Source organism: Lycorma delicatula, chromosome 6, assembly GCF_047948215.1.
Source record: "Lycorma delicatula isolate Av1 chromosome 6, ASM4794821v1, whole genome shotgun sequence".
Classification (NCBI taxonomy): domain Eukaryota; kingdom Metazoa; phylum Arthropoda; class Insecta; order Hemiptera; family Fulgoridae; genus Lycorma; species Lycorma delicatula.
The window spans coordinates 86,701,151-86,845,329 of record NC_134460.1 but is presented as its reverse complement, the minus strand read 5'-3'; the positions used below and the strand labels follow the sequence as shown (position 1 = coordinate 86,845,329).

The 144,179-nt window shown below is 29.0% G+C and overlaps 2 protein-coding genes across 4 annotated transcripts; both read left to right on the top strand.

Moving 5' to 3' along the window:
- The first annotated feature begins 7,177 nt into the window (after window positions 1-7,177).
- Window positions 7,178-32,150, top strand: LOC142326718 (engulfment and cell motility protein 2-like). Its single transcript, XM_075369364.1, has 6 exons — window positions 7,178-7,287; window positions 12,482-14,088; window positions 22,535-22,819; window positions 26,316-26,476; window positions 29,996-30,132; window positions 31,515-32,150. The coding sequence occupies exons 2-6, from the start codon at window positions 12,568-12,570 to the stop codon at window positions 31,685-31,687; spliced, it is 2,277 nt and encodes a 758-aa protein (XP_075225479.1). The 5' UTR covers window positions 7,178-7,287; window positions 12,482-12,567; the 3' UTR covers window positions 31,688-32,150.
- Window positions 32,151-72,038: 39,888 nt separating this feature from the next.
- On the top strand, window positions 72,039-142,972 carry LOC142325997 (embryonic polarity protein dorsal-like). Of its 3 annotated transcripts, XM_075368044.1 has the most exons (12): window positions 72,039-72,335; window positions 91,160-91,271; window positions 96,124-96,332; window positions 99,475-99,718; window positions 103,977-104,123; window positions 105,420-105,518; window positions 108,734-108,867; window positions 111,425-111,521; window positions 114,353-114,475; window positions 133,945-134,004; window positions 137,165-137,346; window positions 141,858-142,972. In XM_075368044.1, the coding sequence occupies exons 2-12, from the start codon at window positions 91,205-91,207 to the stop codon at window positions 142,284-142,286; spliced, it is 1,791 nt and encodes a 596-aa protein (XP_075224159.1). In that variant the 5' UTR covers window positions 72,039-72,335; window positions 91,160-91,204; the 3' UTR covers window positions 142,287-142,972. The 3 variants fall into 3 exon arrangements, with proteins under 3 accessions (XP_075224159.1, XP_075224156.1, XP_075224158.1); XM_075368041.1 differs by lacking the exons at window positions 114,353-114,475; window positions 133,945-134,004; window positions 137,165-137,346; window positions 141,858-142,972 and having other exon boundaries at window positions 111,425-112,726; XM_075368043.1 differs by lacking the exons at window positions 72,039-72,335; window positions 114,353-114,475; window positions 133,945-134,004; window positions 137,165-137,346; window positions 141,858-142,972 and adding an exon at window positions 81,990-82,050 and having other exon boundaries at window positions 111,425-112,726.
- The last annotated feature ends 1,207 nt before the right edge of the window (window positions 142,973-144,179 follow it).

The window sequence follows — 144,179 nt, the reverse complement described above, 5'->3', positions numbered from 1 at the left end:
TGTCAACTGGTCTTCCCCGGTGTATTTATACTCCTATCTTCTTTACCTGCAGGACCATACCCAACTCGAAACGTGAGAATGATCATCCGCCCTCACATATTCCCATACATTCCTAACCTGGATCCGGTAACTCTTCTCATGGAATGACATCTGTTTAGGTATGTACTACAAAGGACGATTGTTAAACGAGCCTGTTAGCTTTACTAGAACGGTTCCTTTTATTCCCTTTCTGGAATCCTCTCATTGTTGTATTTTCTGCTACTTTCTTCTTAATTGGCAGGAATCTGTTACTCAGGTCCGTTATACCAGTCTTGTTACAATATCAAAAGTTACATTATGTAACATATCATTTAACTTCTGACCAAACCATCTAAATAGGATTTAAATCCAGGTAGTTGGAGAACTTCATGCTCTATTTTTGTAAAAGTTCATCAAACACATAGACAGTACACTTTTCCTTGTTTGCTTTTACTAATTTGTAAACTGTGGTTTCAGCATCGAGAAAGAATGAGAAACAGAATGCTTCTGCAACCAATTTATCATATCTTTTTTTCTTGAATTGGAAACTGGTGATTTTTCTAAAACAGCATGTAGATAAAGTGCGTTGTCACTAATTACCACAGAGCTATCAGGAAGGTTTGGAATTAACATCTCTTCTATCCATTTTAAGTCATTTTCCTCTTTCTTTTGACCATTGTAATCCCCATATTTTAAACTTGCTTGCCAAGATTGCTTGCTTCCAGATTTCAACGGAAATATCCATTTTGACCATCCCTGAATCCATTTTGATTAGTTTCAGCATGATGTCTGTACGTATGTATGTATCTCGCATAACTCAAAAACAATTAGCCGTAAGATACTGAAATTTTGGATTTAGAACTGTTGTGCTTGTGTTACAATGTGCAGAGGGGCACAGTCTATTATTGTAGTAACATGTAGTTGTGCACCTCTCATTTTGATTGCACTTGACTGAACCAAAAGTGTCCAAAAAAACCTAACTCCAAAAAAATTTGGATTTTTTCTTAACTGCAATAAGCTCTCATTGATAGCTTTTCAATGATACATCATAAGTGCTACTTGCTTTCATTGGTTTCAGAGTTATAGCCAAATAAAATATATTTGATTAATGAAATATTCGGATCTCAGGGGAAGGCACATCAATTCGAATCAGACTTCATCTCCTTTTTTTTAACTTTTTTCTAATTTAAATATACAATTTATTAATAATTTTTAACCTGTCATTGTAGAAAAAGTTTTACAATGAATAATAATTCAATAATAAAAAAACACATGAAAATTTATCAGAAGTTTTTAAATGAAATAATTTTTTTTGAACTTTTCATTTAAAAAAATGTTTGAATGTAATTTAATAGGCGTACAAGGGAGTCATGTATTGTCCACATCAGATTTTTTCTATTTAGCCTCTGGAACCATCATAAGGTATTACTTCAGATGATGAATAAAGATGATATGTATGAATCTAAATGAAGTGTAGTCTTGTACAGTCTCAGGTTGACCATTCCTGAAATGGGTGGTTAATTGAAACCCAACCAAAGAACACCAATATCCACGATCTAGTATCTAATGCGTTTAAAAGTAAGTAATAATAATACCATTTCTAATAGGATTTGAACCTTAATTTCTCAACTTCAAAATCAGCTAATTTGATGAGTTAACCACTAGACCAGCGCGGTGGGCTAATGTCAAAACTAGCATGTTCCTCCAGAACATATTTAGTTTTCACACCACATGAACTGACAGCCAGAGGCCGTCATTTCTGCTAATGAGCTATATAGGTATGTTGAATAGTTTGGTTTTGTACAAGATGTTTCTCTGTTTAATTTTTTTTATAATTAAAAGTATTATTTTAACAATATTTATACGTCACCTAAAGTTATTAAAAATAATATAGACTGCGCACCTCTGCACATTGTCAAAACTAACTAGTTATAAAATTAATTCATAGATAAAATCTTAACTGCAGAGAAACTGGCCATTTTGATTACAGAGTTGAATAGTACAATTTTATTTTTAATTTACTTTAGGAAGTGCCAAAATTACTTTTTTGCAATTTCCAAAAAATTACGTTTTTGGAACATGAGATGTTTGATTCTAGGGTGCTCAATTTGTAAAACATTAAAAATACAAATCCAATTATAAAACTGAATTTTATTTCTAAATCATTAACTCTAATAAAAAGAAATGGAATTTCCACAAACGCTTTTACAGGATCAACAAATGTAGACAACTAGTTAATTGGATTATGCTCAAGGATTAAATAACTTAGGCTTATGAGTAATTACTTATTTTTACATTGGCCTGACTATTTGAAAACTATGAGCACATAACAAAGAACATTGTTATAATGTGTCTTATATGATTCTAAGAAAGGTGTCCCATTTTCTGAGTTATAATAATTTTTTTTAACTACCGTTAGATATTGGTTCAGAGGATGAGATGAATGACAAGTAGCATGTGCAATGCTATGCATGACTGGGATTCGAACCTGGGACCTCTGGATGAAACGCCGAGACACTACCATGAGTTATAATTCTTGGCTTGTCTGTGTTTATTTTTACAATAAATAAATTCACGATAGATTATAAACTATGTTTATATATGTCGGAAAATTATAATGTTAGTTAATTTATCATTCAGCATTTGTTTGCTGACATAATTGTAATACTTGAGAATAGGCCTACATTTTTATAACATTTAAAAATATACCGTAACATTTCTTTTTATGGCAAAATATTTAATCATCTATAAAATATAAACATCAGAATTAGAAAATATTAAAATGTAATCCATAATACCATCCATTAACATAAAACAAAAAGTTGTACTTACAAGAAAGCAGTTTGCTTGTGCACATAAAAACTAAACTAAATGTTTTCAGTTTTGATAACAGGCAACTTACTAGCCATCATAGTTCAAGATTCATTGTGGCAATAATATTTATATTATAAAAATATCAAATACTACAATGTTTTTATTACAAATCTTTTAAGTTTTTACAAAGAAATGTTGCATTATGTATTTACTTCCGGTGAAGTATTCCTAAAACTAAGAATTCAATGAAAAGAATTAGGCTGCATGCTTGAAACAAGTGAATAACTCTGGTTCATACAACTTATTTTTAGCCCAAATATGGGTCAGGGTTCAGTCTATTATGAAATTTATTTCTTACTGTCATCACAGCAGAAAAATCCAATTTCAAAAAGATATATGGTAGAAAATGGAATAACATTTTTCTTTTGGCCAACGATGGATATTCATTTTTAACCTTTAGCCAAAATTCACATAACTCTGATTTAGTAAATTCCATTTCAAACATTCATTTCAAGATAGTTCTATCAAAGTTTCTGTTTTGTTGTTAGGATTCCAGGAATGATATTCAATGTGAAAGAGTTTTGTATTCACAAGAATTCAGAATAGTTCTTTAAAATATTCTTCAGAAGTTTCAGCGAACATTAGGTAATGGCATTTATATTACTGATGAGGTTATCTTCATTTCAATTTTGTGTAGTCAAAAAATTTTCAAAAGTTAGAAATGATGCAGATTTTCATTCAAAACTATTATTAATCATTTGATAATCTTTGATAAATGACTTTATTTTGTTGTCTACTGAAAATCAATTTGTTGTTTCACCTTGCAGATTTATATTTTAAGTCCTTGAGGTAATTGAAAATATCTGATAAGTAAGCTAGTGCTGTGAACCACGGCTCATCTGTTATCGATCACGCACTTCAAAATCAGTATCCATTAAAAACTCCTTCACCTCTGAATGTATCTCAAATAACCTGCTTAGCATTTTTTCTTTAGAAAGCCATCAGTGTATGTAGCAGTAACTGAACCAATTGGTCAGGAAATAGATCCTGACTCACCACAAATTCTGATTCTAAAGTAGAGCTGGATGATACAGGGTTTTTAACTGACAATGTTTTGTAAAGACAGACATTGTCCTTGATAATGTCCTTGTTCCATTAAGCTACTTATCCACTTACTTATATTTTATCTACCTACTTTAATCTTTTATCTTATCTACTTATATTTTATCTCGACTAAACTGAACCAAATTAACGTAATATAAAATAACCAAATGAAAACAATATTTTTGAATCACATTATCATAGAGTATGTAAAACCCCAGAAACAACTGCACCCATCTGTCTGCAGGATACTGTAACCAACTCGCTTAATTGCTGCTGGAAAGTATGGCAATCCTTTTATTAGTAGCCATTAAGAAACTTGTCTGTACATGTGCAACGCAGTGCATGCATATGGGACAGACAAGTCAGTACATGTGCGCTGTGACATCAAGAACCCATTGGTAATGCATGTTCATTCTTGCTAGCCAAATAACTGATATTTTTATTATTGCTTAACACAAATAATTTTCCAAATTAAGGGTGAAGAAAATACTTTATAAAATACTTTTTTTTATGATATGTCAAAAAATGTTTGAGAATGCTATATTAATAATAATAATAATAAATATTTGTTGTTTTAATAATTTTAATTATAATACAAAATTGTTATATTTATTAGTTTTATCAGTTGCATTTGTATACCACCTTGAGATGTTCTGCATACTACCAGTGGTACTTATTATAAAGTTTGAGAATATCTGCTTTATAGTCTTCACTTGAACATACTATTTTTAATTTTTTTTTTTATGATTTATTTACCGAGAATGTATTTGATAAAAATTGAATGAGAGAAATGAAATCCAAAATAATTTTTAACATCTTAAATACAAACTTTTGAACATTTTAATCAAGGCTAGTGTTCCTTTTTGGAAAAACCAGTATTTTATAATTTACTTTACTTTCATATATATTTTTATTAGTCATTTATTAAGTTTATTGCCAAAACTTATATTTTTACTACTACTGCTGTATTGCGTTTTCAAGCACAATTACATCACACTGTTACAGCTGCAGTAGAGGCATTGTAGTTTCAGTTCTTAGCTTAATACATAAGGTTTTTGTTGTCTTGATATGATATTTTTAATCATTTTATTACTTTTCCATTCTTGTAAATGGGACTTGTGTTTTGATGAGTTTCTGTTTTTTTGTGATTTTTAGCAAAGAAATTTAAATAAGTAATAACTCTGATTTAACAGTTTCTTAATATTTCTTTTTTTAGATTTTTATGTTAATATATAAATCAATAATTACTCTATTTCAGTAAATTTATACCTTAATTAAAAATAAATAAAGAAATAAATTTATTTAAAGAATTAAATTCTTTTATTTTATTCATTTTTTTCTAGGAACCATGAAAATGTTGTATTCAAGTAGATAAGAAAAAAATTAATAACTACACTGTCATTTATCACTCTTTCCCAAAGGAAAAAGGATTCGTCAGAAGAGGGTATAGAAGCATTACATTAGAGACATTTTTAAAGAAATTTAAAAAATACATTTTTAAAGAAAGTTTAACCCTTACGAATGAAAATTAAGAAAGAATCTTACCATCTGAAAATCTTCTTAAGCATTAAAATGCTTTATTGTTAAAGCAGAACTACCCTACTAGCATTACTTAATGTGTTCACATTAAGAAAATAAGCAAATTAAGTGGAAAAAATTAATTTTATTTCACTACACTCCTTTTCCGGTTTTTTTTTTGTCAAGATACTGTTTCTCATTTATGCATATTTTTTGCAAATGCATTTTTCAATAGGTTGCAATTTTTTATAGGTCTCTATATTTTTAAATAAAAATAAAACTAAATAATTAAAAAATAAATCCAATATAGAAAATCACATTAAAAATTAAATAATATAGTTTTAATAATGTAGTTTAATATAGTTTTAAATTCATTAAAATTTTACTCTTGAAATTGGAACCAATTTAATAAACTTCCAATAATTATTAATTCGATATCAACTTCAAACAGTCAAAATTTAAAGGAGAACTGAAAAAGCATTATCTTTAAGTTTTACTGCACATTTTTTAATGTAATTTTTTTAACCAAGCTTTTTTTTCTTGTAATTAAAAATGTCTCTTATATATTATTACATTAGAAGATATGCTTTACCTGATAAAACTTATGTATAATAAATTGATATATATGATAATAACTGATCGTATAATGTATGATGTATATAATTTACATAGTGTTATATTATTAATTTAGTAAAATCAATTTTTAGATTGTCCACATTTTCCTCTGTACTAAGCAATTCAAAACCAAAAACAAAATTCAGCAATCCACCACAGTACAGAACCAAATAAGAGCTCTTACCTTAGTTTTTTTATTTTTATTCTTCTTTCTTATGCATCAATAGCGCTTTCAAGGAATTCCTTGTCATCAGTTGATTGAAATTAAAATTTCAAAATTACACATTAAAATACCAAAGTTATTACCTATCTAAAAAATTCCTTTCGGCACACCGGAAGGTGGAGATAGATTTCACCAGGACAAAATAGGGATAGGTGAACTTGGATTGTACGAAAAAACCATATCTCTATCCCAGTTTATTGTATTGAAATGATCATTTTCATAACAGTAAGAATAGATTAGAATTCTACTGCTATTATGTGAAATATTATATTAAAATTTTTAATTGATGATAATATAATCAATAAAAATTTTAGTTTAAAAATAGGTATATTATTTTGTTAATAATTTTTAAACATTTATTCTATAGATTTTAAATGATTTTTTTCACTAATATATATGTTATTACGTAGTGGAACAATTTATATCTCAGGTAAAATCATATCTTTTACATATGTAATATCAATGATGTTTACAATATAATTTTCTTATTAATGTTGCTTTTGTTGTATCATTACATCAACCTCTGTAAAATGGTAGCATTTCTGCCTTTTATTAGGAAGGTTCTGGGTTCAAAACCCATTCAGCATTTTTCACATCCTACAAAATTAATTTCTTATATAAAAGAATAGAGTAGATAGCTGTAAGTGGGTGTAAGCCTGTAGTTACCAGAGTAAAGTAAATAAATTAATTAATTCTGTAACATTATACTGAGAGTACTTTGAATAATGTTTTACAGTAATCTTTTAAACCTTTTTTTTAGAATCCTTTTGAAAATAATAACTGTTTTTTTTATTAAGAGCATATTATCAGTGGCGTTTTATAGTATATAGGTTAAAAGATATTTTTATTATCTTATTATGCTTATCAGTCTTTGGTTCCGGCATTGAAAATGATAAAAGGTGAATAAGTATAGTTTGTGGTTTTTGTACATAATAATATATTTATGCTGTTTTTTCTTTATCATTTTGTTTGATTTGTGACTGTGAATATTAAAGGTAACTAACTGTTCTTTTTCATTTTCAAAACTTTCTTTAATATGAAACTAACACTAAATGAACTCCATAACTTTGTTGTTTTTAAATATGTCATTCATTTTTTTTAGATTATTGAACATAAAATTACAAAACTGTACTTGAATTCTATTTATTAATTAAATTCTACTTATTTTTAATTAATATTTTCTGTGTTTTATGGTAAACTGGTTTTCAATGCTTTTTATTGTTTAGTTCATATTCCTTGTTTTTTTTAAATATTTGACTAAAAAAATTAAATTTATGAATGCACCTTTACACAGTCATTCATTTTGTTATATATATATATATTTGCATACTTAACATTTACTTACATTCATGAATTTCTTTTATGGTTCTATTGTCTTGGTTTGTATAAAATTTGTTTTGGGGATAGTGAATAAAGTAATCCATAGTTTATTTCCCTACAAAAAATAAATTTAGTTGATAATATTTAACCTATAAATTCTTTTATTATTATTTTATGATGACCATACTGATTTGTCAGCACTATCTGTATTTTCATATTTTGATTTCATTTTCATAATCAGAGACATCACTTCTTATCAGCTGGTCCACTTTTAATAAAACTTAAGTTTATTTTTTCTTTGCTCTAAAGCAAACTTAACTAAATATACTCTAAATATACTTGGAGAGGAGTACTGTGATTTGATCAGAAATGATTTTTCACCATTCTCTCTCTCACTTGAATATAATTTTATTACAAATGAATACTAAGATAATTTAATCTACATGAAATTCTGAAAAATTTTTATTTAAAAAAAAATTTCTTCTATCATTGTTATCATCTTATAACTCAATTATTCATTTATAACCTTCATACAATTGATTCTTCATTGCTGATTGATTAATAATCATTCAGCTAGTATATGATTCAGAGTAAATCTGCTTGACATAATCTGTTCTTTGTTTATTGCATAAACAAATTTATTTGAATATTTATCTATGTTGTATATAACATTACAATTATTTATACATTACTTATCATTTTTGAGTGATGCTTTTCTATTGTATCTGAATTCCATACAGTATAAAGAAAATTAATTTTATTTATCATCATCTTTATTATTATTTGTTTGTGCTTTCTTTGTCAATTAAGACCAACTGGCCAGCTTATTAATTATTAATCAACTAAAAGGTAATTTCTAATTTATACTAGTTTTTTACTTGTGCATTTATGGAGCATACAAATTAATCTGAACGTAGGTGATTTTTTGTTTATTTCTATGTTGTGGCTACACTGCTTGATAACACCCATTCATTAAGTAGTCAGTGTAATGTGAGAATTATTTCTTACATTATAACCAATCTTCATGTTATAAATAGTGTTCTGTGAAAGTTTATTTCATTTTTTATTACAAAATCATATTTTCAAATCTTTTGTTGTCTTGAATATATAATAATAGAGACTTAACTTCAAGCAGGCACTCACAATTTTTTTCCCTTTCTGAACATACCAGTATGACACAACAACAAATAGCTTTTGAGTATGGTGTTGGACTAGAGACGGTGAATACTGTTTTAAAATAATTTAAAGAAATCGGTTCCTTTTCATCTCAAAGGCAAATGGTGCCATAAAAGAAAAATTATTCCTACACAGGATTAGTAATTAGTGAGAAAAAGTAAACTTGATCCAAATTTATTTGCTGTGGACTTAAATCAAGAATTAGCAGCCAGTGGAACAGATTTACATGTGACAACTGTTAGACACCGACTTCTTGCAGCTGGACGGAAAGCTCGTTGGCCAGCTAAAAAGCTTATTGTCCAAAGCACATGCTGAGGGAATAAAGAAGACTGGAAAAATGTTATCTTTTCCAACCAGTTACATCTTTATGTTACACGGCAAAGGGTACCAAACGATAGAAAAGCATCAGATGAAAATACATCACCGGCTCATATCCAACAATTAGTTAAACATTCTCAGAAAAAAAGTTTTGTTGTTGTTTCACATTTGAAGGCTCTTGTCCATTACTTCAGTAGGTGATAAGTTGTAAAGTGATGGATTTATAAATATTCTGAAGAAAAGGGTTGTTACACAACTTCAAAAAAAATTCTCACAAGGCAACAAAGTATTTTAAAAAGATCTGTCACCATGCCATACTACCAAAAAAGTGGAAAACTTTTTTGAACAATAAACATTAAAGTGCTTCCATGGCCAGGCAACTCCCCCCCGACTTAAACTTAGTTGAAAATCGTTGGGCAATAATAAAAAAATGACTTCCAAAAATTAATTGTACAATTAAATTTGACCTCATTAAAGGAATAATATTGGTATAATTTCATGCTAAAAAAAATCAATAAGTATATATTATAGTTGTTGAATCTATGCCAAATTGCATATGTGAAGTGATTAAGAATAAAGGACATATTAATTACTAGATATTCACAAACTGTATGATTTTTCCTAAATGAAGTTACTTTTTATTAAATAACATCTGTGATCTGTGTTCAGACTAATTCGCACACTACTGTATATATATATCTTACTTTTATTTCAGGCAATGAGTGCGCAGATAATGCAGCAAAATAGGCTTGTTTTCAGCCTACTTTTACCAGTTGCATTGCTCCTAACGATCTTGTATATTTCCTGAAGAGGGTAGTTCATGAAGAGTGGCAGAGGGAAAGGGGTAATACTATGAACAATAACTTCCAATTAAGAACTAATAATAAATCGTTGGGAGAGCTTCCTTTGAAAAGCTCCAGAAAAAGGTATTCAGCCCTTCAGAATTGAATTATATACTAGAGTTCATAATCTCAGAATATAATTTAACCGCTATGTCATTTGAAAGTTCTGAAAAACAACCCTCAATTCCCTTAAAAATTACCCTTCCATACTTCAAAACAGGGTAGGAAACAATTTTATTAGATATTTTTTAAATCAATTGTTGGGGAATATATTTTATACTAAAACACTAGGTAATATGTATATACATATATACATACATATATATATATATATATATATATATATATATATATATACTTCTGTGAGTCTCTATCACTGTATGAGCTGGATTTGAACTGAATGATTAGAATCAATCGAATGAATAATAATATTACAAAAATAATATAATTAAATTTGCGTTAAATAAAATAATATTAAATAAATTTAAAAAATTTCTGTTTAACAATAATGGACTTCCCATGAGGACTGCATGTGAAGCTGGAGTAGTGAGGTATGCGAGCACCTCATGGAAGACTAGACCAATCATAACTGTCAACTGGTAACAAACGGAGTGCCCCCTCCTGTTGCACTGTTTTATTATATAACTTACATGCATATAAATATATATATATATATATATATATATATACTAACCGGCCCGTCTAGCCAGAACCTGGACCCTCGGGGTTCAGATCAGCCCAGTGGAATCCGGAGCTGACTCAGGGCCTCCCAGAGTCAAGGGGCCCACAGCCGCAGAGCTCGCCATTCCCATCTACCCAGAGAGCTGCACCCCATGAACCCCCGTACTGTACATTATCCTCATTGTTGTGAGAAATACAACAATTTTATACTGATAAATATAATATAATATAATTTAATATATAATATAATTTTATACTGATAAATAATAATTGTAGTATTCAGATTTATAGAAACCTGAAAAAGAAACTAAATTACAAAAGACAGAATAATAGTAACTATGGTAATTAAAGTACGCACCTCTGACAACGAAAAATTAATAACTTATTTCTTTGCCATGGTGGCAGAAATATAATAATGAAGTAAAAGGATTAATCTATTTTTTACTTAATGAGTTTTTTAGAATTCCCAACTTCATCCTCCTTGGTGGCAAAGAAGTAATGAATGTTTGTAATATCTTCTTAACCTTCAAGGAAGCTAGGACCTCAGTCGATAACTTAAATCCTTCCCTGGGATAACACGAATGTATCCTGCAAATTTGAAAGTAATCGGTCGGTTGGTTCTCGCGTGATGCGATAACAAACAAAGAGACAAATTTTCTATATGTATACATTTCCGAATAACCGTGATCTGTTAGATCGAGAGTGTACCTGATGCATGCAAAAGTTAGCGTTCAGCCTACCAACAAATACCCCTTTTGAATATTGATATTATGTAAGCATTCCACTGCACCATCCAAAACAGCGCCTCAGGGGGACCCCGTTTGTTACCAGTCGATGGTTATGATTAGTCTAGCCTTCCATGATGTGCTGGCATACCTCACTACTCCAGCCTCACACGCAGTCCCCACAGGAAGTCCATTATTGTTAAACATATTTTTTTTAAATTTATTTAATATTATTTTATTTAACGTAAATTTAATTATATTATTTTTCTAATATTATTATTCATTCGATTGATTCGAATCATTCAGTTCAAATCCAACTCATACAGTGATAGAGACTCACAGTTCATAAATTCAATTCATTAAGTTTTTGCTTCAACCGGCAAATCTACCCCCTAAAACATGGATAAAAATTTGGTTGTGATTGATCGAATAGTTGTTTTGTTTATCCCTAACAAACAAAAACCTTCTTGCACTTTATATATTGTATAATTTTTTTATTTTTTTTTTTATGAGAAGTATTATGAATCACTTTATAAAAAGAATTAACTTCGATCGAACCACTCCAGTACCAGTACTCTTATTAAAAGATTAAATTAGTCGTATACGCTTTCGAATATTGCATTTTTAAATTCAAATGTGTATATTTCTATTAATTTCTTAATTAGTTTTGATTAAAAAATATTATGAATTTTAATAAGTATTTTCTATATATTTTGTATTTTTTTTATACTCTTATATCTAATAAGTATTTTAAATTTTACAAGTTTACCCGACCAAATTGCCGACACGCAATTGTGTTAGGTCAGTTCCAGGTAGGAAGAATTGGCGGAATTTTGTTAGTACGACTATGAATTTTCGAATACCTGAGGATGTGGAGTAAATAAGAAATACTTTTTTTTTTAAATTGTTAGAATAGAAATATAAACATGGTTTAACCTAATTAATGACTGTTTTCAAGGATGAATACATTTTCTATAAAAAAAAAGATTGTATAAAAAAGATAACCAGTAAAGTATTTTATTTATTTTTTTTTTATTTTTTTTTTATTAGTAACTTAACCTCTTGTGGGATTTTATTTAGTCAGTAATTCATATATTAATCTTCACCTTGTTTTGTTTTAATTGCAGCATAATTTCTGTTATGGTATGAAAATAACATCTCTGGATTCATATTCTCAAAACAGCCAAACAGGATTTGTATATTTTATTAGGAGATGGCACCAAATCATATTGTTTCTGTTGCTGTTGATGTCGGTAACAGTGTCGAACTTTTTAAATTAAATAAAGATGAAGAATTGGCCAACACAGTAAAGATTTTATGTGAACAATATAATATTACTTATGTTGAAAATAAATTTTCACTTCAATTTACCCATGACCAGAGCGGTAAAAAGTTTGGAGCAAAGTATGTTACAGAAGAAAATAAAGTTAATATCGTTAATGGAACCGAATTAAAACTCGTTTACTCTCCTTCAGAAATATCCCGAATGATATATAATAATTTACAAAATAACGGTGATATTTGTTGGGCTTTAGAAAAATTAGCCGGTCACATATACGACCCAATATTTGCATTGGTAGTGTTTCCTTTGTGTTATCCTGTCGTAAATCAATTTTTAAAAGATGAAAAACTTCCTTCTAGTCTTTTATGTTATTGTTTACGGGCACTTCTTGGTTTTTTAGAATTTAATTTAATTCAAGAAGTCGAACCATCGCTTATTAAAAGATTAATTAATAACATTACCAGTGAGAACCACGTCGAAAACTGTCTCATGGAAAACTCACTTAGAATATTAAAAGTGTGTTTAACTAAAGATCACTATCTTTTAATCACTGATTTGATTGATATAGAAGATTTAACCCCGCTTCTTTTGGACAGAGATTCACCGATTATTCAAGAATGTACTTTAGCATTAATAAATGCTACAGCGCACTACTGCCAAAATGATTCAAAAAAATCTGATATTCTAAATAAAATGAATTCTTATAATTCTCGAAAAATGATAGCATCAAATGTTTTATATCCTGGAGCTGAACCTAACTGTGATCTTGCACAACAGTTGTATTTATATCAAATTCATATATTAAGTTTAAACTTAGATCTATTAGAACCATTTTTAATAGACTTTTATAAACTACCTGATGCTGAAATAGTCCCTGAAGAAAGGAGACATTCAGGTTTTGAAAACAGGGCCAGTGATTTATTTTTAGAATTTAATGTAGAGAGTACTGGAACTTCTAGTAGAAATAGTAGATGTTCTAAAGAACTGCACGCTAATGTAAATACCAACAGAATAAGTGACCCGGGCAGAAATGAGGGTATGTACTATAACAGGAATCAATTAGTATTAAGTTTTTTAAATTTAGACATTAATGAATTCGATAAAGACACAAAAGGCATTAAAGAAATGCCAGATGTAAGACCTATTAATAAATTAATATATAATTGCATAATATATTTTTCAAAACATTACCGTAAAAATTATCAGTGTTCATTGTTCGTTGAAGGATGCAGAAATTTTATAATTATATGTAGCGACGTTGTAAATTTAATACTGTTTGATGTATTACACGTTGGAGATCCTCCTATACCAGAATCAACCGCTTATATACCTTTAGTTTTCTACGCCTCGTATTTACAACCATTTATGGAAGAATTATTTTGCGTTACGATGTGGCTGTTTGAAAGAACCAAAAGAGAAATGAGAGCGAAAACGTATGATGATTATAAAAAGGTAAACTATATTTTTATTGATTTATTTTTATTCTTATATATATATATATATATATATACTCTTCAGTTTCTTAAATTTATTGTAGATTTTATCAATCGATTTTAAATATGAGTAGTAATAAATAAGTTTAATTTACTAAGCATTTGGCACCGTTGGTATTAATACAATTGTACAAATTAAATTTCCACTTACCAACAATTTAAAAAGTGTAAATCCTAGTACTTTCGGAGCTGTTACTCTATTTTCAGGTATTTTCAGGGATGTTAATTTAAATTCAAATCAATAATCGTTTTTAAAATTAAACTGTTTTCTTCATTGATAATAATTGTATTTTTGATGTTATTATTGTAAATGAAAAATAGTATTTTTGATTGTTGTTGTTGCTGTAGCTGTTGCCGTTGCTGTTGCTGTTGCTATTGTTGTTATTGTAGTAGTATTATTGATATTGTATTTTCTTTATTGATAACCATAAATTTAACAACGAAGAAAATACTGTAATTACAGAAATGAATTCTTTATTTTTTTTTTGTCTTCAGTCATTTGACTGGTTTGATGCAGCTCTCCAAGATTCCCTATCTAGTGCTAGTTGTTTCATTTCAGTATACCCTCTACATCCTACATCCAACATTTTGTTTTGTAACAATTTGTTTTACATATTCCAAACGTGGCCTGCCTACACAATTTTTTCCTTCTACCTGTCTTTCCAATTTTAAAGCGACTATTCCAGGATGCCTTAGTATGTGACCTATAACTCTGTCTCTTCTTTTAACTATATTTTTCCAAATGCTTCTTTCTTCATCTATTTGCCGCAATACCTCTTCATTTGTCACTTTATCCACCCATCTGATTTTTAACATTCTCCTATAGTACCACATTTCAAAAGCTTCTAATCTTTTCTTCTCAGATACTCCGATGTCCAAGTTTCACTTCCATATAAAGCGACACTCCAAACATACACTTTCAAAAATCTTTTCCTGACATTTAAATTAATTTTTGATGTAAACAAATTATATTTCTTACTGAAGGCTCGTTTAGCTTGTGCTATTCGGCATTTTATATCGCTCCTGCTTCGTCCATCTTTAGTAATTCTACTTCCCAAATAACAAAATTCTTCTACCTCCATAATCTTTTCTCCTCCTATTTTCACATTCAGTGGTCCATCTGTGTTATTTCTACTACATTTCATTACTTTTGTTTTGTTCTTGTTTATTTTCATGCGATAGTTCTTGCGTAGGACTTCATCTATGCCGTTCATTGTTTCTTCTAAATCCTTTTTACTCTCGGCTAGAATTACTATATCATCAGCAAATCGTAGCATCTTTATATTTTCACCTTGTATTGTTACTCCGAATCTAAATTGTTCTTCAACATCATTAACTGCTAGTTCCATGTGAAGATTAAAAAGTAACGGAGATAGGGAACATCCTTGTCGGACTCCCTTTCTTATTACGGCTTCTTTCTTATGTTCTTCAATTGTTACTGTTGCTGTTTGGTTCCTGTATATGTTAGCAATTGTTCTTCTATCCCTGTATTTGAACCCTAATTTTTTTAAAATGCTGAACATTTTATTCCAGTCTACGTTTTCGAATGCCTTTTCTAGGTCTATAAACGCCAACTATGTTGGTTTGTTTTTCTTTAATCTTCCTTCTACTATTAATCTGAGGCCTAAAATTGCTTCCCTTGTCCCTATACTTTTCCTGAAACCAAATTGGTCTTCTCCTAACACTTCTTCCACTCTCCTCTCAATTCTTCTGTATAGAATTCTAGTTAAGATTTTTTATGCATGACTAGTTAAACTAATTGTTCTGTATTCTTCACATTTATCTGCCCCTGCTTTCTTTGGTATCATGACTATAACACTTTTTTTGAAGTCTGACGGAAATTCCCCTTTTTCATAAATATTACACACCAGTTTGTATAATCTATCAATCGCTTCCTCACCTGCACTGCGCAGTAATTCTACAGGTATTCCGTCTATTTCAGGAACCTTTCTGCCATTTAAATCTTTTAATGCTCTCTTAAATTCAGATCTCAGTATTGTTTCTCCCATTTCATCCTCCTCAACTTCCTCTTCTTCCTCTATAACACCATTTTCTAATTCATTTTTTAATTCTAATTCTTTAAATAATATTAAATTCACTTTAAACAGAGAAAATAATAACAATATTGATTACCTAGAACTAAAATTTAAAAAAAATTTTATCACTAATAAAATCGGTATAGACATTTATAGAAAGCCCCCCCCAAAAAAAAACAGAATACTCTAATTACATTCTAAATCTTTTCATCCTTGGAGTTAAAAAATGGCAACCTTTAATTCATTAATTTATAGAGCATTAAAATACTTAAAATATGATAACATAAAATTGAAGAATGAAATGAATATTAAATACATAGCTTTAAATAATGGATATAATACTAAATTAATAAATAAATAATTATACACCAGATAAAAAATAAAATACACATAAAAGACAAACTAAAGCTAACGAACTATAATATAATAAAATTGAATATAATATAAATTATAATAAAATATTTAAAACTTTTAAATTAAAAATAGCGTATACAACAAATAATAAAGTATATAATTAATGAAGACCCTTCTATAACAATAAATCAAAATAATAATTACAATTTAGAAAAACAAGGAGTATATAGTCTTAATTGCGAAAATTGTGACTTAAAATATATTGGAATGACAAATCTCATTTGCCATAAGAATTAAAAAACATATTAATGGTATTATCAAAAGTAATAAAGAAAAATCTAATTTCGCCAAACACATTTTAGAAACTGGACATAATTATAATCCCAACGAATATATTAGAATACAATAGTAATAATTATAAAACCAGTATATTAGAAAAATTTCATATATATTTAAATAATAAATTGATGAATGAACAGGTCAGATTCGATAATGATATCCTTTATAAGCAAATTATAAATTATGTAATAGTTAATTATTAATAGGTTGTTAACATTTCATTTAATATTAAATCTAATAATAGTCGCAAACATCTTACAAACATGACGTTACTGTTTTATTGACATACGAATTAATTTTATTCTTGACGGCCGACTAATTAATAAAAATATCAGTTTAATTTTAAAAACGATTATTGATTTCAATTTAAATTAACATCCCTGAAAATCCCCGAAGATGGAGTAACAGCTCAGAAAGTAATAGGATTTACACTTTTTAAATTGTTGGCAAGTGGAAATTTAATTTATACAAGAAATAAGTTTCCAATAAAATTTCAACAATTGTTTGAATGTTTCATTAACTACCTTCAACTGTAAAAACATTTTTTTTTTTTTTTTTTTTTTTTTATTATCATATATAGATGAAAAGCTTTTATGATTGGCTTGTTTTCCTTAATCTGAAATCGAACTAGGCCATTTAGTTGGACTTAAATTTTTGGGTCAGAAAGATGAAATTGAAAATTATGACTATTTTCACCGACAGTTAAGTTATAAAAAGAAGTTTACCCATAAGGAATTGTACCAAAAAATAATTATTTTACTACCTTAAAAGTTTAATTTATTGAAGAAATGGCTGCCACTTAGATGGCAAAAAAATTATATTGAAATATTACGTAATCAGTACAAAATGTTCCAGGATAAAGCTATAAAATCGGAACTAGTGTCGCAATCTCGTGGGCGAGTTAATACTTGTTGAGAGAACCTTGTGAATAAAACCAAAGCCCATTCAGTTTGGATTAGTGATTCGTGTTGTAATTCTAATTTGTAAAAGTTGTCTGTTTTTCTACTGGTTTCCTGTTTTTTTTGTCTTTTTTTACCTATAGTAGGATTTTTAAAATATGGAATAACATAGAAACAAATTTTTCTTTCCCGGCTATACCGATTTACGCAAATGCTGCTATAGTTATAACAGGAAAAGTATACAGATCGGTCAACAGAAAATCTAAAAAATTGATACTTTTTTTAGTTTTGTCCTTTAAGAAGACATTAAAAAAGATTAATAAAAAAAATAGACTTAAATAATCGACGGAAAAATTTTTAATCCGGTGCTCCAAAGTTCAATAAATATATTTTTGTCAGACAGATGTTTGTGCATGTACGTATGTATACTTGTACGTATGTATTGGTCAACCCGTTGACCAATTTTATTCAAACTTGGTAGAAGAAAGAATGTATTCAATTTTTTCAAAAACTGGAAAAAGAAGTGGAGGATTTTGACCGAAATAAAATTTCAAATGTTTATTGCTGCACTTTAGCGAAACATTCTTATAAAATTTCAAGTTTTTATAACAAGAGTACAAATTACAAAATACTTTTATTTAATATTCATCCCTCTCCAAAAAATGACTATATATATTTTTCTTTTTTTAGCTATTTCTTGCTTCAGAAAAGAATTTAATTGGAGATTTTGCATCTATATTTTCTACATCAATAGGCCTTTAATCACTACATTTTTTCCATCCCACTCCAATGGTCTGTGGTAATAAACATTTTTTTTTTAGTTAAAAAAAAAATTATTTTAAATTTAAATCTTGCAAATTTCTCGTTGCATTTAAAATGTAAAATTGTAATTTTTCTTAACCCTTGCGCTTTAGTATTCTTGAAAAAAAAATTAGCTAAAAATATTCAACCCCATCCTAGAAAATTACAACTTTGTATTTAGTATGGCTATATCTTTATATTTTTAAACAAAAAATTATTTTCTAAATTTATTATCATCACTTGGAGATCATTTTTTTAAAAAGTAATTTTGCTCTAATGCTTCCCCTTGATTATGGAAACCCCAAAATTGAAAAAAATTTCGCAATTTCAAATTTTTAATACTCAAAACATGTATTCTGTTAAATAATAAATTCACTAAAATAATTTAATACTCCTCCCCTGACTGATGAGCAGCTCCCAAATTTAAAAAAAAAAACCTAAATTTTGTTTTTTAATTTATTTAAAATCAATATTTTAGTGAATATTTTAATCATTAAAAAGATCCCTGAATCATGAGCGCCAAATTGTCAAAAAGACGAAAATATATTTTTCGAAATTCTAATATTAACCTTAAAAATTTTGGTTATTGCTTTATTTTGTTGAGCATCTTGGCTTCAAAAATTAAAATTAAAGGATTTAAATATAATAAAACAAGTAATTGTATTATTTAATATATATATATTTTTTAAATAATTACTTTAAAATATATTACGTAACCGGGAAAGATATGCGATTCATTGCCGGCTCGTTTTTGCTCGAAAAGTGCTACAGAAACGTTTGAAATGATAAAATAATCACATGGCGATGAAAACTATGTCTCGTTTAAAAGGTCTGCTTGTTTTCGAGATGATTGGGTTCGAAGACGATGAGAGAGTGTTGAGACATCGATCGCGCGCGTGAATTACTAGACGCTGTCTACCGTGCGTGAATTACTGCTGCTGTCTACCAAAATGTTTTGAAATGTTTATTGAATCGAATTCCTTACATGCCATCGCATTTTCATAAAACCATTGATTGGTCTTGTTAGATGTTGATGACAATGCGCCAGCTCGTGCAGCCATCATGTGCAGTAGCTTCTAGCCAAACGTCAGGTAAAAGTGCTGAACCACCCTACCCTACATACTCTCAAGATACAGCCCCTAAGGACTATTTTCTAATTTCTAAAGCCGAGATATTCATAAAGAAGGAGCGGTACTAGTCAATAAATTCTTTAGAAGAAAGTGTTAGAAACATCCTAAAGGCGATTCCAAAAGAAGACTTCAAAAGGCTTTTGACGACTTTATAACTGATCCAAATTTTGTATCGCGTTGAAAGGAGACCGTGTAGAAACGTAAAACGAATTATTTTTTCCGATACTTTGTCTTTATAGCCTCAGTCCTGAAACGTTTTGTACAGACTGTGCTTGACACATACATTTTATAAGATTAATACCTCATAACGTTAGTATTATTATAGATTTGAAATCATCTTGCTGGTGAAGGTAACACTCCTTTATAATCTAATAAATCTGTCGTCATTGCCATCTTCTTGTAAGTTCACTGCAGTGTTTTGTAAGTGGTCGTCCCGCAATCCTTTATGAAAATCTTTTACATGGTTTTCAGCGTGTCTCCAAATTTTTTCTAGTCACCTATTGTTACGCGGTTTATGGCATCTTCCAATAACGTTTTTACGTTATTTATTTGAAAGGTACTGCTTTTAAATGCCACCTCACCTTTTATGTCGTTCAAATTTTGCTCGATTGGGTTATACTGGCACTGATACGGTAATCCAAACTACTTCATGCCCCAGTTCTGTTGCAATGTCGTCAACTCATACTGTCTCTGTGTTCATATTTCATATTTTCTCTGTGTTTAGTTTATATTTTCTCTGTGTTCATTAACAATAGACTGAAATTCGGGAATTATGTAAGAAGGATTGTGTAGTATTTTCCTATCTTTTAACCGTTAAACAGTATCCGCCTTTTTGTGTTGGTCATTGGCACTTTCTCTTTAAGCGCAGAATGATAGTTGGCGTTATCCATCACGATAACACAGCCTTCTTCCAAAAATAGCAACAAATTTACGAACCATTTTCGGAATGTATCACCGTTCATTTCTTGGTGGAAGCCCCCCCTCCCCCACCGTACGCTTTGACTGAAAAACGAGAGCGCAGTCTTTTACAAAACCAAGTTCATAGCAACCAGCGTGGCATATAATTAAACGGGATCCTTTCCCAACCGAAATCTTAAGGCCATCACTGCTTGTTGAATTCTGCCAGATGTATATCCTGAAAAGATTCTGGTTTACCCACGTTTCATCTAGGTAAATTATTGGTTGAGAATTACTTTGCCTGATTTCGTGCATTTTCCTTAAATATTTTACCCGAGAGAACAAGTCATTAAAAATTTTCTCCTGTCATTACACTTTTTTCCTAAGCGATTCAAAAGAATGTTCACATAATTCGCCTTTGGCTGATGCATTTTCATTACCTTCACGACAAAAACTTTTTACAGTACGCACTGATAACATACGTGGTTGCGGTCACTTCCTGCGTTGCATTAAAAATCTCCTTAATAGTAGTAGTATTAGGTATGCTGTGCACAAGTTCTTTTAAATAATTATTTTATCATTTTTTTTAGATTGTTTCCGCAGATGTGGACTGTTTGCTGCCATTTTAACTCGCACGCTTACGCAGTTAAAATAAGGTAACTTTCACAATTAAAGATCAGCCGAAGAAACTGTACGTCTGATTGATATAAAACCGTAATCTGGACTGGTCGAAATTTTATTACAAAACAAAAGTTGCGGATATGCGGTGACAAATATGATGTAACAACGTATTGAAATAGTAAATATGGACTATTTAAAATAACAATTAAACTGAATAGTATTATTGATAATTATTTCAGTATTTTATTTAACAAAAGATTTACCTCTGTACGTGACTGCTACTCAATAATAATGCAAAAAGGAAAAAGTAATTCGATTGCGAAATATATGGAAAACCACCTACAATTTTTTAGAATGAGATAATCTTATTGGGTACGTAAAATACCTGAAGCGAGGTTATTGAAAAATTTTATTCAATTTTTGTGATTTAATTATCTGCTAAAAATACTATATTTGTGGGTGGATTTATTAGATTTCTGATGCGTAGTTAATGATAATGTGGTGATGTACTTGCCGTATGCGCTTCGCGCTGCTGCAGAATACGACTGGAGGGAGCATGATGAGGAATTCGCGTGACTTTCACCCGCAAGATGATTTCAGATGTATTATAGTAACCAACTGCCACTTGCTGTGGAATCCACTCAAAGCAATTTTGGCATGTAGGCTTGTATAAAAGCTTCCAAAAATAAATGTTATTACTTTTGATAGGCTCAATCAAATTTAAAAACAAATATTTATATTAAAACTAATTCTTTTTCTTAAAAGTATTTGGTTTGTCTGTTATCAAATAATTTTTAAAAACATTTCATTGTTGTTCAAAGCTTCTACCATCTGGATGATAGTAAAATTTCAAAAAAGTAACTTTGGTTGGTTTTACTGGATCAAAAATGCTGAATTATCAATAACATATTCTGAACTGATGATTTCAAAAATCATAAGATTGGTCTTTAATAAAAATATACACAATATAATTTTTTTTTTAGTTTCACTCTGCTGTATTAAATCTAAAATTTTAAGTTGAAGTTTTGAATTCAGTGACCTTTTTTAACATGAAAATCTTTTATTAATTTAAAAAATAATGCAAAATGTTTTATCTAGATCTGAACTTAGGTGTGGAATTTCAAAGTTTAACTTTTTCAGTAAGGGAATGAATGGTTTTTTCTAAGGAATAAAAATAAAGTGGAAACAATCTTCTTTATCACAATTTGATAGAGGATGAATTTTGTGTACTTTTCAGCTCTAGGTCATAATTAAATATATATATTATAATCTGTGTATTTGATTATGTATTTATTTTTAAAATTTGACCTGTTACATTTTTTCTCAAGGTAATAAAGGTAATGGCACGCCAACTGACAGAAAGTCTTAGAGCACAACCAAAACTATTTAGTGAATTAGAATACATACTGAGAACATTTACATATTCTGCAGTTTACGAACAGTGGCAAATGGAAAAAAAAGCAAAACAACAACATTTTATAAGAACCTCGACTGCTGTCAACGAATTAAGAAGTTCTCTTAAAAAAGAACTTACTGAGATAATAAAAAATCAGCGAATTAATTATATTATGAAAGGTAGCAAGTTTCCTGTTTGGGATTCACAACGTAATCAGGTGAAATATTTAGATTCAGTATTTTCTTGATAATTTAATTTAAAATAAGAGGCTGTCCATAAAAAGCATAAAAGTATTTTTTATGAGCTTCGATACCCTCTTCCATAACTTAACCTTTTTCCTTATTCCAAAATATCATCATGATTAATTAAACCCCACTTCACCACCTTTTAATAGTAAAAAAACATTGCATGCTGAAATAATAATAATTACGTTAATATTAAAAATGTTAAGTAAAAATCAGTTTTCTAGATGTGATTAATAAAAATTTAGAGTACAAGACATGCTTAAAATAAATATTGTTGAATAATTTATAAATATTTTATTTTATTTAATGAACATTTAAGTCAACAGTCCAAAAGAATTTAAGTAAATGTAACAGTACAATTTAATTAAAATCATTTATTACAAAAATATACTTTATATTGTTGATAAATATGCTTGCCAGTTATAAATTTAATATTTCTTAGAGCCATTTAATATACATTTTTGTTTAAAACTTAATTTTTTTATAAAAAATAGTAGTAGTATTATAATACTAAACTATATGAGTAATTTAATTTTGTTTAGCACAATTAATGTTTATGTATAAAATGTACAAGTTAACATATTTACGAATACATACGTATATTCACACACAACATAAAGAAAAATTTTTTTGTAAGATTTTGAACAATAATTTTGTATTAGAACATTTAACCTTATACATTTTGTTAAACTTTATAAATTGTTATAACAACTCATTCAAACATTCAGTTATTGCATTTTGAAAATCTTCTGCATCATTTACCATCAGGCAATGTATAGAAGAGAATTCTGCTGATTTTTCACCCTCTCTTTGCAACACTAATTTCATGTTGGCCTGAAAATATTTATCATTAATCGCACATCTTCCACAAAACCTTTCTTGCTTCAAAAGCTTATTTGTGTTCATCATTTTTATTTTACTATTGTTATACTTTGCTCATGTATACATTCATATTTAGTTGCTTCTTTGTTAGTTAACAGAATAGTCAGTTATTCATTTTAAATGTTAAGCAGTACTAAAAGTTATTAAAAGTAGTGCTAGTTAATTTCTGGGCTGAATAGTACTGTTATTATTGTTATCATTATTTATCTAGTAAAACTTACTTTTCATCACCATCATCACAGATTAGGTCACTGACCTGTTCTGGCTTCTTTTCAGTGTTTTCTAGGTTTTCCTCAATCATGCCTACCAACAGGTGCATATAAAAAAGACTGCTTAGAAATTCTTTTATCTTGCATTCACTGCAGATGCTGCTCCCATTTATTTCTACAATGGCGTATTTCATTGTTAACACTAAAAATCCCCAAATCCTGACAAATTTTCTCATTCCTCATCCTACCCATCCTTGTAACACCCTCAAACTCCTCAAAAAGGACATTTCTGCAGCCTGTATCCTACTTATATCCTTACTTTTAGAGACCCATGCTTCACTGCCATACAGAGGCATTGGAACTGCTATTACCTTATACAGTTTTAACTGACTTTATAAGGATACTCGTCCTATTTCTGAGGTTCTTCTTAACAATACCACACATCGATTTAAACTTGTTGGTCTTCATTTCAATGGCATTGCTATTGTCATAGGAAATGCAACAGCCCAAGTGTGTCAAAGAAACACACTTGCTCAATTATTTTATTATTGATCACAACATTTGATCTTACAGTTTCCTTCCCTTAAAACTAAAATCCTTGGTTTTAGAAGGTGAGACCTGGCTAGTACACTGTTCTGTAACTTTACAAAATTTAAAAATGTTGTATTTAAACTCATCCTCTTTCATCCCCGCTTTCAGCTAAAATAGTCATATCATCAGCAAATAATAAATAATTAACATAAATGTCATTAATTGAAATCCCTTTTGAAGCTAATTACTTCCACAAACGGATCACGTCATTAAGATAAAGATTAAATAAAACGAATGATAATACGTCATTAAGATAAAGATTAAATAAAACTTTACTTTTACCATATAAAAAAAGCTCATTATGAGTCAAAATTTCTCACAACATTTCTCTATTAACTCAATCAAAACCTTTAAATAGATTAATAAACACATTATGTGTTTCCAGATTATACTTTCTTCTTTTCCCAACAATTTTCTGAAAGAAAAAACATTATCCATGCAAGACCTACCTCTGCAAAAACCTTTCTGTTCTTTCAGCAATTTTACCGCCACTATTGCAGTCACTCTTGAAGCTATTGTTTTAGAGTATATCTTACAACTGGCATAAAGCAACGAAATCCCATGATAGTTGCACAGACATCTCTCTCACTCTTCTTAAAGATTGGTTGGACAATAGCTTTCTTCCAGTCTTCCAGGATACTTGCTTTGGTCCAACATATATTCAAGAAATGTAAAAATCTCAGCCTCAACCAAAACTCTCTACCAACCCGGTCCACTTCATGCTTTCCTGTTATTAACCATCTTCAAAACTGCTTCCAACTCATCCAGAGTAATCAAATTCATACTACCTGATTTATATGCTCACATCCACAAAATTCTCTGCAATTAATTTATCATTACACCAGAGACTACAGTAATAATGCAACCACTTCTCTTCTTTAATCATGTTTAACATTGCATTATCCCTTTCATCCTTTTTTAAGACTGAGGATTTTATATGCATAAGTCTGCCTCCCGTGCAAGTCGTGCTCTAAGGAACTTACAAACCTCCCCCAAACTCATCATCCAGATTAACCAATCCATTTGTGCTCAAGACTATAAATTGCCATTATTTACTACTATCCCTTTATTTAGAAGACTATTACATTATCAGTTTATTATTACTGTTACCCTCATTTATTTATTCATGAAATTATAGTTATTGTTGTAGTACAAATATTCCTTTTTTGTCTTTTGTTTTACTCTTTTTATCCCCACTGCACAGGATGTTAAACATATCCTCTTTATCTTTATTTTAAAGACCCATTTTTTTTTCTGCTGTCTTTCACATCATATCAGTAATAATTAATGCTATATTACTTCCTTATGGAATTATTTTATTAAATTTTTTACGCCTTATATGGAATTATCTTTTAATTATAAAACAGTTCTAATTGTACCTCAGAAAATCACAATATGCAGCAAAAACTATCTAATGTTTTTTTTTTTGTGAGAGACGACCACATAAATGTGAACAAGAATATAGATGTGAAATATACATAACAGAATTTTGAACATATGTATGTACCATTCATACATACGTATGTATCCACTCTTTACACCTAAGCATGACAATCGATTTTGATTTGTAGAAATGTGTACTTACTTACTAGCAGTAACACAGACTTGTAAATGTTAGGCTTGTATTTAAACAAGACTATTTTTTAACATTTAATTGGGTTGTAGAATTTTGTTAAGTGCTGCAATTCCAATGAAATAATTAGTTACATAGAATGATACATTTAAAATAAGTTTTAAGTACATTACACAATTTAATAAATTATGCTATTGTTAAACTAATTTTTAGAAAGTGAAAGACAAATTTTGGTTTGCACGGCTTTCATCACATAAAAAACATTTATTGTATTCAACAAATATTACTGAAACTGAGAATATGAAAACTGTACTAATAAAGGATGTAGAAGATTTTGTTGTTGGTGATAAGTGTCCACATTTAAAGGAATTCAAGTTAGTAAATGTTTGTCAGTAGTATTTATTTTTAATCCTATAGTAAAACTAATATTATAACTACTATTAGTACTATTGCTACAACTACTGTTCCTACTAATCATAATGTTAATATTGCTTAATGAAATTTTCAATTTGAGATCATTATCTCTGTAATTTCTTTTACTATATCTTCATCATTTTTCCTCCTTTACCAGATTCCTGATCAGCTGTAATTACTGAAATTATGTAGTAATAGAATTTCTAGGTACAAATCAATGTAAAATGTAGTTTCTTTAAATTACATTTATTTACCATATTACAAGCTTATTTAGATTATTAGATGTAAACCTAAAGATATTATATGCCATGTCAAGTCTACTCAAGCCGGCCTCCATGGTGCAAGTGGTAGTGTCATGGCCTTTCATCTGGAGGTCCCAGGTTCAAATCCTGGTCAGGCATGGAATTTTCACACGCTACAAATCATTCATCTCATCCTCTGAAGCAACACCTAACAATGGTCCTGGAGGTAAAAAAAAGAAATCTGGTTAACCTGCACACAGGCATGACTATCTGTCAAACTTGAATTTTGCAGATGGTCAAATATATTTCTGTTTACTATTAGACTGTGTATAAATACCAATTTAATTATTAGAGTGACAATAATTAGTATTGGATACTATATATGATCATTAGAATAGTATAGAATTACTGAACATAATAATAATAGTATATTTTAAAAAAGTAAGAATTATTTTAATTTTTTTAGTACTTTCAGAAGTGTTTTTACTTCATAAGAGTCCTCATTTGGGATATGAAGCTTATACTAGTAGTATTTTAACTATTTTTTGAGTTTAATTAATGCACACATAAAGAGTGGGTCTAGTCCAGATATAGATACAGTTAAGATGACTGTAGTTAGCTTAACTGATCCCAAAATCCAAAGTATATTGTTAAAATATATTTAACAATACATTACTATGTTGCTTTACAACATCTATCCAGCCTTTCTTATGGTTCTAACACACACAAAGCACCTGAGGTACAAGAGGCATCAGTCAGAACTGCTTTCTCTAAGAGCAGTGATGTTCACTGAACAACCAGTCTCTGTGGTGAATGGAGTGAATTCTCACTTGTAGGTGAGAATGGGATGCTTGTTACATGGGATGCTTGTTACTCTTAAGAATGTCTATCTCATTTTTGGGAGTCACTTGTGATTCATGTCAGATTGCCTGCAATCATTACCATTTAATTTAATTAGCACTGGCACTTAACAAGCATATATTGACTACATAAAGTACTTAAATATGCATTGTTAAAATGATACTAAAATCAAATTAAAAGTAATTATTACTACTTAATATTATACTTACTTGAATCTAAAATTGATACTGCAGCACACAGAGATTTGTTGTAATAGCTATTAAAACAGTTGTTTTCTTTCTCATATGTTTTCTTAAATATTTATTTTTTTATTGTCTATACTCTTCAAATTCATTTCCTAAGCATTTTTAAGAAATATTACTTATTTGTAATGTGTACTGCTACTTTCAGCTACTGCCTAGTTATTAAATTTATATGCATAATCTTCATAGATTATGTGAATCTTTCCAATGCTTTGAATCTTTTATGTCAATGCTATGAACAGTGTTCTTAAGCAAGTGAATCTTTCATTCACTTGCCCAAGAACACTGCTCATAGCATTGACATAAAAAAAATCACTGCTCCTTACTTAAATTAAATAAAAAATAATTAAATATTTTTTTATATCCACCTTACCAGCAAAAAGTATGTTTTCTCGAGATCTCTCGGTTTATTTCAGACCATCACCAGAAGATAAGAATAATATAAGTCAAAAAATTAAAATAATTACACAGTCATGACTGTTTAAATGTCAAAAGTATACTAAAGACAATATAGTGAATTCTGGTGAAATAAAATAGAATTGTTATCAAAAATGATATTTTAGTTGTTTATGATTATTATCTCTTTATATTTGTATTTAATATGTATTTAAATAATTTGTCTTCTTTAAAGAATTTTTGTTCATTAATTAAATTATTATGGTTACAATATATCTGGAATTTCTCTAAATTGTGAATTAAAATGTTTATAGGAAATATCTAAAATTTTTATAAAATTATTTTGATTGTATGTATGACCATTATCTAAGATGTGTTTAGCAAAATAAAAATTTTCTGGTTTATTGTTTTTAATACTATCAATGTGTTCCTTTGTGCACATAGAAAATTTACGGGTAGTCATATCGATATATAACATATCACAATCTTTACAATTTAGACTATATACACCTTGTTTATTAAATTTAGAATAGTATTATTTAATGTTTTATTATAATTATTATTAATATATTTAATTAATTTATTATTTTTAGTATACACCAGTGTTAATGTCAATTTTTTGTAAAATGTTTCAATTTTTTGACTATATGGTGTGTATTAATTTTTTAAATATATTTTTTCAGTTTTTTTCTGGTAATAATTTTATTATTTATTCTATTATATAATTTATTTATTGTGTTAGTATTATATCCATTTGGTATCGACAATATTTTTAATTATTTCAGTTATTAAGTTGAGAAACTTTATCATATTTTAAATAATGTATTGCTCTGAATAAGAGTGCATTAAAAACAGCCTTCTTTTGGGACCATGTATGAAATGAAATGTAGTTAATTATTGTATCATTTTAAGAAGCTTTACAAAATATTTATAATTTTATTTTTTTATTGTACATTTTTTTATGCCTAAAAAATTTAAACAAAAAAATATTTACATACGTATTAAGTACAAATATAAAGAGATAATAATCATAAACAACTAAAATATCATTTTTGATAACAATTCTATTGTATTCCACCAGAATTCACTATATTGTCTTCAATCACAGTCATGACTATGTAATTGTTTTAATTTTTTGACTTATATTATTTTTATCTCCTGATGATGGTTTGAAATAAACCGAATGATCTCAAGAAAACACATTTTTTGCTGGTAAGGTGGATATAAAAAATGTTTAATTATTTTTTATTTTATTTAAAAATGATCAGCAGAAACCATGTTTAAGACATTTATCCTTGCTTAAACCTATAAACTTACTCATTCTGAACTCAATTTTTCCAGCTCATTTTAATTTGTATTCCCTTCAAATATATATTACACAAGTTTGTTTGAACAACATTTCTGACTATGTGCAAGACACATCATCATCCAGCAGCACTTAGAAAAAAGATTAAAACTGAACTCCAATGGAACATTAAATGGTGGTTACATTACCATTTCTTATTCCTAGAAAAGCTGGTCAGTTTTTCTGTTCTCCTACTTATTTTTCAGGAATCATCCCAGTTAATGTTAAAGTACCATCCTAAGCATGAAAATGTTAATACTGTTTCAACTGGAACTCCTTCAATTAAAGGGCAACATTACATTTTCTACTTTTATTTATTATGATCATGTTTGCAATTATAAACTGAAATTCACGCTTTAGTTTTTCCTTATTATTTATATTTTTATTTTTTAGGAGTCGAAAAGAAAAACATGAGAATCCATTGGGCTTTTCATTGATATTTGATAAAAATGAAGGTAAATCTCTGGATTTTATTACAAACAACAAGAAAGTATATGAATATTGGGTTGATGCATTAAATTCACTTTTCAGTAAGAATTCTTTAATCAGTTATTTTGTTCATAAAATTATATTATTTAGAAATATTTTGACAAATACTATAACTATTGTCACTTAAAATTAACGTACTTCTTCACAGCCTGATAAAGCAATATGTAATGAACTATTTTTTACATATGGGAGGGATATGCACCTCTGAAATGAAACAATTTATTCAACACTCTTTAAAAGTATTAAGATATCCATGCTAAGCATGAATGTCTGCACTGAGAGATGTCATGTTAACTAGGCTGCATGATTTATTAAAGTAGATTTATATTATTAAACATTTGCATAATTCCAGAAAAAAAAATATTCTTAGTTTATCTACAAAATTTTTTAAGATGAAATTACTTCATGTGACTTAGCATTAACAGTGACTAGAATGTTTCTCCTACTTAAGTAAAAAAGTTTGTTTTTTTCAAGAAAAAAGGTACCAAAGATAAAATATTTTCGCTTTATACATTCCCTATCAGCAGTCACATTTATAATCTTCAGGCAGACAGACACATCTGGTTCTTGAAGACAATCATCAGTGATCACTTGTGATGTAATAAGGTTATGAATTCAATGTAAAACTTTTTATGTAATATTAAAACCAAACACTGGCTGTGTTTCAATGATGGAACCAGAGCCTCCGCTCTGGTTCCATCATGCATGAATGATATGTGTACTGTGCAGTGAATGATGCTTTATTATCATACCAGCACGTTCTGGCAGCTGAAAGAATTGTTTTTTATTGAGGGCTTAATGGTGTATCAACTCTATATGCCTGCTTAACTGTAATACTAATAATATGTTCTTATTATTATTATTATTTTCCAACATCAATTGAATAACATTCAAAAATACAAAATGCAATACTTGATTTCAATCAAATAATTAATTATAATATTAAAAGTTATGTATGTAGAGTAAATTATTTAAAATTAAAATTGATTGTATACAAAGTCTATCAAACACATTTCTTAAAATTCAACATATACTGAATCTGTTCAAAAACTAACTATACATTTTCTGGTATTATTGTTTACATACATTAGTGTTTGGTCCAAATTCCCTAATATTTGTACTGGTAAACAGATTTGATAATGTAATTTTTTTATTTTTAATTATGTAAAGTGTTAACAGATGTGCTATTTGATCATGAGTTTATTAGAATCTGTTAAATTTCTTAAAAATAAATTTGGCATGAGCTTTGTTTTCAAAATAATAAGATATACCCTCAGTACTTTTTTTTACTGTTACTTTATTTTTATTTTTTTAATTATTCTATTTAGCACAAGAGATAAGTTCATCTTAGTTATATGTATAATATATGTATGTTTATTTTTTATTTATTCATTTTTATTTTTATTTTTTTTTTTTTTTTTAGGACGTAAAATGAAAAGTAATATGTTTACAGAGGAATTGAATAAATTACTAGATATGGAACTAAGAATTAGACTTTTAGAAATAGATGGAATTGACTGTCCAAGTGAACCTCCACCTATTCCACCTTTACCAGATAATTTTGATTTTACAGAACCTGAAAATTGTGTAATGTAATGAAACTGAAGAGTAATTCCAAAGTCATGAATTTAATCTGTCTTAAAAATTACATTGTCTAAACAAAACATTAGACTTAGTTGTATAAAGTAGATCATAAATGAAATTTAAAACTAATAAATCCATAAATTCCTTCAGATCTTTCAGTAACTATTTAAGTAACGATTTTGTTTCTTAAGAGCATATTTGATTAGCTCTAACATTGCAACCTCAATTCTTTTCAAATTTTGTAAGATTTGTTGGGTAGACACTTTTGTAATTTTTATGCAAGAGAAATAGACATGTTACCTTTTCCTTAAAAAACACATATTTGAAACTTAAGAAAACATGATGATTCACATAACTGTATTACATCTATTAATCTGATCCTTCAAGAAAATTAGTACTTATTAAAAGCCAATACTATATATTTGGATTTTTGGTACATTTTGGCACCAAATACCGCGGTTTCTTTTTGATGTAAATTAAAATCATAACCAGTTAATCAATATAAATTAACTACCATTAAAATGTTAAATGCTGTATATGTTGTATTTGTTGTAAATGTTTTAATTTGAATTTGAATTTTGAACTAAATTTCTGATTTAGTTATATGTTTCTCTCAAGTTGTGATATTTTTTGTAAGTATTTAAGGAGTTAATTGTCTCCTTAAATGTAATTTGGTGAGAAGAATTTCATTTATATCATCAAATATGGCATATATTACCATATTAAGAAATATTACAGACATTTCTTTAGATTTATGATGGGTAGATTGAGCAAAGTAGTGTTAAAATTCTTTTTAAAAAAATGTATAATAATGTTTTGTGGAATGCTGTCATATTGCGCTAATTATCTGTAGTAAAAAAATATTAATTGAAGATCTAATTGATTCCTTTCTAAAATTTTAATGATCGGCATGCAGAAGTATTTTGCAAAATGCGAAGCTGTAAGCTTATACAGTAGCGCGCAGTTTTAGGTAAAGTATATTTCTTGAAAATCCTTTTTTTAACAAATGTAAAAAACAATGTAAATCTTATCTTGATATCAAATAATGAACTAATCTATTCTGTTTTAACTCTACAACTATTTTTTTCTTGTTTTTCATTTGTTCAGTTCTTTTGCTTCAGTCAACAAAATATGAAGGGTATTCATATCTATCAGTCACAAAACTACTAAGATTACCACATGCACTTGGTTGCATGTATAGCAACCAAGATTACCATGATTAACTTCATTGATTTTTTACAAAATGAATACAACATGAATGATTATTTATATTTTATTTGCTGAAGCAGATGCAGAAAGTAGTGCTCAATAAAAGATTGCAATTTCTTTATTATGTATGAAAATAGTATATTTATATATGAAAAATAAACCACCAAAACACAGTAATTAGATAAGTTAAACTTACCATATTAATTTCCAATAACTAGTTTTCGCAGTATCCCACATCTTCAGTTGGTGTTTATTCTATACCTATTACATTAAAACATATTCTTTTAATGGTTCACCATTTTATCAAAATTTTGTTTTATATTTTGAAATCTTGAATAATATTGTATATATATATATATATATATAGTCCGATTTATGTATATGTATATACTGGGTGGCTGAAAAGTAAATTACAGCCCCCCTTTAACTTTTCTTTTGTAATTGAGATAACTGGATGCATTTGCATCATTCTTCCTTGTATCAAGGAGCTTCTTCATTGAACATATTTTCATTCTTTTCGATTTTTGGGTGGCAGCAGAGGTGGGGGCAATTCAGATATTTTAAATGGGACTAATAGTCATTTGATATATCATTTTAAAGAGCTCAATGAAACGAGAAAAATTATAACAATTGAAACTAAATTCTGTTCACCTAATCCAAAATGGTAGCCTACAGTGTGTTTGGTTCAGATAACTAGAACTACATTTGTTTGCATCCGTTTAATTTTTTGTTATTTGAAGTATCCCGATTCTCTGTTTGGAAATTTCCAATGAGTGAGGTTAACTCAGTAAGCCCTAATTTAGAGAATTTGGCCTTAAGGAGGGGGAACAGATTCAACTCAAAACTTTAGATGGGACATATGATGATATGAGTCATGAGATAGCTTGTTTAAAGGTCTTTACGAGACAAGCAAAATGGTATGAAAAAAGTTAAATTCTGACAATTTAAATCAAAATGGTGACTGCAATTGTCATTATGTTAATTAAAAATTGAAAAGGTTAGTTATTAACATTTTTCAAATACTTCTTTTAATTAAACTTATAGTTTTGGAGAATTTCCTTTGAAGAATTTTATTTATTTTCAGTAAATAACAGTTTGCAATTTAATTACTTTTTTGTGTGTAATTAATTATATATATTATTAAATAAAGTCCTTATTTAATGTAAAATATTAAATGTCCAATCTACCCTCCATATTCCTCCATGCAGTAATACAGACACTTCTTAAAAGCTTCTCTCACATTGTAAAAAGTTTCCTTAATTCTTCAAAAGAAATTGACTGTGAGCTACAAACGTTTGATTTTAAATGCTCCCACAGGAAGAAATCAAGGGAATTCAGGTCAGGTGACCTGGCTGGCCATTCAATACTACCAGATCAACCAAGCCAATTTGGAAACTGCTGATTCAACACATTTCTCATGTTGCAAGTGAAGTGCTGAGGGGTGCTCCATCTAACTGGAAAAACACATCGCTCATGAATAAAGATTATCTGTTTGGTCTACAAGCTATCTCATTCAAATTGTTGAGAGTTGGTGCTAACTGCTCAATCCGCAAAGCATAATAATATCACTATCTAAGCTACCATTAATGGTCCAAGAAGTGTATCACTTATTGTTCCAGCCCATGCATTTAACCACTTTATGTAGTATTTATACTTTATATAGTATTTATCTATAGTAAATACTATATAAAATAAATGAGGCTTCATCATTGAACAATATATTGTAGCAACAAATAGTTCTTGCTGTTAATTTCTGTGTCAAAATTTCACTGAACTCAGCACTTCTACCAAAATCATCTTCCATAAGTTCTTGAACTAATTGAATCTTGTATGAATGGTATTTTTTTTTTTTAATACTTTTTCACTGACCACATAGATAAATTATTATTTCATTCAGTCGATTTCTGATTGTTGATTATTAACAAAAATTTCTGTTAATATTCTTTCTTCAATAACTTCATCTGTACTGGGTCGGCAAGGCTTTTAATCATCTAAAATGCTACCACTGTGTTGAGATTTTTTCTATTAAATTTCTGACTACAATCATGGAAATTGTATGATTAGGATGCTGTGTATTAAATCAGTTAGCTGCTCCTTTGTATGTTTTTATTTCTTCAAATAAAAATATTTAAATATGGTTTTTTACCTGAGTTTTTTTTAATGGTTTTTTAATAAGTTAAAAAACAAAACAACTTCTTAAGTCAGATTAAACTTTAATAATCTAAATTAAGTTCTTTTTTTTAATTTTGATATCTTTAATCTTTTTTTATTTTTTGAGCTAAACATTTTTAAGCTAACTAACAAAAAGAAACAAAATTTCATCTAAAAATAACATTAATGCAGTTACACTTCAACATGTGTTATTTATCACACAAACGGTCAGGCATTTTTAATATGCTACAAAATTCCATTTCCATATCCCACACACAAGCTTCAAGCTTATGTGGATATCATAGAGCAAAAAAAAAAAATTAATGTTGAAAGATGAATAGATTAATTATTTTTAAATTCAAATTTAATTTTTTTTTAAATTTTAAAAATTGTAATAATTATTTTTTTCAATTTTTAAATATTGTAATGACATTTTTGTGGTCACCATTTTGGTTTAAATAGTCAGAATTTAATTGTTTTCTTATACGTTTTGCTTGTCTTGCAAAGACCTTTAAAACAAAATATCTCATGTCCCACTTAAAATTTTTGAGTTGCCCCTGTCCCATGCCTACCACTAAATACCTATCTCTAAATTGGAGCTCACTGAGTTAGCCTCTCTTGTCAGAGAAAATTTCCAAAGAGAGAATCGGAATACCTCAAATAACAAAAATATTAAACGTGAGCATAAAATCGTAGTTCTATATACATACATAAAAAAATAAAAAATAAAATTACAAAAATTCATATAAATATAGGTCTGGAAATGCTTCGTTAGCGAGTTACGGCTAGCGAAAGATTTTGCCTGGATCCCAGTTTCCCCAGTGAAATGAAGCCGTACTGAAGTTTTTTGGACGTTAATTGAGAGGCGAGTTTAATGGTTTATTGTGGTTTTTGACCTGAAAAATTCAATAAAATAGGTCCCACAACTGCATCTCCTTTAGTTTTTAAGATACCTGTCTTGAAACCCAAAATTAGGGGTCCAAAAAAACAACGTCTTTAATGTTTAATTTAAAATAACTTTCTTAAATAAATAATAAATGCATAAACGTTTTCAACAAAACTTGCAGAGAATTTAATTCTCAAAAAAGTGATAAAATCAACATTTATGAACAGTGAGCACAATGTTTTCAAATTCGTTTTTATTGAAAAACAAACACAACTAGACATAACTAGGTGGCACAACTGTCGTTATGTTTGGAAAAAAATTAATAGTTTTTAGTGCATTTGTGAGCTACTAGCAGTGCTGATCTATCTATATAGGAGCTATCTACTATGTTTCATTGCAGAAGTTATTGGTTATGTTTTTGCACATTGTTGTACTTTTCAAATAAAGCTTTGCTTCAACAAGAAATGAATTTTTATTGATTTGTTTTTACTGGATTTTTTTAACTGACTTTTCTTTAATTTGTATAGCACTTAGAGTTCTGAAGTACCTTTTTAATTTCACTGAAATACATGTACTTTTCTATATGTCATCTTTCTACTAAGTGAGATAGCCATTAAAAATTAGAATGAAATGCTCAGTACATAAGATATATATTTTTTTTTAATTTTCAAATTGTCCAGATTTCTGATAATTCAGATTCAGCCTTGCACTGCAATATATGATTATAACTTTAAATTTTTTTTGTCAAGGTCAATCCCTCAGATGTCAGATAATTCCATCTGTATTTTACCCAAATTTGAAATTTTAATAATAAGTTTTTATTGAGTGAAGGGGCATTATTATTATAAATATACAAGCTACAAAATAAATATATAACGTAGTCAATGTGTATAAAAAAATAAATACACTATATCAAACATTCTGTACAAATTTACTCATATCAAAAATCAATAAAAAAAATCTAGGAAAATTACATTTAAGTGGTATGTAAAAAAATAAAATGTAGTGATAGTGAAAATGTATACAAAAAATTGATTGTGAAAAACAATTAAATCATTCTCCATATAATTTTCAAAAATTATCCAAGAAATACAATAACAAATATTTTAAAATCATTTATAACGGCAAAGCACCATTTAAAAAATTATCATTGTATAACCAATTTTTTTAAAGAATAGAGGTAACAAAAAAATGTTATATAGTTGAAAAAAATTTTTTTTTTCACTCTTAAATATGTTTTTTTTTTAAAAATGGCAGAATAAAATTTAATTAATAAATTATGAAATTAAGTTTGAGTAGGATGAGATTTATTACATACAATGTTTGTAAGATTCACTTCAGAAATGACTAAAGTGAATTTTATGCAATTGAAATTAATATTACTGTTTAAGATTTTTTTTAAATTTATAATTTAATTATAAATTTATGAAAACAGATTCTGATTTATAGGCTGAAAATACATTATGCTAATATTGTTTCAGCAGTATTTCATTTTTATTTTAGAAATTTATTATTTTATATTTAATTCACACAACTGATATGTGATCAAATTTTACTGTTTTTTTTTTTTTGTTTTTTTTTTTTTAATTCATAAAACCTATAAATGTACAACCTACATTAAAGATCTTCATAAGAATTCATTCAACAAATTATCTTAATAGATAATTGTACCCCACAAATAACCTACCACTTTAACAAACTCATTTCAATTTGAATAATCAACTATGCATTCCTCTTTAACAAAAAGCTGCATAAACTAGCAGAGCATTCTATGCCTCCTGCTAGCAACTCACAACTTCTTAAAAAGTGAATATCCTCATTTTCATTATTATAGGATAATGAACATGTATGGGTTTCTTCTTCCCTGTGTGGTCCATAATTCAAATCACAAACCACTCCTACTATTAAATATTACAATTTAATCCACTATTTACACATTAATTTGGAATATTTCTTGGTATAATTAAATGTTTTGTGCTTTTCCACACAAACAATCCCAGACTTTCAAGCCATATAAAATTACAGCTCAACTGACAGTATTAAAAACACCTATTTGACTGAAATTAGTATATATATATTTTTTTTACAGGAAATTCCTCAATATATTATTTGTACCAAATTCAATGACATAAATTTACTCCTTAAATGGATGTTAATTGTTATTGATGGTTTAACCTATACAATTACTTATATTTATAGTGGGTTTAATTTGATTATTGCAAGCTTACCATTTATCACTTAAAAAACCTACTTTGTGTAAAAAAAAATTAATTTTTATTTTACAAAATTTATCACCATTTCATCCATCACATACCCATTTTATCTATTAATTTTTGAACATATCACGTTTATCTACTATGTTGTCTGATGAAACAATGTTATTGGCATATAAAAGAACCTCAATGGCTGCCATCCCACACATTCATGGTAATCTCTGTCACCATTTCATCTTTTTTGTCCATCATATTCAGTCTATGGCTAAAAATGTTACAATAATTACATTCAAAGAAAAAAAATTTAATTTGGCATTGCGTATCAATGTTATGATGGTACCATAGTATGAAGTCACTTATGATCATTATCTTGTTGAAATTATTGTTTATAAGACTTCCAGTCTTACTAAAAATAGCCTGTGGCTGACTATCACATATTTTGTTCTCATTTTATCTGAATAAAATTTAATGCAACATTCAATACCTAATGTAATGTGAATTCAAATTCATGTTGATGCTAAATTATTTATTTCTATATGCTTTTAAAGTGCAACTAACTCTTTGACTGGCAAGGATATCAAGGAAATTAAAACCCCTTGAGGCCAACACATAGTTTAATAAAATTTAATGCATTTTTTAATACGTACTAATAAATTATGTTAAAACTGATACATAAAATTAATAATCAGTAAATTTTTCATTATATTTTTGGTTTAGGATCGCATTCAAATTTGGTTTCTTGCTGTAACCTCTGCCCACAAAAAAACGTTTTTAGTTTGTGGAAGAAATATAATTATGAATGTTTTATATAACAGAGATGAAACAAATAACACTAGACTATTAATTATATTGATATAGAAATATTTTGATTATAATACATAAAAACTGAAGAAAAATTTACAATGAAGAAATGCCAAGATATTTAAAAAGTTGTGTAAATAAAAACTAAAAAAATTTGAAAAAGATAAGTTATAAAATTAATAATAATTTGAAAATAATATAATATAAATATAATTATATAATATAAATAATAATAATATAATTTGAAAAAGATAAAATAAGAGCTTATAAAGTACAATAAACTGTTATAAAAAGACTAAGAATAAAAAAACAAATATTTTGAAACGCATAAAGCACAGAGTTCCCTGAAATAGCACAAAAAATGTCAGAAGCAAATATTTTTTATAGAATAAAAAAAAATTATAAATACAAAAAAATACATAGTCTGAAATCATGTCAGTTCTAAAAACTGTTTAAAAAATTAAAGTAATAGTAAAAATCAAATATTCTAAAGACTTAACAAATTAAAAAACTCTGTTGCAGTAAGTGTGTTAGGACAGGTTTCTGGTTTTATTTAAGAAAGAAAGAATGTTGTACTGCTCTAATGATATTTTAAAATTATATTGCTTTCGGTGTTTTAGCTAGCTTTCAGTGTTTTTTGTATTTCATGCTGTTAGTATCATATGTTCAAAACAAAACTTCAAAACTTATTTTTTGGACATCAACTCCTTGCCTTCATACTTGATCTCATTTTGGATTATTGTGAAACTTAAAAGTGTGGGGGAGGTAGTGAAACTAGCCCCCCCACACATTTTTTTTTTTGTAACTGCGTTTTTTTTACTACTTTTGGAAGAAAAGTACAGAGTTTACTATATATATATAGGCTATTTATAAAATTCTGTGACTCGAAAATCTCAAAAACTAGTTGATCAAATTCATTTAACTTAGATGTACTGTAGTAATGTAAATGTCGTAGATGTGAAAATTTTATGAAGATTGGTCGAGTTGTTTTTGAATTACGTTCAACTTTATGTCGAAAGCGGTTTTTCCTTTATGATTATTATTTTTTGTTATATTTGGGGTTTGTGATAAGAGTTTTAGGTTTATCATTACTTGTTTTTTTTAATTAGCAAGCCTAGAAGTTATCTGTCAATTAAATTAAATCATGCTCTAATAACTAAAACGCTTTCATGAAAACTACAACTAGTTGAATTTAATTATATATCAAATACGCTAGATCGCAGCACACACAGTTTTATTGAAAGTACTTTGGTAAAAAGTACTTTTAAGCTTTAAGCTTTTTCTAAAATATTTTTTACTACTTTATTTTAAACATTAAGCTAATAATTATTTTGCGTTTTTTTCTGTATTATTGTTAGAATTAAAAAAAATATAGTTTATTATACGATACATTTTAAAATAATTAGCTTAATATTGATCTATACTTAAAATGGAGATGTGGTTTTTATGAAGCATTAGTTTTTAATTCAGTGCTGTCAGATAATATTGAATTCAAATAAAATAACCAAAAGTCGGTCGTTTTTTTTCTTTAACTCAGGTTCCTGTGAACCGATTTGCTTGAAAATTAATAGTGTTCTATTCCCAGTATGCTTACATCACCCACAAAGTTTCGTCAAAATCGGTTAAGATTTGTGTCCGATAGAGCAGATGAAAATTTTATACATTCATATCCACATATATATCCACATTTATATCCACATATGCTTAACCGGGCATAGTAGCAATTTCCAAATTCTTTGGAAATCCACTGAAAATGTATATTTAGTCATTTAGAATGAAAATTACTGAAACAAGTTTTCCCTATCCTGAGGGACAACAGAACATCAAAATATCACACTTCCATTTTGAACGTACAGGTTTTTTTTTAGTGCTGCACTTTGCACACTTTGTGGCAGATTTTGTGGCAAACGCTAACCCACCAGGTTGGTCTAGTGGTGAACGCGTCATCCCAAATCAGCTGATTTGGAAGTCGAGAGTTCCAGCGTTCAAGTCCTAGTAAAGTCAGTTTTTTTACATGGATTTGAATACTAGATCGTGAATACCGGTGTTCTTTGGTGGTTGGGTTTCAATTAACCACACATCTCTCAGGAATGGTCGAACTGATAATGTACAAGACTACACTTCATTTACACTCATACATATCATCCTCTGAATTATTATCTAAACGGTAGTTACCGGAGGCTAAACAGGAAAATGAAATGAAAGAATCCAAACGCTAATTTTTATCAACTGGTTGCTTTTTTTCCAACCAGTGAGCAGCTAGATGTACTGTCATTGGAAGGTAGCTTTTTACTTCTTTGTACGAAGTAAAGATAGTATTGTGATCGTGAAAAATTTGGGTTTCCAGATTTCAACGGAAAAATCCATTTTGACTAGTTTCAGCGTGACGTCTGTACCTACATACGTTTGTATCTTGCATAACTCAAAAACAATTAGCCGTGGGGTATTGAAATTTTGGATTTAGCAGTCATTCTAAAAACATTTTTACTATTAAAAAAAAAATCTTGAAAGTTTTTAATGAAATAAAATTTTACTTTTCATTAAAAAAAGGATGTGCCAATGTAATTTAATAGGCATACAATAAAGTAATGTGTTGTCCACATCAGATTTTTTGTTTTCACTATCCTGGGTCTAAAAATGCATTTTTACACATGCATCTATACATGCATGTATAGATTTGGCATCTTGAGTCTTTGTTCATATACTATTGCATATATACAATAGTTCTTTAATACAAAAGTTCTTTGTAAATAATAAAGACATTTACTGCACAGCAGTCAATTGAAATAACTGTTGCATCCACCACTTTTTACTCTTCCCTATTTATAAATAATCATTTTATAATATATCAAATCTGTCTTCAAAATTCATGTTACTATTATAGTCACCATAATGCTTGTGAAGCACACAGAAAATGTTTTTCTGCTTCCATCTTTCAGTTTTCTATTTACATTAGCTTCAGATGAACCTCAATCATTGCTCATGTCACACAATTTTTATCCTTCCACCTGTATACTGCTATCAGACTTATGGTATTTTCACGTGAAAGAGAAGGCAGACCCTATCTTTTTTGATTTACTGTCCCACAAACAAGAATGATTAATTTTTAGTTTTTATAAAATAGAATTGATGAAAAGAAATTATCTCTATTGACTACATGGTTTTTATCTTGTAACAATTCAGTTAGATCCATTATTACACTTTCCCCTAGTCCTGTTTCTTGTTATATTCAGGGTGATTGGACCTAATCACATTTAACTGTCATTCAAATGAAAATAAACTAATAAAAAATCAAAGCATTTTACTGGAATTTGCTTTGAAATATAGTCATGTCAATCACTCGAAAACTAATAATTACAGTTCCTAGTTGTCATATTAAGATTAGAGCAATAAGTTTTCTAATTTCATGACAAGTTGTAGATTTAACATTTCTGCATCACACACACATTTAAAATAAAATGTGATTTACATCATCAAAATACATACAAAATAGTTTGTAAGGCGTCATATATTGTCACTTACATTACAAGCGACACCAGAATATTCAGTAAATATCTGTTGAATCTGTTGCAGAGGTCAACATTGACCTCTGAGCAGTGTCAACCACCTCTGAGCAGTGTCATTGACCCAGAGCAGTGTCTACATTGTCAATTTCTATAGCAGAATTTCATAAAGTCCTGCTAAATTTCATCAATTCTTTACATAGTAGACATTATCACCTTTGGTGGGCAGTGTTGCAAATTGTAATCGTCGATGGTCTCCCGTTACTAAAAATACTTAATACAAAAAATAACTTTTCAAACTGCGCAATATTAACAGAGTAAACATTAGTTGCAGATTGAAGCTACTACCAATGTAATAGAAAACATTACAAACATTACTTGGGCATTACAAACATTACTACTTATCAAAAATTGTTATACAATGTAACCTCTGCACCAAAGACAAAATTTGAAGTGGTTACATAATGTAACTGTCAGATATATTTGGCAGACTGAGAATCTGATTTATGTAGAAATCTTACTTGCATGTATATAATAATCTGGTATTGTGTATCCAATTATCAGATTACATTATGCATCACCAGCTTATCCAAATTAAAAGTTTCTTTAAACTCACCCAAAACAATTTTGTTAAGATTCACATAGGACAAAATTAAATTCATTCAGCTTAGTGCACAAAACTACTTTTGAAAAATGTACTTATATCCACAATCTGTCATTCTAAAAATTTGTGTAAAATTGTAATTCTTTTATGCCAAATTTGTATTAGATTTGGAATGGAACAGTAATAAAACCAGAAGCCACTTCATGCCATCTCCAGAAAACCAATAAGTAGTGACTGGGAGAACCACAATGCCCAACAGTCCCATCCAAGAGACTTTGATAATGGACTAATGGACTGACTAAATGACCCTATGTAGTCAAAGATAATTTGAGCTCCAGTAGAGATCCTGATATTTAATTATAGTATGCATTTTTTTTAATATTGAAATGTCTAGGAATCAACTGGTTAGATGTAGGAAATAATATTTTGTGAGAAAAATAATTATTGGCATAATTATTTTGGCGAAATATGCTAGGATAAATAAAATTCATTTTTGCAAAACAATCTTTAAATTAAAATAATAAAAGTGCTATTGAGATATTTTGGTTTTACCATTAACATTATTAACCACTGCCCATACCAGGACTTACAGGGTAGTTGTCCTGTCAGTTCCTTCTCACTTGAACAAGTTATGCCCATTAATAATAAAAACACAAATTTAAAACAATTATTTTTATTAAAAACGTACATTACATTAAAATTATCACTAAAAATCAAAAACAAAATATAACGATTAAAATTGAGACAGCATAAAATTGTGTAAAAAATGTTATAAAATTAAAATCTTAAAATGTTATTTTAAAATTAAATGAAGTGTAAATTTTTTTATTTTTTTTTATTTTAAGGGAATGTGATAGCTTTTAAAAGAGGAATTATAGCCAAAATAAGTGATAAAACTTTACTTCCTCCGTGTTGTACTAGTTCATCTTTCTCTTCCGGTCTCAGATTCGCTAGCCTCATTTGTACTGCTTCTACCCTGGGAACAACCATTTATTACCTTATTTAAAATTCTTCTTTTATTTGATTATTAAATAATATGCTTATGTTTTATAACAGTATAAAACCTATATTAAAACTATGAACATTGAGAGTTTAAGAGGATCTCATTCAGTATTAATAAGGTGAATCTATTAATAAGAGATTCAGATATAAAGCTTTGTATTTATGTGCGGACAATGAACAGTTTAGTGGAAATTTGTTAATTTGAACTACATTAAATCAGATTTTCAATGGATTCAAAGTTTCAATGATTACAAAAAAGGAAGCTGATTTGAATTCCATATACACCCATATTATGTACTAATATACACACCTTTCATATTAGTATGCTATTTGGGGAACATTGTACTTATAAATTAAGATCACAAAAAACAGAAATGGATAAAGGAAGTCTGAAAAGATATGGAAGAATTGAGAATCTGAAAAGATATGGAAGAATTGAGAATCTGAAAAGAAGATCTAGTCACAAAATTTAAAAAGTACAAGTTAAAACTAACATTTTAATATTTGAACCTAAAATGTTCAAAATCCAACAGTGTGTATTCAGACTGCCTTTGGGCAGGCCCCAAAGATCAGAACGTCTCAAAAAGATGTGGGCAAAATGTATTTTAGTTTCCCTAATATGTTTGGCATACTTGATGGTCCATTACTTTGATCACTTCATTAAATTATTTTAGATTAAATTAATTTATCTTATTTTCATTAAATTAATTTATCTGTTCAGTTGTGCTCTATATTTAATTGAGCGTTCCATAATTTGCTACAACAAATTTTATTTCCTTAAAATTTAATCCTTTAAAAACCTTGCTAAGATTTCAGGAAATAAAACAAACTTCGGAAATGACAAACCAAATCAAATGTGACGCAAAAGTAACTGAAATTTTGTAGTTTCTATTAAATTTCTTTTAGTTATTTTAAAAGTTTTTTTAAAATTTGAATTTCATCCATTGAAGACAAAACCATTGGGAGATGGGTGAGATTTCATTCAAAACGGTTAATAAGCAAAGCAACTGCTCACTTTTTTATAATTAATTCTTCTACCGGTATTCTAGAAAATATACTATGAGTGTAAATTTATTTTTTTGAACTTGAGTGGTCAGAACTATTTTCAGATTTTAGAGATCTTTTATTAGTTACCCATCTAAGAATAAATTACAAAAAAATGTTTAGTTTAAATTATACCTAGTCTAACAGCTGAAATATAGTTTGTGATTTAATTAATGCGTATTATTTTTTCCTCTTTCTTTACGTCAAGTGCTTTCATTTATATTTGATATTTTCATGTGTTCTGATGAATCACAGATCTCTAAAAACACTTAACCCAAGGAAAAGAAGAAAATATTAAATTGAGATACTTAAAATAATCACAGAGCAATTTAAATTTAAAGTTTAATTTTTGAGCTTAAATAAAAGTTAAAAATTAGTTAATCCAAATTTAAATTATTATATGTTATCTCTGAACAGCCAAAAATTTAATAGTCAGTCTTAAATTAAATAGTCATCTTTAACTTCAGTCTGGTAAAAAATTCAGATACAAAATCACATTCTTTTCAATCTACTTCTGTAAATTCAGCCTGGTATGTAAAAAAATGATTAGAAGAAATCATGTTTTAGAATATTAAACCATTTTAATCTCATTGGTCACACAGTTATGCTTTTTTTTTATAGCATTTCTCAGCAAAAAATCTTTCGGTAAATATATCTTAAAATGAAAAAACCTTAATATAATATATAGTGTGATATATCATATGTTAGTGTCATAGTGTGATATAAGGTATGTTAGCATACCTTATATCACACTATACATCTGATTAAAATTATAAAATTACCATCTAAAATTGCATAAGTAGCTGAAAAACACAGTTAATTCTAATATTTGAATATAAACAAATGACCCCAAGTAATCATAAAATATAAGATAACTTATGTTTCATTATCCCCAGAATAGCCCCTACTTTAAATTTGTGACAGTGCCACATAACAGATACAATCTGCAAGGATGTAGTGCACTATTAGTTGGCAGTCACAGCGAGCACAAGCTGTGTGCATCTGAGTCATCAGATATCCATGAGCAAACCTAGTACGCCCCATTCACAAACAGCAGATAATAACCTCCTCTATGGTTATTTTTGTGTGAGAAACTCCACAATGAAATTTTCCTTAATTGGGTGAAGTTTATTGTTCATGGTAGCATCCCACTCACTTTGCCACATCATGAACTACCCTCTTCAGGAAACAACAAGATAGGTAGAAGCAATGCAACCGGTAAAAGGAGGCTGAAAACAAGCCTCTTTTGCCGCACTATCAGCACACTCACTCATTGCCTGAAATTTCTGTATGGATGGCGATGCAGCAGAAGCTCACAGTTGCATTAAGTCTAGTCATTTGTGAATTGACACACTGAATCTCACCAACAGCAGAAAGACAGGAGTACACATCACTAATTGCCTGTAAGGCACTCATGAAATCTAAGCAAACAAGAACATGTCGATATTCTGGGCTAACCAAACATAAGGCCTTATTAACGGCATACAGTTCTGCAACAAAAATACTGGTTATTCTGGGAAGGCCAAACATCTATGTTCTGTTGCCAGTCATAAAACTACAGCCAACATTAGTAATGTTCCTAGAGCCATCCATATAAACTGTAATATCAGGGATTCATCATGCTACTTATAATACTATAAAATTCATTTTGAAAGATTTGTGTTTCTTTTTAGCCTTCTCTGCTTTGATCTTTATCAGTACAATAAAAAGAACAGAAATCTAATTATCTTTCAAAACAAATTTTATAAGTAGCATGAATCCCTGATATTACAGTTTATATTAATGGTGATCAAAGCAGTAATTAATGAGAGAAGGCTGTCAAGGAGGGTTATTACATCAAGGAGCAACAGTAAGGAGTGAAGGCAATTTTTTATTAGGAGCTGAGAAAAGGCAATGAGCTCTGATGCCTAACAGAGCAGTAGTTCTCAGCTGCTTCTAGTATCAATTAGTATGTTGGTTTGAGAATACTACATCAAAGGTTGTGATGAGTTGTCTGCGCTTACCACTGTCCACCAGCAGACTTACCACAGTGCTAGAGCAAAAGGTACCTGTGGCAAGACATGAGTGATGGACTGCATCGATCACTTTTAGTGTGGTGGCCCTGCACCGACAAATAAGTCACACATCAAATTGGAAAAGGATTAGAGCTCAGTAGAAGCACAACATATACTACCACAACATCATATACAGATAATAGAATCTTCTCAGCATGTCCAACATTTTTAGAAATTTTATCTTCTCCTTCAAATGTGTTTACCCATGTTAGCCATCGGTATAACCACATTCCTAGACATCTAAGCTGCATGTATGCCTCAACTGGTTCATCATGTAAATACTTTTTAAGGTCAACATGTACCCTCAACCAGGAAAAGCAAAAATCCTGTTTTCTAGAGAAAACAGGATCAATCTACTGTGAATCCAGCAGATTTTACACCATAATTCTAAGAGGGTTATTGTGTTTTTAAGCAGCCTCTCACCAGTAGCTTACATGCTATGTGAATAGAAACATTATCTACAAACTGGTTTTTGCGCTTCCTTTAGGCACTTTATTTTCCAGATGAAACCTTCAGATACAGTCGTTCAAACTCAACTCTGAAGGACCAACTACTGAAAAATCCCTGACAAATGTGACGAGATTACCCTTTTATACCCCCTTCCATGAAGTATGGATTCCTCTCCTCCATACTATATCAAATGCCTTAAGTAAATCGAAAAATAGAGCAACCAGATATTGGCTAAGTAGAAAGACGTATTATAGCAGCTTCCAGGGCATGTACATAATCAATAGACAATCTGCCCTGGCGAAACTGCATTGTTCTGAGGCAATTAGGAGTTTCTCTCAAGATACACTAGACTATCGTTTACCATTCATTCAATCACACATCACCTTGCACAGTAACAATACCCAGTGCAAGGAAAATGGAAGATAAGTTGGCAGGCATGATTTATCCTTACCAGGCTTCAGTATGGGGATAACTAGTGTTTCTGACGAAGAATCTGGAAACACCTGTTATTTCCATTGACATGATATTTCCAATGGAAGTGTCTCTAGAATTATTCAGGCATAACTATTTCATTAAGTTCTTGAAGTTAGCCATGATTTGTTATTCCCATCATTTCCTTTTATTTAATCATGATATTAAAATATTTCTGCTCCACAAAAATCTTAAATTTAAGATGCAGTTTGTGGAATATTCCTATGATATGACATTCTGTTAAATCTTCCTACCACCTAGCCAACACATCACTTCATACATATTTCTCTCAAAAATAACTATTAAAGATAAACTTTATATAAACAATGCATATGATAAGATAAAGATAAACAATATGATAAACAATGCATTAAAGATAAACAATGCATATGTGATAAAGTTACACATTATTCCTACTATTATGTGTATTGTTATTCCTACAGGTTTGTAGTGTAAACATACATGTAATAAAATTAAGTAATAAAGTAAACTTAATGTTACAGGCATGATATGTCACTTCAATATACTAGAAAAATTACTTATTAAGAATATATTAATGGATATTACAATTATTAGATGCATAATTAAATACGGACATGTATCCATGACTGGTTTTTTTCAACACTTCAATTTCCTTCTCTTTTTCTTCAATAATAATTTTCAGTTCAAATATTTTCTTTTCCAATGATTCATTTTCCTTTACTTTTTCATCTAATTGTGAAAAAATCTTTGATTTTTCTAAGGTTAATTCCTCTATTTCCCTAAATTAAAAGTACAATACGTTATTATTCCTATATTAAAATAGTATTTAAATATTATGTTCTTAGAATAGAATAAAATAGTAAACATTTAGAAAAAAATTAGTAAAAAAAATTTGAACAGAAACAGTAAAAATGGACCCAATGTTGGGTTTGAGAAAAATCTCACTTGAAATTACTACACCACATTAAATTGGTAAAATGTTTTACACAACTCTTAAACAAACTCACAACATTCTTAAACAATTCTACTGTTAGTGGTAAACAACACTAAGTTATATTTATGGTAGCCCATTACATGGCTGGCTGGGAATCGGCTGAAGAACTGTAAATAAATACTTTTATACAGTCATGAAAACCTAAAATAAATATGCCATTCTAAAAAAAATCTATTATAGTAGATAATAGTTAATATAAAACATAGTAAAAAAAAAAGTTAAGTATATTATTTGTTTATAGTCTTTGGATCTAGTTTACAGATCAATTTAGTCTTGCCTGGCAAGACTAAAGTCAAAGGGAAATTAAATTTTCCCCCTTTTTGTGTTAGTAAAAGATAGGTACAACTTTATCTACTAAGTAATCAATTTTATCAGTGAATTCCTTAAAAAATAATTGTTTATATTGTTGCACAAATAGTAATAAAACATTCTTCTTAGTCTGGCTTACTGTTAATTGATTAATTTATTCTTAATATGTATTTGTTAAAAATAACATGACAAACATAATTTTTGTTTCTTAACATGTAATAAATGAAACCAATCCACTCTATGCTAAAAACAAATCTAGTCAAAATTTTTCATTATATATAACAATTTTTCAAATTGTTACATTATATATGATTATTCAAGTAAATTTTTTTTATGTGTTCAGTATATATTTGTTCTATAATCAGTTGTTAACCATGAAACAAATTCATAGCACCAACAAGATAATTCATAGCACCAACAGATAGCTTCTGTAACAAGATTTTCAACTTTTCCATAAAACTCAAAACAAAGCTTTGTTATTGTTAACCTACTGATTTTTAGTGTAATCTCTTTAGTCTGTGTTATAACTATATTGAGGTGACAGTGAAGTTTTTGTTACTGTGTGTGGTGAGTTCACTATAAAATCTCTGAAGAAACACTACACCTTAATTAAAAAATCTTATTTAAATATTAGTGAGTCTAAACTCACTACTCTATCCTTCACTGACATCTGTACTCAAACCAGTACAGTAGATCCATATATTCTAGTTCCAGAAGTTCCTGAATCTGATTAACTCAGTTCATCAGTCTTCAAGAGTCATTCGTGAAAACTAATGTAATGGAAGAAAATCAATTTAGACTTACCAATCCACAGAATCCATATATCTTATAAAAAGTGAGCTAATGACTTTGTAAGAAAAGAATATCATAAATAATTTTGTGAGTAACTTATCAAAAATCAAAATCAAACTTAAGTGTGTGCATCTCTCTCTCTCTCTCTCTCTCTCATGTTTGTGTTTGTGTATGTGTGTGTGTGTGTGTGTATGTGAGTGTGCACTGCATAAAACCAAAGTTTTCTGAGTATTCTACCAGCTTTTCATTTAGCTGGTTTGACTTTCAAGTCTTACTACAGTTTGTGTAGAAAAGAGTGAAAAGTAATATTTTAACATATATTCTAAAGTATTATAGAATAAATAATCTTACAAAATCTTCTCTTGTAGATTTTGGTTCAGTGTTGCATGAGCTTGCTGTTTTTCCTTTTGTTCAGTTTCACTCTGAGCAAGTTGAGTACTTTTTTCTTTAACTTCAGCTTCTGCTGCATGTGCCTGTAATTTTTACATTGATCTTTACTATAGTTATAGTGCTTCTAAAGTGAAATATCATTCACTTTAAATCTAAAATGAGACTTTTAAAATGGGATTATTACTCTAGAGTTTATATTGTAAATTTAGTAGTTTCCTCCTCTAAAATGGATAATGGTGAGGCTCGATTTACTCCACATCTTAAATAATAGAGTGAACTGCACAAAGATGTTTGTGAATAATTTTGAAATTAAGTTTTTTAAAATGTTTTATTATAAAATTAGTTACAACCACCATGGACAAAAACATACTAGCAATCTCAGTTTTCAAGTTAACTTTATTTAAAAGCTAAGTTTTAAGATTAAAAGTTACTTAACTATTCAAAAAAATTGTTTGGACATTGTTATGCCATTCTGTTCTGTATTACCCACAAACCAAAATTTATGTACAATTAACATCTTGATATGTTTTTTATAATTTATGTAATTATTAGAATTTCTTATTGATAGAAATTCTTATAGTAGAGGCTGTGTCGAAAAACCCACTATGAGTCACACCAGTTCACCAGTTCTGATTATACAACTAGTCTAACAACTTCAATTTTTTTTTTTTCTTTTTTAATTATATGATTATTTTTACCAGCTTTCAGAGTTTTACATCATAATCCATTATTAACTTTCACTGTTATGGTATATTACAAACATTTATTTTTTTATGCATTTATTAATTCTTATAAAAAAAAAATCTTAATAAAATTAAAAAAATAAAATTTAAGCATCTTTTACTTGCATATCTTTATAAATTAAACTTACAAATATTTGTTAGAAAGAATCATACAAACTAAAGAAAATCCAAAACATAATTTAATAGAAATTAATTATATAACCGATTTATAACATAGTACAGTATTTAGTAGTTGGGGTTTACCCAGAGATTCATAGAATCTGACATTTCTAACTGTGTCAGCAAGCAAAGTCATTGACTGTATAACAGGATGTTGTGATGTAACAGCACTAAGTTGTTTTTATACTGTTTATAGAAACACACTTTCAATATCATTAATAAGAAAGTTTATTATTTTACAATTATTATACCTAAAGAAAGTGCCATTTAATTTATATATACTTCTCCACAAGATTTTAATACTTGAACTATTCTGTAATTTTTAAGCATTTTTTAATGTTAATAAAAACCAGTATTAATGTTACCTCTTCTCATCTCATCATTGGCATTTCCCAAAAGATTTATATCACAAACAATTTTAATAATCTATTATATCAAATATCAGAACATTCAATACTCTTCTTTTTGCATATGATTCTGGTTTATTTCAATAATAATTGTTAACTTTTATGCAGAAAGAACAATAATAATTTGCTTCTCGGGTAACATAACATCGATAACATTCCTATTAATGTTATTTCTCTAGTCATAGGGTTAAATTTTGGGTACAGCATAACGTGTTAATTTGTCAGCCTTCAAGATCTATCTTGTGACCTATTTATTCAAATTTTTCTTTTTACAGAACTGATACTAATCTTTTGTAAAAATACTGATTAACCTAGTTTTTTTTTGTATTTATCATTTAATACATTCAATTTTTTTCTATTCTGTTCCAGTTTTATTTATTAAGGATTATCTTCAGATAATTGTATCACTATTATATTTTATATACAAATAAAGACCTATTATTCTCAACAGTTATTTTAAAATGAACTGTAAAATCAAAATAACTCCAAATATCCTTATAAAAAAATATTTCATAAACTAACTTTGCTAACTGTATCACAAAAACTGTTCTGGTTAAAAAAAAGCTTACAGTTATAATATGTGTAGTTATTAATTGTGTTTATTGTTAAAACTGTATTATTCTTAAAACTTATAAAAATTTTATTTAACAATTATAGTAACTGAGAACTGAATACCCTTCTAATTTTAGGTGGCATTTTGTTTCAAATTTATTTATACAATTATTTTTGTACAATACGTTTTGTACATAACCATTTCTCTTGTTTGTTTTTTTAACTTTCTAGTTAACTTTGTAATTTTTGTTGTATTTGGTGGTCTGATCAATCTTTCTCCACAGTTTCCCTTGATCCTTCCAGGCTATTACTTGAGAAGTTACTTTTCTGATTTATGCAACACGATTCCTTTCATGATTTATAAAACTATAATTACCAAATGGCTATAAAAATATTATGAAAAGTTTATTTATTTACACATCATAAAAGAAAAAGCTAATCATTAGTTCCTTTAAGTAAATTCTAAGTTTTGCTGAAGGAAGATTATTTTCTTTTCTTTTACACTATTTATTCTACAGCAGAACTTTTATTTAGTAGTATTTTTCTTGTTGGCCATTAATTAGCATTTACAAATCACATACAGTACCTAGTTATTCTACTAATGACATTACTAAAGTAAAGCACACACCATATGTTGTTACTCATTTACATGTGCACTCAAGACAATCAAGTTGGGCACAACTTAAAATTAATAAAATTGGATTGAAAGCATATTATAAAATAATGTAATATTCTCACTACAGTCATTATTCATTAATTGATCTTCCACCTCTGCAAACCCTGTGGTTTTGAGTACCAGAATCTAAACATCAGCATCACTGAGAATCTGTTACACATTGATCATTAATATTTAAACAGCCTGTCAGAATTATAACATTATTTTGAATATATAATAAAATGTTATAAATAATTTTATTATATTTATAACAAATATCGGCATTAAAGACAGATCAATAGTGTCGTCTTGAAAAGATGACAAATTTCTAGACAAACTGCAAATTTCTAGTTTCCTGCTGTTTCTAAAACCTTTTCAAAACTAGTTTTCTTTAAGAAAATTTTATTACTACTTTTGAGTTATTTTTACTTTTTAAGATTATCTATTATTCATTCTGAGGTATAAAAATCTAATCTGGGTTTTCCTGAATGGTTTCATGTTTTTTTACATTGTGATTCTTTGCATATTACTTTACTAATGTACCTTCTTGCTGTTTAACTACTGGTTTACAAGAGTTGTACTCTTGTTATGTATATAATACTCCTTATGTATATAATTCCCAATACTTTTTAGTGTATTGGGGTTAATACTTTGACAATATAAGGTTGATTAGTTTCAACTATTCAGAATTTTTGTCTACGGGTTCATTCTGCATTTATTCAATATAAAAAGTTGATTCAAATTAATGAAAAATCTATTTTTTTTTTTTAAGTTAAAGTGACAATGTTGCTTATTAGAAATTACAGGAAATCATCTTTTGAAAACGTATCAACATTAATTTAAATTTGTATGTATGAATGGATGGGTGAATATAAAATAAAGGGGATGAATCAGAACTGGAAGGGTTGTTTAATATTCGCCCACCACTTTTTCAAGTTGTTAGAGTAAAGATGAATCACCGTGCGTGAGTCATACTTCCAATGAGAAGGTTATCGATCCTACAACACTGGTAGTTGAGTCAGAACTGTATACTGGCTGTATGTACGATATTTGTCGGCGCCTATTGTAAACCTGTACTCCTGTGTAGCACGGTCGTCGTCGACGGCAGCCCGACTGACGCTTCTCTAATTTTGATACGTCTACATGAATAGACACTCTGGCACTGCACGATACCACGCACGACGTTTATAGTGTTCTAAAATAATAAGCCGCTCGTTCGACTGCCTTGTCCATTGCGTGAGTCGCCATTGCGTAATCGTTTGGAGCCATCTCACTGACCTTGATTGTAGTAGTAAAACTTTGTGTTTGTTCTTCTACTTTATTATTCTTGTGTTAGGCCCATTTATGTTACTGTTATTGTTGGCAAACTGAACCTTACTTTGAAATTAAAAAAATACAAGTAATAATAAATCAAGTTCCTACAAAATTATTTATATTTGTACTATAAATGTTATGTACTATCTCCAGAAATACTGTTGGAAATATGTCGATTACTTTACTACATTGGGCGACTGTAAAGGGGGCCGCCCATTGTTAGGTTAAAGAACGACAACCTGTGTTATCTTCTTCGAAATAAAATCTGAGATTTTATTCTAATTAAATTACAGTTTATTACTTCTGTTATTTGGCATCGTACAATAAACTCGAATTTTCTAGCTAATATCATGTTATTGTAGTAATCGAGTATTACCAGGGTAATACTCGATATTCGCTAGAAAATTTAGTAACCCAGTCTGAGTTCAAATAAATTACAAAAATTCTTTCCAAAATCGGTAATTTTAGTATTAAGACATTCTTTTTGAAACTGCATACTTAGCGAGCAAATATAAAAAAAAATTGTTGTCTAGAAGGAACACGAAGTCCATAGTTTGAAGCAATAATTCCCAAACTGTGCGGCTTGGCGCTGCGAAATATTGTAAAACCATCATTAATTGAATCAAGTTATTTATAATTAATTGTTAATTTAATGTTTATAAAGTAAAAAAATAATGAAGATTTTTATTTATTTATATCTCTTACTTACGAGTAGTCATACTTTTACTTAATTGAAAAAGGGCGCCGTGAACAGGTTGGGAAACCACTGGTTTAAATTACGGTTTATTTTCAGTAAGATTAAAAACAAACATGTCTGGATAATCTGCATTAAAATTCACATTAAATTTAAAAATATGAGTAACGCTCTGCCGCAAAAAAAAATGAATCTTACTTTTGATTTTTAACCCCTTTTATTTCCCTCGGTCTCTAATTAGGTTTCAATTTAGGCCGAAATTAGTATTATTTAAGGCGTTTTATGAATTTAGACTAATGAGATTTTACCTTAAGTTCTCAATATTTTTAACTTCAATCAGAATGACATCAGGCTTATAGCAATGAGGACTATGGTATACCTATGAGTCTTAGCTCAGCCACAGGCTATAAACAATTCTGTTATTTGGAACCACTAGCTCAGTGCTGACTATTGTTCAGACACACGCTTAATCTGCGTTTTAAGTAGACATGGTACGATCGGGTTTAAGATTTAACTTCTTGTTGAAAGTGTATTAGTGCGCCACTTTTAGAAAAATAAATTCTCTGAAATAATTGTAGCGTTATCTACTGTTCAAGCATGATCCAGACGCCGTAAACCTAATGCCAGTTATCGAGTGCTCGGGGGAAAAAACATAATTTAGCTGTAAATTGTACTTCGTTGATTTATGTAACTGTTCCACAAGCGAATATTTTTGTCCTCATTCCTTATCCAAACTTTAAGACGGATAACTTGTTACTGGTAACGTCTCTTAATTTTGAATAACATTAAAAAAAGGAAACATTTTGTTCAAGACATCATTCCGACAATCTTTTCGACAAATTTATGTGATTCTCTTTGTGTGATCTTTATTGTAGATGTTGCAGTTTCTTTGATATCGTCTACCTTTATTGCGTCGAACATACAGTTCCAAGCTAGTTGTTAGTATGTTTGGCGGCAGATTTCTATTAATAACAAAACAACCTGTTTGTTTTTCTGCATTTGGGGATGAAAATCAGAAAAGACTATTTTTAACTTTCATTTGATTTACCGCTGGTAAAAAAAATTCTAACTAAGTCTAACACTTGTCCTCGAAAAAAATGCTATTTTATTTTTAATTGTTTTCCATTTCCCTGCCATTTTTAAAATTAATAGCCATTTCAGTTTATGAACTGATTTATAAAATTATGTTTTTTTTATAAGCTGTATATAAGAAAACTATACATGGCAATAAAAAGTAATGGGATGAAGCGATAACTGATATTGGCGAAGTAGTGTAACGGCCACGTGATCATAAACATAAAACATACATGATCATAAACATACAGTTAAACATAAAGATGTCTGAGCATTATTCGAGTGTTTTAATCACATTTTTATATACAAATATAAATTCATACACGATGAAATTACTTTTCATAGTTATTTAAAACTAATTTTAATGTTTTAAAGCAAACGTAAGAAATTTTGAAAAAAGTTTGCGTGCACAAATACACGACAACGCGGACGTCAAATTATATTAAGAGGGTTTCAGAAATATCTAAAAAAACGAAATTAGTAGTTGTTAGTATTACAATACATTCAATTTCTTATGAGATATTAAATTAAATAATAAATTTTACCTTATGAAATTTGTATTAAAAATAAAATTTGTAAATTTTAAAAATTATTCAAAAATAGTTTTTGCACTATCCTACACTATGGTAACGAATAATCCTACTTAATTTGGTTAAGCTAAATTTGACTAAGCAGCCAGTTTACAAAGTATTACAACCAAGCCTTACCTAGGAGTGATCGTTCAAAAAGGGAAAACCAGCTGCAAGTTCAGGAAAGTGATCCAGTTTCCTTACAGTTGGGAAAACCCAAAACTATATGGAAGATTAAGATTTTAGGTTTTTCCAGCTATAAGTAAAAGGAATTCCCTTTCCTCAATTGGCATATCGTTTAAGTGGCAGAGAATTATTTACAACTAATTAATTTAAAATTAAAATATATTGCAAATGTTTTGATTAAGAAAGTTTTATGTGCGCGTGTGTGATAACATACATAAGTGGTATACACGCGTGCATGCACAACAATTTTTTAGATATATTCAATCCATTTCATCCTTCAACCTAAGATCTTTTTTACTCAAATTATCAGATTAAAATTATCAAAATCGTCAAACCTTGTCTAGAAGAATCTTTTTATCATCCCGTAACTTTGTAACTTTAACACGTTCCTTATCCATTTGATTATGAAGTGAAAAGATTTCTTGTTTAGAAACAATCAATTCATTTTTCTGATTATTGCATTCAGTTCGTAATGCTTGTATTTCTTTATTCAATTCTGCTATTTCCTTTTGTTGATTAGCATTTAACTGAAAATAAATAGTTATCGTTAGAAATACAGACAAAAACACATTTAAAATGTTTTTTTAGTTTTAAATTGGTTTCTTAAAACTATTGACATGAAATATAAACATGGAAACTTATTTCCAGTAAATTTTTCATTTGCTGATTTCAATTTCACTGATAAATACCTTCAAAAGATCTTTTGGAAATACAACGTCATTTTATAATTTACAGCTTCATAAGAAAAATTTCATTTAAAAATGAAATTATCAAAGGTAACATTAAAACTTTTGGTACTTTGGTTAGCTTTAATACAAAAGGTAACAAAGTAATTCATTTGAAAACTAACTAAATTTGATACACAGTTTCTTCGTTTTAAAAAAAAGTAACAAGAAATGACAGTTATACTTTTAAGATTTTTTAAATCGTGATTTAACAACAGTGTTACTTAATTGGCTTAAATAGCTTATTATTTATATTATTAATATCACCTTCACTCCTGACAAAGAATCCACATAAGTTATTTTTGTTAATCTCATCTAAAAGAAATTTTTTATCAACCCTCCTAATATCACATCTTATCACATATGTTTTTCTGGCCTTCTTATTTACCTTATCTTCCAACTATGTAGTATGTATTAAACTAATCTTGTCTCAGCCCTAATAAAGAAAATTATTCACAATTCATAACTACGCTCTAAATAATAGTTCTGCATATCTTAATCCATCCTAATAGAAATCCATCCTAATTGTCAAATTAGTCCTTTCACTTTTTTCTTCTATGGCAATATAGTATTTTTATGTCGCTATTAAATCCAAATAAGACTAAATCTAAACATGGTAATTTTCACAACAGATTTTTAAATGAATTCTCACAAAATTATTATTTTTCAAACAAATTTGATTTAATGGTATGGTAGTGTTAATTAAAAATTACTCATCGGCAGACTAAACTTGTTGAAATAATTATCCACAAAATGAATTAATGGTAGTGTTAATTACAAATTACTCTTATTGGGAGGCTTGAAAATATCCCTTTTCTTTTGTTGATTTGAAATTATATTTGTGAAATCTTGAGACAAAATACTTACATTAAAACTAATGTAAAATTTTCAACCCTTTCATCGGCCCAAAACAGAAGGATGTAATGGAATAGATCACATCTCAGCCTAAGACATGAGACGGCTTTTACAGCAATTACTTTTATGGCTAATACGGCTGTCTCATTTTAAAAGTTCTATGACAACAGAAAACAAATAGGCCTTACTTTTAAGTTAATTTATTTACATTTAACTTATCAGAACATTTTTTAAGTTAATTTCAATGATAAAACACTAAATTTTGGATTTTTAATTAATTTACTAATTTTTTGAAAGTTCAATCTACTTTCAGGTAAAAATAAGTTGCTCATACCAGTCACAAATCTTTTTTGGATTTATTATTTTGCTTCACTTTTACTTGTTATAATTTGTTATACAAATTCAGCCTTCACACATTTTATAATAAAATAAATTCTTCACGCATTTTATAATATGTAAAATGAAAATGAAAGTTAATGAAAAAATCTAATACACTATATAGAACTTTAATAAATCTATAATACAATGTATTTTTAAGACTACAAAAAAGTTTTTAATTTGTACCATATGTTTGTTTTTGTCCTTCCATAACTTTTTATTGAATGCACCAAATTGATTAAACTCCAAAAAAATAAAAATTTACATATTATACAAATCATGTCATAATCCGTAATTCATTTCAAAATTGGTGCTGACTTCTTAAAAGTTAGTTTTCAAAGATTGTGTTGAGATCAGAAAAAATATAATTTTTCCTTTTTGAAAGTAGTTTTAAAATTTATGTTATAGTCGTTTTTTTGAGTCTGTTCCATTATTTTTTATTCACCCTAACAATATAAAATAAAATGGTCATAAAAATGCTCAAACGAAGTAGACCGCATTAAAAACACTAAAAAATCTATTAATAAATTTCTCTACAGAGACTCAGTAGTAATATAGGATATAGGATATAGTTAGTTATACACCACACTACAAATATGATCCCACAGGTATTCATGTGTAAATTGTAAACATTTACAAAAATAAGCTTAGCTTTAATAATAATAAAAATTTTTAATGAACATTTAGTACACAATACGAAAAAATATATATAATTAAGGTCATCCCAAATGATTATTGTTATAATGGCGTATTATTTATTCCGTGATCAGACGAGTTTTTAGTTTTGGTTAAGTATATCAAAAGCATGCTAGATAAATAACTAGGTTTCCTGTTTTATGGCTTTTATTGCAGCTGTGACGTGAAGTATATTGTAAAAGCCCATGTGCTGGAGGAAGAAGGCAAATTAAATAAATACGCGTTGTCAACTAATGAAACTTTCTAGGGTTTATATGTCGGCAACTGCTAACAGTTTCACACTGCTACACATTGCAGCAAATAAAGAAAATTTCAGAAAGAGATAATCAAAATTAGTATTTTTACAAAGTTTTTTACACAGCTTAGTACGTTTCATAATATGAACTCAGTTGGTCGCTCTGCGGAAAGCACGGCGCGTTTTGTGGTTAGTAGACTATAAATCAAACAATCAACGAACTTTCCGGCTTGTCTATGGCAATGATCCCCCTCATGCAAACAGTCTGTGGTAGTCTAATGTTAGACCACCAAGTGACGAAACAGTTAAGGGTATATACGCCGAAGATGTTTAATAAGCCCTAAAAAATCAATTTTTACATTGGAATTTTTACATTAGGAATTCCAAAGACAACTATTCAAAATGTGTTGCACATCCTTTACACCTCAGATTAAACCTACGGATCGTCCTAAACGTGTTGAATTCGAAAGTAAAACGCTTATATGTTTTCGGATGAAGCGACTTTCAATGTCAGTGGTTGTGTCAACCGGCATAATTGTAGGATGCGGGGATCTTAACAACCCAATGAAATGAGTCTGGCAGAGGTACCTCAAAAATAAACGTGTGTAGTGCGGTCTGATGTCCGGTCGTATAATTGGTCCATTCTTTTTCATGAGCCTACTATCACAGGGAATAATATTTAGACATACTACAACTTACGTTTTCCCGCAAACTGACCAAATTGAACAAGAAAGTAACGTTGCTGTAATGTTTCAACAAGATTATGCGCCCCCACACTTTAGCCTAGGCGTTAAGATTGTAGAGTCGGTCGTATACTTTGGCTTCAGAGAAGCCTACATTTGACACCTAGACTTTTTACTATGGAGGATAAGTTGAAAACATTGTCTACAGTTAATCAGGGATGTTCAAAATTTAAGACAACGGATCACCGCTACTATTGCCACAGTTACGCCTGCGACTATCCAGCGGACCTGGGCAGAAGTCAGTTATCGGCTGGATATTTCCAGAGTGGCAAACATTCTAAGGTATGTAAAAAACTTTTGGGTACAATTAAAAAAAATATACTATTATCTCTAGTTGTTTCAGAAATACAATTTTGTTAAATTGCTGCAACCTTTTTCGATGATTATGTATAATAACGTACAATCAAAATTTATTTACAAGCTCTGCGAGCTTCTAGTAGATTTTTCAAACGTGTATAAATTTATTATCATTAATCGATCGTTGATATGCTTAATCACAGCTTTATTGCGTGGTTTCGGACACAATGGTGAGAACACAAAGACCAAACAAATTTCCTAACTATATTAGTTAGGAATTTAGTTAACCTATATTAGTTAGTAGAAAATTTTAGGAAAACTGTGCGTTAAAATACAACATTTTAAAATATAACATTTTTTTGTTAGTTGTAAAAAACTAACCTCTCAGTTTTGAATAAGAAAATAAGAAATAGTTGGGCTTAAATATTTTTATCTGAACTATTTCAGGAAATGAACGAGCCCACAGCTCATTCAAGAGCGCCAGTCATTTTATAGGAGAGAAAGTAAGGATTTTTTGAAAATGACCTTGTGACTTTTCCACACTTGCAACTTTACAAAACTGACTAACACAGTTTTTGAAACATCAACCATCTCACTTTTGAGTTTGGTTGAGACACTACATAGGTAACTCAAGTTTTAACAATAATCATTTTAACATCTAATTTTAACATAAATCATTTAAATATTTTACAAAGCTATCAAACTTCATTATATTTAATCAATTTTCTTTAAACAAAATTGATTTTTAACAGTAAGGGGTTGTTTTCATACAAATTGTGTGTAAAAATTAGTTTTTTCCAGGTTATTGTATTCTAACCATGTCTAAATTGATTTTTATAAACTTTTAATTTTTTTTATTCTTACTTTTAGTAAGATTTAAAAAAGTAATTTCCTTTAATTCCTCCCTTCTCTGACAAAAACTAACACCCCTTAATTATCCTCTTAACATATTGACCCCCAAGAACAGAAGTAAAAATACACATCCACATCAGTTTTCATTGTTTTCCTATTTTCATTATTTTATTTTGTTTTTACTACATTAAACATGATAAATGTATTAAAATTTATTTCTGGCAGACAAAAACCAGATGTCAAACAATTTGGTCAAATTATCATACAGTTTCACTATATACTATTCATATGGACACAGACTAACCAGACAAATTGTCATGATTGTTTTTGATATAATCTCTGAAAGTTCAATCTCATCCTAAAAACATCCTAAAACTGTTCTGCAGTGATATATACAACAATCTTGTTCATTATACTGAAAATATAGTATTTTACAAGTGACACAGAAAGTTAAGCACAAAGTTCTTAAAATATCCTTTTTAATGTGAACAGCATCTGTCTGTTAATAATAATAAATATATATTAATAATTTAATAAAAATTAATAATATTAACACCAAATAAGTACATAAAAAATAATCAGATTTATTTATTTTTAATATTTTAATGTAATTTCTATTTTATACTATTTATACTCACGGTTGTTAGAGCTTTATTATTAACCAGTGCATCTTCTGCTAATACATGTTGCTGCATAGCTTTTAAATTTGCCTGAGCTAATCTAGCTTTTTCAGATTCCAGTAGTTGCCATAATGACATTATCTGTACTCTAAGGTCAGTGGTCTATTAACACAATTTATGCAATTATTGGTTAAATACTTAATAAGGTAGGTAAATTATTTTTAATAATAATTTTCTAAATAACTAATTTAACTTTGTTGCACAGTAACTTAATACATACATACAACATATCATATTTTAATCCAAGACTAGAAACGCTTTTTTTTTATAAGATTTTTTTCAGGAAAGAAACCAGTTCTTCCTTATAGAAATTCATACAAAAAATATCAGTCAGACCCTTTATTTGCTATTCTAGAAGAGAAATTGTGTCTCAGGTGGCCATAAAATACTTTGGGTTGACTCCAGACTAAGATTTAGTACTTGCATACTCTGGGCTTGTGAGAAGGAAGAGAAAACTAGGCTTATTGCTAGCCTACTCCTGAACACAACAGGGCCCTCCCAACATAGGAAGCAGTTGCTTACTGTGTGGTCTATTCAGCCCTTCTATATCGTGTCGAGTTGTGGGTGGGCGTTGTTAGATTTGCCAAGTACAGGGGTAAATTGGAATCCATCCATAGGAGGTTGCATCAGAGTAGCGGCTGTCTATGATAAAGCGGCGTAGCAGAACTAGGGAACTGAGAACACTCCATTAGAGGAAAGGAAGCGTTCTGCTGAAGAACTAGAAGAGATCGCACAAACATGGCAGGAGCAGTGGGATCAGGCCATGAAGGGCAGGTGGACCCATCACCTTATCACATTACATTGTGACATTGGGGCATTGGTGACATTGGGGCATGACGCCGGAGGATCCATGGTATGCTGAGTTTTGAGTTTACAATTCATGGTGGGTCATGGGGGATTCAGGTCTTATTTGTATAGATTCGGGCTCGATCAATCTGAAAATTGTCCGTCGTGGGAGGTGGAAGGAAACCCCACCAACATGTTTTTTTTTGTGTCCACGATTCACCATAGAGCATAGAGAGATGCTCGGCAACCTGAGATGTGAGCACATGTTTCACCCTGAAGATACCCTAAGAGTCCTATTACAAGGTGAGGCACAGTGGAAGACTGAAGGACGGTCATGAGGAAGCTTCAATTATATGAGTTGTCCCGCAGAGGGGAACGACGCCTGAGGGCGCGAGGGCGGACAGGTCCTTAAGCTGAGTGCCTAGGGGACCCCCCCCCATACGTGTGGAGGTTGCCTGGGTACGATGAGGCCGGAGACAATATGCTTAAGCGTCTGATGGTGGCTACTGGTAAGTGGTGTGATTATTTAAGATTTCTGTCTTGACTGCTGTGTGGGTATGTTAACACGCATGGATGTTGGTAGTGTGTCCTGTTTTCTGCAGGTGATACTCTGGTCCCTAGTGCGTCTCAGAGTATCACTGTAGTATATCTTATCAGTGTTCTTTTAGCTGTCGGTCGTGTGTGTACCTTCCGACAGTATCGAGGTTAGCTTGTCTTAAGGCTGTATTCACGATTTACGCATTTAAGTTAGACTTGACATTTGTAGCTCTGCTGCGGTGTGCTTGGCGTGGACTTGTGCAACGCGTACTCGCCTCAACGTGGCGAAGGGGTGGCAACGACTGCTGGTCGTTAGTCCCCGTGACAGAAAAAAGGCCTTGCCTTTTAGTCCTTCTGCGCTCTTGTCAGAGCGAGGGCCGTAATCTGTGGTTCATTGTTGTACGTCTAGTGCACCAATCAATCGATCCAGCAGCGGCGAAGAGGTACGAAGTGTGACAGGAGAACGCAAGGGTCTCCGGCTGCCCGTACTCGCTGCGGGTAGTTGTCACTTTATGGGCTTGCCCAAACTTGACAGTAGTAGGTAGACAGCGAGATTCTAGTTAATTTAATAGGACTTAGGGAATCTTCGGCCATGTCGGAGTTCCAAGAGGTGAAGAAGTCACCTCGCCAGTTCCATCGACTAGCTCCTCAGAGGACGAGGTCAGCGAAGCGATGGATACAGGGGCACCCACCCAGGTGCGGTACTCCCCTGTAGTAGAGGCCTTCAAAAATTCTAAGGGCAGACCCGGCAGTTCTGGGTAGATTTTGTTGCGCTCCCCGGCTGAGTCAGTTCGGGGGCGAGGAAAACGATTCTCCCTCGACTTGGCAAGTTGAGGGAAGCTTTCAAGGCGGTTAGTGAGGGTTTCGAGGCCTTGGCCTCCAAGCCTCACGAGGTCAAGGCTCCCAAGGTGGTTGTTCAGGCCCCAGTGCAGCCCAGGCGCTACGCCTGAAAATCAAACGCGAGGCCAGCAAGGCGGTGAAGAAGCTGGAGGTAATCTTTGTGAACAAAGCGGAGGGCTTGAAGACCACGAGTCAAGACCTAAAGCGCGATTTCCGTGAAGCCCTTCGTGGTGATCGGAATCGGCTTAGAATTCGAGATATTAAGGAGACCAGTAGAGGGTTAGTTGTTGTTGCGGACAATAAGGAGACGGTCCAAGTCATCAAGGACTCTCCTGCCGTACAGAAGCTTGAGGTTAAGGTGGACCACAAGTGGTTGAGGAAGCCCCGGGTCATAATATATGACATCGAGCGGAGTCTCTCTGATGAAGAAGTTTTGTCTCTCATTCGGGCTGCGCGATGTCTTTAGGGCGGACACCCCTGTTCAACCCCTGTTCAGCCCCTGCTTCTTGCACAGGCGGGCGGATTGGCCCAAGTTCTCAAACATTCTTGCGGCCAGGATGCGGGTGTTCACTCATACCCTGGACGAGGTATGAGGTAAGCGAGATTCCTGGCGCTCTTTTGTTCAAGAGCAGGGGTTTGTATTTCAATACAGACTCTGTGTCTTCGGAGATTACTGAGGCGGAAGTCCGCCAAGTAATCTGTAGCCTGGCTAGGAACAAAGCCCCCGGATATTATGGTATTACGGTGGAGCTCCTTGTTCGCACCCTGCCTGTAATTCTTGGCCCATTGACTAGGGTGTTTAATAGGTGTTTATTTGCCGGGTATTTCCCGGCTGGAAGCGTGGAATCTTGAAGTTGGTATTCAAAGGTGGCGACAAAGACACCACCGTTAGTTCTTCTTACCGTCCTCTGACGCTCTTACCAGTTGTTGGAAAGATTTTCGAGAAGGTACTTTACCTCCGCATTAATAGTAGGCTGACTTCGAATCACATGCTGATGGACGACCAGTATGGCTTTAGACCCGGTAAGAGTACAGAGGATGCGATTCTTAGGGTCCTGGATCTGGCTTCAGGCAGTGAGTGCAAATATGTACTCTGTCTTCTTGGACATATCCGGGGCATTTAATAACTTGTGGTGGCCCGCTGCCTTGTTTCAATTGCAGAAGCGTGGTTGCACGCAGGATGAAATTAGGACTATCTCGAGTTACTTCAGCGAAAGAACTGTTGTCCTTCGTGACGGCAGTTCGCAAGTAGGAAAGACCCTGTCGAAAGGATGTCCACAGGGCAGTGTATTAGGTCCACTCGTCTGGACCATCGAGTTTGACACTCTCATGCGGCTACGTTTGCCCGGTGGCTGTCGCGTTGTGGCTTATGCCGACGATGGACTGCTGCTGCTGAGCTCAAGAGCGGCACAGGCATGTAGGGTTTTCCGGTTGTGGAGTCTTCAGCATAAGATGTTTTTCAGTGCGGAGAAAACCACTATGATGTTTTTGAAGGGCCGTCTAGCTGCAACTCGCCATCCGCGGGTTGTGATGGACGGTCGTTCAATTAGATATGTCACCCTTCAAAAGTATCTGGGTGTTATCCTTGAGAGGCTTCTCTTCAAGGAGCACCTGCAGTATGTGGGGAAGAAGGCAGTTGATGTCTTCTTTGGCGTCCGTAGAGTGGTCCATCCCGATTGGGGGTTGAATTTCCGTACCATGCGGATTCTTTACAATGTTGTACGCTGCGCCCGTCTGGGCTCATCGTTTGCGGTACCAATGTTATAGGGACATTCTATTACGAGCCCAGCGTTACGAAGGGAGGCCTTATTACTTCTGGGCGTATGCGTGAGATCGAAGACCAAGGTTTCGACTCTTGGCAAGATAAGTGGAATACTTCTTTGACAGGTCGTTCGTTATACGCATGCTATATTCCCCAATGTTAGAGAGTTGCGAGCGGTTAGCTGGGTATCCCCCAATCGGCACACTACACACAGTTCCTCTCTGGACATGGTGCCTTTAGGAATAAATTGGCTAGGTTTAGGTTGGTTGATTCCGGCTTCTGTCCGGATTGTAGGGTCGATGACACCGTGGACCATGTCCTACACATATGTCCCCGGTACGAAGCTGAGCGTACCAGAATTACTAGAGAACTCGAGAGTAAATTCTGTTTTGGATCTACGAGTCAACTGGAGGACTCGTAGAGAGTGGACTATAGTTGCTGGCTTCCTTCGCTTCCTCGCCCTGAGCAGGACTGCCGAAGGGATTTAGTAGGTGATAGGAACCTGGGTGGCTAGGGACCGCCTGGGCAGTTGACTGGCCGAAGGTAGGCGGCTTAAGGCAGCGTGCCTCGGTGAGATGTATTTGGTGTCTTTGTATTGGAATTAAGCTGTCGGCGGAGTTGCGGTCGCTGCCAACGGGGATGGTTATCCTTGCCCGGGTGGTGCGGTCGCGCTCCGACGAGGGCATTTATGAGCTAACGACACTGTCGGCGGGGCGTCTCTGGGTACTGCTTCGGCGGTATGCAGGGGGAGTCTTGACGGCGGTTTGCGAAAGATGGTGAATATCACGCGGGATTCCGTGATGGAGCTGTGCGGGAGTAGGCGTTTATTCTCCTCTCCCGGGCGGACCGGAGCGGAATCAGATAGAACTCATTTTGAGTAATAAGCGGGGTTCTTAAGGGAACTAGGTCTAAATTTCGCTGTCTGAAACTTTTAGTGGGAAAGTTTGTTATAGAGGTTGTTAGTACGGATCCGAGACATTCAGTAATTGGCTCTTAAATAGTTAGGACTAGGCGCGGGGTCTTCATTCCGCGGTTAGGCTTCTAGCTTAGTTCCTGAGGGCGACGTGGTAGCTGCAGGTGTCCGTTGTCTTCATTCTGAAGGCATAAACACGTAAAACTATCTCGGGGTGAACTTTACCGATGCACACACACACACACACACACATACACACACACACACACATACACACACACACACACACACACACACATACACACACACACACACACACACACGCACACACACACACACGCGCACGCACGCACACACACACACACGCGCGCGCGCGCGCACGCACACACACACACACACACACACCAATCGAGTACAATTGTCTATCTTTATTAGCTTCATCATAATTAAATCATATGTTGAGTTTCAGACATACTTTCATTTTAAAAACTCACTGTAAGAAAGAACTTTTAACAATTTTTTGTCAAAATTTATAATTTTCTCTTTTGTGAGTAGTTCAGCATTTTCTTATTTATGAATTTATTTCAATAACCACTTATGGAGCTTCTCTTTATTTCATTAAAGTTATTGGATAATCTTTTAATATCATCAACTTTCAATTTATTTCTACTTTACTCCACCCTTAAATTGATACGTACAGAAAATACTCAGTCTTAAATGCATGTATTTCCCCAGAAATATAAGTGTTCTCACATGTTGAAAATTTGTAATTATATACATGTACTATTTACATAGTCAAGTAAGTTAACTGTAATACTAAGTAAACAAAATATAAACATGTGATTAATGAATCTTATCAAGGGCAACACATGACTTTTCTCCACTTGTAAATATGTTTTTTATAATATTCATTTTACTAAACATTTCATAATCATTAGTCTAAGAAAATTGAGATTTTATTTGCCTCATTTTAATGTTTAAATATTTATAATTACCCAGAAGTAAGTGTGTACTCACTTTTATTTCACATTGCTATTATGGAGTAAGATAGGAATAATTATTTTTCATTATCATTAGCATTATTATTATTATTATTATTAACCAAAACTAAATTACAATTAAAAATCCATAAAACCTTTCCCAATTCAACTAAATGTGTTTTTAAAATTTGAATCTTTAAAATTTAATGGGAGAACAACCCTAATGTGGTTATCATTTAAAAATAAAATCAGTGCAGTATACAATTCGGCAATAAGAAACAATACATCAATTTTTAAAAAATTACAAAAAGGCAACAATGCATATATACCAACTAAAAGTAATACACTAAAGTAATTTAAGTGAAAAACAATTTTTCCTTTAAATTAAAAAAAAAATTAATTACTTATTCGGCATTACAATAATGGTAAGCAGATTTTTATTAACATCAAGATGTTCACTCATAAGACACTTGCTCAAGGGTTTCTATGGCAAAGAATTGTAGTTTCTTGATCACAACCTTGTCTTCGTGGTTACAAATCCAAGTACCAATAATTAAAAATGAAAGAAGTTCCTTTCAGTGTTTTTTTTAAACTATAGAAAGAAACTATTGGAAAACCACCACACAATTTTATTAATGTAACACTTCCTAATAAGGAAATTTTTGACTATATTTAGTCCATGTATACATATCACACATATATGCATTTCTCCATTTTTCTATTTATTATATAAAAAGAATCCTTAGTTGTTAACAAGTCAGGTTGCAAAGCATGGGTGTCCCATTTAATTTTCTGTTATCCTTCCTCTTTGAAAACTTTCTCAACCTCTGCCTAATATTTCTTCGTCTTCCTCTGCGTATTCTAGTCACCTCAATAAAAGTAATATACCTTAGCATGCTTTATTCCATTCTCTGCTACCACAACCACTGCAGTGCTCCACACCCTCGAATTTTCTTTAATTGCAGCTTTTTTATTCACTCTTATTTTTCCTGAAATTCTCATTTTATCCTCTTTACCTTCTTATGGATTTTATTCATAATATTGTGTCCATATTGTGTCTAGCAAAAAATTTAACTTTTTATTATATGACTTTTAATTGCTTATAAAATAAAATCATTATTTTTCCCTCCCTTTTTTATCTCAAAATATTTACTATATTAAATGAAATTTAACAAATGTTTAATCTACAACCATCACCACTTATGAGGTTTTTACCAAATATGTGAAGCTACAAAGCATTTATTTTAACTTATTTACAAAAGTAAATGTATTAATAAGTCACACTATTATATTTTCAACACCCAGCTGTCAATTCAAATCTTTTTATCTTTATTCCTGCTGGGAAGTAAGATAGACTGGAACGAGATAAAAATATCTGAATACTTTGATATAGTTATTTACAAAACTGTAGACAAAAGAAATATTACAGAAAGTAATAAAGTATATTACAGACAATCAAAAAATTAATTATATATAAAAACAATTTCAGATCTACAAATCATTTTACTTCTCTACATTACTAAACATAGAGAGCAGGTATTGTGGCATACTGTATATTACAGACACATATTGACTTGTTACTTACATAGTAACAAGGAAAAGCTGTATATGAGCACCTGGCTCAAATTAAACCACAGAGAAAGACAAGACAGATGTTTTAAGCAACACTTAAAAGAAAGTGGTGTAGAGAGTTTGTAAGATAAAGGGAAATTGACAACCATAATTTTAGGAGACAAAATAAGTATATTAGAAAAATGGAATGAGGGCTCAAATCTAAGTTAAAAAGGCATAATAAAAGAATTTTGATAACACTTTAAACAGAATATTATAAGCAGTTAAATTACTAAATTCCTGTTCACTTTGACAATTTCTATTCAGTATGACAGAACATCAAAGAAAAACATTACTGAACAAAGCATATCATGGAATGCTGTTACTATGTGAACATTGTATTAATGTTTTAATTGTGCACAACATTCTAGAAATTTAATTTTCTATAATTTCTCACAATAGAATAAAGATGAACATAATATTTAATTACAATCAAAAATGTAAACATTTAAAATTAAAAAGGATTGGATATTTTAATTTTTGATTAAAATTTAACATTTAAATTATTTTATCAAACCTGTTATTTTCCTATGTTATTATTATTGTTTTTCTATGTTGTTTTTCTAGTATGGAAAGTAAAGCCTCAGCTATTTTTATGTTTTTGAAACCTTCACTCTCCATTAGTAAGAAATAGTCATCATATTTATAAAGAGACAAAAAATCGTTTAATGTTTTATTCAATTTATTTATTTTATTTATAGTCAGTAAAATTTTAAAGAGACTTGTTTTAGATTTTTGATTTTGTAAATTTTTCTGACATTCGTTTGCTCATTTATCAAAAAATAAAACTATAATTAAAATAAAAGTTTGAGCTATCAATACTTACTGTATTAATAGCTTAAATTATGTTTAAGATATCTTAAACATATAGTAGGGGTTGGATTCTAAACTATTATTTCATACAATATTTTGAAAAAATGATCTACTAGTGCACTATCACTACTGCACTAGAACACTACTGTCCAGCTGCAATTTCAAATTTGACATTGTTTAGGCAACAACAAAAAAATCTTACCTGACTTTCTAATGAACTTATTTTTTTCTTAATTTCTGACACTTCTTGTCGTCTATGCCTCCATGCATTTAATAGAAAAGCAGTACATGCTTCTTTTATTAATCTGTTCCCCACCATATCCATCTTTAAATTTGACTTATGCCTCTCTTCACCCATAATTTTGCTTTTTTTCCTTAAAAAATATTCAAAGCTTATTTTATTTCTTTGATGCAGTCATATAATTTTATTTATTTGTATGTATAATATTACAATATTAGAAAGAAAAAAAGAAAATAAATATATATATATATATATATATATATATATATATATATGCTAATATTAGTATATTAGTTTTTTCTATTTAAGTAAATTTTTTTTTTTGTTTATAAATAAATATTCTTTGATCTCTAATATCAGCATATTCTTATCTTTTTTATTTCAAAATATTTATGAATTACCTTGGGGCCTGATATATGTATTTTAACATTATACAATAATTTTTTTGCCTGTACACTTATGAACAATGAAGAAATTTTAAGCAGTATAAAAATTTTACCAGTTTAGTATAAAGAAATTTCTTATTTTAACTGAAAAGAGATAAAACATCTTAACTTTCTTACTTTCATTTTATTTATTTGAACTTTAGAATTAACCTAATATTGATATTATTATTGTTTACTAATTATTCTTTCTTTCACTTTTTCTTACCTAAAAATGCATATGTGGCTTTCAGCTTGAGAGCTTGTTACAATATCTTCATAAGATTTTGATTTATTACATTTTGCAATAGTTTTGTCTTTTTGTATTACATTTAAATTTTGACAGCTAGAATGTTTTTTAAGTGTTTTTACAGTGCAAATTTGAACTCGAGAAACATCTCGTCTATGAACTGTCGTTTGTTTGGACTTGAATGTCTTCTTTAAATTCTTTTTTAAAATTGGCGTAAACAAAGTCGGTTTTAAAAAATCCCCAGTACATCTTTCTATACATTGTGAATGAGCTTTTGAGCTAATCGGTTTCGATGTCATTTTATAATAAAATATAAGATTATTTAAAAGTTTTAAAATGAATATTTTTATTAATCTATTGTTACAGACTTATAACAATTGAAAGATGTACTTCTTCTTATGTTTTATTTGCGCACGCCTGCATGCGTACAAATTCGTTTAAAATCGGCGCGCAACTGCGCTGTTTCACAGTGGTAGAAACAATCCTAACTGAAGGCCAATAGAAGTTCAGAAGTATTTCAGTTCTTCGAATGTGTGATCCACGCTCGCTGATGTGATCATCGTTTCCCAAAATATCTTTGAAGTTGTCGGGTGCAATGAGTGTTTTTTCACGACATATGTCTTCTTGTTTTTAATTTTGCATATTATATTAGCGCATGTAGGTTAACTGTTAAGTTAAACTTTCGGATTAGTTTTACAGACTGTTTTATTATTTATATTTTTAAACAACGTGTTTGTAACAAGGAAGTTTAGTTTACAGGACCTTGACAATTTTTTTCTTATCCTACACTTCTAGCTTCATTATTATACTCAACCATCAAAATGTCGTCGATTAAGGTAATTGCTGAAATTTATCTGAATCAAAGTTATGGATATTGTTATTGTATACGATATTAATTGTTAATTTAAAACTTTATGCGTAATGAAGTATTAAATAAGTTTTTATCTGTGATTGTGGTAGGACATGGTTTTAGGTTATGATTGGGAATTAAGTACGGTATATTTTGGTTTATTCTTAGAATTTAATTTCAGTTAAGGCATAGTTCTGTTAATGTTGGTGTTATTTTTGAAATTGCTAATGTACGTAAGTGACTGTGATAGGTACTGAAATTTCGTTTTCGCACATTAATTTTCTATAAAATTATACTTGAAACAAATCGATCAACTTTTATATGTATAGAGTAAGTTCAAGCAGTTATTTCTTTGTCAGTTTCATTAGGCATAAATTGCTAAATATTCTGTGATTTTATTTTAGTCTTTTATATTCTTACTTGGTCACTGTTAGATAAATTTAGCGAGTGTAAAAAAATATTTCACCTGTTTTGTGAATTCACTGCAAGTTGTTATGTAGAAACCTTTAACATTTTTCTTGATGACTTGAAAATTGTCATTATTAATGTTATTTGGCCTTTAAATGGTAATATAAAATTAGGGGATTCAATTTGTTTTCAAATTGTTTCATCTCATTGATGACCATTTTAATGAAAGTCTACAGTTGAAGTTAAAATTACATTTTTTTAGCTTAGTTTGTACATTAAAATTTTTTTTTTTGCGACTGCAAATTTTTATAGTAGGATTTTTTGTTTTTAATTAATTTGTATAATATTTGTTGCCCACAATTTAGTTTTGATACTTTGTTGGGTATTATATTGTAACCTTAAAGGAGAATTTTTTTGTTCGGTAGTAATATTTTAGTTAGATTAGAGAAATATGATACTTAGTTTGTTGTATTCTTTATTTTAGATAGTTCTGATTGTCATGTTTTAATAATAACTTGTAATATAAATGTTATTGTAAATTCATTCCTTTAAAAATCAGCAGAAGAAAATGAGAGGTGTGTACTTCATTAAGTATTTACAATTCGCTTTGTAAACTGATACAAATCTCTTATTTTGATTCGCACATAATTATACAGAACAGGTATTAGTCAAGAATGGGTAAGGTACTCTATAAATGGTCCCTACATCGTTTTCAAAAACCATCACTGATTTACCAATTTGAAGAAAATAAGTTTTTTATTATTGCTTTATTAATTTATAATCTACTAATTGTTTTAACAAAGTTTCAGTAAAATAGCATAAATTGTCATTTTGTGATAGCTGTGTAATGTATCACTGTTTTCTTTGTATTATTTGTACTCTTTCAAATACCAGTTATTAGGTTGTTTAGTAAACCTTTTTTCATATAATGTAATCAAGGCAAATATTAGATTCTGAGTTAAAGTCATTTAAATATAGTAATGCAACTGATGTTTTTGTTTGGTAGTGGACCAAATTTTCTTAATTAATTCATCTTTGATGTTGCACGATTGAGATGTATAATGGATGTATAATTTCAGAATCATTTTGCATTTAATTAATTGTTCATTTAATAGTGTTTAAATACAGAGTACTTACATTTCAAGTTTATTTTTACCTTCAAAACAGTATTTTCAGAAATAGTTATTGCAAAAATAGTTAGCTGTAATTATATTAGACCAATATTTTTGTTGTATTTTTTAATAACCATTTTTACTATTTGTAAGATTGATTGATAAATAGAAAAGTAAATCTAGTTAAAAAACATTGGTTGTAATTTTGACTATTAATATTTTTCCTATTTATTTTTAAAAAATTATTTAAATGTTTATTTATTTTTTTTAATTTTGAGGTTCTTGATTCCAGTATTAAGTTTTGTAGCATAAATTTGCAGAAAATAAAGTAATTTAGTGAGATAATTTTATTAATAAGAAATGTAATACTGTTTACTTGTGACATTTATAGTACAATTCATGGGGCTGTGCTCCAATCACAATTGCTTTTAATGGATATTAATTTGTCAAAAAAAAATTGTTTATGATTATAATTATGTTTATAATTCTTTATGATTGCATGAGATATGAATTTGAAATATTTTCATTCTAGTTTATTGCAAATTAGTTTTTTTAGGGCCTAGAATTTAAACCTATACCTGATATCAATTTCTCAAATGAGTAATATAAAATTAATATTTTTTGTCATATAATATTTCTTACAGATTATTTCAGTTATGGTTTGTTATTATTTCTACTAGTTAGTTTTATTATTCTAAATTTTATTATTTTTTTTAATCTACAAAATTAATTTTAATTTATATTTATGAATGTTTATTATACGGTATATATTTATAGTAGTTGTATATAAATTTATTATGCAATTAAGCCTATTAAAGTTGTCCAGTGGCTTCAAATACTATATAACTTCTATGAAAAAGAATCCATTTAAATTAAAAAAACTATTTTATTTTTGTAGAAATTTCTGTAAAAATATTCATTGCATGAATATTTTTTTTAGGTTGCTAATTTTTTATTAATTGGACAGAAGATTTGAGATTGCATAATGAATGGTGTGAATCTAAAATCTTTTCATTCTGGTGTATTGCAATGATAATTGTAAAACAGTGCCTTTTTTAGATAATTTAAAAAAAAGAAAATTAAAAAGCCAATTAGAGCCTTCTGTTTTTAAATTTCATCTTATACCTAATAATAATTTATCAAATAAATAGTACAGAATTAATATTTTATACGCTGTATGGTTAATTCTTTTCTTATAAATTGCCAGAGTGGAGTTTGTTTATTATACCTACATGTTTATTATTTTAAATAAGTTTTATTTATATTTTTTATCCACAAAAGTTAAGTTATAGGACCATTCGCAAATGTGCTACATAAATTTTTCCATTTTGCACTTCCCTGGCTCCCTTATGAGAAAGTCTTATTTTTTTACCTTGCTTAAAATAATTCGGTTTATCCTAAAAATAAATTCAAGATATGGAATGAAATGTATAGTGACAGGATATTTAAAAAAAAAAAGTTATGTTAAAAAGTTATACATAGAAATGTATAATTTTGAAATACATTATTAGGCAAATAGAAGTGAGCAGAATAATTATATATTCTGTTATTTTTAATTAAAACATACATTTCTTAATATGACAGTATTATGTATATTTTAATTGAGAAAATATTTTGTGTGAAAAATAAAGTAATTTTTCTTTAAATATAGAGTTTTTTTTAGCCAGACATTTTTTTATCACAATGCACTCAAGATTTTATATATCTATCCGTAGCCTTTCAAAGAAATAACGGGATTTTTTTTTTTACAAAGTGTAAAATTTGTGTTACACTTTAAAAAATGAGAACTTGAACTGTATGTATGTGCTGTGGTTGGATGCCCTAATCAAAATGATTATATGCAAACCATAATGAAAAGTAGAATATGAGTCTCAGCCATTTTTACAAAAATAAGCATACCATACCAGGCTTATTAAGGAGACTGAAGAGTGATGTGGTTTCCTGTTGCCTTCTTCACCTAGTCAAATATACTGTCTCGTATAACATCCCACACTCATCAAAATTCAGAAGTACAGTTCTACATCCTCCCTTTATTCACTGAAGGGACTGATTGTTTTTTTTTTTTTTTAGTAAACATATTTCTCACCGAGAAAGTTATTCTGATAGAAGCACAGTAGCGTCAATTGTGTTTTACATTATTTTCATTTATTATAACCTTAAGAAAAACCAACAAATGGAATAATTCAATTGATTAGTCTACCTCTTCTGCCAAAAAATACTGTATTATATTTATTGCCTTTACTTAAGGGGATAGATGACATCAGTATCAAAAATATAATTAACATCAAATGACCATTTTTTTTATAAATATTTTTTTTTTTAAATTTGTAATGGAGATCAGTGAATCATGTTTTTTAAGTTTTCTATACATAATTTTCTACTTTTAATCAATTGAAACATTACGCTTCTGTACATTTATTATTACTTTAAATTCTGTTAACTGAATTCTGTGCATGTTTTATCCAGCACAGATTCATAGAAAAAAGTCATGAAATTTAAACAATAATTTTTTGATATGTTTTTTAATTAAGTAAAATTTTTTTTTTTTAGATATTTTTTCACCGGTTACTTGCATCTAATAGTAATCTTAATTTTTAGCAGATTTATTTTTGATCTCTTTTATGACAAAAATTCTGTGTGTTATTAAAATGCGATTTCCTGGACCAGGAATTTGTGGTTATTTTTTTTCAATGAAACCTCATTAAAATGAACTTCTTTATTGTATATGTTTTGATTCCTATTTGATAACTTATACGGAATGTTTTTGTTTTAATTTCTTACTTTCACTGTTTCATTTATACAACAAATATAATTTTACTTAAGTAGTTTCTTACATAATCAAAACGAAAGAAAATTTATTGTACCCTGTGCTTAATTATTGGAGTAGAATAAATGAAATAGAAGTTTAAAAAAAATTTTTTTAAAAATTAATTCTTTGAATGCATTCTATTGAAAATTGTCAAAATTTTGATTTGTTGATTTTTATTTATAACATTGTATGTTTATCTTGATTGGTTAAAGGTGAATCACGTTTACTGCTTTGTATAGTGAGTAGATCAACAGGTGAATAAAATTGATTTTAATTTTAACTATTAATATAGTAACAATTAACTATTAATATAGTAACAATAAAGTCCGTTCCTAACATTTAATACATTGCGACTACTTTTTGAATATTATTATGATAATTAATTTAAAAAAGAATCATGCTTAACTGTTTTTGAAATAAATTAGTAAATAAGAAAGTTGTAAGTCATTAATAGTCGTAAACATCTTAGATGTGACATTACATTCTTATTGATGTATATTTTTTTTTTTATTTGATGATCGACTATTATGAACATAACAATTTTAACTTAAATTTAATTATTATTATACATGGAGAATTTATACACATTGAAATTAGCAACTTCAATAAATCCCGTTTATGTAGAAGTGACACTAAAAGCGCTAGGACACATAGATTGAAAATTGTTGATAAGTGGAGACATTAATTATACAAATTGTATTAATATTAATGGTCCAAACGGTTATAAAATTAAATAAGAAAGTGCTCAAAGATTGTTTACAAAAAGATTTAATTCAAAACTAGATGGCCACTTCATTTGTTAATGAGCCATTAAGTAGATATAAGGAAATGGTATTTAAAATGACTGTTGACTGAAAAGTATTGTTTTAGACAATCAGTTAGAAGCACCTTACAAACATTAGTTTTGTTATTAGTATCCAGAGAGCATTTGAGCACCCCAAATATTTTGTTGAATATTAAAAAAAGTTGATTGCATTAAATTTTTAAATTTGCATTTGTTTCAGGTTTATAAATTATCATCCCTGTAAGAATGAATCGTAAAGAATTTAGAAAATTCTAAAATTATTTAGAAAATTAAATATTTTAATTTTTCCTCATCTATTTAGCCTATATGCATTTGCAATTTTTTGCTAAAAAGAAGAATCACTTATTCTTAAAAAAGCACAATACCCATTCTTGCCAAACCAGGTAACAGCTGTTTTTGTGTAACTCAACACAATACTTTGACTTACAAGTAAGTGGCTTCCTTACTATTTTTAACAAATTACGAATCATTTGAAAAATTTTCCACCAATTTAATACAAGTACAAGTACAATTAAAAGGTTTTTCTTTTACGGAAACATTATTATTCTTTCGGTGAATTTTAAAGTATTACTAATAGAAAAAACCTAATTTTCCTGTATCCTATTCAACATGGAATAATTCACAATTCAGATGGTGATATAAAATCACCTTCTGGATTGTGAATTATTCTGTAGTAAATTTTTGTGTTTAATGTATTTATCTTAACATTATTTGACATAAGTTATTTATTTTTTTTTTTCTTCAGTCATTTGACTGGTTTGATGCAGCTCTCCAAGATTCTCTATATAGTGCCAGTAGTTTCATTTTGGTATACCCCTACATCCTACATCTCTAACAATTTGTTTTACATATTCCAAACGTTGTTGCCTGCCTGCACAATTTTTCCCATCTACCTGTCCCCCCAATATCAAAGCAACTATTTTAGGATGCCTTAATATGTGGCTTATAAGTCTATTTCTTCTTAACTTTATTTTTCCAATGCCTTCTTTCTTAAGTTTGCCACAGCACTTCATTTGTCACTTTATCCACCCTTTTTCTTTTTCCTGTTTAGCCTCCGGAAACTACCGTTTAGATAATACTTCAGAGGAAACACTTTATCCACCCATCTGATTTGAAACACTTTATCCACCCATCTGATTTTTAACATTCTCTTATAGCACCTCATTTCAAAATCTCCGATCGTCTCAAGTTTCACTTCCGTATAAAGCCACACTCTAAACATATACTTTCAAAAATGTTTTCCTGACATTTAAATTAATTTTTGATGTAAGCAAATTATATTTTTGACTGAAAGCTCGCTTCGCCTGTGCTATCTGACATTTTACATTGCTCCTGCTTTGTCCATCTTTAGTAATTCTACTTCCCAAATAGCAAAATTCTTCTACCTTCATAATCTTTACTCTTCCTATTTTTATATTCAGTAGTCCATCTACATTATTTCTACTACATTTCATTACTTTCATTTTGTTGTTTATTTTCATGCAGTAGTTCATGTAGAACTTCATCCATGCCATTCATTGTTTAGCATCTTTATTATTACTTTGCACTGTTACTCCGGATCTAAACTGTTCATTAACATAATTAAAAAGTATGGGGGTAGGGAACATCCTTGTCAGACTGTTTTTATTACGGCTTCTTTCTTATGTTCTTCGATTATTACTGTTGCCGTTTGGTTTCTGTAAATGTTAGCAATTACTCTTCTATCTCCATACTTGAACCCTAAAATTTTTTCAAAATGCTGACCATTTTATTCCAGTCTACATTATCAAATGCCTTTTCTAAGTCTATAAATGCCATGTGTGTTGGTTTGTTTTTCTTTAATCTTCTTTCTACTATTAATCTGAGTGCTAAAGTTACTTCCTTTGTCCCTATACTTTTCATGAAGCCAAATTTGTTTTCTCCTAACACTTCTTCCACTCTCCTCTCTGTTTTTCTGTACAGAATTCTAATTCACATTTATCTGCTCCTGCTTTCTTTGGTATGATGACAATAACACTCTTTTTGAAGTCTGATGGAACTTCCCCTTTTTCTTAAATATTACACACCAGTTTGTATAATCTATCACTTCCTCACCTTCACTGCGCAATAATTGTGTAGATATCCCGTCTATCCCAGGAGCCTTTCTGTCATTCAAGTCTTTTAATACTCTCTTAAATTCAGATCTCAGTATTGCATCTCCCTTTTCATCCACTTTGACTTCTTCTTCTTATTCCTCTATAACACCAGTTTTTAATTCATTTCCTCCATATAACTCATTATATTCCACCCACCAATCAACCTTTTCTTTCATATTATAAATCTGTGTACCATCTTTAACACATTATTAGATTTTAATTTATGTACCAAAAATTCTCCTTAACTTTCCTGTTTGCTCAGTCTATTTTACCAATGATCATTTCTCTTTCCACTTTCGAACACTTTACTTTAATCCACTCTTTTTTCACTAATTTGCATTTTCTGTTAATAGTATTTCTAACTGACGATAATTCGTTTTACCTTCATCACTAGCATTTTCGTTTATCCATTTGCTGCAATATATTTTCTGATATCCAAGGTTTTCTACCAGTTCTCTTTGTTCCATTTAAGTTTGCTTCTGCTGATTTAAGAATTTCCTTTTTAATATTCTCCTATATTTTCTACCTTATCGTTTTTACTCAGACCTCTTGTGTTGTCTTCCTCAAAATTCTTCTTTACCTCCTCTTCCTCAAGCTTTTCTAAATTCCACAGATTCATCTGACACCATTTCTTCAGGTTTTTAAACCGCAATCTACATTTCATTATCACTAAATTATGGTTGCTATCAATGTCTGCCCAGTATATGCTTTGCTATCGAGTTGCTTAAATCTAAATCTTGATTTAGCCATAATATAATCTATCTGATACCTTGCAGTATCACCAGGCTTTTTCCATGTGTATATTGTTTTATTATGATTTTTAAGCTGGGTGTTGGCAATTACTAAATTATACTTTGTGCAAACTTCAGTAAGTCAGTTCCCTGTTTCATTTGTTTTGCCCAGCCCGTATTCACCCACAATATTTCCTTCCTTGCCTTTTCCAGTGCCCTTATTCCAATCTCCAACTATTATTAAATTTTCATCTTCTTTCATGTGTTTAATTGCTTCGTCAATTTTTTCATATACACACTCCTCTACCTCATTGTCATCATGAGCACTTGCAGGCATATAGATGTTAACAATCGTTGTCAGCTTAGGTTTTGATTTTTGAAAGTTTTTAATATGAACTTAAATCACATTTAAATTGAAAATTTGTCTTATAAGGATGTGATATGTGCAATATATTATTGAGTATTCATAAGAAGAGCTTTATTTATTTATAACATAATGTCGTGTTTACCTCCACTTACAAATTTCTGAAGTTATTATATAGTGCTTGGATACAGGTCAAATTACCTTCATACAAATTATCCCAACATGTTTCACCTATAAGGCTTTAATTATAATCTCTTAAGTATTGAGTTTTTAGTTTTGTTCTGATGGCATTTTCTAAGAAATTTTTTTTCAGCTTGGATGTTACCTGTTTTTGTTTTTGAAAAGAACACATTAGGTTGTTTCATAGAAATTTTAAACTATATAGGTTGAAAATTATTCTATAAGGTTTTATTGGCATTATCAGTTGCTTATTATATTTCGTTTTATGCAGATGGGATAAAATGATTAAAAACTGATGTTCTGTGGGAATGTTAACAGAATATTATTTGGTGAAAAGTTCACTATATTTGTACAACTAGATATTTTTCAGTGTGAATGAAAACTGTTTTAGAATAAGTGTTATTCTTTTGTCAATGTTGGTTGGATGAGAAAAATTTAACTGTAAACTTCTATAAGATACTGAATAAATTTAAAAAAAAAGAAAAAGGTTTTTAATAACTTCAAAAAAGTGATTTTAGAACTGAGACTTCAGTGACTGGTTTTGATGTTCTCATTCTACCATCAGATGAAGTTACTACTGGCGATCTTTTTTTTTTATTAGGTAAATATGTATTTAGAATGTTGGAAAGTGGTATTTGATTTGAATTATGTCTTCACATTTAAATGTTATACTTAACATATTTAACTTAGCATATTCTAAATAAATGTTTACTAATAAAAAAAAACTTCCATCCATTTTATCAGCTGATGCCAGAATAATAATAGCAGTACCAATTACTGAAGACTCTCATAAAGTACGATTGAAAAAATTTGAAGTAAGTTATTAAAAATTCTGTTCTGTTTATTTAATTGATAAATTATTATTTTTTTAATTAATTGGAATGGGAATTAAAATTTAATGGCTTATTTTATTTTAGTCCAGTTTTGAGTAGAATGTTTCCAACTTTTGATTTTGTATACTTGTAAGAGAACTTAATTTATTTTATTGTCTAATAATGTTTTAATGCTTTTTTGTAGCTAATTTAATTACAGAAAATCATTGTAATTTGTAGAATTAATTTTTATTGCATATTTGAAAATAATTATATGAATATGACTGACTATATTATTCTTAATTTTAAGGTTCTGATAAGTCATCTATAGTTGGCAAACAGATTTTTGTACTTTTTCGTAACTAGGTTAGTATTATTTTAGTTTGTTTTAAAGTTTTTTTTTTGTTTTTTGTTTTTTTTTTTGAAGTACATTGAAATAACATATAATTGTTGTAATTATTTAAGAGATGAGTGGGTTAACTTGTTATTTCTTTTATTATATTTTCAACATTATTGAGAAGTATTTCTTCATTATACTTATGTAATATTTTTTAATGCTTATTTATTCTCTTGTATTATTTTGCATGTTTTTTTTTCATAATACTGATTTTATTTAACAGTTTTTCAAGTTAATTTAATATCCACTATGCTTATTTTTTTAAACATGTGTAAAAAAAAGCTATGCTATAAATATGTTTTTCATATCAAGGTTTTCACCTTGTGAATGTTTGTATGTTAATGTTTCAGCTAAGTAAGTTTGTCTTAGAATGAGTAGACTTTGATATTTTAATGAAACTTAGTTGTTTTTCCTAATGTTGATGTGAATTAAAAATATTTATGCTGATCCTAACTACTTTATCTATTATCGTATTACTTTATCATGTTTACGTAAATAAATGCTGTCATGACTTTTCACAAAAAAAAGTCAGATATTTAAGAGTGGTATATATTTAAGAATGGTATTAAAATATAGTGTTTAATCGTTAAAATCAGGAATTTGGAATAAACTTAAAACTCCTATTTCACTTCCAAACTTTGATAAAAAATTGCTTAAATGAGTTTGATCTTAAATCTTCTCCTGCTTGGGTTTTGTGAAAGTTAACAGGTAAGAATTCTGATCCATTAAACTTAAAGAATTAAAGAAGAATGTTAAAGATTTACTGTTATATTTCATAACACTTTTAATTTGTGTTTTTACAAACAATTTCAGTTTTTTTTCTTCATACAGTCTTTAGTGAAACATCTCATGTTTAGACTCTCAAAAGTTTTCAGACTGCTGTATTAATGTACCTAAAGCAGTTATAAACAGTATAATAATGAATGATTCTGTGATCTTATTTCTGCTGAACTTTCATGTGCCAAGATTTTTTAACTATCCAGTTTACACTGGATATAGTGTTACACAGGCTATAGCATACTTACTACACTAAAATCTTAATTTATATGGTCAAAATGAAGAGAATTTATAATGAATAACAACATTTTCGAAGTTGAGGTGAAAAAAGATTTAATTCGCTTGTTTTCAAGAGTTGAATAATTATTGAGTTTTTCTTCTTTTATTCCAGATCATTTTCACATTTTGTTTTATATTTACATAACATATTACCTAGTTATAAGTTATTATTTTACTGTAATTTTGACTGTTGTGTGCAATTTAAATAAAAGATTTAAATACTAATATGAAACTTAAATTATACATATATGAATATTTTTTTCTTAATTAAAAGCATTATACTTTCCTCACTTAAAAATCTTTCTGTTGTTGCTATTATTTACTATTATGTTTATGTGGTGTTATGTGCATGTGTATTATTTTAACCGTTCTCAAAGACTTGTGTGCTTTGGAAATGATAATTTGGAAAAATTTGCTAGAAAATAAAGTGCTTAAATTATTGCTTAAAATAAAACTAATTTCAAGAATGTTTAGGTTAACAGTCATTATTGGACAATTTATTGATTATTTTTTACAGCATAATATTTTTTATTCTTTTATTTAACTGTAAACATTTTCATAATTGAATTAAATAAGTGTTGAATTAAAGAAAAGTAAAAGATTCATTTACAGAAAAAACAAAACAATCCAACATATCCTGTTTATTTGTACATCCGTATTATGATAATTATGAGAATATTCATATGCTGTATTTATATATTAGCCCAATAAAAGAGCATTTATTTCTTGGTAGTTTATTTAAAGATTTCTCACTATATACAAACGCAAGTCCAAAAGCATAAACAAAATTCAGCACAATCTACCAAAGTACAGAATCGGTAAGAGCTCTTAACTTATAGAAAAGAAAAAGAAAATTAATAAAATTAGTTTCATGAGTGCTTTCAAAGAAATTCCTCATCAGTTCATTAAAATTAAAAATTAATTATGTATTAAAACATTAATAAAACACTAAACTTAATATTATTATATATATATAATATATATATATATATATGACATCAATTAACTACTTCATTTTCTTGGAATTGTGTACTTTTATTGATAATGTATGAAAATAACAATATGTCTATGTAATATTCTTGAGTTCTAAAAGTTGTTCTAGTACAAATTCTATACAAGTTGTTGAGTTCTAGTTTTTGCTTGCAAGAACTTTGAATGGTATTATTCTTGATCCTCTATATGATAATGTTTGCAATATATGAGGTCTGTTCAGAAAATAGCCAAACATTTTTAATTACACACTAATGAAAATATTTAGTGACTGCGGTTGGCAACATTGTGTTCTGCATAACCTCTGTAATCATGTTCTTTGATTGTTCATATTTTGTTTAGTTTTCATGTTATTGTTATTTTAGTGCATCGTGTTGTATTGGTAGCTGGTAGTAATTTTTGGGACCAATGACACAATGAAAAATTTTGCGTAAAACTGTGGAAAACTTTCACAGAAACATTTAAACAAGCTTGCAGATGTGATACTCTGGGTTGTACACAATGTTATAAATGGTTTTCACGATTTAAAGCAGTCACAGTCAAAAGACGACCCTTGACCAGGAAGGCCTTCGACTTCAACTGATGACACCCCACGTACAGAAAAATCAACAATCAGGTGCATGCAAATTGCCAGTTGACTGACAGAGAACTTGCAGAAGAGGTTAGCATCTCAGTTGACTCATGCCATGACATATTGACTGAAAAATTGAACATGCATACAGTTGCAGCAAAGTTTGGTCCGCATTTGATGACTGAATACCAGAAAGAAATAATCTGATGACGATAAAACATTTATGCAAAGCAATCATATTTGGGTTTACAGCTATGACATTGAAACAAAAGTTCAATCATCACAATGGATTGGCAAAGGATCTCTCCATACCCCAAGAAAGCAAGTCATTCTCTATCCAGTGTTAAAGTGATGTTCTCTGGTTTTTCAACTTAATGGAATTGTGCATTTTGAATTCTTGCTTGAAGGTTTAATAATGAATAGGGGAGGGGAGTACTTTAAAAGGAACAAAGATCAGTAGTGTGTAAAATTAATAGTTAAAATAAATAGAGTTCAGTTATTTTCTGAACAGTCCTCATTGACTAATGGGTGTTTCAGAGAACATTCTTACAAAACTGCTTCTATGGTTGTTAGGATCAATGTGTATTTTTTTGGTTTGCCCTACATCCACCTGCTATGTAAGAGTATATTGTCCATTAGTACTCTTATCCACTATGGAGATTTCCAACTTCCATCATTTCTTCCAGCTAACTAGCTGCAAGGAAAGTGATAATAATCATGTAATATTTCAACAGGAATTTCGATTTGGCTTTGAACCCAGATTTATTGAGTTTCATTGACTATTTGATATTAATATCTGGTAATTTTATTAGATAACTACCTTGTAATGATACATCACATTCTTTGTGATTGTGTGTGCTCCCTCTTTGCTCTCTTAAGATCTCTAACATTGAACTGTAGCAGCAGGTTGGTATGAGTGCAGTTCATTGAGTGCATTTTTTTTTTTAAATATTTATTTTTATAATTATATAGAAAATTAATATAGATTTGAATAATATAGATTATAAATTTATAACACAAATACATTTTTATTTGTGTACCTATAGAAAATATAATGTACAAACATTCTATAAAAGAAAATATGTATATATGTATTAAAGATGAGGTAACTAGATGTTTTCAAATTAAGCATAAGTTAAATGAAATTTTTAGTAATTAATTTTCAGTATAAGTTAGGGTAATTCTTTGAATCTCATTTTAATCTGTTAAATATGACTGATGTTAATACTTTTAATTTTTTTATGTTTGAGTTCAGTAACAGTTTTCGGTGGTGGGAGGTTCTATTTTTACAGTCCATTCGTTGTTTAAAAGTGTTTTAATTGTTTATAAAATTTTCTGAATGCTATATGGCATAATTCAGTTTGGTTGGTTTTTAATCTTTGTACCTGACGATTATTTATTTTTTAAAATATTTTTTATACAATTTATAAATTTTCAGTTTTTAGTTTTTAAACATTTGTGTAATATGTATTAAATTGGACAGTTGTAAATGCCAAATAAAGCCAAAGTACCAGAGATTTGAAAATATAAAATAAATATTTTACCTTTCCATGTCATTTTGGCAAATTAAATAAGCTTCCTGGTTGAGGTTGTTTGCTCTTTAATCCTCCCTCCAAAAAAAAAAAAGAATGAATTTTAAATGTAATTAATTGCTATGCCAACAACTACTTATTATTTCCAAGAGCTGTATTGCAATTATTTCCGATTTAACTTTGTTGCTTATTAAAAAATGTGCCTTCAGTCATTGTATTTTAATTTTACGCTTGCTACATACCCCATTCAGTTCTGAGGCTGAACTCTGTGTTGTGAAAATGTCAAGTTTAATTAATGTTGGAAGTAATGCAGTTTATCATTTTACTTCCCAAAAACCTTGAACATTTTAGCTATTGCACATTCATTTCATTGATAAACATTTTTAATCAAACCAGAAATTTATCCCTTGTTAATATCCTCTGATGTAATATTACTGAAGTTTGTGGTACAATTTCATTTATTTAATTAATATAAATTTTTTCACTGAGTTTTATATTTAGTGAAAATTGTTATTGATTTTTATTACAAAAGAAAACAATTTTTGGAAAAATGGTTTAGACCAGATGTTTTAATTTCTGCCATACTTCCCTTTGAAAACCAAAGTTATTCGTTTACCCTGCCAAATGAAGCCAGCATGTTTATGATAGTTAAAGTAGAATTTTTCTTTACTGTTAGGAATAGATCCCAAATGTTTGGGTTATATAAGTGAAATATTAATTTACCTAGTGTGATAGAAGTTTACAAAAAAGTCAGTGCAGTGATAAACTTGATTTTTATTAACTTAATCATGTGTCTGCCAACACTAGGCAGGTATATCTGATTTAAAATGACTAGTAGCATCAGCGTAGTTAGTTTTTAATAGAAATAATTAATATAAGTAATAGTTTTAAGTCTCCATTTATGATGGTCTTTTGAAATATTTAAAGTACAGTGTGAATATTGCTCTTATATCCTGTATAATGGTCATGGACATTTATAAATATAAAGCAACTTACTTTGAAGTTTTCTTTTTTTTATTTCAAACTCTGGGATTGGTGGATTGTACTCTTTTGTTAATACCATTTTCGTGATTTACTAGCAAGGATGCTTCTTTAAGAAAAATGTCAAGTAGCGAAAATTAAAAATGTTTAAATTTTAAGCAGATTTCTTAGAAACTTATTTGAAATTCCAAGTGCAGGATTCCTTTCCCACCTTACAGGAACAGCTTTCATTGATTTTCGTGATGGGAATATATTTTAGCACAGAAATTTTAGAAAGAATATATAAAACAAATAAAATGTGAACAAATATTTGGTGAATTTTGACTTTGCATTCTTAAGTAATAGATAAGATCTGGTAACTAAACTAAGTAAACCAGTTGTTCAGATAATATAATTAATTTCCTTACATATTAGAATAAATGTATATAATTGGATGAAATAATTGTAACACAAATATATTTATTTATATTTGAAATTGTTGCAGAATTAAATTAAGATTTTGACAACATGAAAAGTGTTTGTGTTTATTTCTTAAAGAATGAAGAAAGAAAATTGTACAACATTTATTTGATATTATTTATTATAAATCATCAATTGTCATTGTAAATGAAAATAATTTAATCCAATTTTAAATTAAGTGGCTAGAAGTTCTTTTAGGTGATTAGGTAACTTAAAACTGCAGTTTGACAGTATAATAGCTAGTTCTACATATAGAATATATTTATTAAAAAAATAATTACAAAATGGTTTTATCTAATCTAATGCACTATTTTTAGTGTTACATTAATAAAATTATTATTATGTTGTCTAGATTATAATGCAAGATTAAAACATTTCTGTAAATAGTGAATTATATCTTCAATGAACTTTAAATTGCATAAAATCAATTTTTCTTACATTATTTTTTTTTTTTTAATAGTTGATAATTTATAACTAAAAACTGTATAAAATATTACTATGAAATTTATGCTTCGTTATTAGATTTGTTAAATGTGCCTTTACCTGTGTTAAATCTGTATAGGGAATAGATATGACCATACTTAATAATCTTACAGTATTTTAAAATACTGTAAGATTTCTAAAAATGAGCTTCAAGTTTGATATTTATCTAATAGAAAATGTGTTGTTAACAAAATAGGCTGAATTTATTTAAATTACAAAATTTTATATATTTTTTTTCATATTAATAAAATTAAAATTATCTTGTTTTTTTTATTTTCACTTAAAATTATTTTTTTGTTTTGATAAGTTTTAATACTCTCATAAAGAGGTTAATTTTAAGTTTGTCTATCTTCAAGTTGTATGTTGTTGTAGTGTTGTGTAGGTATATTATTGTGTAATCGGCCTTTTAAGTCCAAGACTACATTAATGTGGGTGTTACACTATTATATTTCTTGTCTTGTCCATTTGTTTTTAGTAGTTTGTTTATTTAACTAGGTCATTGCCCATTTTTATATTTAATATTTATTTTGTATTTTTTTTTTTTGGATGACTAATGATTGCTACATATTTTCTTATGTATTTGCTATTATTATTATTATTATTATTAGTTCATGTATTCATAAATAATTAACAAATGACAAATTTGAATGGAACGTGGTTAACTAATTATCTCTTTACATACATATACATGTTGTTTTAAAATTTATTTATTGTATTTGATTTTATTTTTTTATTGATCTTTCTGCTATAATAATTGCTTTTAATTCATTGCTTTGGTTAACTTGTTTTACTGTGTTGTTTATTCTTAATTATTCACAGATAAAAAATAATTATCTGTCAAGCATGCTTTTATGACCATTGTTGCCAGATTGATAAAACATTAAGATTTTTTCCATTTCTGATAAAATAATGAATTATTTTGCTTTCTCTGTTGTAAAATTTTATTAAAGGACAATAAATAAAATTTGATAAATTTCATTATGTTGTTTATCCGTTTGAATTTCACTGGTATCTGAATATCCAGATAATCTGAGAAGTAGATTACCTGAAAGCATAATCTGAGGTCACCCTACTACTTAGAGGAAAGCGTAATCTAAGATTAATTTTTTTTTAAAGTTTACTTATTAAACTTCTGAATTTAGTTTATTAAATATTTATATCTCTTTACAGTAAGTAATGTATGCAGTTATTTGTAAGTTTCTGTAAGATTTTTTGTTTTGTAATTTTAAACAGTGCCAAACACATGATTTTAATAATTTTTCTTTCATGTATATATATATATATATGTGTGTGTGTGTGTGTGTGTGTGTGTGTGTGTGTGTGTGTGTGTGTGTGTGTGTGTGTGTGTGTGTATATATATATAATGTGCTAAATTGTGGAAACCCTTACATAACTTTTCGACAAATACAGAAAAAATGAAATTTTGCCGATTTTGCTATTCCAAAACTCACAATAAAAGTCTCCAGGAAGGACAGCTCATAAAAAATTTTGGTTATAAATATCTGTCTCGAGAGATGATAATTAATGTAACCAAAGAATGGAAGTGTTGAAGGATGTCTGTTTAATAGATTCCCCTAAAGTTGTGCTACCATAGCCGCAAAATAATAGACAATATTTAATTCTGAAAAATGAAAAAGAAACAGATTGTAGACAGTTTATAATTATTACCTAATTGAACTTAGACCAAAAAGTCATCAATGGCTGGTGTTCAATCAGACCAGAATGCAAAACAATTAGACAAGGTCTAGATTGAGCCAGACAGGACAACTAACAGGTTAGACAAGTTACAGAACTACCAAGGCAAGATTTTGCAGTATTATTGCATCAGTGGCTGATACTTGGTTAGACTTTATAGTCAATTAACAAAATAATCTACAGATTCCCTGATAACTGCACAAAGTGAATATAACAATTTATGTGGTGGTGAAGTAACATTACTTACTGAAGCCATCATACTGTTGCAGGAGAAAATCCAATAAGAGAATTTACAATAACCATTATTTGCTGATCGGTTTGAATGTTAAGAAATAGATATCAATTATACAACCAGAAAAAAATATTACAAAAGAAGCTGTGGTCACTGTGACAATGTGGATAGTAATCAATTAGTCAGTTTTGTTTGGAAAAAAATTTCAACCACAAGTAAAGAATGAGACTTGTCAAATTTTGTGTTTATATAACCGTAGTAAGAATAATATATTTTTTGTCATAAATAAAATACTTAAATCCTGATGAGTAACTTTCATTTAGAACTAAACTTGAAGCTACTGCATACTCTTTTCTGCAAGATTATTTTTTTAATGATAAACCTTGCAAAAAATAAATAAATACAGTTCACTAAAGAAAAACAACTAACAAAATTAATTTTAGATTATGTAAATATATAATTAGTAATAAACTGAAAATGTAAAAAGTCTTGTTTCAGTAAAAATGTATTTATTTAAGAGTTGGTGTGGGCCAATTTTGTAACTAGCTCTGTAAAAACATTATTGGTCATAATTAGCATTAATATAAATTAGGTAATTGTTTAATTTCTCTTGTGCACTTATTTGTTACTTGGTTTTTTGTTTGTTCAGAAAAATTAAAAAATTGAGTTGTAAATAAGAGAGTGAATTGAAGCAAGTGTTAATTCAAATGAATTGAGTAATAAATCTACAATAATTGTTCATTTTCATCGTTGTTAAATCTTTGGGTTTTTTTGCTAGTTTTTATATAAATGACAGTTTAGTTTTATAATTTGAAGCCCAAATTTTATTTAAAATTAATTTTCATTCATTAGAATACTAAGCAAATCGTTGTTCTGTGTTGAAGGTAGAATAAAAAGGTAAAAAGTTTGCTTATTTGTTCTTATTTCAAAAAGGGAAATACTAAAAGCGTTTGAGGATTTGTCAGTGGTTTGAGGATGATAATGGGAATTAATATTAACATTCCATTACATAACTACAGTTTTATATATTACTATGTACAGTATCTTGTGTTGTGTCTAGCCATAGTTATGGATTTCAGATTTTGCTGGCTCTTTCAACTTAGTGGGATAATTACTTGGTCATCATGGATCAAAAACTGAAAAGTGAGGATGGGAGTTCTATTTGCCATGATATCAATATTAGTGATGTCAGTAAGTATTTGAAATGTATTATGTTAAAACGTTATTATTTATTGGTTATTTTGGATTTCAGCATTTTTTGTATTTCCTAAACTTGGTTCAAAACAGCAAAAAAAATAATTCAATAATTATTTTGCACCTTTTTTTTTAATTTTTATTACGTTTATTTTATAGATCTAAAACTTTTCTTACTTTATTTTTTACAAAAATCTTTTTTCCTATGATTTTGATTTACATATAGAATTGTAGAACAGAATTAATTATTTGCTAATCTCAAATGTTTATTCTTTGTTATATATTTGAGGAGGTACCCTTTATCATCCCATACAACTTTACTAAGTTTACTCATAACTGCCATGTTGTACTTACGGCTGCCATATAGTTGAAACAGATTGAAAATTGTTTTCTCTGAATATCAGATTAATTTTTTATAAACATTTTGTCATTTCAAATTTTCAAATACTTGCTTAATATTTCAATAAAAGTATTATTTGTATTAATCTGCTCCTACTTCCATTTAATTGTAACAACTATCAATTTAAATTTTTTAATGTAACGATACGTAATATTTTTTTTAAAGATCTGATTGCACTTTTTTGGCCTGATAAATTCCGTATAGCTCTGTAATCTGTATGATGTAGTCAGTCCTGTTTCTCAAAAACAGATTAATAACTCTAGTGAAATATCCACCTGTATTGGATTGTATTTGTTATTTTTTAATGATACCGAAGTAGGCTCTCTCCTTCATGATCATCAGCCTTTTTTTTTCTGCAGCAGTACATTAGATTTCCTTTTTATTTCTCATTTATATATATATATATATATATGAGATCTTTTCAAAAAGTATCAATTTTTCTTAGGAAGCTGTTAGTGACAAAGCAAAACTTAGCACTATTGTTGTAAATAATGTGTATATATATGCTTTTTTCTAGGCTAGTGAATAAAGTCGGTGTGTTCTCCACAACCTGTATAATCATTTTGATTTGTTTTTCATATTATAGTTTTATTCATAATGAAAAATATATGCTTAATGCTATTATATGTTGGTTTTGCCTTAAGCTCCTTGATACCAAAGCTAAAACTATATATGTACATTTCAGTAAGCATCTTTAATTATTTCTACTCATCTTCACTCAACTCTTTTGACAAATCTTTCTTTACTGCTTTTTTCTTAACATTAATTTTATATCTGCTGCGGTGACTGCCTTAAATTGGATTTAAATTTTTTTTTCAGTGTACATCATTCTTGGTTTTCTGTTGTTGAAAGTTGTATGTCTAATCCATTTATCTTCTTTAAAGTTGTATGTTTATTAAACACCATATAGTCATATACTGTGAAATATACATTTTTAGACTTATATGTACAGTTTTGTTGTACTTTACTCTTTCTTTTTTAAGTCCAAAATTTAATTTTGAATTCTTAATGAGACAAATTTATTTGTGGGCTTATCGAATATATATTCGATAATATATATTCGGCCTTATATTCGGCCTCCTGGCCTTATCCATATATAACTTTTGTTACGGTTTTTTAAAAAGATATTTAATTATTGCACCCTTGTCTCTTTGTTTTCTTTGATCTTATCCATTCACTTCAATTACTTTCCTCTCCTTCTCCTCCCATTATGATATATCAGTCGTGGATTACTTATATCTGTTGTTCAGGTATTGAGTTGCAAGATAACTTATTACTTTATTGTATGGTTTTCCATAATTCATCCATATCTTGCAAATCTGTAGAAATAATCAAGCAACTACTTGTGCTACTATTTTTTTTTTTTTTTTTTTTTTTAAATATTAATCAGGTTCTTCTGTAAATATTATTTTATCAGAAGGTCATCAGTAAGTGTATAAATATTATTTCATCATCCACTTTTTTAAGATCATATGATTAATTGTACTGTATATTATTATACGTGTAATTAGAAAGAGTAATTATTTTATTTTTATTTTGGATTATATTTGTATGTTCTTCTGTGTTTTTAGATGTTACTACATTTGTAAGATTTAATTATACTCTAAGGAGACATCATTTTACAAGTATATTACTTGTAACTGAAACAGTAATGAAATTTACTTATTATTTATTAAACTTTTTTATCCATTTCATGGAGATTAGTCATCAATTTGGACTTCTTTACCATTTACCTCTTGTCTCTCCAGCACAGCAGAGTGTCTTGAAAAGCATGAAAAAAAAGTTATATTGAATCTAGAAAGTTATGTTCAATTTTTAGATTGTGTTAATTCCCTTCTTACTATCATATTTTGTTGAATTCTATTTTTTCTAACGACCATATTGTCATTTTCAATTTGCAGTACTTATGACACTGTAAGCTGTACCAAATTTTGGTTCCATTACACAATGCTGATCTTTATCCTAGTTAAATTTTTAGAATCTTTATCTAATGATGCTGTTGAGTAATTGTGTATTCTGCCTTGTCATTTGTGTAAAATGCAATAGGTTATTTGTGTGAAATGCGAGGTAGAAATAACCAAAGTTGAAGTTGTAGAGACAGTAAATTTCTTTTAAATATTTTTTAATTGCTGAAACATATAAATTCTTCATTGAATGAATAATTTGGTGAAACATGTTATTTTGCTAAATAATTTAACATTTCATATAATCCAGCATATTGATACGTTCTCTAGATCTTTTGGCTTACTTGGAAGCCATCATCAGGAGTTAAAAATAATGCATTAAAGTCAAAGTTTAAAAATCATAGTTAAAATAATAATGTTTTTAAATTTTAACTATGATTTTTAGACTTTGACTTTAATGCATTCGTTTTACCTACTGATGATGGCTTCCAAGTAAGACAAAAGATCTGGAGATTGTATCAACATGGAGCTGGTAAGACGGATTATATCAATTGTTAATTTATTTATTTAACATAGGTACCATGTTTGAGAAATTATTTTGCTTTATTACTAATGAACTATGCATGCTCCATTTATGTGTTAAATATTAAATTTAAAAATTAAATTTTATTTATATATATCAATGTATTATACAGTATAATTTACTTTATGACGTAGCCTCTACTTTTGCATAATATTAAAAACTTATCCATAACAATCTCATACTGTTAGTTGTTTAAAATGAAATTAATTTAATGTATTCAGTTTATTAATATTTCCTTCATTAATTAGTTAAAATAAATTACATTAGTTTTTTTAAATTTTATTGCCAAACCTTATTTTAAGCTAATTTTATTGCTTCATCAGTAGTGTGTGTGTGTGTGTGCGCGCGCGCGTGTGTGTGTGTGTGTGTTTCATATATATCAGATGTAAACATTATTATTTATTTACAATGACAGCAAAGTTTTATTAAAATTATTTGTTAATTTCTGTATGTTTAAAATTAGTTTTAATTGACATGTTTTCCATGCTACTGTAATTATTTAATAAATTATTAATTTTTAATTAACTAAAAAATTTATTATTTTAACTGTTTTATTACTACTTACATGGGTAGTAGTACATGATGTATTTATATGGGTTGTACTTTATTATCTTAGAACCTATACGTTGTGGTTCAGCTTTCTTGTTTACTTATTACTTTTTTTATGGTTGATTATATTTAACTGTTATGCCATAATTATGTACAATTTAATAATTTTGCCATTTTATTGAAATAGTTTGTCTTTTAGTTTTTATGAGTAAGTTCTTAATAATTCTCATAGATAACATTAAGAAGTAAATGTTTTCTTATGCTTTGAACCTCATACTGCATAATAGTCTTTGATTGATACCAAAATAAGTAGTCTGTAAGAAGAAGCCCCTCTTTAAGAACTTCAAAAGCATCAGCTGGTTTGCATGAAAATTTATGCATTTCTTAATATCCTAATATTTTTTACCAAATTGATATGAGTACTTGATGTAGTTTATGACCGTAAACTATGTATGTGACTACAACACGTATTTCTGTATTGTATGTTTTCCATTTTGGTTTACATGCAGTGTTAAATTAATGCTGAGATCTCAAATAAATATTAACAACTGTCGCTGTTAATTTACGTGTATAACAGTGCTTCACAACTTATAACACAATTACACAATTTATAAGACTAAATGTGTAATAATAATCTTTTTATTGCTTTAAAAACATTAAAAAATTTCATTACAATCTTCAACAATGAATAACTAGCAAATTTTGTTAAAAGTCTACAGAAATGATTAAAAATCTTCAAGTCCTTTCTGTCCATTCAGTTACCCCATTCAAACACAAATTGTATCATTCATGCACAATTCACATCTTTTTGACATCATGCTCTGTCCTTATAAAATTTTGATTAATTATCCCAGCAGCCATCCATGAACTCATCAACAGAGTAGAACACCTTAGACACCGAAATGTATGTTAAATTGTGTATGATTATTGATGTAATTTTATGTAAATAATATTAAAAAATTGGTGCCAATGTTGTGCATTTAATCCTTTTCGTGAAATCCTTGTGAATAACTTTAAAAAAAATTAGTCATAAATCTCACATTGTCATTATGCTGTTCAAAAGAGGTTTTCTCTGAATTTAGATTTGCATAAAATAGGGTATAAGATGAGATGACAAAATTACAGTAGCTTAAAGATGAAGAATTTGATATTAAGGTTTTCAATGGGGGGGGGGGAGTTTACTATGAAATTCTGTTAGCTCCTCAAGTGTTGCATATATATTGTGAATACTGTGCACATGAGTAGGTTATATTAGCCAGAAATTTACTTTATTATTTGTAAACCTACATTTTTACACTAGTTAGAGAAGGAAAAAATTGAAAAATTATTGATAATTTTTTTTTAATGTTGTAAATTGATCTTTTGCAATAATATTTTGTGTATGGTCTTTTAAATATTTTTTTCTTCTTTTAGTCGAGGTAATAGAAACTGATGACCCATCATTTAAGTCAGATATGATGGATACCAGAATAAGTGGTGTAGAAGATTCTCCTTCTTTGAGAATTTTAGAACAGCCAGCTCCAAAAGCAGTTCGTTTTAGGTATCCATGTGAAGGTCGATCAGCTGGAAGCATTCCAGGTGTTAATAGTACTCCTGAAAATAAGAGTTATCCTACAGTTAAGGTAAGATTTACATTAAATGTCAATCAGCCCCGCATGTGAGTGGAATGCCCTTGAGAAAATGTTATCATATTTGTCTTCTTTTTTCAAAAGATTAGTCTATTAGATTGTGAAAATGAGAATTAGCTCGACATATCTTTCCAGTTTCCATAGAAAGCTGTGTCCCAGAGGTGTGTGCTTAGTTGTAATATTGTTTTTTATTGTTGCTATAAATAGTTTTTTGTCTTCAGCTATTTGAGTGGTTTAAAGCAGCTCTCCAAGATTCCCTATCTAGTGTCAGTCATTTCATTTCAGTATACCTCCTACAACATACATTCCTGACAATTAGTTTAAATAATCTATGTAAAGATTAAAAAGTAATAGTGGTAGGGAACATAACATCCTTGTCAGACTCCCTTTTTTATTTCAGCTTCTTATCTTTTTCAATTATTACTGTAGCAGTTTGGTTCCTGTAAATGTTAGCAATTGTTCTTCTATCTCTATATGTGAACCCTAAATTTTTTAAAATGCTGAACATTTTATTCCAGTCTATGTTATCAAATGCTTTATCTAAGTCTATAAAGGCTATGTATGTTGGTTTTTTCTTTAATCTTCTTTCTACTATTAATCTTGAGTGCTAAAATTGCTTCCCTTGTCCCTGTACTTTTTCTGAAACAAATTGGTCTTCTCTTAACGCTTCTTCCACTCTCCTCTCAATTCTTCTGCACATAATTCTAGTTAAGATTATTTACGCATGAGTAGTTGTGGAGAACACAGAAAAATTACCGTAACTTTTATCTGCTCCTGCTTTCTTTGGTGTGATAACAATAACACTCTTTTTGAAGTCTGATGGAACTTCCCCTTTTTCTTAAATATTACACACCAGTTTGTATAATCTATCACTTCCTCACCTTCAGTGCGCAGTAATTGTGTAGATATCCAGTCTATCCCAGGAGCCTTTCTGTCATTCAAGTCTTTTAATACTCTCTTAAATTCAGATCTCAGTATTGTATTCTTCCTTTTCTTCAACTTCCTCTTCTTTCTCAGCACCAGTTTCTAATTCATTTCCTTCGTATAACTCAATATATTCCACCCACCTGTCGACCTTTTCTTTCGTATTATAAATCAGTATACCATCTTTATTTAACACAGTATTAGATTTTAATTTATGTATCACAAAATTCTCCTAAACTTTCCTGTATACTCAGTCTATTTTACAATTGATCATTTCTCTTTCCACTTCTGAACACTTTTCTTTATGCCACTCTTCTTTCACTAATTTGCACTTACTGTTTATAGTATTTCTTAACTGTCAATAGTTCCTTTTACCTTCTTCATCACTAGCATTCTTATACTTTCTACGTTTATCCATTAGATGGAATATATTCTCTGATATCCAAGATTTTCTACCAGTTCTCTTTGTTCCACCTAAGTTCGCTTCTGCTGATTAAAGAATTTCCTTTTTAACATTATCCCATTCTTCTATATTTTCTTCCTTATCGTTTTTACTCAGACCTCCTGCAATGTCTTCCCCAAAATTCTTCTTTACCTCCTCTTCCTCAAGCTTCTCTAAATTCCATCAATTCATCTGATACCTTTTCTTTAGGTTTTTAAACCACAATCTACATTTCATTATAACTAATTTATGGTTGTTATCAATGTCTCTGCTCCAGGATATGCTGTGCAATTAACAAGTTGCTTGATCTAAATCTTGATTTAACCATAATATAATCAACCTGATACCTTGCAGTATCACCAGGCTTTTTCCATGTGTATATTCTTCTATTATGATTTTTAAACTGGGTGTTTGCAATTACTAAATTATACTTCGTGCAAAACTTAATAAGTCGGTTCCCTCTTTCATTCGTTTTGCCCAGCCCGTATTCACCCACAATATTTCCTTTCTTGCCTTTTCCAATCCTTGCATTCCAATCTCCAACTATTATTAAATTTTCATCTCCTTTTATGTGTATAATTTCTTTGTATACACACTCTTCTACCTCATCATCATCATGGGCACTTGCAGGCATATAGATGTTAACAATTGTTGATTTAAGTTTTGATTTATTAATGATTCTATCATTAAGCTTTTCGAAATACTCTCTCTCTCTTCCTGTATTCTTGTTCATTATGAAACCTACTCCTGCCTATCCTTTATTTGATGCTGAGTTAATTATTCTAAAACACTTGACCACCAAAGTCACTTTCCTCTTCCCACTGAACATCGTTAATTCCTATATGTATACATTTAACCTATCCATCCCTCTTTATATTTTCTAACCTACCAACCTTTTTAGACTTCTAACATTCCATGCTCCGACTTGTAAAATGTTATTTTTTAATTTTCAGGTGACTCTTTCCTGAAAGAGGTTTAGGTCCTCCTGACCTAAACCCTTAACAACTACTGAAAGAGCCGCTTCCCTCTTTCAGGGATCATTCCTTAGTCTGGGTCTCAACAGATATCTCTCCGATATGGTTGCACCTACTATCCAGCTACTCTGTCTCACTGAGCACTTAAGCCCCTTCACCATCAGCAAGGTCTCATGATTCATAGAGGGAGATAGTGAGCTGTGTTTGTTCACCAGTAAATAACTTGTATGTTTGTCATTCAGGATTTCAGGCTTCAGACAATATTTCGTCTACAATCTGGTTACATGGTAACATTGGAGTCAATTCCTTTGTGAAAGATTTAGGGCAATCTTTTGATTAAAAACTTAACATGGGTTAAATATAGTAAATTAAAAGTATAGTTTATTAAAATCATATTTTGTTATGAATTCCAAGACTTCTGTTTTATGCACTTGTCAGCTTTTTACCTACAGTGTTGTAATTTTTTTTTTTTTAATAACTTATGTGAAGTTTTTTTTGTGTTATACCTTTAAGAATAAAAATGTGTGTGTGTGCATGCGCATACGCACACACACACACATGAAGCAAAAAGAGACTAAAGGAATTATCAGTACGCTTTAATTTTAAAGTAATTCCTGGTACTCTGATTGTGTCTGCTTTGGTTTGAGCAAGTTAACTAGCTTTGTTTAACATCAACAAAGTGAGAACTGACTATAATATTAGCATTGCTTCTTTAATTTAATTTTTAAGGGTGATGATTCATAAGATAATTTTAGTTTTGTAGTTAAGAAGTAATGCTAGATTAACTTTGTTACAGATTGATAATTACATAGGCCGTGCAAAGATTGTTGTATCATGTGTGACTAAGGATCAACCTTATAGGCCTCATCCTCATATGATTGCTGGTAGAAACGCTTCAAGTAAAGGTGTCTGCGTAGTAGATGTTGACACTAGAACTATGACAGCAGAATTTCCTTATCTTGGTATACAGTGTGTTAGAAGAAAAGATGTTGAACAGATGTTACAACAAAAAGAAGAGAATAGGATTGATCCTTTTGGAAGTGAGTTTTTATATGTGTGTATGGTCTGTAAATAAAGTAATGAGACTAGTTTTTTTGGCAGCCAAAGTGGCAACTGTAGTAAACATATGGTTATATGAGCAGCTGATTTATATTAGGTATTAATATTTTTAGTATATTGTTGCCGCATGAGAAGTAAACAAACTTTTCATGAAACCGAGTTTTTGTTGTACATTACAAAAGAGTGATACTAACTATGAGCAATGTTGTGCAACAAGTTTTGTGTTAAAACTCAGTGAGAATGCTGCTGAAACTTTTTCAAAATTGAAAAATGTGTATGGGGATGATTGATGCTCTGTCACTAGCCCAAGTTTATAGGTGGTTTAAAGCATTTTCAGAGATCTGGGAATCAGTTGCAGACAATCCATGCTCTGGAAGCCATTAATGTCAAAAAGTGACAACAATATTGAGAGAATCAGAAACTTGATAGGATACGACCAGCGATTAGCTGTTCTGCAAAGAATGATTGCAGAACAATTGAATTTGAACCATACCCCACAGTCCATCAAATTATGACAAATGAATTGGACATGAAAAAAGGTTTGTGCAAAATTGGTCCCAAAAAAACTCACTTTTGAACAGAAAAACAGTTGGGTGGAAGTGTGCCACGATCTTCTAGGATGAATTGAAACTGATTCTTATTTTGTAAAAATATTACTGTTGATGAATCTTATATATTTGAGTATGACCAGAAACAAAATGCCAGAGCAAGGCGTGGCACACTTCAAACTCACCACGTCCCAAAAAAGCAGAAATGAACAAATCAAAACCATGTTAATTTGTTTCATCAACAGTAATGGTATTGTCCATAAGGAGTTTGCCTACAGGACAGACTGTAAATCAATATGTTTACCGAGAAATTCTTGAAAGACAGCGGAAAAGAGTGTTGCCCGTGTGAGACCAGTCATCATAGACTGCTGGGTGCTGCATCATGACAATGCACTTTGTTACACTGTACTCTTAATTAATGAGTTTTTGGCAAAGAAAAACATTCCTGTAGTTCCTCAACCACCTTATTCACCTGAATTGATTCACTGCGACTTTTTCCTGTTCCCGACTTTAAAAAAACACCTCAAAGGACACAATTTTGGAACAGTAGAAAACATTTTTAAAAATGTAACGACCATCTAAAGGATATTCCAGTTTTTGAGTTCCAACACTGCTATGAAGAGTGGGAAAACCGTTTGAAGATAAGAGTTCATCTATAATTTGATTCTAAATAAAACGTTTTTCTGAACCAGTCTCATTACTTTATTTACAGACCTCGTGTTCAAAAAGTAATGAGAATTTTTGTTTTTTAGAAAGAATTTTATTTATTCATCTACATTAATGTTATCCCCTTCAAAATAGTTCCCATTAGATAATGCCAGCACTTTTACCAACCCCCAAACACTTCTGGAATCCGATCTTTGGAATAGTGTTTAGCTTTTTCAGCTATTCGCTTTTAACCTCATCTATGTTTGTAAAACAATGGCCTTTTAAGATGCTCTTTATTTCTGGGAATAGAAAAAAAGTTACTCAGGGCCATGTCTGGGGAATATGGCAGCTGGGGTATTATTACAGTGTTGTTTTTGGCTAAAAATTGACGAACAAGCAATGAAGTGTGAGCAGGTGCATTACTGTGTTCAAAAGCCATGAATTGTTTTGCCACAAATTCAGGTGTTTTTTTGGATTGCTTTATGCAAACTGTGTTGAACTTGTAGGGTAATACTTCCTTATTGATCGTTTGACCTTATTGCAAGAACTCATGATGCACTGTGCCATTAAAATTGAAGAACACAGTAAGCATAACCTTCATATTTGACCGTACGTGTTGGGCTTTTGTTGGTCTTTGTGATCCAGAAACTTTTATTCCAAACATCCTGTCGTCATTGAAATTTACAATGCAAACGCTAAGTTGAGTAATCGTCGCAACACAGAAGTAAGTTTTTGCTGGGTCCCTAGCCATGTAGGGATTCCAGGTAATGAACAAGCAGATTATGCTGCCAAAGAAACGTGTATTCAACCTCCTTTCACCACCCGAGTTACTACCTTTACTTAAGGTGGCAAAGTGACTGGGCGACTACCATCGATAATAAACTCTGACAGATTAAAAATTCAGTGTTGCCATGGGACTCCTCTTGCAATAAACTCGTCGTGAAGTAGTCCTCTGCCGATTACGGATATGACAGTAGTACTAGATTACTGCAAAAAATTTAATATTATCATATATATTTTATGCTAGAAGAGTTTTTTTGATAATTACTTTTCCTTTACTTTCAATTTGACTTTTTTGGTTCTATGTCTTTAATTTTATTAACCGAAGTAGGGAGCCTTTTTCACTCCCTATCAGAATTAGTTAAGTTTTATATAGTTTCCTTTTTCTATTATTTTAGCTTTATATTTTAAAGACTCTGTCTGCAATATTAATTTTGAGTTTTATTTCACTTTTTTTACTTTTGTATTGATAAATTTTTTATTATATAATTTATATTAGGTTAAACCTTTTTTAGTTTTATTATTTCACCTTTTTATTAAAGAAAATTCCAGGCGATGGTAAACTTTATTTTTTTTAAATTGGGGAAATGCCAAGTGCTGATCAAGCTTTATGCACAGACTCTACTATTACACATTGAGGCTCAAATATATCTTGACATTCCGGTTCACTTTCTGTATCATATTGTGGTTTTTGTATTTTATTTAAGCATTTTGTACACAGTTCTCTGCCTGGAATTAATTTTGTATTTGGATTGCTTGTTGAAAGTGTCAGAGAGATTTCTTAACCAGTTTATTGTGACAACTTAATGGGTCAGAGCAACTTATCCCATTAATATGAAAATATTTAGCTAAATATTCAGTTTTATGAAAAGTACAGATATTTTTTGTTTCAGTACATTCATTTTTAAAGATACCAATGTTATTTGCTGTTTAGTAAATCCAAAAATATCGTGCAATACTAAAGATCTATTGTAAGTCAATTTGTGACATACTATTTAGTATGAATGCCAATTGAACACTCCATAATCCATTTGTAGATCATGAAACTACAAACTGCACCTCACTTTGTCTTATCCCAGTTTCTCTACAGCTAAATAAAAATTTCTCTAATTAATAAATTTAAAAATAAAACAGACGTTCACTGTTACCTAACCACAATATTAATGTAGCAGCAATACAGCATATCACATTGAAATCAAAACAGTAACTGAGCCTTGTACAATGTTTACAATCAGGATTATGCAAACATTCATGTCCATGCATGTCTATTCACTTTCGTGTTTAAGCATGAGTAAACTTTCATGTTTAAACATCTCATTATGATGAGTCAAATTATTTTATATAATAAGTCTACATTATTATCTGAAAAAATACATGCTGTAAATTTTTTGGATACATTGTTCATGGTTAGAAGGAATGGTGTTTTTAGTGGTTTTGATAACTTCATTACTCAACCCTTTTGATTAACAAAATTAATTTTATATGGTTTTAAAATATTTAAAATAATATGTTTTTTTTTTGTTTTTTTTTAATAAAAAGTACTTATTGCTGTAAAATTTAAAATTTTTGCCACCTGTCCCACATGTGGTTTTTGGGCCCCAAATAAGAGACTTTCAAAATCGTACAATTTGCAGCCATTTTTTTTTTTAATCAGGGACACTCAGTAACAGTCCAATTTTTTTCTATTAAGTACTACTAATACCTAAAGAGTTAAATAGGTAAAAAACAGGTCTGTTACCTTAAACCTTTCATTATTTATTTTGAGCCCAAAATTTGAAAAAAAAAAACAATTCATAAATGTAACTTTAGTAAACATTTACAAGATTTGATTATGTACAAAATAGATGTTGAGTATATTAAAATGAAGTTCCATCTTTACTATTTCCCAAAAACCCTTTTTGACCTCTTTATGATGTAAAATAAGAATTTGTTCAGCTCATGGAAAAAGTGATGAAAATTTTTGGAAGGAGAGTACTTTGAGAGAGATGAATTGTATAATCCAGTAAATATTTTATATATTTTTATTTTAATCAACCTCATACACTTGACTCTTTTATCTCTTAGTGTGGAGTAGATCAGTACATAATAAAATGGAAAACTTGAACTGTTCCAATTTTACAGACAGGTGCTAATGAAATTGGCACCTAGTTAAAAAACAATCCACTCATCTCTATTTTTTCATCTTATGCTTTATATTGACATGGATATTTAAATTTTTTATGAATGGTTTTTTGTAATAATATTTCATTGTATTTTTTTTCAGCTGGTTTTGCTCATAGAAATGTTCTCGGTTCGCTAGACCTTAACACTGTGAGGTTATGTTTTCAAGTGTTTGTTGAAGGACCTAAAGAAGGAATATATCAGATACCTCTCTGTCCACCAGTTGTATCTGACCCAATATATGATAAAAGTAAGTTTCCTTTATCATATTTATTTTCTTTTTTAAGTCATGTATTACTTATTAAAGAACTAGTTTTTCTCCACTACCAGTAGTTGGTTCTGGGCAGTATGTGATGATCTTAACAGATATTAAACTCCATTGTTCTAAAAAAGAAAATATTGAAGACCATGTAGCTATTTGAAACACAATGGAGAAGGTTTGAAAAGATTCACTTGTGTTTCAACATTTTTCAGGGGTTGTGCTAATGGGAGTCATCATCCATTGTCTTCATAAAAAAATGTATTGTCCCTAAATTACGAGTGCCACACATTTTTAAGCACCGTTACATTGGCCTAACTCTTAACATAATTATCTTGACCAGAATTCCCTGAATATAGCATTGATTCTCGTGGTACATAAACTGTTGAAAAATCTTGATCATTTTTTCCTTTTTTTCTGTTTAGCCTCTGGGACTTACAATCAGGTATACTTCAGAGGATGAATGACAATGATATGTATGAGTGACTGTAAGTGAAGTGTAGTCTTGTACAGGGTTGACCATTTCTGAGATGTGGTTAACTGAAACCCAACCACCAAAGAACACTGGTATCCACGATCTAGTATTCAAATCCGTATAAAAGTAACTACTACCTTTACTAGGACTTGAACGCTGGAACTCTTGACTTCCAAATCAGCTGATTTGCGGAGACATGTTCACCACTAGACCAATCCAATAGGTTATCTTGATCATTCCTGGTACCTATCTTACTTCACATAAATTATTGTCTTAATTATGGTCTTATTGTCGTTTATACATGCGCCCTGTTACTGTTTGTCTACAATAGTTTTGCGCATTTATTATTTTGTTATAAATAGGTTTTTATTTAAATTACAAAAAGGTTACATAAAAAAAGAGAACTTATATACATACTAATATATACTTTTACAATTTCCGTCTGTTCACAATTAAATGGTCATTTCTCACTCCCTGTTATTCTGTCACAATTCCCAAAAATTATTGTAACAAGCCTACAAAATTTTGTGTTAAAATCTTTATCATATAAAGACTGTATATGATAACAAAAGAAAATTGTATTACACTGTTTCTGCAACAACCTTTTTTCCAAAAATAATGATTATTAATAAAAAGGGCATATTAGTTGAAATATACAAAGTTTTGGCACATTCTGTGTAGAAGACTTTTTTTAAATTATGAACTTTAATGCTGGCAGATATTACTTTACTTTCAGTACATTTATTGTTGTAACAGTCTTATAATTTTAGAATTGTTGTAGATTATTTTTTTAAGATTTTTTTTTTTTCCAGAGGCCTTGTCAGATCTTATTATAGTTGGACTGAGTCATAATTCTGCATCAGTTGCTGGTGGACAACAAGTTATTCTTCTTTGTGAGAAAGTTTCCAAAGGTACTACTACTTTCATTAATAATAAATAAATATCTTATTCTGATGAGTATTAAAAAAAATACACACAAGTATTTATTTGAGGGATATTCCAAAATGTACTTACTTTTGGCTGATTTACCCACCTACCCACATAATTACTTCTTTGGGTTATCAAACCAAAATATTACCTCTCCACACAGTTGACTCTTATTTAGGCACTATGATATTACAATACCTACTTTGGGAAACTCTTTTTGAAGAACTCCATTGCCAGGATATGCAGTTTGTTGGTTATTAATCCCTATCCATGGACTTCTTATTGACATCCGAGAGTCAGACCATCTCTATAAGTGTTGAGTACAGGTTGTAGGAGAATGCTAAAAAATGTCTCGTTTAAACTGCTCAAGTGAAGTCTTCATGTGTCCTGTGGAGTGGAGCAGAAAAATACCCTTCATGAAAATTTTATTTTGGTTTTTTGGATAGAACTTCATTTTAATAAGTTGCTAACAGCAACTTATTATTTAATAATAGTAAGTTTGTTATTTTAATAATAAGATTCTGTCAGCCAAAATTCCTTTCTGCCCCTAACCAGGCTAGACATAGTGTTTTTGTTAATTCTTGCTTGAATTAGCCCTTCCATGAATATCTGTGCATCTATTATAAATTCTTGCATCAATCAACCTCTCATAGTAATGCTGCTAATAATGTTATTACTATAAACATAATATTCATTAATATCTTGATGGAATTGTTTCCTTCCAGTTAGAAAAAAGAAATTATGTTTTGAGCTTCATAATTATTGGGAGCAAAAGTGACAGGTTTCATGTTTTATAGACCATTGCTTTACCATCATTGAACACAAATAGACACACACAAAGACATTACAGATTGCTGGTTGTAATTCTGGAATAGTCCTCTTATCATAATAAATGAGATGCGCTACTACTCCAATTGTAGCAAGAAAAGCTCTTTTGCATTTGCTTGGAAGTTCAGGTAAACTTTGATCAGAGTAACAAGTCTTTTAATTAGAATTTATTTATAATATACTTGACTGCTATTATCAAAAATGTAAATAATAGATGTGTCTAAGCATTTATATCTTTTTACTTCATAAAAAATATATTTTTTTTTTGTATATATGTATATTTTTTATATATAATATATATATATATATATATATATATATATGACAATATATGCAATAATATTGTCACAATGCTTCTTAAATTAAAAAAAATATTACATTGTAGTGTTTTGCCTAGGCTACAATGGGTAGGTTACAATACCTACTTTGGGGAACTCTTTTTGAAGAACTCCATTGCCAGGATATGCAGTTTGTTGGTTATTAATCCCTATCCATGGACTTCTTATTGACATCAGAGAGTCAGACCATCTCTATAAGTGTTGAGTACAGGTTGTTGGAGAATGCTAAAAAATGTCTCGTTTAAACTGCTCAATATATACTTAATATATGCAATAATATTGTCACAATGCTTCTTAAATTAAAAAAAATATTACATTGTAGTGTTTTGCCTAGGCAAAAAAAAATAATTGAGTTATTTGAGTTCTATCAGAAGATAGAAGGTTAATCAGAATAATTGAAAATAGTGAAATTATCAGTACTTTAAAAGGAAAGTAAAGCTATCAGAAATTCATAAGTATCCAAATATTTAATTGGAAACAGATATCTGCAAGGAGGATCATAGGATAGTTAACCATATGCATTTTATTAGACTGAACCTGTGGTTTAAAATCCTTCCATGGTAGTAAGTTCAGACCAAATAAAATCAGCTTTTTTTTGTTCATAAAATATTTAAACATAATGGGCAAACTTTTATGCTGTTATTTAGTACCCTGAATAAGCTTCTATGATCTACCTCTAAGTATGTCTATTCCCACTTGCCTCCCAGTTCGAATTGTCAGTGCTTTTCTTCCAATCTATTAATTTGCATAAATTAACTTATTATTTCTCTATATCTTCCATATTCTCTACTCCAAATTCTGTACAATACACTTAAGTATATTTGTAAGAGCCCCCTTATATTCCTCGTATGATCTCTTTGTTTTGTCTCCCAGAGACAAGATTAGGTAAGACTGGGTAAAGTTTTATATATTTAAAACCTTATACACAAAACTTATATAAAGCCTTACATTTGTACATATATATATATATATATATATATATATATATATATAATATATATATCTAAATAGAAAGAAGAAAGTAAATTGTTCACAAAATTTAAAAAATAAAATAAAAGTATTACACATTTTTAATATTTCATTTTTACATTTATTAAATAAGCTGTAATAACTATTGTGAAAAAAAATCTGCATAATCTGATGGTGGTATTTTGCTGTTAGTTACCATTAAGATAGCAAAATATAAAATTCAATTTGTAGATTTTCTTAATAATGGAGAATGGCAGAACAAACAGTTAGTGCATTCAAAGTTTAAACAGCCGCAGGATCACTATTCATAGTCCAATTTCTTCGAACAGAAGGAATTAATAAATGAAATTGCACTTTGACTCATGATATATTTTAATTACTTGCACTTTTGATAATTCAACATACAAGTTCAGTGATATGCCAAACTATGTATAGTACAGTGTTCTGCAACAGAAATCATTTATTTGTTGTCACTAAGACAACTGAGTAAGTCAACAAAGGGTTTTATTAACATTCTGAATGTCGCATTTTAATTTTTCTTAAAAAGAAGACAATTTATTGTACAAAAGAATTATTTATAAGTAAGAACTGAAGGCAAACTTTGCATAAAAGTTGTCATTATTTGCAACTACTTTTTTAACCATAAACATATGTACTTCGATACATTGAAAATTTATCCACCCTAAAATCTAAAATTGAGTACACCTTTGTGCAAAAGAAACATTAAAAACTTAAGAATAGTTTTTATTCTTGTAGAATATATTTTAAGAATCAAATTAAATTATTAAAAAAATAAAATAAAAACCGCAAACCTCCAGCTGAGAGATTATTTTAACTGCTAACAATTAATTTTTCTTATTTACAATAATTTAATTAAGCCTAAACTTTAGTAACTGTTGGCATATATGTCATAAAAGAATCTAAAGTAGTATGTTTCCAGGAAGAACAGTAATTAAAATGAAATATAACACAAGCATTGATGTGTCTTAGAAAATTTTTTATTGTATTGATTAATAATAAATTAACGTGTACTGTTATTTTTATAATATTTTTAATATCAATAGATGATATTGCCGTTCGTCTGTTTGAAGAAAAAGATAACAATATAATTTGGGAAGCATGTTGTGACTTTAATCCTACTGATGTCCATAAGCAATATGCCATTACTTTTCGTACACCACCATACAAAACAATTGATGTAAGTATTGTTTTAATGTATTATATAGATGTATAAAAAAAAAAACGCTCGTTATAATGTACTTCACAAGAGTAACAGACCAAAAAAAGTTTACAAGAATGAAAAGATACAAATTTTTTTTTTATATTTTATAAACCATAGAATCTATTCTTATCTAATTTCTAAGCTGAAGAAATTGTAAAATAATTTTTACACTATATGTAACATCTAGAAAGCAGAATATGAAAATAATAACATAGGCAAAGTTACATTTTGACTTCATTTCTTGTATTTGCTTGAACTAGTCCAGTCCAAGCAAAAGAATAATAGTAAAAGAACTATTATTAATTTATTGTAGACAATAAATTCCTCAGGTAAACTTAAAATTTGTTTATGAGATGTTACCTGCATTGTCTTAAAATAGATTTTGGAGAAATTATACCTATTGAAACATACGATATCAGTGTAAAATACAACCTGCAATTGTATGCAGTAATTGTTGAGTTATTGTGATCTACTTAATTTTTTATAACTGACAATCTTTTATCATGGAAGTTGAGTCTTTGATTGTTCCTGATATTACTTTGTTTTATTTAACAAATCATTTACTTTAGGAGAAATAGTGTCTTAACTATTATTTTTCTAACAGTTTTTGCCTGGCAAATAAAATAAGTAAACTTATCTTGATATTTCTTAATTCTATTGATTTATAAATGTGTAAGTAATAATAAAAATCGTGTTATAAATAATAAAAAAATTGATCTCATCATTTTAAAGTTATGTAGATCAGACCAGGGCAGACCTGATAATTATTAGGTGTTCATTTTAACAACTTCATGATGGTTGGGATTGGACTGACTGGACAAAGGTGCAGAAAACTGGAGAATTTACAGAAATATTAAATAAAAAACTTTCTTATTTGAAATAAAATACTTCATGGTTTAAATTGGAATAGTGGGAAAATAAAATTACTAAACTTACAGAAAAATTCCCTTCTTGGATGATAAAAAGATAATAATAATAATAGTATAGTATAAAATTTAATATTTATTAATAATTCAGAAAGGCAGATTATTGTTACAGTTACTGACGCCTCTTGTAATGAATTAACTATTGATAGGGAAAGATGTATATTATATTGTTTTATTTTTTACCATATTAAAACTTTTTCCTTTATTATACTCTCCTTTCCATTTTCCTTTATCATACAATTTGAAAAGGGCTAAAGTTTGAACATAAAAAAAAATGTAAAAGATCAAACTGATAAAATCTTTTTTTTTTAATTTATGACGAAAATCAGCTTATGGATTAAATTTTAAGTTTGAAAATTAGAAAAGTTAGAATAAAAAGTATTTTAGTTTGAAATTAAGAATAGCATTTAATTTGAAAAAAGACCTATTCCTATAGAAGAATAAACATGACCTGTATATTTTTTTCTTGAAATAGAAGCAAAATTTAAAAAATTAATAGAAAATAATATAGGGGAAATCCAGCCAAAATATCAACAATATCTCAAAAATATTAAGCACAAGTAGCAAAAAAGAAATTTCTGTGCGGACCAATTTATGTACAAGAGAGGAGTGGTTCAAATGGAGAATGTTATTTCTGTCTGACATTCATACAGAAGAATTAGGAATCTGAACAATCCAAGAAAAGATTTTTAAGTATAGATAGAAATGGCACACCCACCGGGTTGGTCTAGTGGTGAACGCCTCTTACAAATCAATAGTGGTGAATCTCTTACAAATCTTACAAATCAGCTGATTTGTAAGTTGAGAGTTCCAGCGTTCAAGTCCTAGTAAAGCCAGTTATTTTTACACGGACTTGAATACTAGATCATGGATACCGGTGTTCTTTGGTGGTTGGGTTTCAATTAACCACACATCTCAGGTGTGGTCGAACTGAGAATGTACAAGACTACACTTCATTCACATTCATACATATCATCCTCACTCATCCTCTGAAGTATTATCTAAACGGTAGTTACCGGAGGCTAAACAGGAAAAAAAAGTAAGATAGAAATGGCACAAGAATATTGATATGATGGAGGAAAACAAGATTCCTAAATTAACAAAAATATAAACTGGTTGGAGTAAGAGACCGATCTTCTAGGATGTTCTAAAAGAAGATAAGAGAGGTATTATATGATTTTGAAGACTGGTAATGCCTGCCCTTTAGACAATAAAAAAAAAAAAGAAGAGAAAAATAATCTTAAATTATATTACATTTTACTTTATTGTAAATCCCATAGATTAGAGATATATTCCGGTTAAAAAAATTTAATTTCTCTAAGTTTACAAAAATCTTATTCTCTTTCATTATTACTCTTTATTTTTTTGTTAATTATTAAAACTTAACTTATATTTATTTCTATAAAAAGTTTTTTTAAATCTTATTTAAATTCTTATGTGAAAAATTGTTATCAATTCATAAAAGATCAGCTATTTTGATTATAAAAATATATTTTATTGATACTCTGAAATTTATATAAATAGTTTTACATTTATGGGCTAGACGATAGTATAATTTTTAAGTAAACTTTCAGTTGAATCTAATTTTAAATCATTTTTACTTACAGATTGTTGAACCGGTAGAAGTATTCATACAACTGCAAAGACCATCTGATCATGAAACCAGTGAGCCTCGCAAGTTCACATTAACACCAATCGATGCAGGTAGGCCAGCTTTCTGGTCATTAAGAAGAGGGAACAAGGCTGATTATAGGGCTTTTGCAAGTATTTTACAGACAGATATGAAACCTTTGACAAGAATTGAAAAAGTAAAGCCAGCGGTTGTGACATTAGAATCTGTTGGTGAAGAATCGCCATCAGCTGAAGACGCAAATAATAAACAATCGATAGAGGAAGCTAAAATCCCTGGAGATTGGCCAAAAATAGATGATGCTTATACAGTTTTGAAAAAGAATAAAGAATGTGTGCCGTTGCAGCCTGGAAATGATAAAGATATTTTTGAGTTATCGGATGATACTAAAAATGTTGAGGATAGAAAATTGGATGAAGTGATTGAAATTACTGAAAAAATGGAAGAAGAAGGTTTTAATGATTTATTGAACCAAGTGAATGATATAGATTCAATTTGTACAAGCGATATTAATACTGAAAATGATTGTGGTATATATACCAGTTTACAAATGGCTATGAAAAATCCATGTGATTTCATGGAATTTCAAAGTCAGGCGAGCGGTTATGAAGATGTTGTACCGCCACGGCCAACTGCATCTAAACCAGTATTACCTGTTCTTGAAAATATCTCTGTAAATCCTGATCATGAAACTATTAACCAACCATCAAAAGATGATGAACTACCTCCTTTACCACCAAAACGAGCAAAGAACAATCCAGCACCTTCTAAAACACCAGTGCAGGAAGGGAAATCAAAATTTAATCTATTTACAAAATTATTTTCTTCTAATAAACGTAAAAAAAATAAATCACGTGAAGGAAGTATTTCTTCTATGGGTAGTAAAAAATCTTTAATCATCAGCGATTCAAAACCAACAGAAAATGAGAATGATGTTTTGACTGAAGCAGAACATTATGCTTTATATACATCATTAGCTCCCCATGCAACAGCATCTGAATTTGATGAGATGTCATTTTATTATAGTCCAGTTGAAGAACGTACTAACACTACTGATGTACCTGTTAAATAATATACTGAGCGTTTTGGTACTTTTACTTACATACTTCACTAATAAAATCTTATTACAAAAGTATTTTCAGTTAACTTGAAAAATATTGAAATCCTTTCAAAATTTTGTGTTGAAGATATTTACAGACCTACTTTACCTTTTTACTCTTTTGCTTATTTAACAGTATCAACTATTAATCATAATATTAGTTTAGCTTAAGCTATAATATCTGCAGAATTGTTGATGCACTAATTTTAACATAAAGTGAGTAAATAGTGCAGTTAATTCTCTCATTTAAAGTTTTTAAAATGGATTGGGTCATTTAATAACTGTGTGAGATAAAATTCATTATGCATATTTAAATTCAAATCCCCATAACTGTAAAATAATGCAAATGCACTAATGATGATATAATTGTTGTAAGCCACACTTACTTACCTGTAGACTATAATGTATATATAATTACATAAATAATGTGTACTGCTTGTACTGAGATCTGCATTCTTTAAGGCATTGAAGATTAAGATTATTATCAAAGATTTTTATTAATTTTCTTTACTGTTTTTAAGTGCTTGCTGCTTGTATGTTCCATAATTTTTTTATTTCAATTTGTTTTTAATAACAATTGTGTTTTACCTTGCATGTGTTAGTATTAATTTCAAGTAAGGTGTTGTAAACTGTATATAGTCCAGTTTCCTTAGCTTTTATTAATAAATTTTTGAAAAACGTATCTTCATTTCCCACGTTTATTTTAAATTTACTTTTAAAAGAAGTGGCAAATTCGATTATAAACTTATCAGATTATTTTGATTATAATTCAGACATGTGAAATCATTTTTTGGTACTTTTCATAATTGTTGGTGTAATGTTAAAAGATCAATAACAAATTGAAAAATATCTTATTTATGTTTTAAATTAAAATTACAAAATTCCATTATTATCGGGTATGAATAATTGAAGATTAGTTTTAATATTTTTTTCTCTTAATTCCTGCACTAGTTCCAAATGTAAAAATGTACTTTTTGTTGTATTATATACATTTTTATTTATAAATTTGGCTCTGTGATCGTTAGTCAAACTAAATACCAGCAGCATGGAGTGGTATTGCACCCAATAATGAGTTTATCTATGGAACATGTTTGTTAAATTTGATTTTAGCTGTTTGAATTTATCGTTAATTTGGATCCTTAAATAAATAATCCACTACCTCAGACAGGTTTAGAGAACCATCAGGTAGTAAAAGCTACTACTGTATTGTAACTTTTGTAATTACTACATTAATTGTAACTTTTCAGTTACAATTAATAATTTTTATAAAAAGTTTTGAATTTAGTCATTTTTATTGATGTATTAGTTTTTTTTTTCTATTTTGTTACCTGTATCAGTAATAAAATACTTTGTTAATTTGTTAATACTTTATAATAACAGAAAAAAATTTTAGTTTTTCAAAGTGGTTATTTTTCTATTGAAATTGGAAAATCAATTGAGTGTAGTTAATTTTTTTTTAATTTTATTGGTAAAGAAATTTTTAATAAATTAATTTGTTACATTTATTGTTATAATGTAATCATACACATATATTTTAATATTTTGTTGTTTTTGTTATGTTTTTTATGTATTAAATTTTTGTATATGTGAGTTGTAAATCTAGTCACATACAGAGTCTTATTCTAGTCAGAATCTTGTGTTAGTTAATTTGAAGCATTATTTCAGTTAGCCAACACTTTTTTTTCTTATGTTAATTATATACTGATTTTTGTTTTTAGTTGTTTTTTGTTAACTTACTATTATTATTTTGTTAGTGTATTAAGCTTATTGTGATGGCTTAAACAGCTTTTTTATTTTCTTCCAAAGCTACCCAAAGGAAGAGAAAAAAAGGATCATATTCCTCAGACAAACAGGGAATGACAGTAAAGAGCCCCATAAACAGAAAGGAGGACATGATTAATCAGTTAAAACAAACTAATCAATATTTAAGTAAGTAATTTTTTTTTCTTTGATAATGATGGGGCTTTTACTTATCATACATATATGTGTAAGGTTTATGGTACTAATCAGATGGAAATCTTTATGTATATAATGTTATAGATTTAGATTTGGTGAAAATACTCTAATTAATTGATATTATGTTTAATGTTATGTGTTAATGTTTATAATGTTATTGAAAAAAAGTGCATATTTTCCTTGTTTAATGGTTTATTTTTATTTAAGTAAATGTCACTATGTTTCACTTTAGAGATGTTTTTTGTTATGCCCTCTTACAAAACTGGGATAGCAAAATGTTGCTTTTGCTGGCTTATGAGTTACACAAGTATTAAAAAAAAGATTGTTAAAGTATAATTTGACAATGTCTCAAGAATTCATCATTAGCAATTTATTGTTTGACAAACTTGCTTGTTTATCCACTTAGCAGTTTAATCATTTGAGAACTGTAATATTGCGCTTTACACTTGTGTCTTTGATTGTTAAACTGTGATATCTAGTGTGTGATTAATTTTTCTCTTTAATGTATATCAGACCCAATTCCAGAGCTCCTAATTTTTCTTCCTGTAAATATATATTGGATGAAATTTTTATTTGTTTTGTAAAAAGAATGTTTAAATTTACTTGTTATAAATTTAAAACTTTTTTTAAGTAGTGTCAATTTTATATAATACACTTTAAAAAATTGTACAGAGAGTAAGTCATTAATTAAAAATTAATGACTTCAGTAGAGTGACATTTCTGTTCTTTCATAGTATAAAATTTCATCTTTCATTGTAATTACTGTAATTCACTGTCAACCTGTAGCTTCTTGGGGAATAAATTAATAAATAAATGAGATAGATGTTTAAATGCAATTTTATTGCGGAATAACTATTATAGTGAAAAAAAAAAAACAGGAATTAGGAAATACATAATGATGTTAGTAATATAATTTTACTGTTATGAACTCATGCGTATATATTTATTTACATATATAATTGGTTCGATTTTTTTTTTTTTTTTTTTTTACCTAAGCCTCCCTCTAATTTAACTCCTCTTCTCTGTGGATTTTTTATTGGATCAGTTTATTTTTATTTTGTAAGTATTAAGTATTTAGCTCTCATTATGGCCTACCTATACAGCTCAACTAAGGTTGCATGCAGCAGATAAACAGAGCAAGAGATAGTATAAGCTTCATAAATTACAATTCTTTTGAAATTAATTTTGTATAAGCTTAAACGAATGTCGTACATAAATTTTACTTGTGTGATTTGATTTTCTGGGCTATATTTACCTATTACCAGGAAATAGGTTAATTGTAAGCTGGAATATTCTAGCAGTTGAGTTGCTTAAATTCATGAGCAGCAATATGATTTGGGAACAAGAAATTGTGATATTAGAATGCTAATTTTGTGTGTTTGCTAAAGATCCTGTTATAAATCTTAGTTGCTGATGCTCTTGGACTTAACTGTGAATTGTAATTTTAAATCTGTCGAGTAGTGTCTTTAGATACTTAGACATATTGACACTTAATTAAAAATATTATGAACAAAAATATTCACGTGTTGTTTAGCAAGATCTTACCTTATGGTTAAGTGGATTGATAGTGTTAACAATGGCAGATAGTGAAGGACAAACAATAAACAGAACACTGTGAATAATTTTAGACAAGAAATAGTATTTATATGTAAATTGGCTGTAAATTGTTCTCGCTGGCAAATAAGTAAAATTTATAGGTGATTTATGCTATTTTTTGCCCTGTTTACTTGTCTATGACCTTAAACTGTGGTTCAACCAGGCAGGCTGACAATCTGGTTAGCTGTATGTGATTATTTCAAAGAAACATGTTTTTATACACTTCTGAATGAGTATTAACAAACGTAAATTATTATTTTTTTTTTAGCGCAAAATGTGAACTTTTTGATTGTGAGAGTTTCTGGATTATTATATGTAATATGTATTTTTAAATGTCCATGTTGAAAGAATTAGTTAATTCTATAAACATATTATAGGATATTTAAAAATTTTTTATTTATTTTTTTTTTTAGTAAAGTTTTTAACTAAGTTTTGCTTTTTTAACATCTTGAGTTGGGATTTTCCATGATAATAGTACATATTAATGATATATTTTTTCAGAAAGTTAGTAATTTCACTTTTCTCCATGCAGAGATCTAGTATTTCTTGAGAAATTTCAGATTTTTTTTATGGAATTGAATAATAATACAGGTAAAGGTGATGCAATGAATCTTGATATGCAGTAAAACTTTCTATGATCACCCATAGTAAACTGTTCTCTCCCTGTTTTCTCTAATTCGTACAACTGTGGTTTCAGCACCAAGGAAGAATGAAGAAAAGAATTCTCTTCTGCAACCACTTTATCATATGTTTTTTTTTTCAATTTGAAGTTTGTGATCTAAAATACTATTGTAATAAGGTGCATTATCAGAAATTACTATAGAATTATTAGGAAGGTTTGGAATTAATTTCTTCTGTCTATTTTAAGTAATTTTCTGCTTTCATTTGATCTCTAATCACCACTTTTTAAACTTGCTTGCCAAGTTAGAAAGGCATTTGGTATAAAAACCAATACACATACACTGTAATAAATCTGCTGCCTTTTGAAATAGGAACTTTTAGCCCATCATATGAATCACTGCTCCACAATTTATTTGTAGTGTGAGAAAATAATATGTATGACTTGTCAAGGTACACTATCAGCCTATTTTCAGTTCTAAATTTTTTTTATGGCACTGGTACTGAATATGCTTAAACCTTATGTCATTTTGCTCAGCGAAAATTTTCCTATTATTTTCTGTTTTTCTCCTCTTAAAGCCCTTTTTTTATTATTTTTCTCAAACTTGTATCTTTTCCTGAATAACCAATGACATATTTAAGCAATAACATTTTATTTTTCACTGTTGGCAGATGTTTATGAATTTCATGAAATTTATGTATAGTCCGTCTTACCACATGCTTGTTCAAAGTCATCTACTCCCACTGAAGGCTTTTCACGAAGCATTTATTTTATTAGAGTAGAGCAAGAAGTCTTCACTGGATTTTCGGCTAATTTTTCTATCAATTGCTTTTTCTCTTTTTTCACCCTTTGGACTTGGGATCACGACACCCCTCATGAAGCTGCAATTCTTTCTTCACATTTAATATGATTCAAGTGTTTATCTTCCTTTTCCAACTTCTGAAATCACCTTCTTGTTTGCATACACACTATTTATTATTTCCCGAGCCTGTCGTTTTAGTTTTTTGTTTATTTGCAGTAGATTTAAGTTCACTCATAATTATAAAACACTAAAAATACACAGCCAATTATAAAACATTACTACCTTTTCTCAGTCAAATCTCAAATAAAAGGAAACAGAATTTGCACAAATGTTCTAACAGGATCAACAAATACAGAACTAGTTTATTGGATTATACTTGAGCATTCAGTAACATAGGCTTATGGGTAATTATTTATTTTTACATTAGTCTGGCTGTATTTGAAAACTATGAGCACATACCAAACAATATAACAATAGTGATATGATTCTTAGAAAGGTGACTCATGTCCTTAGTAATAATACTTGGTTTGCCCATGTATATTTTGAAATTAAATAAAATCATGATAGATAAGTATGTAGGTGACATTAGTCACCTTTCTAAGAATCGTATCACTATTGTTGTTATATTGTTTGGTATGTGCTCATAGTTTTCAAATACAGCCAGATCAATGTAAAAATAAATAATTACCCATAAGCCTACATTACTGAATGCTCGAGTATAATCCAATAAACTAGTTTTGTATTTGTTGATCCTGTTAGAACATTTGTGCAAATTCTGTTTCCTTTTATTAGAGATTTGACTGAGAAAAGGTAGTAATGTTTTATAATTGGCTGTGTATTTTTAGTGTTTTATAATTATGAGTGAACTTAAATCTACTGTAAATAAACAAAAAACTAAAACGACAGGCTATATACAGATATCAGATAATTATAATGTTAATTAATTTAGAATTTGTGACTTAATTATAATACTTGTTGAAAATAGGCCTACATTTTTATAACATTTAAAAATATACCATATGATTTCTTTTTATCTCAAAATACTCGTTTATAAATTATAAAAGCAGAATTTAAAAAATATTTAAAAGTAATCCATATTACCATCCACTATGATTGTTGGTTGTATTAGGTGGACTGTAAGTGTTGGGTGGTTCAAATTAAAATTTATTATTTATTACTCTTAACGACACTAAAAAAGTAAGACTGATTACAAGATTGGCGATGCGGCAGTATTCTATGTATGCGTGTTGCATACTAACTGTAAAACTACCAATGTCTAACATCACATTAGAGAGCAGTAGCGCTGCCTCAGCAAACAAAGTAATTAGTTGTATTTACATAAAAGCAATTTGCTTCTGTGTGTGAAAACTAACTGAATTTTTCAGATCAGGCACTATATTAGCACTAGCTAATATAGTCCAAGCTTCAAGATTCATTGCAGCCCCTGAATCTGACTAATGATGTTAGATGTTAATATTTAAGGAAAATGTACTAATATGAATTTTAAACTTTTGTGATAACAAAGAACCAAATTGTATGACATTTTTAAAAAACTTACTTCAAAATATTTTCAGTCGTCTTTGCATTACTCTCTGCGACTTATGCTGCTGTTTTCATCCTGGCTTCTGGTATATTGCTGGTGGGTTTTTTTTTTCTTAAGACACATATTACAAAGTTGTCAGAAAGTATTTGTAATTTGCGTCTGTTTATTTAATATATTGTTTTGAGTGGTACCCTTTTACTTAAATCTGGCAGTGATGACAGATGTCTTTTATCCCTCAAAAAAAGAAATTGTCTGTATAGAATATCAATGTTTTTATCACTGCTGATGAAGTTCTTTGTGCAGTGAAATAACATGCACATTTTGATCACTTTCTTAATATGTGCTCTCTCAATGACATAAATATGTGTCATTCTTAACATGTCTCAGAATCATATGTTTGCTGATCATAATGGACACGAACACTAAAATGTTCAGCTATTGTGCTGTTATGGCAATCTTTGGTTAATCATAATAACAAAATATTATACGCTATATATATTATATATAATGCATGCATCAGAGCACTATCACAAAATTTATAATTAATTATATAAAATAAAAAATTGATATTATTTAAATCTATAATTATTTTATAAATTTACATGATATATTTTCTGTATATTTCTAAATTCTCAGAAAATTTATTATAAATACTAAGGAAAACAGTTTTTTTATCTATAAATAATAATTCATTGAATTTCAATACATTTTCAATTTATCTCTCTGGGTTGTAAGTTGAAATAAAGATAGAAATTGCAGACTTATATGCTTAAACTCAGGATATTTTTAATTTTTGTATTTACCAAAATTAACAGAATCAGAGAATTTAGAAATTTTAAAAAAGCCAGCTCAGATGTGGCAGCTTCTTCATATTATAACTGATAGCTAAGATACCAGAAGACAGCCCTGCACTAAAAACAAATATATGCTGACAAATATATTTAAATATATGCTACAAACAGCATGCTTGTCATCAAATATGTATATTAGAAGCGGTTGACAGATTAGATTAAATTCTTTCAATGTTTCCAATTTTAATAGTCATAAAACTATCCATGTTATCTGTTCACTATTTACAATGAATAATTGTTTTGTTTTGAATTTTAATCTGATTTATTTTTATTGTTATTTTTGTTGTATATATATATTTATTTATTTATTTTAGTATTATTACTTACTGTTTTTACTTGTTTGTAAATTAAACTGTTGTTACTGGTATGAAGTAAAGTAATTTACAACTGTTATTAAGTTGTAAAATATATTAAAAAGAAAAACATTCAATTAGAATATAAAGTGAGTTTTGTATAGTGTCTAATTTTTACTTATATATCAAATAATTTATAATGCTTGTTTTTAATTTTAATATTGTAGAATATGAATTCTTTTTCAATTGATGACCAAAAGATGTTTAATACAATTATTTAAAGATTTGTATTTTGAGTTCAGTTTTATTCTGATTAAAAGTGTTTATTGTTCAAAATAAGATAAGTATCATTTTGGTAGCAGCTATATGCGACCACTGGAGGCAATAATTACATATAACGGTATTCAGATTAGTTGTGATACTTTAAAAAAATGCAGTATACTGGATGCAGATACTCCTTCCAGTGAAACATTACAATAAAAGAGTTATGTTTCATTTATTTTTAAATTGGCTGCCTTGTTTTGTTTTTAATGTAGAAAAATTAATATAAATTAATTGAATTTATATTCAATTATAAATATCATTCAATAATTAATTGAATGAATTAATTATTCTGTTTAATGATAATTTATTTTTTTATAATTTAAAATGATATGGGATTGTACAGTGTACTCTTGTACAGTCTCAGTTTGACCATACCTAATATGTGTGATTCAATTGAAACCCAACCATCAAAGAAACCAGTATCCATGATTTAATATTCAAATCCGTATAAAAGTAACTGCCTTTATTAGGACTTGAATGCTGGAACTCTAGACTTCCATATCAGTTGATTTGGGAAGGCGTGTTCACCGCTAGATTAACCCGTTGGGTAATCTCTGATGGTCTATATTGCAGTTTCTCGCCATCCACCTTTTCCTTATGATTAATCCCTTTCCCCCATGTGGATGCAGCTTTGATTCCACTATATTTTCCATGTTGAGGATGCCAGTTCTGAGAACCTGTAGATTCTTGATATATGATGGGAGGAGGGCTGCCTGTCTTGTGGTTGTGCAGTCTTCTTTATAGCTGAAATGTCTTACCTGTAAAGCTAGGCTTCCAACCCAAATAAAAAAATGACAAACTAATTTATACAGACCCAAAATCACTATGTATGGATTCTTGAAGAATACTCCTTGTTAACCTCCTTCTTGTGTAGACCTTGTTAATTGTCTTTGTTAATACCTTGCTTTATATTAGAGTGCATTTGACACAATAAGTACATACATACATTTAACTTGTGTCATTTCATTAAATTACATTAGATAAAATATTCTGTAAATATTTTATAAAATATTCTTTTGTTCCCTATTAACAAAAGAATAATTTTACTTACACTATTGTTTATTATTAAGGTATTGCAACAAAACACTTCAGTTAATGTTTAAACCATTTTTGTAATTGTCCCATTTTGACATAAAAAATCTATACAATAATGGCAAATTATTCATACTAATTTTTCGTAAATTTATTTTTGTTTATGAAAGTTTGTGAATTTCTAAAATATTTTAATGTGCTACATAGTCTTGTAAATTTTCAAGTTTTGGGAGCATAGTGAGTTCTACTTAACTGCTGTTCAAAGTAAACACTTCATATGTAAAAATGTTTTTTCACCTCTACATCCTTCTTATGTATCTGTACCTATGCTTTTTTTTTGTTTTTATTTCTGTTTCTTTTTATTCCCTTACATTCTAATAGCCCATCACTGCCATTTTTTTCAAATTATTCGTATTTGGAAGTCATGGTGCCATCCCAGTTCATCTATTTTCAATTTCTTTATTATCTGGATTTTATATTTCATCCATGTCATTGTTGCAATTATCTGACAACATTTTTTTAATGTTTGCTATTTTTTAAAGTTGGAATTTCATCATTTGTTACTGTAATACAATACCCAATACTATACAAAATATACTAATACACAATTTTTTAATTTTTTCAATAAAAGAATTTAACTTGCCCAGTTGTAGTTATTCATTAAAATATTACTAACACTTGTGCACTGTGCTATCAATTAAATCAGGTTGTTCGATTAAGGGTTGGTTGGAACTACATAATATTTTTTGTTATTCAGCTCAGTTTTAAGTATTTAAAGTATTTCTCAGCTTTACTTTCATGTACTGCTTCTTTCATTTTCTAGTAATTTATTTTGATAACTTTATCTGAAACATTGTACAGTTTCATTTATTTGTTTTTATTATTTAGATTTTAGTTTGTTACTTTTATTATTTAGATTTTAGTTTGTTTTTGTTTTGTATTATAACTAAGATATTTTATTATTAATCACTAGTAGCTTTTGTAAGTTTATTACTTATTTCTTTGTAGGCTTAATTTACCTGTCTTATTGGACAGATCATGTTGAAATATATTAAATCAGTGTGATGTATACTCATTAAATTTATCAAAATACTTAATAAAAAAAAAAAGTTTAAAAAAGAATTATAAAAGGACTTACAGATGTAATATATTTTGTCGTAGTTGCTAATTTTTCGGGTTTTACATAATGAATCTGAAAGATTCTATTGTTTTCGGAAATCCACCAATTTTTTTCTTGATTTTGAAAATTTCTGTTTGTTTTCACTAATAAGAATGCAAAGTAGAGGTATAATTTAATTTACATCAATCTACTACTTCTGAAAGGATTAGTTTTCCTACAAAGTTTTTGTTGAATGGTGTTTTTACATACCATTTTAAGCACCTTTGTCAAACTGTGTTGTTATGAAAATAGAATATTTTTGTGACAGTCTATTCCCTTTTAACAATGAATAGGTGTGTATTGAATGTCTGTAATCGACTTGAAAAAGATTTACCCCAACAGTAATTAATTTCTTTATTCTGACTGGCATCCTGTAATAGCTGCTGATGATAATAAATGAATTTTTTATAATAAATGCCTGCCTGATCAGGTGAGAGCCAGAGGCCACTACCACTCTGCCACAAAGATCAGCTGGAAATATTAAATTATAAGAAATTAATTTCACATGAGTGAGGTTTGCACAAAATATTTGAAGTATGATGAATCACTATATTGTCAATTTATATGGTAATATTAGAAGGAAAGTACACAAGGTTTATAACAACTCATCAGATTTAAACTCTATTTTACAAATTAAAAATATAAGATTTCACTTAGTCCTAATATCAAGAAGTATAATATCTAAGTTTTGTAACCACACAATTGGTCTCCTCTTCTTCCATAAATCTTTTCAGAAATGAAATTTCTAGTGCAGCACAGACACAGTTACTATAAAGAAATGAAAAACCATTGAGGGGAAATAATATCATCCATTTTCTGCCTCAGCATTCATATAGTTGAGGTAAGACAAGGAATTCTACAAGTGCAGGAGGCTTGGATTAAAATATAAATATACATTTATATTATATTTAATCAGTTTTAACTTTCATTCAAGGTCGTATGAAAGGGTTAATTGTAGGCATAAATTTTAAAGAACAGAATCCTGCATCTAATCAAATTTTTTAAACTCTTTTTCATAAATACTCTATATTTAATTTGTGTTCCAATATTTTGGAAACTTCTCTTTATAAAAACTTTGTCAATACATATAATTTTAATCATTTTTATTTATTTAATTTGTAATTGATTTTAAATAAGTTAATTTAAGTGAAATTGTTGATGTGCACATTGTTTTACTAAAATCTAGAATTTTAATAGTTTTAATCTATTAATTTGATTATTTTATAATTATTACAGTGTAACTTCTAGTGGTGGTTTTTGTTATTTAATAATATATAATCCTATGGTGCTTTCATTGTTTGTAATGAGTTCCTATATTATCTGCATTCTCTTTGTTATTGTTGTTACTCTTTTTTTATTGTTATAGTTTTGATAGATATATTATTCAAGTAATATATCTGATTTTTGTGTTATATTCATGCTATTTGTTGTTATTTTAAGGATGTTTTTCTTATCAGCATTTGATTTATTTGGTTTTTGTTTAACTTTGTTCCATAAATTAAGAATATAATTATTATTTCCGGGATACACAATTATGTGAAATTGCATTCATGCGTCATTAAATCTCAAATTATTGGAATTATCACAAATTGTGTAAATAAATTTTAACAAAATGTGAATTTACCTTAAATTATTGTCATTACCACAGTTACTTGAATATTTTATTTATGTTAGTTCATAATCATTTGGTTAAAATAATCGAATGGGAGTTGGTTATTAGTGGACTATTGTACTAATTTTTTTTTTTTTCTTTTAGGACAATTTTAACGCAAAATGTAATTTCAGCTTTTTAATATAGCATTATTCCAAGAAAAAATTTATAAAACTCAATTTTCATTAAAAAATAAGAACTTATTTCAGAGCTAAGTTTCACAATATCTTTGACATATTATTGTGCTGCCAATTCATGTAATCTCTTAATTTGTAACTTTTACCTCTTGAAAACTAGTTTCATGTTTAGAATACATGGAAGTTGCTTGGAAATAGATCTTGCTTGTTTGTTGACTGAAACCCAGCTGCATACAATACAATACCATCCCATCATTTGTTTTAATTAGAACAACATAATTTCTAATGAATTTTATATTAGACTTGTGCAATGATGGTTATTGCTTTGCAGTTAACTTTTCATCAAGATGTCAGATCAGTCCTGATTACGGAGTCCAGCACTACATATTTAGAAAAATGTTTTAAAACTTTCTTGGTTTATCTTTTGTGGCTGTTGCATATATAAAGAAATGTTATACAAGAATCCAACGTTTTTCATCAGTAACAGTCAAATGAAAGACTATACTGTTAAGCAGTATTTAAAATTAGCTTATTGATGTTAAACTAATGAGCTCAGAAAAATAGTCAACCATTATCTCCTGTATCTACGCCAACTCCCATGAGAGAAATTACTTCTTAAATACAATTCTTGTGAATTGTTGCAACATTTTTTTATATAGATGTGAAGTAATTTTGTATTGTATTAAAATGTGAAATTATACACTTATTTGTATCATTTTCACGGTTATATGTATTTCTATCAACTTTATTAATTTTCTAAAAATTTTCATTATGTAGATTACTGAATTTGATGTTAATTTGACACATTTCCTGTTAATTACTAATAGTTCAGAGTTCCTGTCAATAACTAGTCTTGTTGCATAAGTTCAGACTTTCCATGATGAACCATAATTATTGTCTGCTTTGAACTAAATAAATAGATAAATTTCATAAGGTTGCTTGCTGACAGTGACCAATGAATGAGTAGATCATCTGTTCCTTCCACATCTACTTGTAGTTTGACATAGACATGGAAGTTGGGCTTTTCACATGGAGGCTAGCTGTTTTTCTAATAGAACATAGACAAACATTATCATGTTTTTAGTAATGTACTATTCTTATTTGATAAATCTTAACTTTATTAAATTTGTTTTAGTTTTTTGTTAGACTTATTCCTTTCTTTGTTTTTAGTGATGTAGTTACTGATTATTTATGTTTATTATTCCTAATTTATATATGAGGTAACTTCAGAAAGTTCATGGAATACGTTTGTTTTAGAAAAAAGTGGTCATTAAAAGAACTACATCCCTACAAAATAATGTACTTCAAACAAATACTTGTTTTTAACTATTTTCATAAAGTTCTTAAAATCATTCCTGGAACCTACTCTTCGTACTTGCCTTCCATTTTTCAATCAGATTGACAGTTATACCATTACTGTGCTTATATATTTCATTTCAAATTCAATTTCGAACAAGGAAACTTGTGAGTCAAGAAATGCTCTCTCTAGAGATGTCACATTGTCATGCAAGATTCTTGACCACCATGAATCAATATACTCACAATATTTTTAGAACAGTACATGAAAAACATAATGCACTTTCAGATTACTGAGCAGAACACTGCAGCAACTTTCCACCGATATGTTCAGTTTTTGACATAATTTTTGTGGTGGACATCCTTCTTTTGCATCAAGCATATTAATGGTTTTGTCATTGTAGAAGTAGATGGACACACTTCATGAATATCATAATCAATACTAACATGATGCTTAAAGATGCTTGTCCCACTTGTAAACTTGTTTTGTTTTTTGCCTTTTGCAAATTTTTTTCCAGTGTACAGCAATTATGCAAGCAATATAAACTGTCGTAAAGTTTAAGAGCATTATTGCAATTGTAATGAACACTCCTATATATTTATGAAGTTTTAAAAATAAAAAATTTGGTTTATTTTTTATTAAACTAAATAGAACAGTGGTAGTATAAGACATAATAGAAATAATGTCCATTTAGTTGTACATTGAGACTAAGTGATTGACCAATCAGCCAGTTACTGTAATTTATTGTAGTGTAATATGAAGACTATTTTAATCATATTGTATTTTGATTGTTATATTTCTGTTAAATTTTATATGAAAAATATTTGTTTCAATAATGTTCTAAACTGTAAACTTCTTACTCTGTGAGAAAGCAGGTATGGCTGACTTTTTTCAGTACTAAGTAGGTGTAAATTAAGTGTCAATTAAAATAAGAAGACTTATATTTTACAAAAATACCATTTATCAAGTGCACCTTAGATTAAATAGCAGATTCCAAAAATTAATGTTTTTTTTTTAATTAACAAGCTAATTTCGTACATTTGGATTTTTTTAATATTGCATTTAAAATATTAATTAAAAATATAAATAATTTTAATTTCTTTGTAATAGAAATAAATTATTTTATATTAAACTATACTATACGTTTTATTTAATTTTTGATATGGTCCATTTTTACCTTATAATGTCTTACATTTTGGCTGAAGTAATTTAAGATAATTTAGTATCCATGGACTCGCACAAAATTTACTCATGTAAATTTAAATTAGAGTCCATGGATACTAAATTTTAAGGGATAAATTATTCACTAAAAATAACAAACTATAAAATAAAAGTTGAACTAAAGCGTTAATAAAAATAAAATTGAAGAAGATGGTGCATAATCTTCTTAATTTGGAAATAAATAAATAGCCTTTTTAACAAAACCAGTGTATAGTTACACACAGTGATTAAATCGGTTATCTACTATATGATACGCACTTAATAACTATATTCAATAGCTTTTGATAAGAAGGGTTTGTGGTATTAAGTTGTATAAATTATTTCAGACTATGTTTATAGGGTGTATCACGAAGTTCATAATACCAGAACTTTTAAAACCTATTTTACTCATGAAAAAGTTCATATAAACATATTTCCTAAAATATTTTGTTTGCGAGTTGTAGCTAGTGAAAGATTTTGCTCGGATTTCAGCTACCCCCGGTGAACTGAGGTTGTACTGAAATTTTTAGTATATTAATTAAGGGGCAGAATTAGTGATTTCTTATGGTTTTTAATCTGTAAAGTTGAATAAAATGTTCCCAGAACCGTATATGCAGTAGTTTTTGAGGAATTAGGTGTGAAAACCAATAAATTGGGTAAAAAGACCTTTTTTTATGTTTGATGTACAATAACATTGTTAAATGGGTAAATTAAATGGTAAACATAGAGAATTTAATTCTGAACAAAATCATGTAAGATAAGTTGAATAAAACAAAGAAAAGTTAGAAAAATTCTAATTTTATTTAGAAACTGTACATTACTACATTTGCTAGAAAATTACTAATTTAATATAAAGAGAAACCAAGTTCATTTTTGGTGAAGTGAAAAATGTTAAAAACAAAATTTACTGTTAAAAAATTAAAAAAAAATGAAAATTACACAATTGTAAAATAAATAAAAATTACTTAGATAATAATTTTTGTTATTATTAATGACAAATAATAAATTATTTGAAAGCTGGCAATAAAATAACAACAGCAGCTGATCAACAATGCAATCATCACATCAATAATGCATTTCTGATTTTTTGCAATCTTTAGGAAACAAGTTCACTACCTAGTATTTGTACCAGCTATGAACGATCTGTCCCAACACAACACTGTTACTGATGAAATTATTATCGATGCAGCTCAGACATCAGTACATGACTTTTCTAAGCGTATCAGAGTTTCACATTCGATGCTTCAGTAGACACTTAAACAGAACAAGTTTTTTCCTTATTATAAGCAGCCAGTTCATCATCTACACCCTGGAGATAGCAATTGGTAAATACAAATTGGACAACTGTATAAGTATGTTTTGTTAATGATGAAACAAATTCACTCAAGATCATGTCAACAACTTAACATAACCAGTACACATAGGCAGAAGTAAATCCTCATGAATTGGTGGGAGGCAATTTTCAGCACCAAATTAGCATTAATGCATGGTGCGGCCTTCTTCACAGTCAGCTGTTTGGACTGTTCATATTACCTCGCTACTTAAATGCTGAGATCTACTTGCTTTTACTTCAGTTAGAATTGCTGCAGCTGCTTGAAGATGCTCCTCTAGCGCTGAGATGCAAAGTATTCTTCCAGGACAATGGCGCGCCTCCCCACTTCTCTTGTGCCGTTTCCACTCATTTAAATCATTATTTTCCTGAGAAATGAATCTTTCATGGCAGTTCACATTCCCGGCCATCACAATTGATTGACCTAACACCTTTAGATTTTTGCATCTGGGGATGGATGAAAAATATTGTATACAAAACAAAAATACATTCTCGTGGGGGATTAATTGTTAAAATTATAGTTGCAGCTAAACAAGGACAGCCCTGAAGAACTAGAAAGAGCAACAGAAGCATGCCAAGAAATGTGTTGAAAATGGCAGGCTCATTTTTTAACACATGGTATTTTATACACAACTGGTATAATGCACTTGGATCTCATGTACTGTTTTTGTAAATAAAATTCAAATTTTTTTTTTGTTTTACTCAACTTATCTTACACTATTTTGTTCAGAATTATATTCTCTACAAGTTTTGTTTAAAGGTTTTATTTGTTTATTACTCGTATATTAATAAAGTTATTGTACATCAAACATAAAAAAGGGTTTTTACCCTAATTTATTGGTTTTCACCTGAGGTTTCTCATAAAACTACTATAGATATGGTTCTGGGATAATAATCATTTTTATGTGAATTTTCTTTATTATTGCTAATAATTTTGTTGAACATGTGTACTTTGCAAAGTTCTGTAACAGAAAATGTAAATGTGTTCTTCAAAATATTACAAAAATCCTGAATGATAAAACAGTAGGTTCAATATCAAAGATACGTAATTCAAAACAACATTTATGAGTTAGAAGTTTATTGCTGAGAACCTATTATGAAATGAGAGATGAGTTAGATGAATTTCAAAAATTGGAGAAGTGAACAACAATTGCGATACTGGATTTGGTGAAGGATGCCTATAAAAATACATGAGTCCACAACTACCACTATTGGTAGCAGCAATGATTTATTGCATATCAAAGCAATTAAATTTTTGCTGTAGAAATTTTAATAAAATTAAATAAATTAATAATCTGATATTTGGCTGAAACCACAATCAAGTAGATTCAACTCCTTCCATGTCATCCCCAAATCCATAGAATTGGCATTAATCATATAGATATGGTTTGGGTGATTGCATCCATAGTTTTAATAAAATGATTTTCTTCATTTTTCACTGTGGAAAAATTCTCCAAGTGACATTTCAGGTGATAAGCATTATGTGGAAATTTCTAAGAAGCTCGATTACATGATATTTACTCTACTTCATTGTGCAGAGAGTGATGTGAAATAAGACAAGTCAATGAAAGGCAGATACTTATAGAAATTATTTTGCAAGAAAATTTAAATTCTATTTTTACAGGATCAATAATACTGCAATCCAAAAGAGATTTATTTCCTTAAGAATATTTCCATATTTCAAACTAAATCGAAGAAGTACCGTTACAGAATCATGGTTTTTTTTTGTTTTTAGAAATTTTGAATAGTAAGGTAGACCTTATACAATGAATAGTTGAGAACTTTAGTCATTGTTCTCAAGGATGTTGTTGAGTCTTAATGATTAACAGTATATGACAATCAGTTTTTTCAAGACTTTGTAATGGACAGACTTTTTACAGTATTGTATATGGTTATATGTAATATAAATATGGTTACATATTTATGTTAACATAAATGAATTAGCATTGACAGCGTAAATACTTATACTAGTTTTATGCAATGGTTATACCACTGAAACTTTAACATTCACTGGATGTTATCAACTTCTTTAGTTTTTTCTGTGTGTTTTCTAATACTCGTGCTGTTGCTCTTCCCTTCCTGCAATTTAAATTCCTCAAGTTTAGGTTATAATGAAATACTGTGTGAATTGTGATCAGTAACTTAAACAAATGAGAAAATGTTATAATTTTAACCGAAAACATTCTGATTTGAAGAAGTGATTTCTTTCATACTACAGTAATTGTAACAAAAAGGTATGTGATTTGTATGGTGGTGGTTTTTTTTATTTTTTTTTTATTTGTTAACAGCTACTTATGTAATTTTTTGCACCTGTTGTTTAAAAGTTAGAATATATATTTCTGATGCTTTGTATTTAGATGTTGTGTTAATCATTAGTATGTTTAAACAAAATAACTTTTTATTAAATATTTAATATGGAAAATTATTTTCGTATAGTTTTTTGTTTTTTATATGTATTGGTTTTTTTTTAGTACTTATTTAATCCTAACGTGTCTTTATCTGCTAATATTTTTATTAATTTTTCTCTTACAGAAAAGATTTGTTTAGATTTTTTATTTATTCACATGCATGGTGTTACTAGAACATTTTAGCTTAAGTGTTTGATTTTTATATTTGTGATTACAGTAAATTTTGTGTAATTACATTTATTGATAGAATTAAACAATATATAGTGTTTTTTTTATAAAACAAAAAGATTCTGTTTTTTAATTAAATTAAATTGAAGTGAATTTAATTATTCAAATTATATGTTTAATATTTAATTTTTATGTACATTCTTCCTTTTCTTTCCTTTACATTCTTCTCTTTACTGCTACTAGAGTGTTTATTATATTTTTATGGTTATGTTATAATGGTTTACAGTATTAGCGTGATATCTTTTTTTTTTGTTTACTTACACGTTTCTGATTAACAAGGAGTAGAAAAAATTTCCTCTTAATTTTGGCTATTAAGAAATGCTGTAATAAATATATTGAAAATGAACTTGCCTCCAAGATTCTGTTAGATTTTATTACTTCTTTCATACCAGTCATTGAATCTTAAAATAAAATATACATAATAAAAGTTTATAATTATTATTCATCTTTAATTGTCCACAAATAATGAAAAGGTTACCTGTGTAATTTATTTAGTCATTCAGAATCTTATTAGTTAACATATGATCTAAAGTACGTATAGGTACAATAATAACACCACAATAAAAACTTATTTGTTGTATTGCTAACAAAATGATAGTTCTTATTTATGTTATCGAGCTCTCCTAGTTTATTTCCTTAAAGTTATGACTTTAACTATGCATTTGACAGAGTTAGAGGATGTCAAAACCATAGCTCATTGTAAATCACTAGATTTCTAGATGGTTTTATTCATAAGTAATCAAATAATCCACCTCTGTAAATATATAAAACAAAAGTAAATTTCTATTAACTAAATCAGTATATTTCGTAATCATACGGACTATAGTTTTATAACAAAAAATCTGTAGGAATCTGGGAAACCCTGTTTTCCCAGTCAAATTTCAAAAATCCATAATTTCATTAAGATTATATAACAAAATTAGTCTGTAGTATATTTCAGAATAAATGTTTGTTTTTTTCTGATTGTTTGTATTGGTGTGATGGTTTTTTAAAAATTGCTGTTTCAGTAAAAACAGGTAACTTTTCTGCTCTTGTGTTTTTACATCACTATTTCAAAGTTTTTTAATTTTAATTAACAATTAAAAAATTGGTTGTGAAGGAAAAAAGAATTACTATTAGAACTGGTAGGATCTCAGCCATTTGTTAGAAAACAGTAGAATTTGGTTTTGCATTACAATAGTGTGAGTCAGAATTATGGAAATCCCTCAACAACTTTAAAACTGTTCCAAATAAACACTGTTACTTTATCAGTCAGCTTCTTTACCTTTTGACGAGAAATGGAATCTCTATACATTCTTTAGGGATAGCCCAGGGTTTGTAACTCATATATTTTAAATAGTAATGTTTTACACATTTTGAGCAATAAATCATTTTAAAGGTCTCTTTAAGTCAAGAAAAATGGTATTCATAAATTTTTTTATGATTCCATACTTAAAATGGGAATGGGGGATAAAGTTTGGATTTTGAAAATTACTAAATTTATTAAGTTCAAATAATAAAATATATGAAAGAAAATTAAACTGAATTAAAAACCATTTTTTATGTTAAAAAAATGTTAGAACATTTATTTAAAATTTAAATCTTAAAATAAAATTTAATTTAATTCAATTTATTTTTAACATAAAAAATTGTTTTTGTTCCAATTAAATAAAAACAAAAGTTTTGTCACCTAATCTTGCTGATTGTCACCCTAAGATTGCTAATTTGTAGCGACTCGTGTAGTGCTCTCCAAGCCTTAGAAAAATTTTATTCCAGACATCCTATCTCATCACCAAAATCTACAATCCAATCGCCGAGTTGAGCTATCGCAACACACAAGTGAATGTGTTACTCACAGGTATGTGATGTTAGCAGAAAATGCACAAATATGCGTACATTGCAAGTGCCGCTTGACTGTGCACCACATCCTTGTGGATTGCATATGTAAATTTTGCATTGTAAATTTAAATTGCCTACGAATTTTTGTCAAATCCTGGGTAATAATATAGAAGTTTTGGACCGGGTATTTTTATTTCTTTTGAGCTATTAGTATTTTACAAACACTAAAGTTTTCTACATTTTTTGTAAGATAGTTGTACATTTTTGTGTTTAACGTTTTAGTTTGTTTTTTATTTTGTTGTTCTTGTTTTTAGTATTTTAGTTTGAGTTTTAATCTTGTTTTTAAATTTCTACTTTACGTTTTTATTTTGTTTTTGTTTTTTATTCTAGTAGGTTTTATATTTATGTTTCATATTTTGTTTTCTGGGTGTTTTTATATAATTTTTAACTGGATTTTTAAAATTTAGTTTCAGGTAATAATGTCAAAGCGTTTTTTTACCTTTTTTGTAATTGTTTAAAAAATTAACATACATTGACGTACAGACATCATACTAGCTTTTTTATTTTTACCATTTTTCTTGTCTTAAAAGAGACCTTTAAAATGATACAAAGGGTGTTACCATTTAAAATATTAAGAGTTATAACCCCCAGAGCACCCTGCAAGAAGATGTTGAATATATTTCTCGTCCTGAAAGTTACAGTATTCTATCTGGAAGAGTTGTTGAGGGGGTTTCTGTACTCTGGTTTCTAGACTTGTATAATAAACATTGACTTTATGCTTGTCTGTCCAGCTGTTTTATTAAGCGACAAATAATAAAAAGTTATAACAAACTGATGGTTGATTTGCAGCAGTTTACTTTCCTTCACAATCCTTTTTCCATCCTGTTATTAACTGAATTTTTTTAAAGAAAATTAACATTGATTTTCATTTAAAAGACTCACAGTTCAGTGACAAAAAAATGTCTTGTCCATTGAATGAGAAAAAGAAAATTTTTTGAAAATTGTTATGATATTAAAACATCAGAAAAAATATTTTTTTAAAATATTAAAACACAATAAAACTCTTAAATATAATTCCTGTGCATGTTCACTTAATAAATTATTCATTTATTTTTCTATATACAGCTTTATAAATATTTATTGTTTATTTATAGGTATGCAACAGAATTCTGCGCAGATGGGTGATGCTCAGCTACTTAAATATGAGATAAATGGTATGTTAATTTTATTTGTTACAATCATGTTTAGCTAATAAGAGAAAAGTACTGTGCATTTTCAGTTAAAAAATTATTTGATTTTTTTTTTACCCATGAAAGTATTTTTAAACACTTTTTCAACCAACTTATCATTCAAGCAGTGATCTTTAGCCGAAGTAGTAAATAAAATTATTTGATTTAAAGGAATTTCATTCAGTATTCATTTCATAATAATTAAATGAAATGAGTCATTATTATTTACTCAGTAGGGAATAATAATAGCTACAATCATTTTTTTTTTCATTTTTACAAAAATTATTCTGTATTACTGTACCCTTAGCAAAACAAAAAATATCACACTAATCCCTTGTACACTAATTTTACAAATGAGTTTTCATGTTGTACTTGCACAGTTTTTATGAATGTTGTGTAGTGTGAAGTATTAAAATAGGTTTGTTTTATCATTCCATATTCATTCCTATCTTCTTCAAACATTACTATGTTTATTGTAACCTGTTTGTATCATCCACTTTATAATCTTCCTGGATCATGTCTGTGTAATAGATGAATTGCCTCCATGAATAAAAGATACCATCATAGTTCTGTTTTATACTTGGATATGGTTAAGCAATTCTATTAAATATTCATTTTTAATTACTTCTTTTTTTTTGTTATCTTTGTTGTTTATTTAATCCTTCATGTAGCATATAAATATAATTTCAGAGGATTGAATTCTGGCCTCCTGTTGTTTAATTGGCACCCATGTTTCATTCTGTACAGAACTAGAACAACTAACCTTTTATATAATTTCAGATATATTTCCCTTATTTTTTTAAAAATTTATTGTAACTGGTTCTTCTAAATTGCCAGTTTTCTTTGAAATGGAGTACTTAAGAGATAGATTATAACAAAGGAATTATCTAACCCTTAAATTAAAGATTTTACTCCATAAAGCTCTAATTTTTATGTAAAAATTTTGATAACAAAATTTCTGCTATATAACTTGAAAATTAGTATGGTTTTTTTTCATATTCATAAATGAAATCTTTGTTGTGCTTAAATCACAAGTACATTTTGTCTTAGTTGTATGCCTGAGTTCACCTTTTTTTCCAAATGATTTCAAAGTCATCAGCATAAAATTTTATCATGAAAAAGTTCATGTACTTGTACATTGCAAGGTCTGCTTAAAAATTAGTGTTATGCATTATGATAATTCTGAGCTTTGTCAATAAAGTCAAATTTTCTGCTCTGCAGTCTTGCACATGATTATATTAATTGCTTTTTTTATGATATATCTGTGCATAATGACAGTACCAAAACATGTTACTAATCAATGTTTGCTGAAATCTATGTTTTTGTGGTATTTGGTTTTCTACTTCAATTTTGGTCAATTGTTTAACAACTGTTTAACTTAACCCAGTACACATAAGTTATGTACTGGAGAATATGTATTTATATTGATGAAGATATGAATATTATTAATGTTTGTATGTAAATTTCAAACCACTTTTCATTTTTGAAATTTAAAATTTATTTCAATTTTAATCTGTAAACATTTAATAAGTCACTGCATGCAATGTGCAAAGGATGTCAGATTAATGTGTCAATGTGTTTGGGAGTGTGACTACTTATGTACTTTCTGTTGTATTGCGCAGCATACAACAATAGTTTTGATTAGATTTTTCCTTAATTTCTAAAGCTTATGTCTTGTCAAGCTTACGTCTTGCATTATTCTCTGACTCTTGAATTTATTGAATGAAATATAGGTCTCCAGAGGAGTTGTATGTATAAAATTTTTACTGAAATTACAGGTGTCAAAAACATACTGTATTTTTAATTTTGACACATACAAAAAAAAAACAGAGTTTTTCAAATCATTCTCTGTTTCAAGAATCTACATATATTTTAGTGTACTTGTGGTAATTAGTTTTCGTATGATTTCAACTTATTGAAATTTGTGTAGAATTAGCATTATGGTTACTATAAATATAAAATACACTCGCCTTATTAGTTGTTTCATTTCCTCTATCTAATACTAATCAGAAAACTGTTAACAGACAAATCAGTATGGCTTATATGAAGCATGGCTAAAATGTAATGCACAGTCGCTTATAACTCGCAAGTGAAAAGAGATAGTCAAATGAAACAAACATTCATAAAAGTGCATTCTATTTATTACAAAAACTTAACATTCATTTTCCATGTAGTCATCATTTACAGCTACTTATTTCTCCCTATGGTAAACCAGTTTTCACATTCCATCAGTGAAAAATGCTGATGGTGTTTCCTGGATTCATGGCCTTAACTTTAATTGAAGTAAGATTGAAGATCACAAGGCACCAAATTTGATGAGTGGCATGTTTGGAATAGGAACAAATTTCAACTTCACAAGAGCACCCACCACAAACAAATTTTACATAAGCCCAATTGTGCAGCAATGTGTTCTACTCATTCTTTCAATATACCTTCTAGGTGGTGTTGAATTATAGTGATCTGACAATTGTTTTGAACTGATTCAAGCAACCTCCTTTTGGTGCTTGTCATCAGTCACTGAAACTGCTCAACCACTGCGAGGTTCATGCTCGATATTTATTTTTCAAGCTTCTGATGCATAAAATTTTATTGCTCACACACTCATAGTTCAATAAATCCATCATAAATTGCTTTTAGATGTTCACTTTTTCTGCTGTTAAAATTCAACCACTGCACATTATTAGATGCATTGACATAGCAAGAGTACTCATTCCATAACAATTGTGCATTTCATAACTTGCAATTCCATAACTGCAAGATTGCAGCACCTGTTGCTTTGTGCAACCTTTTCTTCTTCTGTTACATTTCAGTTGCCCCTTGTGTGATTATTGTTATTCAGAAAGTTATGCTGTTAATGATAAGGGATTGTAGTAATAAGGATGATTATAATAAACTTAATTTTGTTTGATATTGAAATATAAAATTAATGCTCTCTGTATATAGTTCTTGGTATTTTAGGTTGTTGGGTTAATGTCATATGTTAGAGGTAGTAAAAAAAAGTCTTGTGTTCATTAGTCGGTAATAAAAAGTTAATAGTAATTATTCCTCCTGATATTTGTTGTTCAGTAATAACCTTTTACAATATTTAATTTCAGTGTGTAAATTTTTTTATTGAATTATTACTGCATTCTCTTTTATTCATCAGTTTTTGCTAGCCCATCAACAATCTGTAGTTTGCCATCGACATCAAAAGCTGTGTATGGAGCGGGCACATCTAGTTACAACCCAGCTATTTATTCACCACCACCAGCACCAGTGCATAGTCCTATTGAACATAAACAAATCAATATACCTGAAATGTACAACACAACCTTACCTATACAGCAGGTAACATGGTGTATTTATATTTTAAAAATTAATCTTGTTTTGTGTATATTAATTATGGTTTTAATACAAAATATAATTTAAATTATGTTTTGGACCTAACTATTAAAGATTAACACACTGATCTATTAACAATTTTTGTCTATTATCATTATTTTTATTTTTTTTTTATGTTTGTGTAATTATTTTAAGTAATTTCTTTTGCATGATCCATTTATGTTGCAATGCAACTGCTGTATTGCCTTGTGTGAAGACTAAAATCACTTGTAAGGCTGAATGAGCATCAGTTTGTTGAATTAATAATTGAATAATCTCTTCTCCTAATTAAAAGGTTTAATATTTTTAAGATTTGATGGAATATATTTACAAAAATATTATAGCATTCTTTTAAGTCGGTAACAAACATAGTTACTTCAATGTTGGTAACCGTGGCCATAAAGCAGGAATATTGTGCAGTTGTGATGAGCATATGTTACAATGTATACTATTAACAGATTATTTTTTCAGTATCATAAAATACATTTAATAGGTTTATTGTTATACTGCATTTTGATTTCAGACTTTTCACTGTCTATTTCTAACTAAAACTGAATTTTATTGCAAGGCTATAATAGAATACTCTATTAAATAGTTTAATTTAGGGTCTGAACATATTTTACAGGAAATGAGTTAATCAAAATCTTTTGTGAACACTGACTCAATAGAATTTCTAAGAAATTTTGTTACTATAGCATCCACTTAGTGATACAAATAGTAACTCTCAATTGTTCTTTGCCATTACAGTGGGTTACTGTATGCCATTTTTGAACACAATTTAATGCACTTCAGTTATTTATTCTCCTTTGTGAGTGTTTTTATAGTGTACTTGCTTACTCTTAGTGAATTTAAATTGAACATTTTTTTTTGGTCTGTATTGTTATTTAATTTTAAATAAGTTAAAAAAGAAAACACATTTCATTGCCATTAACTGTAAAATTAGACTAACTAAAATCCATAGATAAATGCAAAATTTTCAGAAAGTGCTTTTAGGTTCAGATCATATATAAAGGAAAATGGGTTTGAAAAAATAAGTGAGACATTATATGTATAGATTTCTTCCATTCATGAAAAAGTTTGCCAATTTCTAGATCAGCATTACAGGAAAAGCCTGCTGTACTTTCAACATCTAATTTCAGGAAGAGGAAAGTTTTCACTGCCAGCAATGGTTGGTTAAACAAGTAGAATAAAAAAGATATGGCATTAGACAGTTACTTATTAACAGCGAAAAACTTTCTGTTAACATTAAAAACTTTCTGATATTTGTAATAAAATTTAAAAATTGGTTGATAAAGAAACCAAATATGAAATTAAAACTGGTATAAATAAAACCAGTTAAAAAGTTCTTAAATGAAAGAACATGCAAGGTATTACTTTTAATTGATAATGCTCCATCACATCCAGATGAGGAAGTACTCTGTAACAGCATTGACATTTCTACCACTAAATGACACTGGTCTTATTCAGGGACCAAAGAGTGATAACTGTTTATGATGATAGTGTTTTACTGTTTTAGTGCAAAAAATTACCAGCTTCCAAAAACTCATCGAAAAAGAAATTAACAAATTCCTGTTTTTTTAGAAGGAATTAATACTGACAATGACATAATAAGAATGGTATACAATCATTTAAAAAAAGTGACTGAGGTAGCAAAAGGAAGGAAAGTAGTAAATGACAAAAATGATGCACTCAGATGGACTAATGTTTTTAGAAAGTGCACTACACTACATAGAACAGTAGCCCAATGTGATAAAAAGTGACATTTTATTTTTTTTTTAAATGGAGCTAAAAAATTATATTGTTTCAAATAATTTATGATTAGTAATTTATAATTAATAATTTAAATAATTTAGGATAGACTATTACTTCCAAACATATTAAAAATATCATTGTGTATTACATTAACTAAACCCACTTTTTTTAATATTGATACCTTAGTATTTATATTTTTTACATTTCCAGTAATAAGTTCTCTGTAATCCATAGGGCCTTGCAGGCGTCATACTCTGATCAGCAAAACCCTACTGTTATAGTCTGAGTAATTAAATTTCTTCATATTTTCCCAAACTAATGCCAGTGCCAACACAACATTCAAGATTATCTACATAAATTATAAAAATTACAGTAGATAAAGCCCGGCTTTGTGTAGTACCTGTCTACTTTTTCAACCATGAAGTTAATTCAAACTTTGTCAGAAGGGAAAGCTATCCACTCAGTGCATTTTTCCTTAAGAAAAAACTGAAACCAGTGCATTGACATGGAAATCCAATAATTTTGTGCACTCTTACTTTGATATGTGATGTCAGTTATGAAAATATAAGCTAAATTAGGTAGTTAGACAATATTTCATTTAACTTGAACGTAAAGAAGAAATAATGCTCGTATTTTTATAGTTCCAATAATCACATAAAAACGTTTAATGAAGTTTAATGACGTTTAACGAGTTTAATGAATATTTGTTTGTTTAGTCTCTGTTCATATATTCTGTACACTTGATTCCAGGAATCTATCTCTATTATTTTTTCAGTATCTTCTATTTCTTTATGCAGTTCTTGGTTGGATTTTCAACCTGTACCCTTCTGTTGTTTACTTGGCCTAAGATTGTTCTCAGAGTTCTTCTCTCTGTTTTCTTTAATATTTCCAGATTGATAAGGTGTATCATTTCACTTCCATACAGTACCACTAGTCTCTCACCAATGTGGTATAATATCTAAGTTTGGAGAGTTTCTTTGAATTGTAGATATCTTTAGTCAAACCCACCGTGTTGGTCTAGTGGTTAATGCGTCTTACCAAATCAGCTTATTTGGAAGTCGAGAGTTACAGCGTTCAAGTCCTAGTAAAGCCAGTTATTTTTACATGGATTTGAATACTAGATTGTGGATACCGGTGTTCTTTGGTGGTTGGGTTTCAATTAACCACACATCTCAGGAATGGTCGAACTGAGAATGTACAAGACTACACTTCATTTACACTCATACATATCATCCTCATTCATCCTCTGAAGAATTATCTAAACGGTAGTTACCGGAGGCTAAACAGGAAAAAGAAAAAGATATCTTTAGTCAGGAAACATCTTTAGTCATTTGTTTCTTGTCTTTTATATTGCTGCTTTGTCCAGCTTGGTGTATTTTGTTGTTTCTCTCTAGATATCTGAAACAAGTCATCACTTTAAGATTTTCATATTATGTTCTAATTTTCTTTTTAGGTTATGTTTTTTTAGGGTAATTTCTGATTTTTTTTAGGATATCTGTAGAACTGCTCTTTATAACCTGTTTTTATCTATTTGTTAAATTGCTTCTTCCTCTTTTTCTACTAGCAAACCACATCATCTGCAAAGGCCAGATATCTGACTTTGTTTCCACTGTTTTTGTCCTTATCTTTATTCATTTTTCATTCTTTTCCCAGAAGGTCTTATCTTAAACCTGTTTTTAATTCCAAAGAGAGCACCTCCGAAATTAACTTTTGGTATGTGTTAGCTCTATGAGCTTGGTTGTTTTGTTATCTCCCATTTCTTTCATTTTTTATAGCAATGTTTCTTTGTCTACAGAGTTATATACTTTTTTGAAGTCCACCAACATAATAAATTCTGCTTCTTTTGGATTTTAATGTATTTCAGGATCTCCTTGGTGTTCTCCTAATTTCTTCTCAATCTGGAGTTTGTTTGTTTAGCAAGGCTTTCGAGAAAAAGTCTATGTAAAACTGGTAATAGTTAGATCTCTCTATAATTGTTGATGTCTATTTTGTGACCCTTCTTGTAGAGTAGATTGATCTAGGCTAGTTTCCATTCCACACAATATTCTCCTCCTGCCAAATTGTAAAAGGTGCTCTGTTTATGTATGAAAACCTCATCCAACTTACCTCCACATTTCTGCGATGATTACTTTATGGCCAACAGTTTTGTTTTTCTTGAGGAATTTCATGACTTTTTGTATTTCTTGCTTGTTAGGTAGTTCTGAGTTAGTTATGTTGAGGTCTTGGAAAGTGAGTCTCTATTCAGGTTTAACACAATTTAGCAATTTTTTTAAAAGTATTTGGCCAAGATTTCACAATTCTCGTAGTCGTTCACTGCCAGTTTTCCTTTCTCGTCCTTAAAATGAAAGCTGGATTAGAAAATTTCTCCTTTAAGTTATTAAAGTTTCTCCTATATATTTTCCATTTGTCTTTTGAACAAGCTTCTTATTTCCTATCTCATTATTTTGTGAGCCATTTCCTATGTTGTTTGAAAATGTCTAGGTTCACTTTTGTTTTACTGGAGATTTTATTTAATATTTTTCTTCTTTTGTTTTGTTTTATATTATAGTTTTCATTTTTGTAATCAATAAATGAAAAAGTATTTAATTATTTCTATATTTTTATAAGAATAAACTTACTTCATATTATTTTCAAAGTTATATCTTATTGTTTTATTCTGTTTTTAATCAAAACTGAATATTGTGATATGCATCTGAGTTAATTTCAATTTTTGTTGTAAATTACAGATGAATCCTGCACTAAATAATCAGTCATGTGTTCTACAGCAGCCTCTTACATCTCCTGAGAATATTCAACTGATTAACAACTTGAATCCTAGGCAGGTTCAGATTATTACATCATCAAAAAATATACTGCAACCACTAAATGACTTAAGTGTGCCTTCAGTACAAATAGACCAAATGTCTCCTCAATTGCAAATACTTAATACAATTCAGCAGCAGCAGCAACAAAGTGGTGATGATTTAAATATACAATCTGCTAGTGTCATTGGGGTACAGGGACAGATCACAGATAATTCTGTTACCGATCTTCAACCAGTTACACAGTTAAGCCTAAGTGAAGAACTTGATATTATAATGAACTGTCTTCCTGATACAGAAACTGTTCTTTCTGAGAATTTATCATCCAGTTTAAGATTTAATGATATTAGTTAAGTACAGTTACAGTAAGGTAAGAAGGTACCACCGGGTTGGTCTAGTGATGATCACGTCTTTGCAAATCAGCAGATTTTCGAAGTCGAGAGTTATAAGGTTCAAATCCTAAGAAGGGCTGTTACTTTTATACAGATCTGAATACTAGATCATGGATACTGGTGTTCTTTGATTGTTGGGTTTCGCTTAACCACACATCTCAGAAATGGTCGACCTGAGACTGTACAAGACTACACTTCATTTACACTCATGCATATCATCCTCTGAAGTAATCCTGACGGTGGTTTCAGAGGCTAGACAGATAAAAATAGGTAAGAAGGTAAACAACTGTCTTGATCAGAGCCAGTACCTTTATAAGTAAGGCAAGTACTTGTTTATTCAGGCTTTATGGGCTGATGCCTTTGTTTTATCAAAGGACTGCATCCTATACAAAAATAAAATAACAAAATGAAAAATGCCTGTCAAGGAGATTTGATAGAAAACAGAAAGTAAATTTCATTATTTTGAGGAGAGCAAACAAATTTTTGTTTAGCAATGCAATTATTAACTGTAAGACTGAATTTTTACAATGACAAAATCATGATTATAATTTATTTATATGTTGTATATATTTATTATTTTAAATAACTACTGCTAATAGTTTAAGTTATAAGTATTTTATTTTTTCTGAAAAGTTAATTTCTTAATTTTTTTTTGTTAATTATAATATTTTTTTTTTTAATCCATTGCTTTCTCATTTTTATCACTTTTGGGTCTAATTTATGTATAAATTTTAAATTATGCTTGTTAAGTATATATTTACTTATTTATTTTTATCCTCTTCCACTACAGATTATCTACATCTGTTCCAATTCACTTATAATACAATTATAATGTACTCATTCTATCTTTTCCAAGGCCTTTTGGCACTTTTTTCTTTCCATTTTATATTTAAGAGTTTTTAAGTTAATTTATTTCTGATTAAATATGTTCAACATATTCCTTCCACACATTTTATTATCATGTATTTCTTAATTCAAAGCGTACATCATAGTTTAATTTTTATGTATAAAATATTTCTCCATATTTCTTTCTGAGAAATTAAAAAACCTAAGAAAGTACTTTAAGTGTGTGTAGGCTTAATTATCTCACTGTTGGCAAGGTTGATCAGCTTTTGGGATAATCATTCATGTATTCTAATGGATATTAATTAAACAATATAATCAGAAGTAATGATTATTGCAAGTAATCTTTTTTCTTATATTAGCATTAAATGATTCTGAAATTTTGTTTTAAAATGCCTACTTAAAATGTATACAAAAAGGTTTTGATTAGAATGAAAAAAAAACTTTTAATTTAGTTATATTAGTATTATTAAATAGCATTATAATTCAGTATTATATTGTTCTGTTTTTTTTTTTAGTACATTCCTAGTGCAATATTGTTATATTATTAGTTTTGTTGTTACTTATTAGAAATTATTATTTTGCAAATAATTGATTTTATTATGTTGGATGGAGTTGTTGATATTAACCTCTAATATTTTGGTAGTGGCCAAATTTCTACAAATTAACATTAATTTTTTTTTTTTGTGATTAATGTTGCCTACATTTAGGTAGATTTCTGATATAACTTTGACCACCTGACAAGTCATTTTTATACATGATGATAATTTATCTTTTCATTATTTCTTTTATCAATTAAACAAAATTAAAATTTTATTGAATAAGATTTTTTAATTTATATTTGACACATATTTTGTATGTATAATTTTAAACATTACTATACTCTTTATTGGTGCTTGTAAAAGTATGGGGTTTTTTAAAACTGATTATTATGTGTTTTCTAAGAAATGGCAGTTTTAAATGAAATTATAACTCAGGGAATTTTGTTGATTCTTGTTGTTACTTATAACTT

Excerpts from the sequence above, each read along its gene's own strand:
- LOC142326718 (XM_075369364.1), top strand. The coding sequence starts at position 12,568 with ATGGCACCAAATCATATTGTTTCTGTTGCTGTTGATGTCGGTAACAGT. Across the intron at positions 14,089-22,534 it reads CGTATGATGATTATAAAAAG|GTAATAAAGGTAATGGCACG; the intron begins GTAAACTATATT and ends TTTTTTCTCAAG. Across the intron at positions 30,133-31,514 it reads TGCATTAAATTCACTTTTCA|GACGTAAAATGAAAAGTAAT; the intron begins GTAAGAATTCTT and ends TTTTTTTTTTAG.
- LOC142325997 (XM_075368041.1), top strand. The coding sequence starts at position 91,205 with ATGGATCAAAAACTGAAAAGTGAGGATGGGAGTTCTATTTGCCATGAT. Across the intron at positions 91,272-96,123 it reads TATCAATATTAGTGATGTCA|TCGAGGTAATAGAAACTGAT; the intron begins GTAAGTATTTGA and ends TTCTTCTTTTAG. Across the intron at positions 104,124-105,419 it reads TGACCCAATATATGATAAAA|AGGCCTTGTCAGATCTTATT; the intron begins GTAAGTTTCCTT and ends TTTTTTTTCCAG.